Source organism: Tinamus guttatus, unplaced genomic scaffold (genome assembly GCF_059628265.1).
Source record: "Tinamus guttatus ecotype Peru unplaced genomic scaffold, ASM5962826v1 Tinamus_guttatus_pri_ptg000665l, whole genome shotgun sequence".
Taxonomy (NCBI): domain Eukaryota; kingdom Metazoa; phylum Chordata; class Aves; order Tinamiformes; family Tinamidae; genus Tinamus; species Tinamus guttatus.
Genome location: NW_028289199.1, coordinates 110 through 135,469, shown reverse-complemented (window position 1 = coordinate 135,469; position 135,360 = coordinate 110). Strand labels below are relative to the sequence as shown.

The window sequence follows — 135,360 nt, the reverse complement described above, 5'->3', positions numbered from 1 at the left end:
GGCAGCCACAGCCCCACACCCTAGGAAGCCCTGTGCTACTGAGGCAGAGAAAATGCACCAGCCCATGGATATTTCTGCACAAACATTCCATCCCAAAAGTTTCTGAAGCAGGGAGGCACCTCTAGCCATAATGCTCCTATGCACTCCACTCTTTCATACTGCCTGAACCCATGGAAGGCAGGAGGCAGGCTGTGCTCCCCCTAACTGACCCGCCCTGGCATTCCCAGCTTCCCATCTTGGAGATCACAGGATCTACCGCCTCTCCCTCCCCCTCAAAGCTGCCCTCCAGCATGCCTGGGCAGCTCCAAAACATGGTTGGTCAGCACTGCTCACCAGCAAACACTGGGGCCAGCAGGAGAAGGACCTTGATGAGCCTTCTGCCACCCCGAGGTGAGGAGATGCATGGCCTGCAGGAGAAGGAATGCAGGTGTTCTCCCAGCCTAAAGCTGAGCTTTGGTGTCCCGCTCTAGTGCCTGGGGGCTCCACTTCCGTCAGGTTTCCCAGTGCGGCAGGACGGAGAAGCCCCGCGGCCTTCAGGAAGCTCTGCGGTGGAGCAGCCCTCCCTGTGCGCGCTGAGGCAGATGAAGACCTCTGGCTTGCACACACACAGTCCCTGCCAGGTGTCGCGTTCTGGCCCAACACAGTGTGGTGCCCCTGGGCTCTCCCAAGGAGAACGGGCTGTGCCTGGTGCCCTGAAAGGCTCTGCTGGGCTGCCTGGCTCCCCAGGCTGGAGGGCAGTGCTGCCCACAGCCCAGTGCTCAGGAGCGCTCTGGCCCCACCAAGGACGCTGCCAGGAGGCACACAGGGCTTCTGCTCTTCTCCCTCCCTGCTCTTTGGGCCCCATTGCACCCACCGGACCAGACCGGCTGGCATCTCTGCTCTGCTCCAGGAAAGCTTCCAGCAAGAGAGAAAAGGTCGCTGATCTGCAAAGACACCAACGTCTCTTCCCAAGCACTTGCTGGCCTCTGCAAACCTGTTCACTCGCAGAGCTACAGCCCTCTGCGCACTGGCCTTTTATGTAGGGCAGCTGAGGATGAGGTCACAAGAGCCAAGTGCTGTGAGGGCAGGGGCCACCTGTGATGACCTGCGCAGAGGGGCCTTAGCGCAGAGTGAGGCCGCAGTCTGTGGCCTCTGTGTGGCTCTGCTGCAGCCTCTGCAGTCCCCTATCAGCCTTCTCTTCTCCAGGCTGAACAGGCCCAGCCCTCTCAGTCTTTCTCTTTCCTCATAGGGCAGATGTTCCAGGCCTCTAATCATCCTTGTAGCCCTGTGCTGGACTCTCTCCAGCAGCTCCACATCCCTCTTGTCCTGTGGGGCCCAGAACTGGACACAATACTCCAGATGTGGCCTCACCAGGGCTGAGTAGAGGGGCAGGATCCCCTCCCTCGACCTGCTGGAGACGCTCTTCTTAATGCACCCCAGGATCCCATTGGCCTTCTTGGCCACAAGGGCACACTGCTGCCTCATGGTCACCTTGTCGTCCACCATGACACCCAGGTCCCTCTCTGCAGAGCTGCTCTCCAGAAAGTCAGTCCCCAGCCTGTACTGGTGTCTGGGGTTATTCCTCCCCAGGTGCAGGATCTTGCACTTGGCTTTGTTGAATTGCATGAGGTTTTTCACCGCGCACTTGTCCAGTCTGTCCAGGTGCCTCTGGATGGCAGCGCAGCCCTCTGGGGTATCGGCTACTCCTCCCAGTTCGGTATCATCAGCAAACTCGCTGAGAGAGCACTCTGTGCCTTCATCCAGGTCATTGATGAATAAATTGAACAGGACTGGACCAAGGACTGACCCCTGAGGGACACCGCTAGCTACAGGCCTCCAACTAGATTCTGCACTGCTGATCACCACCCTCTGAGCTCTGCCATCCAGCCAGTTCCTAATCCCCCTCACTGTGCACTCATCTATCCCACACTTCCAGAGCTTACCCAGGAGGATGTTGTGAGGGACGGTGTCAAAAGCCTTGGTGAAGTCGAGATAGACGACATCCACCGCTCTCCCCTCATCTATCCAGCTGGTCGTTACATCATAGAAGGCTATCAGATTAGTCAAGCAAGATTTCCCCTTGGTGAATCCATGCTGACTACTCTTGAGCACCTCCTTGTCCTCCATGTGCCCGGAGACAACAGCCAGTATGAGCCGTTCCATCACTTTTCCGGGGACGGAGGTGAGACTGACTGGCCTGTAGTTGCCTGGCTCCTCCTTCTTGCCTTTTTTGAAGACTGCTGTGACACTGGCCTTCTTCCAGTCTTCCGGCACCTCCCCACATCTCCAGGATCTTTCAAAGATGATGGAGAGTGGCCTAGCTATGACCTCTGCCAGCTCACGCAGCACTCTGGGGTGCATCCCATCAGGGCCCATGGATTTGTGGGTATCAAGGTTCCTTAGGTGCTCTCTGACCCAATCTTCCTCTACCCAGGGCAAGTCTTCCTCTCCCCCGGCTTCTTCTCTTGTCCCTAGGGCCTGGGGCTCTAAAGGGCTGCCCTTGGTAAACACCGAAGCAAAGAAGGCATTCAGCAACTCTGCTTTTTTGTGTTATTTGTAACCAGGGTGCCCATCTCGTCCACCAGCGGACCCAGCCGGCTAGGCTGGCCGCCTGTTCATGCAACCCTCCTGTGTGCTGCCCACAGGGCCCCACGCTGGCAGTGCTGCTCTGCGGTGCAGTGGGCTGAGAGGCCACAAGGTGACTCCTCACTGGCCAAGGTGGTCAGGGCACACCCAGCTGGCCCAGCGTCAATGCACCTGGCAACACCCTGGCCAGGCTCTGTGGCTGTGGAGGACGAATGGAGCAATCAGCGGGCATTTCACATTGCTCAGGATGTGTTTGGCGGTGCCATTACACCCATCCCACTGCCTCTCCTGAGAGTGCGGAGCCCTCATTTGGTGCATTCCTAGGTTTGGTCCTTTAGTTTTGGGTGACATTTGGTTTAAGGAGTGTTCACTCATTCATCCCTGGCAAACACTACCCATGGAGAAGCCCTCTGCTCCTCCGGTGACTCCTTACTCCCTTCCTGAAGCATGGGCATATTTCCTCAGCCTTATATTATGTGGGACAGCCCCAGCAGAAACCTCTTGATCACTCCCTCTCTCCAGAGCCACTGGGCATCTCTAACTGAGGGCTCAGCACAAGAGAGATCTGGAACTTCTAGAGAGGGTCCAGTGTGGAGCAACAATGATGGTTTAAGGGATTGGAGCATCTGTTGTACGAGGAAAGACTACTAAGTGATCGAGGCCTGTTTACCCTCTAGAAAAGACTGAGAGGAGATCTGATCAATATGTATAAAAACCTGAGGGGAGAATGTAAAGAAGATGGGGACAAACTCTTCTCGGTGGCCAGGGACAGGACAAGGGGTAATGGATATAAATGAAAACACAGGAAGTTCCATCTCCATGTGAGGAAGAACTTCTTTCTTGGGAGGGTGTCAGAGCCCTGGAACAGGCTGCCCAGAGAGGCTGTGGAGTTTCCTTCTCTGGAGATCTTCAAACCTGCCTGGATGCCACCCTGTGCCACGTGCCCTGGGTGTCCCTGCTGGGGCAGGGGGGTTGGACTAGGTGATCTCTGGAGGTGCCTTCCAACATCAGCCATTCTGTGATTCTGTGAGGCCAGCCCTGTCCTCATGCCAGTTTACCATCTGTGCCCTTCCTCCCAGCACTGCAGAGGGAAAAGGAGGTGACTAACTGATGCACACATCCCCCAGTAGATTATGTCCACTCCATATGTGAAAGGACTCTTTAACATTCAGAAACCCACTTTGCTCATGTTTGCAAAATGATCATTGGAGCAATCGGATGAAAAAGTTTTGCACTTATACCTCCCTCAGGTGGCAACCACATTCACAAGTTCCTCTAAGAATGAAACTGGACTGAGCTGGGGCAGAGGAGTTCAGTTTCACAGTAAAGATTTCCAAATTCTTTTCTCTCTGCCCTGAGAGAGATAGAGAAAATGATGGAGAGAGCAACATGGTTTGCGAGTCGCTTGGTGAGCACAGCAAGGAGAGAAATGCTCTGGAGAAGCTGTGCTTTCCAAGAGGACAGCATGCACCTTGACAGCACAGAGAAGCAGTCAGGGCTCCTAAAGATGGTTCTCCTGAAAGGAGAGTCAGCTCATTCCCCAGCCTGGTCAGAAGGGGACCGTGGCTGCTCACTGCCATGAAGACAGCACCATGCAGGACACTCGGGGCTGGTGTCTTTTTTGCAACTGAACACCACCAACAGGGCTGAGAGCAACCTCAGCGTGTGTCTTCAGGCCAGTTTCAGCCTACAGACAAGACTAACATCATCGTCTTGACCTTGTGAGGCTTTGTCTGACCTGCTCCTTAGAATGTGCAAGCAGAGAAACACCCCTGGACAGGGAGCTGCCTCTGTGAGGCTTCTGGAAGGCAGGAAGGAGCACACACAGGATGGGATGGGATCTATGAGCACCAACCAGGAAAATATATTGCGACAGAGAAACAGCTCTCAGCAGGGACCGCTCCAGGCAGCAGAGACGGGCGAGCCACGAGAGGGAACTTCTCCCAGGGCCATTATGGGCATATGGAGCTGAGCAAGTCCTGGTCAGTCCCTGCAGTGCCAGCAGCGCAGTTCTCCCTGCACAAACCTCCCAGTAGCAGGGGACCATCCAGAGGCATCCCCATGTTTGCACGTGCTAAGGAGCAGGCCAGAGAAACGCTGACGCAGCAGCCAAGGGGAAGCTGGTGCTATCTATGGACGAAGGGATGGATGAAGAGACCCAGCTGAACTCATGAACTTCTTTGTCCCTTGTGCTCCCTCTTCCTGGGAAATGTGCACTGGAATAAATTGCCATTGCACACACGGTGTTCTTGGCTCTTGGGGACGGGTTTCACTATTATCAGTCTCTGTCCCACTGAAGGCAGCTCTGAAGGGCAGTGGAAGGGAAGAAAAGCAGCAGGTCTTGCCGACCCCGCGGCTGCTCCCCCGCGCCCAGCACGGCCCCCACAGGGCAGCCGGGAGCACCACGGGCACCTGCGGCCGGGCCTCGCACTGCTCGGGCACATGGGGGAGCTGCCCCGAGGCGCCACCATCCCCGCGCTGCTGCCCACAACATGGCGCCCACCGCTGGCGGGGGAGGGCAGGGAGGGCAAGGGCGGGAAGGGGAGAGGCTACGCACGGCTCACACAGGGCAGTGCTGTTGCCATGGCATCGCCCTAGTGCTGCCCTCCTATTGGCCGGCAAGGGCAGGAGGGGGCCCTCAGCCAGCCAATGGGAGCGCAGCAGGTGCCCACGGCAGCCTGGGGCCCAGGGGAGTCGCCCTGTGAGGCCACCGGGCAGAGGCAGCTGGGCCCGCGGGGCGGGAGGCTCTGACACTGCTGGGGCCAGGCCCGTGCTCTGGCCTTGCCCTGAGTCTTTGGCTCCCCAAGGGTCGTTTGGCTGCACTGAGGCCAGTGGGAGGCCATGGGGACACTCAGGGAGGCTGCTCGGGGGCTGTCGCAGCCTTGGGGGAGGCTGGGGCAGTGCCAGGTGGCAGGAGCTGCATGGCTCAGCTGAGTCGCCACATTTCCTCCGAGAGGAGAGATTCCACCAGGCTTGAGGGCCTGCAGGAGGTTCTGCCCTTGCCTCCGTGGCTTGAAAGACTGGCCCCCTGCGGCCACATTCCCCTCCCTCCAGAAAGGGAGCTTTGGTGGGTAGGTGGGAAAAAGCAGGTGCCAAGCACAGGTGTCCCCAAAGATGCCACCAATGCCTGTGGGCCGATTGCCGCTACTTCAAGACAAGGAATGCTCTCCGAACATGCCCTCTTGTGGCTGTAGATGTTTGAGCCCGGTTTTTGGGAGCACAGCGCGGAGATGGCTGGGTTGCCTGATGCCATGGGCAGCGTCTTGCGGCCCCAGGGCAGGGCAGTGTCCTCTGGGCCTTGTGCTCCAGCCCCTGCCCACAGCTGCCCCGTGGCTCTGGGGTTCTCCCACTGTGCCTGGCAGCTCTGGGCAATGGCCAGGCAGGGTCTTCTCTCTGTGCAGCCGGGCTCTGCCCCAAGGGAGGCCTCTGTGCAGGCCTGAAGACCCCACGGGGGCAAGGGGCAGTATCGGGGAGACCTCGTGCTCTGGGCCTGCACGTGCTGGGGAGCTGTGGTGTTTGCTTACAGAGACTCTCTTTTCTCCTGGCTCAGCTGGTCCATCGGGGCTGACATTATGCCACAAACCTGTACTCGATAGAGGTTTGGGTGCTCCCCCAGCTTCTCCACCCTGGTTCCATTTGCTCCCTCCAAAAGAGAACGTGACATGTGCTTGAGGCTGGAGAGAGGCGCTTAGTGTCCAGGTGGAACCCAGATCGATTCCATGTTGTGAGAACTCTCAGGGTGCTCTGTCCAAGCCAGTGCCTCTGGGATTGGGAGCATGACCCCTTGTAGGACCTCTGCAGCCCAGCGGTCCCAGGCTTTTCCTGGAGCTGGCACATACGGACCCTTTCCGTTCAGTGCCTTGTTGCCAGGCCTGAGTTTTTGCCTCCTGTTTTATGCCGGACAAGGAATAGGGCACAGACACACCCTCATCTCCTCCCAGAGAGCACTCAGACACTTTCTGAAGAAGTGGCAATTCTTCAGGTGTCTTCTCACCAGTGCTCTGGACCTGCACACAGTTCCCAGTGGCTTAGTGCTCTGCTTCCAAGTCCACTCAGCTGCTCTCAGCATGCGCAAGTGACAGATGCATTAAAAGAGTAGAGCACAAGTGGTGTCTTTGAAAGCAAGTCCCTGGCACAGGCAGTGAGGGCTCAAAGGAACACATTGGAGGGGTCCAAAGGAACACAGTGGTTGCTGCCCATCGGCTGATGCTTTTCAATAATTCAGAGTGGCACAAGCAGCACCTCATACATGAGGAGCCTCTTCTGCCTCCTGAGGGCCCTCATTGTCCGGCTTCGCAGCTGCTGGTGGGGTTGCAACTGATGTTCTCATCCCACCTTGTTCTGCTACCTGCGTGAAGGGCCTCGGGATACAACTTTTGGAGGGCAGCTTTGAGGGAGAGGGAGAGGCGATAGATCCCGTGATCTCCAAGATGGGAAGCTGGGAATGCCAGGGCGGGTCAGTTAGGGGGAGCACAGCCTGCCTCCTGCCTTCCATGGGTTCAGGCAGTATGAAAGAGTGGAGTACATAGGAGCATTAGGGCTAGAGGTGCCTCCCTGCTTCAGAAACTTTTGGGATGGAATGTTTGTGCAGAAATATCCATGGACTGGTGCATTTTCTCCTGCCTCAGGAGCACAGGGCTTCCTCAGGGCATGGGGCTGTGGCTGCCATGTGTCCGCATTCCCCAGGCTCTTATGTTCGGAGGGTGCTCCAGAGGTCGGGGCCACATCCTCCTTTTGCTCTGGATGCAGCTCCAGCTCTGCTAGGCAAGCTCTCGCCTCTTGGTGTGGGAGGAGGAAATGTGGCTGCGGGGACCATTAGAAACCTCCTTAGTAGAAGTGACTCTTGATATGGTGGCTTGCAGTTGGCGTTTACTGCTGGGGCTTGCTCCTCGCCAAGACCAAGTGCCAAGAGTAAGCACTACTGGTACGTGCCTCTTGTTGTGGGAAAGAAAAGTGTGCTGAAGGCCGTAGAGCCTCCAACTCCAAATCCAGGCCTCCAACTAGACTCGGCACCACTGATCACCACCCTCTGAGCTCTGCCATCCAGCCAGTTCCTAATCCACCTCACTGTGCACTCATCTATCCCACACTTCTGGAGCTTGCCCCCGAGGATGTTGTGAGGGACGGTGTCAAAAGCCTTGGTGAAGTCGAGATAGACGACATCCACCGCTCTCCCCTCATCTATCCAGCCGGTCATTTCATCATAGAAGGCTATCAGATTAGTCAAGCAAGATTTCCCCTTGGTGAATCCATGTTGACTAGTCTTGAGCACCTTCTTGTCCTCCATGTGCCCAGAGACAACAGCCAGTATGAGCCGTTCCATCACTTTTCCGGGGACAGAGGTGAGGCTCACTGGCCTGTAGTTGCCTGGGTCCCCCTTCTTGCCTTTTTGGAAGACTGGCGTGACATTGGCCTTCTTCCAGTCTTAAGATCTCACAACCAGAGGCAGCTCTGTGGCTTGATAAGGCAGCAGACGAGAGGTCTTGGGCAGCAGACGAGAGGCCTTGGGCAGGAGGTGCCTTTGCTCTTGCCTTAGCTCCTGGAGCCTGCAAGTGCTCCAGGAGGAAATGGGCTGCCCCAAGACACTGGCTGCTGAGAGGCCTCACTGCTCTGCCTTGCTCCAGAGTGCTGGAAAGCAGCAGCCCCTGCTGCCTCTGCCTCCCAGGGAAGGCTCCCGTGGGAAGTGCCCACGCTGCTCGTGGGACTTGCTCTCACGGAGGGCCTTTGTGTTGCAGGAGAAGGCCGGCGTGCCTGAAGCTGAGCTCTCAGCTCTCAGGTCAGAGCGCTTCCTTGGCCCGCACCTGCTTGAATGGAGAAACAGGCAGGGCTGCATGCTGCCGCCTGTGCTCAGAGTGCAAGGGAAGCCTTTGTTAATGCGAGAGAGGCAAGGGGATGGGGACAAGAAGGTGGCAGCGTGCTTGCGAGTGCATTGGGGAGCTGCCTGCAGGGGCTGCACAGCTGCTGCACAAGACCCGCTTTCCCTTTGTCTTTAGCAACACGTTGGGGTTGCTCAAGGAGAAAACGAGAGAGCGGGAGCTTCTAGAAAAGCAGGTGACTCGCCTGCATGAAGAGATAGGGCACGAACATGAGGCCATCCTGCGCTCCGTGGAAGACGTCTTGGAGGAGAGGGAGATGGCCACTGAGAAGAGAGAGGGAAAGAGGCTGTCATTCGATGCCAGGCCTTGCTCTCCTTTGGAGGCTCCCCGCTGCTGCTTGCTCTTGGCCCTTTCAGAGTGACTGTGCCCTCTTGCTGCCCGTGGCAAAGGTGGCTCTCAGGGCTCCTTGGGGCAGCGGGGAGCTGAGCGAGGTCTGCACTGCGGCTCTGGAGACTGCTGTTCTCCTGCCCTGCCCCCTTGACTCGTCACAAAGCGCTCACCAAAAGCTGTGGCACCATTCCCCACCGGGAGCTGCCCTAGGCAGACGCCCTGCGCGGCTGCCCTTGGCTCGCACTTAGTGTTCATGCAGGCGTGCCCATTGAGGAGCTGCTCTCATGCTCTGTGTTCATTTCCATCTCTACCCTTGCAATGTTTTCGTCAGGCCCTTCTCGCTTTGACCCGGGCAGCTCTTGAGCACATAGGGGCCAAGTATCTTGAGATGGCTGACTGGGCTCTGAAAAGCACAGGTAAGCCTTTTGAAAGTGTGCGGGCACTGGGCTGCTGTATGGCCCTCCCCAAAAGGATGCGTAGGTGGGCTTGCAGCCTCAGAGATCCCTGCTAGCTCACTGCTTCTCCTAGTTCTTGGAGTGTCCTAGGCAGCTGCTTTGCGTATGCATTTCAGGGGCCACCATCGATAGAGCCCGCACATCGGAGACTTACAGCGGGCGAGACTCTGAATCTTGCTGGCTTTGTCGGGTCTTCTTCACCCTGGCCAGTCCTCCGGACACCATTTTGCAGGTAACAGCGTGGAGAGCATGCAGGACATCCCAGGCAGTTCCTTGTTTCTAGCCGGGGCACCAAGGCCAAGCACCTCCCTTCACAGCCCCAGGCTCACTGAGTCCTACTGCACTGCCCCTCTTCCTGACCACCACGTGCCCTTGGCCACAGCACTCCCGCCTGGGAGGAGACAGGGCTGAAGCCAACAGCAGCAAGCTGCCCACAAGCGTTGGTGGCATTTTTCTGGGGACCTGGTCCTTGACATCTGCATTTTGCTACCTCTACTCAAGGGCCCCCTTTTTGAGAGGGAGAAGTTGAGGAGGGCCTGCTGGGGTCTGTCCCCTTGAAGGAAGTGTGGGGGCTCATATGGGCCCTTGAGGGGGGCTCCTATGGGCCTTGCCACTGCCTCAGGCTTTGAAGGCTCTGGCGTGGTCTCCACTAGGGAGCCCTGTGCTCTCTCTCAGTGGCGTGCAAAATGAGAGCGTCTTTTGGGAAGGCACTCGCTCTGAGATGTTTCCTACTGAGGGTTTTGGTCTGCTGAGCACAGGTGGCCAGTGTCCTCCTTCCCCTTTGCGCTCCTTGTGTGCCTCTCCATGCACCCTGTGAACTGCCCTGTGAGACCACTGGGCAGGGGCGGCTGGGCCCGCGGGGCGGGAGGCTCTGACACTGCTGGGGCCAGGCCCGTGCTCTGGCCTTGCCCTGAGTCTTCGGCTCCCCAAGGGTCGTTTGGCTGCACTGAGGCCAGTGGGAGGCCACGGGGACACTCAGGGAGGCTGCTCGGGGGCTGTCGCACCCTTGGGGGAGGCTGGGGCAGTGCCAGGTGGCAGGAGCTGCATGGCACAACTGAGCCGCCACATTTCCTCCGAGAGGAGAGATTCCACCAGGCTTGAGGGCCTGCAGGAGGTTCTGCCCTTGCCTCCGTGGCTTGAAAGACTCGCCCCCTGTGGCCACATTCCCCTCCCTCCAGAAAGGGAGCTTTGGTGGGTAGGTGGGAAAAAGCAGGTGCCAAGCACAGGCGTCCCCAAAGATGCCACCAATGCCTGTGGGCCGATTGCCGCTACTTCAAGACAAGGAATGATCTCCCGAACATGCCCTCTTGTGGCTGTAGATGTTTGAGCCCGGTTTTTGGGAGCACAGCGTGGAGATGGCTGGGTTGCCTGATGCCATGGGCAGCGTCTTGCGGCCCCAGGGCAGGGCAGTGTCCTCTGGGCCTTGTGCTCCAGCCCCTGCCCACAGCTGCCCCGTGGCTCTGGGGTTCTCCCGCTGTGCCTGGCAGCTCTGGGCAATGGCCAGGCAGGGTCTTCTCTCTGTGCAGCCGGGCTCTGCCCCAAGGGAGGCCTCTGTGAAGGCCTGAAGACCCCATGGGGGCAAGGGGCAGTATCGGGGAGACCTCGTGCTCTGGGCCTGCACGTGCTGGGGAGCTGTGGTGTTTGCTTACAGAACCTCTCTTTTCTCCTGGCTCAGCTGGTCCATCGGGGCTGCCATTATGCCACAAACCTGTACTCGATAGAGGTTTGGGTGCTCCCCCAGCTTCTCCACCCTGGTCCCATTTACACCCTCCAAAAGAGAACGTGGCATGTGCTTGAGGATGGAGAGAGGCGCTTAGTGTCCAGGTGGAACCCAGATGGATCCCATGTGGTGAGAACTCTCAGGGTGCTCTGTCCAAGCCAGTGCCTCTGGGATTGGGAGCATGACCCCTTGTAGGACCTCTGCTGCCCAGCGGTCCCAGGCTTTTCCTGGAGCTGGCACATACAGACCCTTTCTGTTCAGTGCCCTGTTGCTGGGCGTGAGTTTTTGCCTCCTGTTTTATGCCGGACAAGGAATAGAGCACAGACACACCCTCATCTCCTCCCAGAGAGCACTCAGACACTTTCTGAAGAAGTGGCAATTCTTCAGGTGTCTTCTCACCAGTGCTCTGGACCTGCACACAGTTCCCAGTGGGTTAGTGCTCTGCTTCCAAGTCCACTCAGCTGCTCTCAGCATGTGCAAGTGACAGATGCATTAAAAGAGTAGAGCACAAGTGGTGTCTTTGAAAGCAAGTCCCTGGCACAGGCAGTGAGGGCTCAAAGGAACACATTGGAGGGGTCCAAAGGAACACAGTGGTTGCTGCCCATCGGCTGATGCTTTTCAATAATTCAGAGTGGCACAAGCAGCACCTCATACATGAGGAGCCTTTTCTGCCTCCTGAGGGCCCTCATTGTCCAGCCTTGCAGCTGCTGGTGGGGTTGCAACTGATGTTCTCATCCCACCTTGTTCTGCTACCTGCGTGAAGGGCCTCGAGATACAACTTTTGGAGGGCAGCTTTGAGGGAGAGGGAGAGGCGATAGATCCCGTGATCTCCAAGATGGGAAGCTGGGAATGCCAGGGCGGGTCAGTTAGGGGGAGCACAGCCTGCCTCCTGCCTTCCATGGGTTCAGGCAGTATGAAAGAGTGGAGTACATAGGAGCATTAGGGCTAGAGGTGCCTCCCTGCTTCAAAAGCTTTTGGGATGGAATGTTTGTGCAGAAACATCCATGGGCTGGTGCATTTTCTCCTGCCTCAGGAGCACAGGGCTTCCTGAGGGCATGGGGCTGTGGCTGCCATGTGTCCGCATTCCCCAGGCTCTTATGTGCGGAGGGTGCTCCAGAGGTCGGGGCCACATCCTCCTTTTGCTCTGGATGCAGCTCCAGCTCTGCAAGCCAAGCTCTCGCCTCTTGGTGCAGGAGGAGGAAATGTGGCTGCGGGGACCATTAGAAACCTCCTTAGTAGAACTGACTCTTGATATGGTGGCTTGCAGTTGGCGTTTACTGCTGGGGCTTGCTCCTCGCCAAGACCAAGTGCCAAGAGGACGGGCTACTGGTACGTGCCTCTTGTTGTGGGAAAGAAAAGTGTGCTGAAGGCCGTAGAGCCTCCAACTCCAAATCCAGGCCTCCAACTAGACTCGGCACCACTGATCACCACCCTCTGAGCTCTGCCATCCAGCCAGTTCCTAATCCACCTCACTGTGCACTCATCTATCCCACACTTGCGGAGCTTGCCCAGGAGGATGTTGTGAGGGATGGTGTCGGAAGCCTTGGTGAAGTCGAGATAGATGACATCCACCGCTCTCCCCTCATCTATCCAGCCGGTCATTCCATCATAGAAGGCTATCAGATTAGTCAAGCAAGATTTCCCCTTGGTGAATCCATGCTGACTAGTCTTGAGCACCTTCTTGTCCTCCATGTGCCCAGAGACAACAGCCAGTATGAGCCATTCCATCACTTTTCCGGGGATGGAGGTGAGACTGACTGGCCTGTAGTTGCCTGTGTCCTTCTTGTTGCCTTTTTGGAAGACTGGCGTGACATTGGCCTTCTTCCAGTCCTAAGATCTCACAACCAGAGGCAGCTCTGTGGCTTGATAAGGCAGCAGACGAGAGGTCTTGGGCAGCCGACGAGAGGCCTTGGGCAGGAGGTGCCTTTGCTCTTGCCTTAGCTCCTGGAGCCTGCAAATGCTCCAGGAGGAAATGGGCTGCCCCAAGACACAGGCTGCTGAGAGGCCTCACTCCTCTGCCCTGCTCCAAAGTGCTGGAAAGCAGCAGCCACTGCTGCCTCTGCCTCCTAGGGAAGGCTCCCGTGGGAAGTGCCCACGCTGCTCGTGGGACTTGCTCTCACGGAGGGCCTTTGTGTTGCAGGAGAAGGCCGGCGTGCCTGAAGCTGAGCTCTCAGCTCTCAGGTCAGAACGGTTTCTTTTCCTGCACCTGCGTGAATGGAAAAACAGGCAGGGCTGCAGGGTGCCACCTCTGCTCAGAGTGCAAGGGAAGCCTTTGTTAATGTGGGCACGAATATGAGGCCATCCTGCGCTCCGTGGAAGACGTCCTGGCCCCTGGAGTTCAATTCCTGAGGCAAGCTGCACAAGCTACGCATGCTGAGCACATGAAGAGAGAGGCAGGAGGGCAGCTGGTGCTCTGCAAAGCATGACTCTGCTCTTCCAGGCAGTCTGAGGGCACTTGTTCGCTTCTTTCAAGTCAGTCAGCAGCTTGTTTCAAGTGCAGCATGAGGAAGCAAAAAGCCTCTTGGAAAGGTATCCCCCACAGCTCCTGTTATCCCTCAGCACAGGGATGTGGCACCTTCACTCTGCAGGCGCAGCGAGCCTGCCTCCCGCCTCAGTCCCGCTAAGAGCCGGTTGCGCTTGCACCACTCCTGATAAAAGTTGTTGTCTGCCGGAGGGGAAGGACGGCTCTTGTCTGGCATGCAGAGGTTTGGACACTCATTGACAGCCCCAGCTCCTCGGCAGGACACAGGGGCAGCCAAGGGTGTCACCCTCCCCATCAGCCCTGCATTGGGAGCAGCAATGGCACAAGCAAATAGAGGCCACTCACCCCATGTGTCCACTGCTCTCATGACCAGCACACCCTTAACTCTGTGTGCAGTCTCTCTGGGCAGCCCCTTCCCCAGGAAAGACCACGAGTCCTGGCGCTGGGGCACGTCAGGGGAGGTGCCGCCTACCCCGAGCTCACACACATAGGGAGAGGTTTTTCATATCTTCCCCAGCACAAGCACACCATTGCTCCTCTGCTATTATTGCAGACGTCCCTGCTCCCCAGAGCCTTTCCCACCTCTGTGTGCCCATGCTAGGCTGGCCAGCTGTTCATGCAACCCTCCTGTGTGCTGCCCACAGGGCCCCACGCTGGTAGTGCTGCTCTGCGGAGCAGTGGGCTGAGAGGCCACAAGGTGACTCCTCACTGGCCACAGTGGTCAGGGCACACAGGGACATCAATTTTTAAGGTTCTTTCCAGAGCCATGGCAGCTCTGGTTAATGACACTGCAACTCTTTTTGCAGCTTCATCCGCTTTCCAATTTCCTCTGGTTACATTGGTTTGTCCAGGCTCATATGCCTTGCAGGGCATCACTCTTATCTTGAGGTTTATTAACAGCCTCAAGTAGCACCATTAATCTCTTTTGCTGCATTTATGGAGTATCCTTGAGAAGATAACAATCCCCTTTCCTTCCAAATTGCCCAAGTGCGTGTACTACCCCAAAGGTATATTTCAAGTCAAGATAGATATTGGTCCACTTTCCTTCTCCTAACTTCAGAGCCTGTGTTAAAGCAATAAGTTCAGCTTTCTGAGCTGATGTATTTACTGTCAATGCTTTTGCCTCTATTTCTTCTAGGGAGACAATCACACAACCGATCTTCTCTTCTGTTTTCAACCAAACAGCTTCCATCAGTCAAGAACTCCCAGGCTGGATTTTGGAAAGGAGGATCTCTCAGGTCTGAACACCCGGAGCACATGTGTCCAATACTTGCTCATGTACCCTGTAACAAGGTAACAGTAGGCTTTGTACCTTGCCACATACCCTGTTCTTTTGACAAAACATTACCAAAGAGTAGGGTGATGGTTAAAGCCTTGAGGGAGCACGGTCCAGGACAGATGCATCCTGCTGTGGGCCTTTCTTATTAAAAGGAAAAAACTTACAACTGTGTTCTTCCCAAATGATACAAAAGAAAGTGTCTTTTAAATCCAATAGTATAAAAGAGGCTTTACACAATTATTGTTCTTAAGAGTAGAAGGCTTAGGTACAACTGGATATACATCAACCACTCTTTAAACGAGAGCCCTTCGAGCTCATCCTCTGATTGTCTTTGTTGTAAAGACTTTGCCCCCGGCTTTAATTCTACTCTTATTGGTGAAATACCACTGGACAGAACCCTCCAGCTAGCCTCGGCATTGTTGATCACAACCCTCAGAGCTCTGCCATCCAGCCAGTCCTTGATCCACCCACATGGACCTTGAACCAGCCAGTCCTTGAACCACACTTCTGGAGCTTCCCAGATTCCCTATAAAGATGTATGGGAGACAATGGGAATGAGGAGCTTACTGAAGACCTGCTTTACAAACACGTTCTCCTGCTTGCTTCTGTGACTTTCATCACTGCAGTCAGCAGCTCCAGCAATGGGCAGATCTCCTGTCCTGTCTCCCTTAAGCTTTACCTAAAGAAAGGCCAAGGAGCAATCGAGACCCCTTCCCCTCCACGGGTCCGCGGGATTTCAGGCAGCCGTCCCCCCAGCACCTCCAAATCCTCCTTCCAGATAGCGTATCGGAGGAGACCCACATGTAAAGCTGGTGACGAACAAGCCAGAGCATTGCAAATGCTGAGCGAGGGCAGTACCTGTGCAGAGGATAAAGATGTTGCTCGCAAGGGCCCTTGTCCCCGAGTCGCAAGGCAGACAAGCCGCAGCTTCTTTGCAAGCAGCCTGCATGGGGCAAGGGCTTCCCAGTGTGCTTTCTGCCAGTGGGGGGACTGCGCACGCCTGGGCTCTGCAGGCATCATGCACACAGCCAAGGGGGCTCCCAGCACTTGCCCTCACAGCCACGGTCATAAGCTTGTTCCCAGAGGACTGGGAACTGACCTCTGTTAGCAAATGATCATGGTAGCCCAGTGCTGGGCAGAGCTGCAGCAGCTTCATGTCCCTGCTACTGCTGAGGGTAAATATGTGCTTGCTCTGCCCTCAACAACCCTAGGAAGCCAAGGCAGGGGCAGCAGTGCAGAAGCCGCAGGAATGCTGCTCTCAACAACAGCACATGGCTGTGCTCAACCACGGCACATGGCAAGCTCCAGACTCTCACACACTCTAAGTCTCTGCCCTGTTGCCTGCACCAAAGAGAAGAGCCGTCCTTCCCCTCCGGCAGACAGCTCCTTTTATCAGGAGTGGTGCAAGCGCAACTGGCTCTTAGCGGCACTGAGGTGGGAGGCAGGCTGGCTGCGCCTGCAGAGTGAAGGTGCCACATCCCTGTGCTGAGGGATCACAGGAGCTGTGGGGGATACCTTTCCAAGAGCCTCCTGCCCTCCTGCCTCTCTCTTCATGTGCTCAGCATGCGTAGCTTGTGCAGCTTGCCTCAGGAATTGAACTCCAGGGGCCACGCATAACACCAATGTGAACTGACACACGACTGACTCCTTTATTTTGGTTCACAGGACCTCTCTGCTCTCCTGGCTCAGCTGGAACCTCTGAGCTGCCATTATCCCATGAACCTGCAGTCGGTAAAGGCAGGTGTACTCGCGCTTCCCCCAGTTGCTCTGCACCTGGAATTTGATGAACTGGAAGGCTCTGGGAAGCTGCTTCTGTAAAGGAAACGTGGGGAGCCATCATTACTCACTTGTAAAGAACAAGAGCACAGCATAGTGCTGTTCTTTGCCAGAGCTAGCCCTGCTGGGAAGCAAAAAGTATCCCTGGGCCAGGAGGCACCCACAGTTCCCAAGGACGAGCCACCAGGCACAGGACTCTCTGGGTCACACTCTGCTGCCCAAGCCCTTGCAGACAAACTCAGCTCCCTCCTTGCATGGTGCCCACACGCACTCACAGTACCTTGAGGTGGAAGGTCTGAACCGCCTCTTGCTCCACATCATATGCAAAAAGCCCCAGGAGCTCTTCTTCTGGCCCTTCCTCATCCACGCCCTTAAAAGCAACCGACAAGGGCAGCCGGTCACGCTCAAGCAGAGCCAAAGGAGAAGAGCCCGCTCAGTCACCATTGGGAAGCCTGCATTATGTCCCACTCCTCTAGCAACAGCTGGGAATTGTGGCTGTGCATCAGGCGCTATTTTAGCCAGTGCTCCAAGACCCCGACACCCAGAAAGCACAACGCTGGAGAGGCCAAACCGCACCGGAGCTCCCCACATGGCCCATGCAGGACACGCTGCTCTGCAGCAACAAGGCCGCCCTTCTCGGAGAGGAGGCGCCAAGACAACGAGGCCTCCCTTGGCCCTTCCCTCCCGGCAGGTGCAAAGCAGAGACTTACAAAGACGGCAAAATCTTTGGGGGCGCTGCTCACTTCCCCAGATGGAGACACCGCCTTTGAGATGTGCTCCACGGTGACAGCCACTGGCCAGATGTGCTGCGGCAGACGTATGACCACATGGCCCTCCGCTCCTTGGAAAGCCCAGCATTGACCAGGGGAGGTCTTTGGCTGCAAGCAGAAAGCAGCCTCCTTCAGCGACAAGGCCCTCCAAGACCCACAGTGGCACACTGGGGGCTGTGCAAGAAGCGCACACCTGGGGCTGGCATGGTGCATGGAGAGGCACACAAGGAGCGCAAAGGGGAAGGAGGACACTGGCCACCTGTGCTCAGCAGACCAAAACCCTCAGTAGGAAACAACTCAGAGCGAGTGCCTTCCCAAAAGACGCTCTCATTTTGCACGCCACTGAGAGAGAGCACAGGGCTCCCTACTGGAGACCATGCCAGAGCCTTCAAAGCCTGAGGTAGTGGCAAGGCCCATACAAGCCCCCCTCAAGGGCCCATATGAGCCCCCACACTTCCTTCAAGAGGACAGACCCCAGCAGGCCCTACTCAACCTCCCTCTCTCAAAAAGGGGGCCCTCACGTGAAGGGAGCAAAATGCAGCTGCCAAGGACCAGGTCCCCAGAAAAATGCCACCAACACTTGTGGGCAGCTTGCTGCTGTTGGCTTCAGCCCTGTCTCCTCCCAGGCGGGAGTGCTGTGGCCAAGGGCACGTGGTGGTCAGGAAGAGGGGCAGTGCAGTAGGGCTCAGTGAGCCTGGGGCTGTGAAGGGAGGTGCTTGGCCTTGGTGCCGCGGCTAGAAACAAGGAACTGCCTCGGACGTCCTGCATGCTCTCCATGCTGTTACCTGCAAAATGGTGTCCGGAGGATTGGCCAGGGTAAAGACTTGACAAAGCCAGCAAGCTCCAGAGTCTCGCCCACTGTAAGTCTCCGATGTGCGGGCTGAATCGATGGTGGCCCCTGAAATGCACATGCAAAGCAGCTGCCTAGGACACTCCAAGAACTAGGAGAAGCAGTGAGCTAGCCGGGATCTCTGAGGCTGCAAGCCCACCTACGCGTCCTTCTGGGGAGGCCCATACACCAGCCCAGTGCCCGCACACTTTCCAAAGGCCTACCTGTGCTTTTCAGAGCCCAGTCAGCCATCTCAAGATACTTGGCCCCTATGCGCTCAAGAGCTGCCCGGGTCAACGCGAGAAGGGCCTGAGGAAAACATTGCAAGGGCAGAGATGGAAATGAACACAGAGAATGAGAGCAGCTGCTCCTCAATGGGCACGCCTGCATGAACACTAAGTGCGAGCCAAGGGCAGCCGCGCAGTGCGTCTGCCTAGGGCAGCTCCCGGTGGGGAATGGTGCCACAGCTTTTGGTGAGCGCTTTGTGACGAGTCAAGGGGGCAGGGCAGGAGAACAGCAGTCTCCAGAGCCGCAGTGCAGACCTCGCTCAGCTCCCCGCTGCCCCAAGGAGCCCTGAGAGCCACCTTTGCCACGGGCAGCAAGAGGGCACAGTCACTCTGAAAGGGCCAAGAGCAAGCAGCAGCGGGGAGCCTCCAAACGAGAGCAAGGCCTGGCATCAAATGACAGCCTCTTTACCTCTCTCTTCTCAGTGGCCATCTCCCTCTCCTCCAAGACGTCTTCCACGGAGCGCAGGATGGCCTCTTGTTCGTGCCTTATCTCTTCATGCAGGCGAGTCACCTGCTTTTCTAGAAGCTCCCGCTCTCTCGTTTTCTCCTTGAGCAACCCCAACGTGTTGCTAAAGACAAAGGGAAAGCGGGTCTTGTGCAGCAGCTGTGCAGCCCCTGCAGGCAGCTCCCCAATGCACTCGCAAGCACGCTGCCCCCTTTTGTCCCCATCCCCTTCCCTCTCTCGCATTAACAAAGGCTTCCCTTGCAGTCTGAGCACAGGCGGCAGCCTGCAGCCCTGCCTGTTTTTCCATTCAAAGCGCTGCGGGCCAAGGAAGCACTCTTACCTGAGAGCTGAGAGCTCAGCTTCAGGCACGCCGGCCTTCTCCTGAAACACAAAGACCCTCCGTGAGAGCAAGTCCCACGAGCAGCGTGGGCACTTACCACGGGAGCCTTCCCTGGGAGGCAGAGGCAGCAGGGGCTGCTGCTTTCCAGCACTCTGGAGCAAGGCAGAGCAGTGAGGCCTCTCAGCAGCCTGTGTCTTGGGGCAGCCCATTTCCTCCTGGAGCACTTGCAGGCTCCAGGAGCTAAGGCAAGAGCAAAGGCACCTCCTGCCCAAGGCCTCTCGTCTGCTGCCTATCAAGCTACAGAGCTGGCTCCAGTGGGGAGATCTTGGCCTCACAGCTCATTCAACAGCTATGCAGGCACAATGACAAGCACAAGCATCTCCACAAGTCCCTCTCCCGCGCTGATCTCTGTGAGGACAAGTCCTGCAAAGCTGCACCACATTCCGAACTTTTGTAGAGGGGGCAGGAGCTCCGCTCTTCGGCCTTCTCCACACTTTTCTTTCCCACAACAAGAGGCACGTACCAGCAGCACTCCCTCTTTGCACTTCGTCTTGGCGAGGAGCAAGCCCCAGCAGTAAACGCCAACTGCAAGCCACCATATCAAGAGTCAGTTCTACTAAGGAGGTTTCTAATGGTCCCCGCAGCCACATTTCCTCCTCCCACACCAAGGGGCGAGAGCTAGGCTTGCAGAGCTGGAGCTGCATCCAGAGCAAAAGGAGGATGTGGCCCCGACCTCTGGAGCACCCTCCGCACATAAGAGCCTGGGGAATGCAGACACATGGCAGCCACAGCCCCACACCCTAGGAAACCCTGTGCTACTGAGGCAGAGAAAATGCACCAGCCCATGGATATTTCTGCACAAACATTCCATCCCAAGAGCTTCTGAAGCAGGGAGGCACCTCTAGCCATAATGCTCCTATGCACTCCACTCTTTCATACTGCCTGAACCCATGGAAGGCAGGAGGCAGGCTGTGCTCCCCCTAACTGACCCGCCCTGGCATTCCCAGCTTCCCATCTTGGAGATCACAGGATCTACCGCCTCTCCCTCCCCCTCAAAGCTGCCCTCCAGCATGCCTGGGCAGCTCCAAAACATGGTTGGTCAGCACTGCTCACCAGCAAACACTGGGGCCAGCAGGAGAAGGACCTTGATGAGCCTTCTGCCACCCCGAGGTGAGGAGATGCATGGCCTGCAGGAGAAGGAATGCAGGTGTTCTCCCAGCCTAAAGCTGAGCTTTGGTGTCCCGCTCTAGTGCCTGGGGGCTCCACTTCCGTCAGGTTTCCCAGTGCGGCAGGACGGAGAAGCCCCGCGGCCTTCAGGAAGCTCTGCGGTGGAGCAGCCCTCCCTGTGCACGCTGAGGCAGATGAAGACCTCTGGCTTGCACACACACAGTCCCTGCCAGGTGTCGTGTTCTGGCCCGACACAGTGTGGTGCCCCTGGGCTCTCCCAAGGAGAACGGGCTGTGCCTGGTGCCCTGAAAGGCTCTGCTGGGCTGCCTGGCTCCCCAGGCTGGAGGGCAGTGCTGCCCACAGCCCAGTGCTCAGGAGCGCTCTGGCCCCACCAAGGACGCTGCCAGGAGGCACACAGGGCTTCTGCTCTTCTCCCTCCCTGCTCTTTGGGCCCCATTGCACCCACCGGACCAGACCGGCTGGCATCTCTGCTCTGCTCCAGGAAAGCTTCCAGCAAGAGAGAAAAGGTCGCTGATCTGCAAAGACACCAACGTCTCTTCCCAAGCACTTGCTGGCCTCTGCAAACCTGTTCACTCGCAGAGCTACAGCCCTCTGCGCACTGGCCTTTTATGTAGGGCAGCTGAGGATGAGGTCACAAGAGCCAAGTGCTGTGAGGGCAGGGGCCACCTGTGATGACCTGCGCAGAGGGGCCTTAGCGCAGAGTGAGGCCGCAGTCTGTGGCCTCTGTGTGGCTCTGCTGCAGCCTCTGCAGTCCCCTCTCAGCCTTCTCTTCTCCAGGCTGAACAGGCCCAGCCCTCTCCGTCTTTCTCTTTCCTCATAGGGCAGATGTTCCAGGCCTCTAATCATCCTCGTAGCCCTGTGCTGGACTCTCTCCAGCAGCTCCACATCCCTCTTGTCCTGTGGGGCCCAGAACTGGACACAATACTCCAGATGTGGCCTCACCAAGGCTGAGTAGAGGGGCAGGATCCCCTCCCTCGACCTGCTGGAGACGCTCTTCTTAATGCACCCCAGGATCCCATTGGCCTTCTTGGCCACAAGGGCACACTGCTGCCTCATGGTCACCTTGTTGTCCACCATGACACCCAGGTCCCTCTCTGCAGAGCTGCTCTCCACAAGGTCGGTCCCCAGCCTGTAGTGGTGTCTGGGGTTATTCCTCCCCAGGTGCAGGATCTTGCACTTGGCTTTGTTGAATTGCATGAGGTTTTTCACCACGCACTCGTCCAGTCTGTCCAGGTGCCTCTGGATGGCAGCGCAGCCCTCTGGGGTATCGGCTACTCCTCCCAGTTCGGTATCATCAGCAAACTTGCTGAGGGAGCACTCTGTGCCTTCATCCAGGTCATTGATGAATAAATTGAACAGGACTGGACCAAGGACTGACCCCTGAGGGACACCACTAGCCACAGGCCTCCAACTAGATTCTGCACTGCTGATCACCACCCTCTGAGCTCTGCCATCCAGCCAGTTCCTAACCCACCTCACTGTCCACTCATCTATCCCACACTTCCAGAGCTTACCCAGGAGGATGTTGTGAGGGATGGTGTCAAAAGCCTTGGTGAAGTCGAGATAGATGACATCCACCGCTCTCCCCTCATCTATCCAGCTGGTCGTTACATCATAGAAGGCTATCAGATTAGTCAAGCAAGATTTCCCCTTGGTGAATCCATGCTGACTACTCTTGAGCACCTCCTTGTCCTCCATGTGCCTGGAGACAACAGCCAGTATGAGCCGTTCCATCACTTTTCCGGGGACGGAGGTGAGACTGACTGGCCTGTAGTTGCCTGGCTCCTCCTTCTTGCCTTTTTTGAAGACTGCCGTGACATTGGCCTTCTTCCAGTCTTCCGGCACCTCCCCACATCTCCAGGATCTTTCAAAGATGATGGAGAGCGGCTTAGCTATGGCATCTGCCAGCTCACGCAGCACTCTGGGGTGCATCCCATCAGGGCCCTTGGATTTGTGGGTGTCAAGGTTCCTTAGGTGCTCTCTGACCCAATCTTCCTCTACCCAGGGCAAGTCTTCCTCTCCCCCGGCTTCTTCTCTTGTCCCTAGGGCCTGGGGCCCTAAAGCGCTGCCCCTGGTAAACACCGAAGCAAAGTAGGCATTCAGCAACTCTGCTTTTTTGTGTTATTTGTAACCAGGGTGCCCATCTCGTCCACCAGCGGACCCAGCCGGCTAGGCTGGCCGCCTGTTCATGCAACCCTCCTGTGTGCTGCCCACAGGGCCCCACGCTGGTAGTGCTGCTCTGCGGTGCAGTGGGCTGAGAGGCCACAAGGTGACTCCTCTATGACCAAGGTGGTCAGGGCACACCCAGCTGGCCCAGCGTCAATGCACCTGGCAACACCCTGGCCAGGCTCTGTGGCTGTGGAGGACGAACGGAGCAATCAGCGGGCATTTCACATTGCTCAGGATGTGTTCGGCGGTGCCATTACACCCATCCCACTGCCTCTCCTGAGAGTGCGGAGCCCTCATTTGGTGCATTCCTAGGTTTGGTCCTTTAGTTTTGGGTGACGACATTTGGTTTAAGGAGTGTTCACTCATTCATCCCTGGCAAACACTACCCATGGAGAAGCCCTCCGCTCCTCCGGTGACTCCTTACTCCCTTCCTGAAGCATGGGCATATTTCCTCAGCCTTATATCATGTGGGACAGCCCCAGCAGAAACCTCTTGATCACTCCCTCTCTCCAGAGCCACTGGGCATCTCTAACTGAGGGCTCAGCACAAGAGAGATCTGGAACTTCTAGAGAGGGTCCAGTGCGGAGCAACAATGATGGTTTAAGGGATTGGAGCATCTGTTGTACGAGGAAAGACTACTAAGTGATCGAGGCCTGTTTACCCTCTAGAAAAGACTGAGAGGAGATCTGATCAATATGTATAAAAACCTGAGGGGAGAATGTAAAGAAGATGGGGACAAACTCTTCTCGGTGGCCAGGGACAGGACAAGGGGTAATGGATATAAATGAAAACACAGGAAGTTCCATCTCCATGTGAGGAAGAACTTCTTTCTTGGGAGGGTGTCAGAGCCCTGGAACAGGCTGCCCAGAGAGGCTGTGGAGTTTCCTTCTCTGGAGATCTTCAAACCTGCCTGGATGCCACCCTGTGCCACGTGCCCTGGGTGTCCCTGCTGGGGCAGGGGGGTTGGACTAGGTGATCTCTGGAGGTGCCTTCCAACACCAGCCATTCTGTGATTCTGTGAGGCCAGCCCTGTCCTCATGCCAGTTTACCATCTGTGCCCTTCCTCCCAGCACTGCAGAGGGAAAAGGAGGTGACTAACTGATGCACACATCCCCCAGTAGATTATGTCCACTCCATATGTGAAAGGACTCTTTAACATTCAGAAACCCACTTTGCTCATGTTTGCAAAATGATCATTGGAGCAATCGGATGAAAAAGTTTTGCACTTATACCTCCCTCAGGTGACAACCACATTCACAAGTTCCTCTAAGAATGAAACTGGACTGAGCTGGGGCAGAGGAGTTCACTTTCACAGTAAAGATTTCCGAATTCTTTTCTCTCTGCCCTGAGAGAGATGGAGAAAATGATGGAGAGAGCAACATGGTTTGCGAGTCGCTTGGTGAGCACAGCAAGGAGAGAAATGCTCTGGAGAAGCTGTGCTTTCCAAGAGGACAGCATGCACCTTGACAGCACAGAGAAGCAGTCAGGGCTCCTAAAGATGGTTCTCCTGAAAGGAGAGTCAGCTCATTCCCCAGCCTGGTCAGAAGGGGACCGTGGCTGCTCATTGCCATGAAGACAGCACCATGCAGGACACTCGGGGCTGGTGTCTTTTTTACAACTGAACACCACCAACAGGGCTGAGAGCAACCTCAGCGTGTGTCTTCAGGCCAGTTTCAGCCTACAGACAAGACTAACATCATCGTCTTGACCTTGTGAGGCTTTGTCTGACCTGCTCCTTAGAATGTGCAAGCAGAGAGACACCCCCGGACAGGGAGCTGCCTGTGTGAGGCTTCTGGAAAGCAGGAAGGAGCACACACAGGATGGGATGGGATCTATGAGCACCAACCAGGAAAATATATTGCGACAGAGAAACAGCTCTCAGCAGGGACCGCTCCAGGCAGCAGAGACGGGCGAGCCACGAGAGGGAACTTCTCCCAGGGCCATTATGGGCATATGGAGCTGAGCAAGTCCTGGTCAGTCCCTGCAGTGCCAGCAGCATAGTTCTCCCTGCACAAACCTCCCAGTAGCAGGGGACCATCCAGAGGCATCCCCATGTTTGCACGTGCTAAGGAGCAGGCCAGAGAAACGCTGACGCAGCAGCCAAGGGGAAGCTGGTGCTATCTATGGACGAAGGGATGGATGAAGAGACCCAGCTGAACTCATGAACTTCTTTGTCCCTTGTGCTCCCTCTTCCTGGGAAATGTGCACTGGAATAAATTGCCATTGCACACACGGTGTTCTTGGCTCTTGGGGACGGGTTTCACTATTATCAGTCTCTGTCCCACTGAAGGCAGCTCTGAAGGGCAGTGGAAGGGAAGAAAAGCAGCAGGTCTTGCCGACCCCGCGGCTGCTCCCCCGCGCCCAGCACGGCCCCCACAGGGCAGCCGGGAGCACAACGGGCACCTGCGGCCGGGCCTCGCACTGCTCGGGCACATGGGGGAGCTGCCCCGAGGCGCCGCCATCCCCGCGCTGCTGCCCACAACATGGCGCCCACCGCTGGCGGGGGAGCATAGGGAGGGCAAGGGCGAGAAGGGGAGAGGCTGCGCACGGCTCACACAGGGCAGCGCTGTTGCCATGGCATCGCCCTAGTGCTGCCCTCCTATTGGCCGGCAAGGGCAGGAGGGGGCCTTCAGCCAGCCAATGGGGGCACAGCAGGTGCCCACGGCAGCCTGGGGCCCAGGGGAGTCGCCCTGCGAGGCCACCGCACCATCATAGAAGGCTATCAGATTAGTCAAGCAAGATTTCCCTTTGGTGAATCCATGCTGACTAGTCTTGAGCACCTTCTTGTCCTCCATGTGCCCAGAGACAACAGCCAGTATGAGCCATTCCATCACTTATCCGGGGATGGAGGTGAGGCTCACTGGATGTAGTTGCCTGGGTCCCCCTTCTTGCCTTTTTGGAAGACTGGCGTGACATTGGCCTTCTTCCAGTCCTAAGATCTCCCCACCAGAGGCAGCTCTGTGGCTTGATAAGGCAGCAGACGAGAGGTCTTGGGCAGCAGACGAGAGGCCTTGGGCAGGAGGTGCCTTTGCTCTTGCCTTAGCTCCTGGAGCCTGCAAGTGCTCCAGGAGGAAATGGGCTGCCCCAAGACACAGGCTGCTGAGAGGCCTCACTCCTCTGCCCTGCTCCAAAGTGCTGGAAAGCAGCAGCCACTGCTGCCTCTGCCTCCTAGGGAAGGCTCTCGTGGGAAGTGCCCACGCTGCTCGTGGGACTTGCTCTCACGGAGGGCCTTTGTGTTTCAGGAGAAGGCCGGCGTGCCTGAAGCTGAGCTCTCAGATCTCAGGTCAGAGTGCTTCCTTGGCCCGCACCTGCTTGAATGGAAAAATAGGCAGGGCTGCATGCTGCCGCCTGTGCTCCGAGTGCAAGGGAAGCCTTTGTTAAGGTGGGCACGAACAAGAGGCCATCCTGCGCTCCGTGGAAGACGTCTTGGAGGAGAGGGAGATGGCCACTGAGAAGAGAGAGGGAAAGAGGCTGTCATTTGATGCCAGGCCTTGCTCTCGTTTGGAGGCTCCCCGCTGCTGCTTGCTCTTGGCCCTTTCAGAGTGACTGTGCCCTCTTGCTGCCCGTGGCAAAGGTGGCTCTCAGGGCTCCTTGGGGCAGCGGGGAGCTGAGCGAGGTCTGCACTGCGGCTCTGGAGACTGCTGTTCTCCTGCCCTGCCCCCTTGACTCGTCACAAAGCGCTCACCAAAAGCTGTGGCACCATTCCCCACCGGGAGCTGCCCTAGGCAGACGCACTGCGCGGCTGCCCTTGGCTCGCACTTAGTGTTCATGCAGGCGTGCCCATTGAGGAGCTGCTCTCATTCTCTGTGTTCATTTCCATCTCTGCCCTTGCAATGTTTTCCTCAGGCCCTTCTCGCGTTGACCCGGGCAGCTCTTGAGCGCATAGGGGCCAAGTATCTTGAGATGGCTGACTGGGCTCTGAAAAGCACAGGTAGGCCTTTGGAAAGTGTGCGGGCACTGGGTTGGTGTATGGGCCTCCCCAGAAGGACGCGTAGGTGGGCTTGCAGCCTCAGAGATCCCGGCTAGCTCACTGCTTCTCCTAGCTCTTGGAGTGTCCTAGGCAGCTGCTTTGCATGTGCATTTCAGGGGCCACCATCGATTCAGCCCACACATCAAAGACTTACAGTGGGCAAGACTCTGAATCTTGCTGGCTTTGTCGAGGCTTCTTTACCCAGGTCCATCTGCTGGACACCATTTTGCAGATAAAAGCATGGAGAGCATGCAGGACGTCCGAGGCAGTTCCTTGTTTCTAGCCGCGGCACCAAGGCCAAGCACCTCCCTTCACAGCCCCAGGCTCACTGAGTCCTACTGCACTGCCCCTCTTCCTGACCACCACGTGCCCTTGGCCACAGCACTCCCGCCTGGGAGGAGACAGGGCTGAAGCCAACAGCAGCAAGCTGCCCACAAGTGTTGGTGGCATTTTTCTGGGGCCCTGGTCCTTGGCAGCTGCATTTTGCTCCCTTCACGTGAGGGCCCCCTTTTTGAGAGAGGGAGGTTGAGGAGGGCCTGCTGGGGTCTGTCCTCTTGAAGGAAGTGTGGGGGCTCATATGAGCCCTTGAGGGGGGCTCGTATGGGCCTTGCCACTACCTCAGGCTTTGAAGGCTCTGGCATGGTCTCCACTAGGGAGCCCTGTGCTCTCTCTCAGTGGCGTGCAAAATGAGAGCGTCTTTTGGGAAGGCACTCGCTCTGAGTTGTTTCCTACTGAGGGTTTTGGTCTGCTGAGCACAGGTGGCCAGTGTCCTCCTTCCCCTTTGCGCTCCTTGTGTGCCTCTCCATGCACCACGCCAGACCCAGGTGTGCGCTTCTTGCACAGCCCCCAGTGTGCCACTGTGGGTCTTGGAGGGCCTTGTCTCTGAAGGAGGCTGCTTTCTGCTTGCAGCCAAAGACCTCCCCTGGTCAATGCTGGGCTTTCCAAGGAGCGGAGGGCCATGTGGTCATACGTCTGCCGCAGCACATCTGGCCAGTGGCTGTCACCGTGGAGCACATCTCAAAGGCGGTGTCTCCATCTGGGGAAGTGAGCAGCGCCCCCAAAGATTTTGCCGTCTTTGTAAGTCTCTGCTTTGCACCTGCCGGGAGGGAAGGGCCAAGGGAGGCCCTCTGTGCTTTGTATTGCTAGGTTATCAAACCAGAGTCATGCGTTCCCTGTGGAAAGCGGATCAAGTTTTGAAAACTGTCTCTAAAATGCAGAGACTGCCGCGTGGTGACTCATCCGGAGTGTCGTGACCGCTGTCCCCTTCCCTGCATCCCCATCCTGACAGGCACTCCTGTCCGAATCGGGGAGGTGAGGCCCCGGCACGCTCGGAACCGGGCACATGCAGCAATGGAACCGCCTGCCTGGTGTTGGTTAGAGCGCGCCTGAGCTCCCGGCTTCCTGCAGGAGAGCTTTCCTTGCTCAGAACCACACAATAAAAACACAAATGACCTGGTAAAAGTATCCTTGAGCAACAAGCGTTTGCTTGAGGGGTGACTTGCAGGAGGGTGTTGAGCTCCGGGCAGGCAACGCTGTGCTGTGCTAATGGGTGTTACGTGTTTCCCCCCTTCCTGGATTGTGAAGAAGCAGCAGGGTTTCTTGAGCCCAGATGCCAGGATGAATTCCTGGGAGAGTTTTCTGTCTTGAAGGCTAAATATCAATTTTATTTTTTCCTCCCTTCTGCCTCCTAGGGGACCTTGATGGACTTTGTCCTTCCTACTCATCCAATGATCCCTTCCATCATAGTGCACTGCGTTAATGAGATCGAACAGCGAGGGCTGCGTGAGGTAAAAGCAGAGTGAGGAGTGACACGGTGCTAATGGAAGGGTCGTGGTGTCAGAGAAACAAATTAACCCAAAGGGTTCTTATTTCTGGTGTGTGCCGTCTGCTCGGGGGGTGGCTGAGCGCTGCGTGCGGAGCGTGGGCTTCCTCGTGGTGCACTGAGCGCTGCTTCTCGCTGCAGACCGGCCTGTACCGCATGTCTGGCTGCGACAAGACGGTGAAGGAGCTGAAGGAGAAGTTCCTCAGGGCGAAGAATGTTCCTTTGCTCAGCAAAGTGGACGACATCCACGCCATCTGCGGCCTCCTGAAGGACTTCCTGCGCAACCTAAAGGAGCCCCTTCTCACCTTCCGCTTAAACAAGACCTTTACGGAAGCTGCAGGTAAGGGGGAGCCAAAGGGCATCTCTAACCCCGGCTTCGGTGGTCACGAGCTCATCTGAGAGTCCGGAGGGCCTCGATGCTCCGTGACACTCTCCTACTCGTGGCCACGCTCGTGATGCCATGTGTGCAAGAAAGGCCTCGTCCCTGCTGCAGGGGAACATGTAGCTCACATGTAGCTCTAGGCACTCTGAATTGCTCCCTCTACAAATCTGCAATGACTGCCCCATTAGGTGCTCCTGGGCCCTGCTTTTAGATCCGTTTTTGCGTTGGGAGCTGCAGTATTTCTGTGGCTCCGTAGCCCCTTGCACAACACCCTGCCAGCACACCAAAGGCTGGCCCAGCCTTGTGCAACCTTTAAAGACTGTGTAGGGAGCAGTGGGGGCAGCAACAACGTCGTGTGCTGCACCTCAAAGCATTAACCATTGAGTAAGAGCTGCTGGACGTGGCCAAGGGCGCTTTTGTGGAAGAGAAAAGAGGCAGGTTTCTGCCCTTGTGCGGGATAGGGAACCGTTGGAATGGCATGTGCTGGACCACCACGTTCCTCGCTCCTCAGGCCAGTGGAGGGGACTGCTCCAGTTGTGCCTCTGCAGCTGCTTTGAGGTCTACTCTGCCTTTTCTTTCAGAAATCTCCGATGATGACAACAGCATCGCTGCTATGTACCAAGCGATCGGGGAGCTCCCTCAGGCCAACAGGGACACCCTGGCTTTCCTCATGACCCATCTGCAGAGGTGAGTGGCCACCGGCGCCTCCTCCGAGAGACGGCAGTTGCCGGTTCTGATCCAAACGCCTCCGTGCTGGCCACGTCTGCCTGGTCAGAGGCTGAACCGGGGTGCCTTGGTGTAAGAGTGAAGAGCACCAACCTTGTGCCCAGTAGCTCAGAGCCCCAACACCAAAATGGACATGGCCAACTTGGCCAAAGTGTTTGGCCCCACAATCGTCGCCCATGCGGTGCCCGACCCCGACCCGCTGATGATCCTGCAGGACACGAAGCGGCAGCCCAAGGTAGGGGGGCAGAGCATGGCCCAGGATGAGTGTCCCCAATCCCTGCTGCGGGGCCGAGCCCTGACGGGGCGGCTCCCGCTGCAGGTGGTGGAGCGGCGGCTGCTGCTGCTGCCCCTGGAGTACTGGAGCCAGTTCGTGGTGGCGGAGCAGGAGAACGTCATCGAGAACACGGCTGCCTTCTCCGCTCCGCAGACGCCCGACTTCGAAGGTAACGGCCGCGCGCTGCTCCCCTGGCTGCGCAGGGGCTGCCATAAAACTAATGGTCTGCAGCGAGCGGTGCTTGGGAAGGGGGAATTAGCCCTTCCCGGGAGCAGAGAACCGAGGAGTCCCCTGCCTGGGGAAAGGCCGCTGGCTCCGCACGGCTGCGCTCACTCTCTGCCTCTCTGCAGTGAGCATCTTGGGGCCCCTCACCACCCCCGAGCAGCAGCTCTCCAAGACGCCCTCGTCCAGCTCCCTCTCCCAGAGGGTCCGCTCGACCTTCGGCAGAACCACCCCTAGGTAGGTGGCTCGCTCCGCAGCCTGGCTCCCACGAGAATCGCTCCTGTTCCCCTGCTGTCTCCCGACGGCGGGAGGGAGGACGCAGGCCCTGGAGAGCCAAATGGGAGCAGAATAGCTGCACCAGGAACCACGCCTCCCTCTTCCCCCTCTAACCCTAATTCTGCTTCTTTTGCACTAGATTTGGGAGCAAAAGCAGCTCCGCCACCCCCCTCGCCCGCCAAGGCCCTTTCTTTGCCTCGCCGGTGCTGAAGTGAAGCGGACCCGGATCTGCAGCCTCGCTTTTAACTTTGCACCCCACGATGCACGGGTAGAATCAAACCCCCCGCCTCGTGCCGTCTCCTCTGCTTTTAACTCTTACCCGAGGCTTTACGGGGCTCTTCTCTGCACTGTAGTCTAGTAGTGTGTTTCGAAGGCTCTACCATAATGATATTAGTGAAGAAAAACCACCCAGGCCTTGTTCCCTCCTTTAACTGCTTTTATTGAGCTGCCTCCTCTACACCAGCCTCGTGCTTGAAGTGCAGTGACTCAGGGAGCACCTTGGTGCTTTCCAGGGCTTGGGGGCACCCAAGGGTGCTCCGGGCTGGGCCTTGCTCCAAAGCAGAGAAGCTCTCGACCCCGGGGGGAGGCCACAGGCCCTGAATGTGGCTGGTTTTTAGTGAAACCTCCCTCCCCTTACAGGCCGAGGGGCGCTGGGTGGTTCAACAGGCCCCGGCTGCTCCCCCGGCAGGATGGGGGCTCCGGCCTGGGGGCGTTTTCGCACCTCGAGGCCCGAGGCCGGCGCGCGGGGCCGGATATGGCACCGGCTCCACCCGCGCTCCTCCCTGCGCGGGGACGCGGGGACCTGCAGCCACCGGCGCCAGCTCGGTGTCCTGCAGCACCGGGATGGCCGAGGGGCCGCGGGAGCCGCGCGGGAAGGAGCCCCTGGCGCGGGGGGCGCCCGGCCGGGCCTGTGCGCGACCCCGGGGCTGCTGCGGGGACGGGAGCCAGGGTGAGTGGGGCAGCTGCTGCAAGGGGGGACCTGTGTGTGCCCATGTGTGTGCACACGTGTGTGTCTGTGTGCACGTGTGTGTGTCCGTGCATGCACATCTGTCTGTGTGCACCTGTGTCCATGCATGTGCACAGCTGTCTGCACGTGTGTGTGCCCATGCATGTGCACGTGTGTGTGCACATCTGTGTGCACCTGTGTGTGCATGTGCACATCTGTGCCCGTGTGCACATCTGTCTGTGCATGTGTGTGTGCATGCACGTGTGTCTGTGCACATCTGTGTGTCCATACGTGTGCCCGTGTGTGTGCATAGCTGTCGGTGTGCACGTGTGTGTCCATGCATGTGTGTCTGTGTGTGTCCATGCATGTGCACATCTGTCTGTGCACGTGTCCATGCATGTGTGTCCATGCATGTGTGTGTGCACATGTGTCCATGCGTGTGCACGTGTGTGTTGATGCATGTGTGTTTGCACATGTGTGTGTCTGTGCAGTCTGTGTGTCCATACGTGTGCGTGTGTGCACATCTGTGTGCATGTGTGTCCGTATGTGTGGACACATCTGTGCACACGTGTGTCCATGCACATTTGTCCATGTGCACGTGTGTGTGTCGGCCCATGGATGGGGCAGGGGAGGCTCTGCAGGGGCTGGGGGGCTGCAGGGTGGGTACCTGTGTGCGAGGGGGCAAGAGCAGCCCTGGGTGAGGGCACACGTGTGCAAAGGTGCATGTGCGAGGGTGTGCACATCTGCACCGTGCATGTGTGTGCGCGAGATGCATGCACCAGCCATGTGCTGGGCTGTGTGTGCACGTGTGTCCCTGTGCTGGGCTGTGTGTGCACACGTGTCCCCGTGCGGGGGTGCCTGTGCACGCATGTCCCCGTGTGGGGGTGCCTGTGCACACGTGTCCCTGTGCAGGGGTGCATGTGCACACATGTCCGTGTGCAGGGGTGCCTGTGCACGCGTGTCCCCGTGCGGGGGTGCCTGTCCCCGCGTGTCCCCGCACCCAGGGGCTCCCCCCACGCCCGGGGTCCCCGCTGAGCCGCTCTCCGCAGGCAGGAAGGGGCCCGGCCGCCCCCCACGCGCCCCCCCCGGAGCCGCCGCAGCCCCCGGGGCCCCCCCTGAGCCCCCAACGCGGCCCCGGGGCCCTCGGCCGGGGGGGGCCCTGGGGGCACCCGGTACCTGCACCCAGCCAGGCCCCCCCGGCAGCCCCCGCCCGGGCGCCCACGGGTCCCCCCCGGAGCTGGAGCAGCCGCTGGATCTGTCCCTGCCCCGGGCGGGGCGGGAGCCCCCCCGGGACCCCCCCGGGGCCCCCCCGCGCCGGGAGCGGCTCCCCTGGGTGCTGCTGGTGAGGGGGGAGTGGGAAAGTGGGGGGGAGGGGGCACGGGGGGGCTGGGGGCACCGGGGGGGCACTAGGGGGGTGGGGGCTCTGGGGAGGTTTGGGAGGACACGGGGGGGGGGCCCTGGGACGGCAGGGGGGCCCTTGGGTGGCACTGGGGGCACCGAGAGCCTCGGGCGGGCACTAGGAGGGCAGGGGGCCCTGGGGGGTGTCAGGAGGACACAGGGGACCCTTGGGGGGCGCTGGGGGCACCGGGACATGGGGGGGGGCCCTCTGACCCCCGTGTCGCGCAGGCGGGGGCCGCCGCGGGGCTCGGCAGGGGCTGCCGGCGGCTGCTGCGCGGCGCCGACGGGCGCTTCCTCTGCGAGCTCTGCCCCAAGGGCTTCCGCAAGGGCAGCTCGCTGCTGCGGCACCGCTACGAGCACTCCGGTACGGGGGGGACACGGCGGCACCGGGGGGGACGCGGCCCGGACGCCCCCCTGACCACGGCGCCCAGGCCGGCGGCCGCACCGCTGCCCGCTCTGCGCCAAGGCCTTCAAGCACAAGCACCACCTGGTCGAGCACCGGCGCCTGCACACGGGCGAGAAGCCCTTCTGCTGCGCGCGCTGCGGCAAGCGCTTCTCCCACTCGGGCTCCTACTCGCAACACGTGCACCGGCGCTGCCGCATGGGCACGGGAGCGGGAATGGCACGGAGCGACCCGACCCGTGTCACCTCCGTGCACGGAGCAATCCCAGGAACGGCCCGGAGCGACTCGACCGGCGTCACCTCCGTGCACGGAGCAATCCCGGGAACAGCCCGGAGCAACCCGCACAGTGCGGCCGTGCACGGAGCGATCCCGGGAACGGCCCGGAGCGACCCACGTGGCACAGCCGTGCACGGAGCATCCCCGGGAAACCCCTGGAGCAACCAGCTGGGCACTGCCCGGATGCACCAGGGGTTCCCGGGAAACCTCCGGATCGACCTGCCGTGCATTGCTGGGATGCACCAAGGTTCCCCGGGATCCCCCTGGAGTGAGGTGCTGTGCACCACTGGGATGTACCGAGGATCCCTGGGAAAAACACGGAACGACCTGCAGGGCACTGCCAGGATGCACCAAGGATTCCCAGGAAACCCACGGGGTGACCTGCTGGGCACCGCTGGGCTGCACCAAGGATCCCCAGGAATCCCCCGGAATGACCAAGCCGGCACCGCAGGGATGCACCAAGGCTCCCCAGGAAAAGCCTGGAGCGTCACTCCAGGCAGCGCCGCGATGCTCCACGTCTTCCTGGGCCTCCCCTGGAGTGAGTCCTGGAGCCCCATGGGGCTGCTCTGAGGTCCCCAGCGCTGCCCCCGTCCCCGACTCTGCCCCGTGTCCCCGGGGCCCTTCCCTGCACCGCTGGCAGCGGCAGATCCGCCCGGGGAGGTTGGTGACATTTAACAACCAGCTGAAATAAATCCGTGGCAACCTGGAGCACTGTGGCCCTGGATGGGACATGGAGCACGGAGCGGGGGGACGGGGCCCATTGAGGAAGGGGCCGCGGCGGCTCTGGGAGAGGCGCCCGGACCCCTCTGGAATCAGCGCAGGAGCTGCCGGGACGGAGCCTTTACTGCAGGGTCCGGGGTACCGCGAGCGGGGGGACACGGGGGGGTCAGGGCCCGGCGGGCGCGGGCGGGAAGAGCTGCTCGAAGTGGCCCAGCAGCAGCTCCACGACGGGGCCGGGGCCGGCGGCGGCCGCCGCGAGGCTGCCGGGCTGCCCCCGCGGCCGCAGCAGCGTCGGGCCCAGCACCACGCCGAGGTTGTGGCCCGTCATGCGGTTGGTGGCCGCCCGCTCCGTCACCCTGCGGGGGGGACGGCGGTTCAGGGGTGGGGGCAAAGCACATGCACATACGTGTGCACGTGCACACAGACATATGCACATGCACTTGCTCATAACATGCACGTGCGCATACATGTGCACATGCACATGTACTTGCTCATAACATGCACATACATGTGCACATGCTCATAACATGTACGTACATATGCATGTGCACACACACGTATGCATGTGCATATGCTCATAACATGCACATACATGTGCACGTGCACACACACGTGTGCACATGCTCATAACATGCACATGCACATATACATGTGCACACGCACATACACACAGACACATAACATGTGCATGCACACCTACATGTAGACATGCACAGGCATGTACATGTGTGCATGCACACATGTATGTATATGCACACACGCGTACATGCACATACACCCCTACCCATGTACCTGCACGCACACATGTACGTGCACATATACACATGGACACGCACACACATGTACACACACATGTATATGCACACGTACACGTACACACATACATGCACACATACACATGTACACGCACATACACATACATATGTATATGCACACACACCCATATCCATGTACCTGCACACACATGTACATGCACACACATACACATGTACAGGAACACACATGTACATACACACATACACATGTATATGCACACATGTACATGCACACACACACGCACATGTGCACACACATACATGCACATACATGTACATGCACACACATGCACAGGCACACACATACACATGTACACTCACACACATGTACATGCACACACACATGCACACACACGTACGCGTTCTCACATACACGCACACACACATGTATATGCACACATATACACATGTATATGCACACACACACGTACATGCACGCACACACACATGTACCCTCACACACATGTACATGCACACACACACGTACATGCTCACGGACACCCTCGTGCAACCCGCCCCCCCCCATTCCCATGCCCCCCACCCCGTTATCCTGCCCCCCCACCCGTCCCCGGTACCGGCGCAGGTGGCCCAGCAGGTAGCGCAGGGTGGCCCGGTTGGGCACGGGCAGCGCCCGCAGCAGCTCTGCCGCCCGCCGCAGCCGCTCGCCCGCGTCCGGGAGCTCTGCGGAGGCACCGGCCATCGCGGGGGGGGTCTCTGCACCGCCCCCCCCGCGCAACGGGACCCCCGTGTCCTACCCGCGGCCGCCACCAGCGGCTCGTAGAGCTCGAAGGGCACCAGGGGCTCGGGCAGCTCCCGCAGGAACAGCTTGAGGGCCCCGGTCACCACGTGCACGTCGCCCCACGCGGCCTCCGACAGCGCCACGCGCTCCCCTGGGGCGGGGGGACACGTGGGGGGGCCGCTCGGTGCTGCCCCCCCCCCGGTGCTGGCCCCCCCCGGTCCCGCTCTCACCGTGGCCGGGCGGCTCCGGGAACACGTAGCGCCCGTCCGAGGTGACCGCGCGCTCTGCGGACGGGCAGGGGGTGTCACCGGCCGCGTCCCCCCGCGCCCTCCGCGGTGCCCCCGCCCCGGCCCGGCCGCGCACCGCGGTCCACGGCGAAGCGGAGCCGCTGGATGACGGCCACGCTGCCGTTCACGCGGTAGATGCCGTCCACGTCGAGGCCTGGCGGCGCGGGGACACGCGTGTCCCCGGGGGGTGAGCGGGGTGGCGGCGGCGCGGGGACACGCGTGTCCCGGGACGGGGGGTACCTCTCTCCTCCACGGCCTCCACGCACAGTCGCACGAAGCGGGGGACGCGGCCGCCCTCGCGCGCGCACAGCGCGTCCAGGCGGCACCCGAACACCTGGTCTGCGGCGGCCACGCTGGCACCGGGGACACGGGGGGACACGGGGGGACACGGGGGGGACACGGGGGGGGGGGACACCGGCACCGGCGGGGAGGGGATCCTGGGACCAGGGGGGATCTGGACCAGGGGGCTGCCCGGAGCCAGGGGGGTGACACTGGGATGGGGGGTGACATTGGGACCAGGGGTGACACTGGGACCTTGGAAGGGGGGCAGGACCAAGGGGGCTCCACGGGCACTGGGGGGGGCGGGTAGCCGAGGTGCCTCCCTCGCCTCTCAGGGCGAGTCTGGGGGGGTCTGGGGGAGGAGCCGGGGGGGGCGGGGGGTTCAGGAGGGTCTGGGGGGGCCCGGGGAGGTCCACGGGGTTTGGGGAGGGCCGGGAGGGGGTGCAGGGAGGTCCTGGGGGGTTTGAGAGGGTCCCCGGGGGTCTGGGGAGAGCCCGGGGGGCTGCAAGGGGGTCCAGGGAGGTCCCCGAGGGTGTGGGGGGGCACGGGGGGGGTCTGGGGAGTCCCGAGGGGTTCAGGGGGGCTTGGGGGGTCCCAGAGGCTTCAGAGGGTGCAGGGGAGTCTGGGGGGGGGGGGTCCCGGGGGGTTCAGGGGGGGCCCCAGGGGCTTCAGAGGGTGCAGGGGGGTCTGGGGGGTTCCGGGGGGTTCAGGGGGGCTGGGGGGGGGCCAGGGGCTTTGGAGGGTGCAGGAGGGTCTGGGGGGGGTTCCGGGGGGTTCAGGGGGGCTGGGGGGGCCCCAGGGGCTTTGGAGGGTGCAGGAGGGTCTGGGGGGTCCCGGGGCTCCACCTCGGATGAGCCCCTTCTCGCGCAGGCTCTGCAGCGGCGGCCGCCGCGCGATGAAGCGCCGCAGTTTGCTCCTCACCCGCTTCCTCTCCGACGCCTCGGGGCCCTGGGGGGCACCTGGGGGGGAAGGATCACGGGGGGGGTCACCCCTGTCCCCTGCGGTCCCCTATGTGTCCCCGTCCCGTCCCTACCCGGGGAGCCGTCGGGGCCCGGCGACGCCTCGTCCTCGTCCTCGCTGAGCTCGGCCAGGTCCCCGCGTCCCCGCGGCAGCTCCAGGGGGTTCTCCAGGTCCTGGGGGGGCAGGGAGGTTGGGGGGGGCGCGGGGGTGCTCCCCGTCCCCCCCGGTGACACTCACCAGGCGGCGGATGACGCCGCGGATGGCCCGTGCCCACGCCTGGATCGTGGCCTCCTGCTCCGACTGCAGCAGGAACTCGGTCCCGGGCACCGTGCGGAGCTGGGGGGCAGCGGATGCCACATCCCCCCCGTGACGTCCCCATGTCCCCTCCTGCCCTGGGCTAGGGCCAGTGCGGCATCCCCGTGTCCCCCGGGAAGGGTGTCATAGTGTCCCCATGTCCCCTGGTCTCAGTGTCCCTTCGTGTCATGGGTTGGGTGTTACTGGGGTCCCCTTAGCCCCTGGTCTCACTGTCCTGGGGGTCCCCTGGGCTGGGTGCCCCAAGGTTCCCTGTCCCCCTGTGGGCTCTGCATCCGGGTGTCCCCAGACAGGGTGCGGTCCCTGCCGTGTCCCCCGTGTCCCCGCCGTGTCCCTGCTGTGTCCCCTCCGTGTGTCCCCCGTGTCCCCGCCGTGTTCCCCCGTGTCCCCGCCGTGTCCCCCACGTCCTCCCCCGTGTCCCCCCTGTGTCCCCCCCGTGTCCCCGATGTGTCCCCCCTGTGTTCCCCATGTCCTCCCCGTGTCCCCTCCGTGTTCCCCCGTGTCCCCGCCATGTCCCCGCCATGTCCCCCGTGTTCCCATGTGTCCCCCGTGTCCCCACCGTGTTCCCCCGTGTCCCCTATGTCCCCCGCAAGTCCCCGCTGTGTCCTCCATGTTCCCCCCCATGTCCCCCCCTGTCCCCGCCGTGTCCCCCGTGTCCCCCGTGTCCCTGCCACGTCCCCGCCATGTTCCCCCCGTGTCCCCCGTGTCCCCCCGTGTCCCCTATGTCCCCCGCGAGTCCCCGCCGTGTCCTCCATGCTCCCCCCCGTGTCCCCGCCGTGTCCCCGCCATGCCCCCGCCATGTCCGTGCCGTGTCCCCCGTGTCCCCCGTGTCCCCGCTCACGTGCAGGACGTTCTTCCTGCTGGACAGCGCCGGGGCCCAGGCCAGCGCCGCCCCCCGCAGGTCCACGCTGCTCTCGGGGCGCCCGCTGGCCGGGCACTGCGGGGGGACAGAACAGGGGTGTCACCGGCGGGGGACAGAGCCCCTGCTGTGTCCCCACAGCCCCCATCCCCCTCGTGTCCCCATCTCCCCGCCGCATCCCGCCCGTATTCCCGCTGTCCCCGTGCCCCCGGCTGTCCCCGTCCCTGTCCCCGAGCCCCTGCTGTCCCATCCCTGTTCCTGCCCGGTGTCCCCGTCTGTCTCCATCCCCATCCCTGTCCCGGCACCCCCGTCCATCCCGTCCCTGTCCCGGAGCCCCCAGCTGTCCTGTCCCTGTCCCCGCACCCTTGGCTGTCCTGTCCCTGTCCCTGCACCCCCGACTGTCCCGTCTCTGTCCCCGCGTGTCCCCGGCTGTCCTGTCCCTGTCCCGGCGCCCCCGTCAGTCCCGTCCCCGTCTCTGTCCCCGTGTGTCCCCAGTGCCCCCATCCGTCCCGTCCCTGTCCCGGAGCCCCTGGCTGTCCTGTCCCTGTCCCCGTCCCTGTCCCGGAGCCCCTGTCCGTCCCGTCCCCGTCCGTCCCTTCCCGGTCCCCGTGTCCCCCCGCGCTCACCCAGGCCGCGGGCGCCGGCCCCGTGGGCTCCTTGTAGAAGACCAGGCTGTTCCCGGCCAGGACCACCCAGGAGACCCCCCAGCTCTTCCTGGGGGGGGCGGTGAGGGGCGCCCCAAAACAACCCCCAGCCCGCCCCCCCCCTCCCGGCACCCCCCCAGCTTGAATGACCCCCCCCAACTGCAATGGACCCCCCTGGCCATGGAACCCTGCACCCCCGGCACAGCCCCCCCAAATGGGACCCCTGCAGCCCCCCCCAGCATCCCCCCCAAAATGGGACCCCTGCACCCCCCGCACAGCCACCCCCAAATGGGACCCCTGCACCCCCGGCACAGCCCCCCCAAATGGGACCCCTGCAGCCCCCCCCAGCATCCCCCCCAAATGGGACCCCTGCATCCCCCCCGGCACCCTCCCCCCCAGACAGGACCCCTGCACCCCCCTGGAACAGCCCCCCTCCCCCAAATGGGACCTCTGCACCCCCCGGCACAGCCCCCCCCCAAATAAGACCCTTGCAGACCCCCCCGGCATCCCCCCCAAATGGGACCCCTTAACCCTATCCCAACAGAGCCCCCCCCAATTGGACCCCCTGCACCCCCCCCCAATAGAGCCCCCCCCCAAATGGGACCCCTTCACCCCCCCCCAATAGAGCCCCCCCCAAATGGGACCCCTGCAGCCCCCCCCGCTCCCGTGGCCCCCCCGCAGCCCCCCCCACCTGAGCTTCCTGCCCCCCTCGGCGATCCGGGTCCTGTTGAGCGGCCCGGCCTTGTGCACGGCCTGGGGGGGGGCAGGGTCAGCGCCGCCCCCCCGCGCCCCCCCCGCGCCCCCCTCCCCCCAACTCACCGGGGGCTGCTCGGGGGCGGGGGGGGGCGGCTCGGCGGGGGGGGGGGCGGCCCCATCCTCCGGGGGGGGGTGGTCGAGGGGGGGCTCCTGGGAGGTGACACGGCCGGGGGGGGCGTCCCCCGTGTCCCCATGTCCCTCGTCCTGGGGGGAGTCACCGGGGGGGGTCGGGTCCTGCAGGGGACACGGGGGACCCAGCTCAGCCCCGGGGGGGCGGGTGGCAGGGCCGGGACCCCCCCGGGGACAGAGCAGCCCCTCCCAGCAATTAGCGCTGGGATTAATGAGGGGCCCCGAATGTGGGGCGGGGCCGGGGGGGGGGGACAGCCATGGCGGGGGGGGGGACAGCGACATTGGGGGGGAATCGGGGGAGATATTGAGAGGGGGAGGGAATTGGGGGATGGGGGGCAGGGGGTATTGGAGGGTGCGGGGGGGTATTGGGGGGCAGGAGGGTATTAGGGGATGGAGGGGCATTGGGGGGCAGGAGGGTACTGGGGGGCGCAGGCGGTATTGGGGGGCGGGAGGGTATTGGGGAGTGGGGGCGGGGGGCAGAAGGGTATTGGGGGGGCCGGGGAGTATTGGGGGGCGGGGGGGTAGGGGATTATTGGGAGATGGGGGGGAAGGAGGGTATTGGGGGGCGCGAGGGGGGCAGGAGGGTATTGGGAGATGGGGGGCAGGAGGGTTTGGGGGGCGGGGGGTGTCCATGAGGGTTTTGGGGCCGGGGGGGTGGGTGTCCAGGAGGGTTTTGGGGGTGTCCAGGCAGGTTTTGGGGCCGGGGGGGGTGTCCAGGAGGGTTTTGGGGGTGTCCATGAGGGTTTTGGGGCCGGGGGGGGGTGTCCAGGCAGGTTTTGGGGGTGTGGGGGGGGTTGTCCAGGCGGGTATCGGGCCCGGGGGTCCCGCGGTCTCGGGGGGGTCCCTGTCCGCCCCCCCCCGCCCACCGCGGGCCGGGGCCGCCGCGGGGGCTTCCAGGAGGCGGCGCCGCTCGGGGGGTGGTAGAAGAAGCAGCGGCCGGAGCGGGGGTCGCGGTGCCGCTCCCAGCCCCGCAGCACCTGCAGGGGGGGCCCGGCCGGCGGGGGGGGCTCCGCCGGGGGGGGGCTCATGGCGGCGCCCGGGGGGGGGTCCTGCTGGGGGCGGGAACGGGGCCTCGTCGGGACCGAGACCGTGCAGGGACCCCCCCGCCGTGCAATGACCCCCCCGTGCAGGGACCCCCCCGTGCATTGCCCCCCCCGGTGCATCGCCCCCCCCCGGTGCATCGCCCCCCCCCCGCCCCGTGCATAGACCCCCCCGTGCATCGCCCCCTCCCCGTGCATCGCCCCCTCCCCGTGCATTAACCCCCCCCCGTGCATTAACCCCCCCCGTGCATTGCCCCCCCCGCATTGCCCCCCCTGTACAATGACTCCCCGTGCATTGACCCCCCCTCTCCGTGCATCGCCCCCCCCCGTGCATTGCCCCCCCCGTGCATTCCCCCTCCCCGCTCCGTGCATTGCCCCCCCCACTCCGTACATTTCGCCCCCCCCCCCAGGGTTTCGCAATCTCCTCCCGGAGCGCCCCGGTACCCCCCGCCCCCCCGCCCCCCCGGTCCCGGTACCGGCTCCCGCTGCCACCGGCCGCCCGGGCCGCGCAGCCCCGGTGCCCCCCCCCGCCCCCCCGCACTTCCTCCTCCTCCGCCCCACGAGGAAGCAGCGGCGCGGGGGGGCGGGGGGGGCAGTTGGAGGGGGGGGCTGGTTTGGGGGTGCCGCGGGGGGGGCTGGGGGGGTCACCCCCCCACACTCACCCCCACGGGCTCCTGCTGGGTCGGGCACTGCGGGGGGGTCGCGGGGGGGGCGGGAGGGGCCCCCCCCGGCGCGAGGCTGGTGCCCCCCCCCGCGGGGGGGGGATCCTGCAGCCGGGGCGGCAGACCTGGCAGGAGGGACCGGGAGGTGACAGGGGCACCCAGGGACCCCCCCGTGTGTGTCCCTATGGGGACATCCCCCGCGACCCCCTCCCGTGTCCCCAGTGTCACCAACACCGTGTCCCCCATTGCCCCCGGCTCCGTGCCCGCTGTGTCCCCAGACTGTGGTCCTAGTGCCACATCCTGCTGCCCCGTGTCCCCAGTGTCCCCAGCCCCATGGCCCTGCCCTGTCCCCCCCATGTCCCCCAGCCCCATGGCCCCAGTGTCCCCAGCCCCATGACCCTGGTCTCGCCCACCCCGTGTCCCCCAGCCCCGTGTCCCCAGTGTCCCCAGCCCCACGGCCCTGGCCCCCCCATGTCCCCCAGCCCCATGTCCCCAGTGTCCCCAGCCCCACAGCCGTGGTCTCGCCCACCCCGTGTCCCCCAGCCCCGTGTCCCCCAGCCCCACGTCCCCACGTCCCCAGCTTCCACCGCACGTCCCCAGTGTCCCCGTCCCTCACCGGTGCCCGCGGGCCGGCCCTGGGGCAGCTCCGCGCCCCCGTCCCCGTCCTTGTCCCCGTCCCCGTCCGCGTCCTCGGCCACGTAGGCGGCGGGGACGAAGAAGGGCCGTGCCCAGCGGCGCTGGCCGGGCCGCCGCACCTGCCACCAGTCCGGGGTGGCCTCGCGCAGCAGCTCGAGGCGCTCGCCGGCCGCCAGGCGCACGCGGCGCCCGTCCTCGCCGCGGTACTCGTAGCCGTAGAGCGCGCGGAGCCGCACGCGCCGCCCGCCCGCGCGCCGGCGCCCGCCCAGCATGGCCTGGGGGACGGAACGGGGCCTGGGGGGACAGCGCGGGGCCTGCGGGGACAGAGCGGGACCCTGCGGGGACAGCACGGCCTGCGGGGATGGAACGGGGCCCTGTGGGGACAGAGCGGGGCCCTGCGGGGACAGAGCGGGGCCCAGCGGGGACGGAACGGGGCCTGCGGGGACAGCGCGGGGCCCTGCGGGGACAGCGCGGGGCCCGGCCAGCACGGCCTGCGGGGACAGCGCGGGGCCTGCGGGGACAGAGCGGGACCTGCGGGGACAGAGCGGGGCCCGGCCAGCACGGCCTGGGGGACGGAACGGGGCCCTGCGGGGACGGAACGGGACCCTGTGGGGACAGAGCGGGGCCCTGCGGGGACAGAGCGGGGCCCGGCCAGCACGGCCTGCGGGGACAGCGCGGGTCCTGCGTGAGCCGCAGCATGCGCCGCATCCTGCATCCCGCGTGCCCTGCAGCCCTGCCCTGCACCCCTGCGCTGCATCCACGGACCGCATCCCACACACCCTGCATCCTGCATGCCCTGCAGCCCTGCCCTGCGTCCCTGAACCGCATCCCCTGCAGCCCTGCTGCACATCCTGCAGCCCCTGCAGCCCTGCCCCACATTCCCGAACAACATCCCGCATCCCTGGCTCCGCATCCTGCATCCCGCACGCCACATCCCCTGCTCTGCATCCCGCATCCTACATCCCCAAACTGCATCCTGCATCCCCTGCCCTGTATCCCGCATCCCCTGCCGTGCATCCTGCATCCCATGCCCCATGTCCTTCATCCTTGCATCCCCCAGGGCATCGTCCCACAGTCCTGCCGTGCATCCCGCATCCCATGACCCATGGTCCATGTCCTGCATCCCAGATTCCACATCCCCTGCACTCTGTGTCCCCTGTCCTGTCTCCCATCCTGCATCCCGCATCCTGCATCCCGCATTCCCTGTCCTGCATCCCGTGTCTCATGTCCTGCGTCCCACATCCCAGATTTCCCATTCCGCATCCCGCATGACACGTCCCGTGCCCCTGGCCACGCTGAGCCCCACGGCCGCTCCGTGCCCCACAGCTGCCTTGTGCCCCACAGCTGCCCTGTGCCCCATGGCCGCCCCGTGCCCCACGGCCGCTCCGTGCCCCATGGCCGCCCCATGGCCGCCCCATGCCCCACGGCAGCTCCGTGCCCCACGGCCGCCCCACAGCTGCCCTGTGCCCCACGGCAGCGCAGTCCCTGGCGCTTGCACCGCGGGAGCCTCTCCCCACGGCTCCCACAAGCAGCCCCATTCCCAGGGTGCCACCGGCAGTCCCGATGTCACTGTGTGACACTGGGTGACACTGGGTGACACTGGGTGACACTGCGGGGCGCGTGGGGGCAGGGACAGCCGTGGGGCACCGGGGCGCCGCAGGAAACGCGGCGGCCGCTGCAGCAGGAAGCGACACTGCGGCTTCCTCGCGCCGTGGGGCTGCGGGGGGACGGGGGGACAGGGGGACGCTCCCACGGCCCATTGCCCCACGGCCCATGTCCCATTGCCCCACGGCCCATGTCCCATTGCCTATTGCCCCATTGCCTATTGCCCCATTGCCCCATTGCCCCACGTCCCATTGCCCCATTGCCCCACGTCCCATTGCCCCATTGCCCCATGTCCTATTGCCTATTGCCCCATTGTCCCATTGCCCCACATCCCCTTGCCCCATTGTCCCATTGCCCCATTGCCCCATGTCCCATTGCCCCATGTCCTATTGCCTATTGCCCCATTGCCCCATTGCCCCCCAGCCCATTGCCCCACATCCCCTTGCTCCACGTCCCCTTGCCCCGTTGCCCCACATCCCATTGCCCCGTTGCCCCCTTGCCCCACGTCCCCCCCGCTCCGGTGCCCCACGGTCCCCTGTGCCCCCCAGCCCCACGTCCCCGTGTCCCCCCCGGGGCCCTCCCCGTCCCGGGGCCGCAGTGGGGCCCAGGCGCCCGGTGCCCCCCCGCGGGTCCCGCACGGTCCCGGTTCCCCCCCCGCCCCGTCCCGGTGCCCCCGGTTCCCCCCACCCACCTGCTGCTCCGGCGGCGGCGCCGGACCACGTGACAGGAGGCGCCCGGACGCCGGGGCCCTTCCCCGCCCCCCGCCCGGGTCCTCCCCGCTGGGACGGGGCGGGGGGGGAGGGGGGGGCAGGACGCCTGGGCCCTTTGGGACATGTTGGGGGGGGCGGTGGTGGCAGCTGGACAGGGGACCTGGAGCTGTGGGGGTTTGTGTGACGTCACAGGGCCTTTCCGTGACGTCACAGAGCCGCTCCATGATGTCACAGAGCTCCTCTGTCACAGCGCTGCTCCGGGCCACCACACAGCACCTGTGTGACGTCACAGAGGCGCCTTCTGACGTCACAATGCGCCCGTGTGACGTCAGAGAGATCCTCCATGCCGGCACAGCGTCGCTCCCAACTGGAACGGGGCACCTGTGTGACGTCACAGAGGCGCTCCGTGACGTCACGACGTACCAGTGTGATGTCACCGAACCCCTCAATGCCGGCTCCCGCCCGGAGCGCGGCACCTGCGTGACGTCACCGAGGTTCTCTGTGACGTCACGGCGCGGGCCGGCAGGGAGGCGGCGGCGGGGGCGCTGGGAGGCGGCAGCCCCGCCCCGCGCGGTCCCCATGGCAACCCGCGCGGTCTCGCGAGAGCGGCGCGCGGGGCCTGCCGGGGGCTGTAGTCCGGCGCGCGGCTCCCGGCGTGCCCCGCGCGTCCCGGCGTGCCCCGCGCCCCCCTCCCGCCATGCGGCTGCGCGTGGCGCCCGGCGGCCCCGGGACCGCCAAGGTCCTGCTGGCCGCGAGCGCCAGCGCCGCCCCCGTGCGGGTGTGCTGGGCCCGGGCCGACGGTGGGTGAGCGGGGGAGCGCGGGAGCCGCGGGAGCGCGGGGAACGGGAACGGGAACGGGAACCGCGGGAACCGCGGGAACCGCGGGAACGGGAACCGCGGGAACGGGAACCGCGGGAACGGGAACCGCGGGAACCGCGGGGAACGGGAACCGCGGGGAACGGGAACCGCGGGAACCGCGGGAACCGCGGGAGTCCAGGAACCGCGGGAGTCCGGGAACCGCGGGAACGGGAACCACCGGGAACGGGAACCGCGGGAACGGGAACCGCGGGGAACGGGAACCGCGGGAACCGCGGGAACGGGAACCACCGGGAACGGGAACCACCGGGAACGGGAACCCCGGGAACGGGAACCGCGGGGACGGGAGCCGCGGGGACGGGAACCGCGGGAACCGCGGGGAACGGGAACCGCCGGGAACGGGAACCCCGGGAACGGGACCTCCCTGGGACCGGGATCCCTCCCGAATGGGAACGGGACCCGCCCCCAGAATGCGAACCTTCCGGAGCGGGAATAGGACCCCAGCGGGAACTGCGGGAGCGGGACCCCCCCGGGAACGGGAGTGGGACCCCCGGGAACGGCCGGTGTGTGACCGCCCCCGGGAATGGGAACGGGACCCCCCGGGAACGGGAGTGGGACCCCCGGGAACGGGAACGGCCGGTGTGTGACCGCCCCCGGGAATGGGAACGGGACCCCCCGGGAACGGGAGCCTCGGGAACGTGACAGGAACCACGGGAATGGGAACCCTGGGAACAGGAACAGCCGGAGCGCGACCGCCCCGGGATCGGGAGCGCCCCCCCCGCCCCTCGGGAACGGCCCCCCCGCCGGTAACGCGGCCCCCCCGGCCCGTTGTGTCCCCAGAGCCGCCGCTGTCCCCGCTCGGCCCCCCCGGGGCCCCCGCGCTGCAGCTGGACAGCGGCACCGTCCTGTTCTCGGCCAACGCCATCTGCCAGTGAGCGCGGACGGGGACGGGGACGGGACCGGGAGGGGGACGGGACAGGACCGGGATGGGATCGGGAGGGGGACGGGACGGGACCGGGATGGGATCTGGGAGCCGGGATGGGATCTAGGAGCCAGGACGGGGACGGGATGGGATGGGAACTGGGAGCCGGGAGCGGAGATGGGACGGGATGGGGATGGGGACAGGGAGTGGGGGCTGGGACAGGAGCTGGGATGGGGATGGGAGCTGGGACCGGATGGGACGGGGATGGGAGCCGGGACGGGTTCTGGGAGCTGGGCCGGGGACAGGACAGGATCTAGGACGGGGACCGGAGCCGGAACGGGGACAGGGGCTGGGATTGAGGAGCCAGAACAGGAGCGCCGGGTCTGGGAGCTGGGATCTAGGAGCTGGGATGCGGGAGGCGGGATCGGGGAGCCGGGATGCGGGATCGGGGAGCCGGGATGCGGGATGCGGGATCCAGGAGCCGGGATGCGGGATGCGGGATCCAGGAGCCGGGATGCGGGATGCGGCTCCGAGCGGAGCCTCCCGGCGCTCCCTCCAGGTACCTCTTCCTGGCGCGCGGGGAGGAGCCCACGGATCTCAGCAACCAGTGGCTGGAATGGGAGGCCACGGAGCTGCAGGTGGGCGCCCTGCAGCCGTGTCCCCGTGTCCTCCTGCCATCCCCGTGTCCTCCCGCCATCCCCGTGTCCCTGCCCCCACGCCACCATTGTGTCCCCATTCCCATGTCCCTGTCCCCGTGTCCCCATCCCCGTGTCCCCATGTCCTCACACCATCCCTGTGTTCCCGTCTGTGTCCCCATTTCCGTGTCCCTGTCCCCATGCTGTTCCCGTGTCCCCACACCGTCCTTGTGTCCCCGTCCCCGTGTCCTCACGCTGTCCCTGTCCCTGTGTCCGCATCACCGTGTCCCCATCCTCATGTCCTCATGCCGTCCCGCCGTCCCCACATCCTCACACCTTTGCCGTCCGTGTCCCCTCACGCCATCCCCGTGTCCCCACGCTGTCCCCGTGTCCTCACACCATCCCCACATCCTCACACCGTCCGCATCTCCATGTCCCCATCCCTGTGTCCTCACACGATCCCCATGTCCCTGCGTTCTCACACTGTCCCTGTGTCCCCGTTCCTGTGTCCCCACACCGCCCCCTCATGCCATCCCCGTATTCCCGTCCCCGTCCCCCCACGCCGTCCCCGTCCCCCCACGCCGTCCCCGTATTCCCGTCCCCTCACGCCGTCCCCGTCCCCCCACGCCGTCCCCGTCCCCCCACGCTGTCCCCGTATTCCCGTCCCCTCACGCCATCCCCGTCCCCCCACGCCGTCCCCGTCCCCTCACGCCGTCCCCGTATTCCCGTCCCCCCACGCCGTCCCCATCCCCTCACGCCGTCCCCGTGCCGCAGCCGGCCGTGCGCGCTGCCCTGTGCGCGGGGCCGTCGCAGGGCGCGGAGGCCGCGGGGGCCCTGGAGCAGCCGCTGTCCCACCTGGAGCGGAGCCTGAGCCGGAGCGGAGCCGCCTTCCTGGCCGGGGTGAGCGGGGCCGGGGTCCCGGGGGGTCCTGGGGTGTCCCCAGGGGGTCCCCAGGTTCTCACTCCGTTCCGCCGCTCAGGACACCAGGTCGGTGGCCGACGTGGTGGTGTGGGGCGCCCTGTTCCCCGTGCTGCGGGATGAGGCCGCCGTGCCAGGTAAGGGACCGGGGGGCGTCCCCTGCGCGGGCCACCCGGCGGGACCGTCCCGTTCCCTGGAGCTGGAGCGGGACCGTCCTGTCCCCCTGGTGCTGGAGTGGGACCGTCCTGTCCCCTGGTACCAGAGCGGGACCGTCCCGTCCCCCTGGTGCCAACATGGGGCCGTCCCATTGCCCAGTGCTGGCGCGGGGCCGTCCCGTCCCCCCGGTACCGGAGCGGGACCGTCCCATCCCCCCCGGTGCCACCGCGGGGCCGCCCGCCCCGTCCCGCGGCGCTGACCCCGTCCCATCCCGCCGCAGCGGAGCTGCGGTCCCTGCGCGGCTGGTTCGGCCGCATGAGCAGCTCAGACGCCGGCCGGGCCGCGGCCGCGGCGCTGCCGCCCGAGGGGCCCCGCGACGCCGGCGCCTGCCCCCCGACACCGCCGAGAGCGCCCTGCAGTGAGGCCGAGGTGCCCCCCGCGTCCCCGCGTGTCCCCCCCCGTGTCCCCCGTGTCCCCGCTCACGCCGGCGCTCCGCAGGACGCGGCAGCCCCGGAGCTCAGCGAGGAGGAGATCGCGGCCGCCGTGGCCACGTGGGCCCGTGGCACCGACGCGCTACCCGAGCCCTGGCAGCCGCCGAGCCCCGTGTGAGCCCCGCGTGTCCCCGTGTGAGCCCCGCGTGTCCCCGCGTGTCCCCATGTCCCCGCATGTCCCCATGTCCCCGCGTGCTCCGGAGCCGCCTGCGTCCCTTTGTGTTCCCCAACTGCTCCATGTCCCCACGCGCCTCCCTGCTGCCCCACGTCCCTCCCGCTCTGGGACGTCCCCGTGTCCCTCCCCGCTCTGGTCCCCATGTCCCTCCCTGATCCAGGACCTCCCCGTGTCCTTCCCTGCTCCGGGTCCCCATGTCCCTCCTTGCCCCGCAATTGCTCCGTGTCCCTCCCCACTCCGGGATCCCCCTATGTCCCTCCCTTCTCTGGGACCTCCCCGTGTCCCTCCCTGCCCAGGGTCCCTGTGTCCCAGCGTCCCTCCCCGCTCCGGGTCCCGTGTCCCCTCCTCCCCGTGTCCCCTCCTCCCCGTGTCCCCCCCATGTCCCCGTGTCCCCGCGCGCTCACGCGGGCGCGGGGCGCAGGCTGCCCGTGCAGGGCCGGCGCAACGTCCTCATCACCAGCGCGCTGCCCTACGTCAACAACGTCCCGCACCTGGGCAACATCATCGGCTGCGTCCTGAGCGCCGACACCTTCGCCAGGTAGCGGCGCCGGGCCGGGTGGCACCGGGGCACGGGTGACACCAGGGCACAACGTCACCGTCCCCGCCGCCCCGCAGGTACTGCCGCCTGCGCGGCTGGAACACGCTCTACGTGTGCGGCACCGACGAGTACGGCACGGCCACGGAGACGCGCGCGCTGGCCGAGGGGGTGACGCCGCGCCAGCTGTGCGACAAGTACCACGCGCTGCACGCCGACGTCTACCGCTGGTTCCGCATCTCCTTCGACTGCTTCGGCCGCACCACCACGCCGCAGCAGACGGCGTGAGCGTCCCCGCTGTGGCCCCCGCGCGCGGTGACCGTCCCCAGCGTGTCCCTGGCTCATGGCACATGTCCCCTGCTCGGAGTGACCGTCCCCGACGCGTCCCTCGTTCATGGCACACATCCCCGGCTCGTGGTGACCATCCCCACCACGTCCCTGGCTCATGGCACACGTCCCCCGCTCGTGCTGCCCGTCCCCGACGCGTCCCCAACTCATGGCACACGTCCCCCGCTCACACTGCGTATCCCCGGCTCACAGCACTTGTCCCCACTGTGTCCCCTGCTCGTGGTGCCCGTCCCTGCTGTGTCCCCAGTTCATGACACACGTCCCTGGCTCGTGGCACCCGTCCCTGCCCTGTGCCCAGCTCGCAGTGCCCGTCACCACCATGTCCCCGGCTCAGGGTGCCTGTCACCACCGCATCCCCTGCTCATGGCACGTGTCCCCGGCTCGCAGTGCCCATCCCCACTGTGTCCCCAGGTCATGGTGCCCGTCACCGCCATGTCCCCTGCTCACGGTGCCACCACCACGTCCCCAGCTCGCGGTGCCCATCCCCACCAATCCCCACAGCGCCGCCACCGCGTCCCCCTCTTGTGGTGCCTGTCCCCACAGTGTCCCCTGCTCATGGCACAAGTTCCCTGCTCACAGTGCCACTGCCATGTCCCTACTTGCGCCGCTTGTCACCACTGTGTCCCCTGCTCACGCTGCTGTCCCCACCGTGTCTGCCCGCTCGCCCTCTCCATCCCCTGCTCATGGTGCCCATTGGTTTCCCCTTGTCCCCCCACTCCTGCCCTTGTCCCCGTGCTCACGGCGCCATCCCCGCCGTGTCCCCCCGCTCGCCCTGTCTGTCCCCGCCCTGTCCCCCCGCTCGCCCTGCCCGTCCCCTGCTCCTGGTGCCCGTTGCTTTCCCCTCGTCCCCCCGCTCCCACCCCTGTCCCCTCCTTGTCCCCCCGGTCCCGTGCTGACGGCGCCGTCCCTGCAGCATCGCGCAGGACGTGTTCTCGCGGCTGCTGGCGCGCGGGCTGGTGCTGCAGGACACGGTGCAGCAGCTGCGCTGCGAGCGCTGCCGCCGCTTCCTGGCCGACCGCTTCGTGGAGGGGACCTGCCCCTTCTGCGCCTACGGGGAGGCGCGCGGGGACCAGTGCGACCGCTGCGGCAAGCTGGTCAACGCCGTGGAGCTGCAGGTGGGCGGCGCGGGGACACGCGTGTCCCCACACATGACACGCATGGGACGCCCCGGTGACACGCGCGGGATGCCCCGGGGACACACGCAGGACACCCTGGTGACACGTGTGGGACCCCTGTGTCATCCCCGCACATGACACCCCGGTGACACGCGCATCCCCACATGTAACACGCACGGGACACCTTGGGGACACGTGCGGGACGGCCCGGGAACACGCACGTCCCCACACATGACATGCGGGACGCCCCGGTGACACGCACATCCCCACACGTGACACGCAGGACGCCCCAGGGACATGCACGTCCCCACACATGACACGCGCGGGACGCCCTGGGGACACACGCGTCACTGCATGTGACGCGTGGGGCGCCCCGGAGACACGCACATCCCCGCACGTGACACGCAAGACACCCCGGTGACACGTGTGGGACACCCCCGTGACACACGCGCATCCCCACATGGGACACACGCATGGGACACCCCAGTGACACGCGTGTCCCTGCATGGGACACACGCAGGACACCCCAGTGACACGTGTCCCCACACATGACACGCATGGGACACCCCAGTGACACGCGTGTCCCTGCATGGGACACGCGCGGGACGCCCCGGGGACACGTGTGGGACACCCCGGGGACATGCACATCCCCACACATGACACGCGGGACACCCCAGTGACACATGTGTGTCCCTGCACGTGACACGCATGGGACACCCCGGTGACACACGCAGGACACCCCGGTGATACACGCGCGTCCCCGCAGGGGACATATGCAAGACACCCCAGTGACACGTGCGTCCCCCCACATGACACGCACAGGACGCCCCGGTGACACGCGCGTCCCCACACATGACACACGCGGGACACCCCAGTGACACATGCGCGTCCCTGCATGTGACACGTGTGGCACACCCCGGTGACATGCGTGTCACCACACGTGACACGCGCGGGACGCCCCGGTGACCCACGCGTCCCCCCACGTGACATGCGTGGGACACTCCAGTGACACACGTGTCCCCGCAGCGGCCGCGCTGCAAGCTGTGCGGAGCGGAGCCCATCGTGACGCCCACGGAGCACCTGTTCCTGGACCTGCCCAAGGCAAGCGCGGGGACGGGGACGGCAGGGTGGCACGTGGGGACGGGGACGGCAGGGTGGCACGTGGGGACAACAGGGTGGCACGTGGGGACGGGGACGGCAGGGCGGCACATGGGGACGGCAGGGCGGCACGTGAGGGTGGCAGGGGGGACAGGGACAGGCACTGCAGGGTGTCCCATGTGTGCCCTGGCTGGAGGCTGGCAGGAAGGGGACAGGGACAGGGATGGGGACAGCACCATTGAGCGCCCGTGTGTCCCCTGGCTGCAGGGGACAGGGACAGCGATGGCACCAATAAGCACGCACATGTGTCCTGGCTGCAGGGTGGCAGGGAGGGGATGGGGACGTCACCCCTGTGTCCCGTGTCCCCAGCTGGAGGGTGGCAGGGAGGGGACAAGGACAGGGACGAGGACGTCACCCCTGTGTCCCGTGTCCCCAGCTGCAGGGTGGCAGGGAGGGGATGGGGACGTCACCCCTGTGTCCCGTGTCCCCAGCTGCAGGGTGGCAGGGAGGGGACAAGGACGGGGACGTCACCCCCGTGTCCCGTGTCCCCAGCTGCAGGGCCGCCTGGAGCGCTGGCTGGAGCACGCGTGGGCGGCGGGCGAGTGGACGGCCAACGCGCGCCACATCACGCGCTCGTGGCTGCGCGACGGGCTGCGCCCGCGCTGCATCACCCGTGACCTGGCCTGGGGCACCCCGGTGCCGCTCGACGGCTTCCGCGACAAGGTGGGTCCCCCCGGCCCCGCGCGGCGCCAGGGCCACCCGCGGGCGCTCACGGCCCCGTCCCCAGGTGTTCTACGTGTGGTTCGACGCCCCCATCGGCTACCTGTCCATCACGGCCACCTACACGGAGCACTGGGAGCGCTGGTGGAAGAACCCGGAGCAGGTGAGTGGCGGGGACGGGGACGGGGACGCCGCGGCGTCACCCCCAGCCCCGCGTCACCCCCGGCCCCGCGTCACCCCCGGCCCCGCGTCACGGCCCCGCTGTCCCCCCCCGGCAGGTCGAGCTCTACAACTTCATGGCCAAGGACAACGTCCCCTTCCACAGCGTCATCTTCCCCTGCTCGCTGCTGGGCGCCGATGACAACTACACGCTCGTGAAGCACCTCATCGCCACCGGTACCGGCCCCGTGCCCTCCCCGCGGCCGAGGGGTCCGGGGGGACGTCCCCACACCCGAGGGGGCTCGTCCCTGCACCGGGGGGGCCTCATGTCTTGTCCCCACACCGGGGGGCTCGTCCCTATGCTGGGGGGGTCTCATCCCCACATGGGGGGTCTTGTCCCTGCACGGGGTCTTGTCCCCGCCCTGGGGACTTGTCCCCACATGGGGGTCTCATCCCTGCACTGTGGGGGTGGGGGTCTCGTCCCTACATGGGGGTCTCGTCCCTGCACTGGGGGGTTCTTGTCCCCATATGGGGATCCCGTACCCACGCCGGGGGGGTCTCATCCCTGTGCTTGGGGGGGTCTCGTCCCTACATGGGGGTCTCATCCCTGCACTGGGGAGGGGCTCGTCCCCATATGGGGCTCTCATCCCCACATCGGGGGGTCTCATCCCTGTGCTTGGGGGGGTATTGTCCCCACCCGGGGGGCTCGTCCCTGCAGGGGGGTCTCATCCCCACACCAGGGGTCTTGTCCCCACGCTGGGGGGTCTCATTCCCACATCAGGGGTTCCCGTCCCCACATGGGGGTTCCCGTCCCCACATGGGGGTCCTGTCCCCACATGGGGGTTCCCGTCCCCCCATCGGGGTTCCCGTCCCCACGCGGGGGTCCCGTCCCCACGCGGGGGTCCCGTCCCCACGTGCCCCCTCCCGCGCCCAGAGTACCTCAACTACGAGGACGGCAAGTTCTCCAAGAGCCGCGGCGTGGGGGTGTTCGGGGACATGGCCCGCGACACGGGCGTCCCCGCCGACGTGTGGCGCTTCTACCTGCTGGCGGTGCGGCCCGAGGGCCAGGACAGCGCGTTCTCCTGGAGCGACCTGCAGCTGCGCAACAACGCCGAGCTGCTCAACAACCTGGGCAACTTCGTGCACCGGTGACGTCGGGGACACGGGGGGGATGCGGGGGGACACGGAGCCCCGCGCTCATCCCCGTGTCCCCCCCCAGGGCCGGCACGTTCGTGTGCAAGTTCTTCGGCGGCGCCGTCCCCGCCATGGAGCTGGCGCCCGAGGACGCGCGGCTGCTGGCGCGGGTCAACGCGGAGCTGCGGCGGTACCACGAGCTGCTGGAGCGGGTCCGGTGCGTGCCGGGACGGGGGACGGGGGTGATGGCACCGCGGGTCCCGTGGTGGGACAAGGGGGGGGTCCCGGTTCTGGGGGAGGGCGGTGGTACCGCGGGTCCATTGGGTGCCAGGATGGGACACGGGGGGGGGTCCCTGTTTTTGGGGGGGGATGATGGCACTGTGGGTCCAGGGGGTGCCGGGATGGGACAGGGAGGGGGGGGGTCCCGGTTTTGGGGGGGGCACAGCACCGCTCACCCCCCCACGCTCCAGTGGGTGTCAGGATGGGACACGGTGGGGGTCCTACTTTAGGGGGGGTGACGGCACCGCGGGTCCAGTGGGTGCTGTGATGGGACACGGGGGGGTCGCGGTTCTGGGGGGGGGGCACACGGCGCCGCTGACCCCCCCGCGCTCCGGTGGGTGCCGGGATGGGACACGGGGGGGTGGTTCCGGTGGTTCCGGTTCTGGGGGGGCACACGGCGCCGCTGACCCCCCCGCGCTCCGGTGGGTGCCGGGATGGGACACGGGGGGTGGTTCCGGTGGTTCCGGTTCTGGGGGGGCACACGTCGCCGCTGACCCCCCCGCCGCCCGCAGCATCCGCGACGCCCTGCGCTGCGTCCTCAGCATCTCCCGCCACGGCAACCAGTACATCCAGGGCAACGAGCCCTGGAAGCGGATCAAGGGCGACGCGGAGGACAGGTGGGTACGGGGTTGGGGGGGACACGCGGGGGGGACGGTGCTGATGACACCCCCCCCGGTGCAGGCGGCGCGTGGGGGGGTGAGCGGGACCCCCCCTTATCCCATCCTGACACCCACCGGCCCGTGGTGCCATCACCTGCGCCCCCCCCAAAACTGGGACCCCCCCTTGTCCCATCCTGACACCCACCGGCCCGTGGTGCCATCACCTGCACCCCCCCAAAACTGGGACCCCCCCTTGTCCCATCCTGACACCCACCGGCCCGTGGTGCCATCACCTGCGCCCCCCCAAAACTGGGACCCCCCCTTATCCCATCCTGACACCCACCAGACCTGTGGTGCCATCACCCCCCCAAAACAGGGAGCGTCCCCAATCCCGGCACCCACCAGACCTGCAGTGCCATCACCCCCACCCCCCACCAAAACCGGGACCCCCCCCTTGTCCCATCCCGGCACCCACCGGAGTGCGAGGGGGTGAGCAGTGCCATCCCCCCCCGGACCCCAAAACCGGGACCTCCCCTCTTGTCCCATCCTGACACCCACTGGACCTGCGCTGCCGTCCCCCTCCCAACACCGGGAGCGTCCCCAGTCTCATCCCCCCCAGCGCGTGGTGCCGACGCGGTGTCGCTCCCGTGCAGGCGGCGCGCGGGGACGGTGACGGGCGTCGCGGTGAACGTGGCGGCGCTGCTGGCCGTGCTGCTGCAGCCCTTCATGCCGGGCGCCGGCGCCGCCATCGCGGAGCAGCTGCGGCTGCCGCCCCGCTGCCGCGTCCTGCCCCACGGCGTGGCCTGCGTGCTGCCCGCCGGGCACCGCGTCGGGAGCGGTACGGGGGGACACGGGGACAACGGGGGGACACGGGGGTGCTGCCCCACGGCGCGGCCTGCGTGCTGCCCGCCGGGCACCGTGTCGGAGCGGTACGGGGGACATGGGGGACACGGGGGGACACGGGGGTGCTGCCCCACGGCGTGGCCTGCGTGCTGCCCGCGCCGGGCACCGCGTCGGAGCGGTACGGGGGATGGGGACACGGGACACGGGGGGACACGGGGGGTGCTGCCCCACGGCGTGGCCTGCGTGCTGCCCGCCGGGCACCGCGTCGGAGCGGTACGGGGGACATGGGGACACGGGGGACACGGAGGCGGGGCTGGGGGAGGACACAGGGGTGATGGGGGGCATAGGGGAACACAGGGGGGACATGGGGGGTGCTGGAGGGGACACAGGAGTACTGGGGGGACATGGGGGTGCTGGGAGGGTGCTGGGGGCAGGGGGGGGCTGCTGGGGACACGGGGTGCCGGGGAGACATGGGGACACAGGGGTGCTGGGGGACATGGGGGTGTTGGGGGCCGTGGGGGGGCATGGGTGCTGGGGGGCGCAGGGGTGCCAGAGGGACACAGGGAGGTGTGGGGGACATGGGGTGGGGGGGGACACAGGGAGCTGGGGGGACATGGGGGTGCTGGGGGGGACACGATGTGTGTTTGGGGGGGGGACGGGGGTGCTGGCAGGACACTGGGTGCTGGGGGGTGCTGGGGGGGACATGATCTGTGTAGGGGGAGTCCTGGGGGACCCGGGGGGGTCCTGGGGGGACACGGTTTTGTCTCTGGGGGGACATGGGGGTACATGGGGCGCTGGGGGACATTGTACACAATGGGGGGGCCGCGCTCTGTGTTTGGGGGGGGTCTGGACTCTGCCCCCCCCCCCCCCCCAGGTGAGGCCCCTGTTCCAGAAGCTGGAGCAGGAGCAGATCGAGACCCCTGCGGCGGCGCTTCGGGGGCGCCCAGGTGAGGGGCAGCGCCCGCCCGCCCTTCCTCCTGCTGCTGCTGCTGCTTCCTGCTCCTCCTCCTCCTCCTCCTCCTCCTCCTTCCTCCTCCTCCTTCCTCCTTCCTCTCTCCTCCTCCTTCCTTCTCCTCCTTCCTCCTCCTCCTCCTCCTCCCTCCTCTCTTCCTCCTCCTCCTCCTTCTCCTTCCTCCTCCTCCCCCCCTTCCTCCTCCTCTCCCCCTTCCTCCTCCTTCCTCCTCCTCCTCCCTCCCCCTCCCCCCCCCCCAGATGTTGCTCTCGTGCCCCAGGGACCCCCCCAGCACCAAGAGGGGGGGCTACAACTCCGCTCCCCCCCCCCACAGGCCAGCCACCCCCCCCAGCTCCCGGCCCCGCTCCAGGATCCAGCCCCGCTCCGGACCCCGGTCCCGCTCCGGCTCCCGGTGACCCCCAGCTCATCCAGCGCTGACGGAGCAGGTGGCCAAGCAGGTGAGCGGCAGCGGGGAGCCCCCCGCCGTGTCCCCCGGTGTCCCCGGTGTCCCCATCCCGGTGTCACCGCGCGGCCTCCCGCAGGGCGCCCTCGTGCGGCAGCTGAAGGCGGCCCAGGGCCGAGCGCGCGCGGGTGGCGCCGGAGGTGGCCAAACTGCTGGAGCTGAAGGGGCGCCTGGCGCTGGCCGAGGGCCGCGGGGACACGGCGGCACCGACGGCCCCAAGGGCCAGCGCGGGAAGTAGCCGCGGGGCACGCGGAGCCCGGGTGGGCACGTGGGGCCTATAGGCACGTGGGGCCTGTGGGGCACACGGAGCCCACGGGGCACGCGGAGCCGGAGGGGCATGTGGACCCCGTGGGGCACACGGAGTCTGTGGGGCACGTGGAGCCCGTGGGGCACATGGAGCCCCTGGAACCCACGGCACATGCGGGGCCTATGGACCACACGGAGCCCGTGGAACTCACGGAACCTGCGGAGCCCATGGAACACATGGAGCCCATGGCCCACACAGAACCCACGGAACCGGCGGAGCCCACGGAACCCACAGAGCACGCGGAGCCGCGCGGGGTTGCACTCGTGTGTAATAAAGCGGGCGCTGCCGCTACGGGCGCCGCAGGCTGAGCACGCGCCTCGATGAGCGCCGCGCGCGCAAGCTGCGCGCTGCACCTCGGCGCCCAGGCGCTGCACGTCGGCGCGGAGCCGCGCGTTGAGCGCCGCCAGCTCCCGCGCGCGCCGCTCGGCCGCCTCCTCGCGCCGCCGCCGCGCGCCGGGGACACTGGGGACACCGGGGCCCCCGCGCCGCCGCCGCCGCGTCCCACACCGCGCACCCGGCTCCGCCGTGGCGCTCCCAGCGGATGGGGATGCTGCCGGGGGCGGCTCCATGTGCTCCGGATCCAGTGCCGCGGCCAGCTCTGCGCCCCACGGCGCCACGTCCAGCTCTGCGCCCCATGGCGCCATGTCCACCTCCGCGCCCCACGGCGCCGCGTCCAGCACCGTGTCCGGCTCCGCGCCCCATGGCGCCGTGTCCCGCTTTGCATCCCCCGGTGCCGTGTCCTGCTTCTCATCCCACGGCGCTGCGTCCAGCTTGGTGCCCCACGGCACCGCGTCCATCTTGGTGCCCCACGGCGGCGCCTCCACCGCGCTGCCCCACGGCGCCGCGGCCATCTTGGAGCCCCCCGGCGGCTCCTGTGGGACGCGGGGGTCAGGCCGTGACACAGCTGTCCCCGTCCGTGTCCCTGTCCCCCCGTCCCCCCCGTCTCACCTCGGCGCCCGCCAGCACCTCCTGCAGATCCTGGTACCAGGCGTCCAGCTCCTCCCAGGCGGCCACCGGCTCCGCTGCCATCGGCTGCCGCGGGCTGTGCTGGGGCCAGGGTGTGGGGTGAGCCCCACGGCGGCCCCACCTGCCCCATGGCTGCCCCACAGCGGCCCCTGCCCCATGGCAGCCCATGTCTACCCCCCGCCTGCCCCACGGTGGCCCCTACCTGCCCCCACCTGCCCCATAGCAGCCCCATAGCAGCCACACAGCAGCCCCCGCCTGTCCCCACCAGGCCCACAGTGGCCCCCACATGCTCCATGGCTGCCCCACAGCAGACCCTGTCTGCCCCCCGCCTGCCCCACACCTGCCCCACACCTGCCCCCCGGCTGCCCCCTACCTGCGCTCAGGTGTGCTGCTCTCGGCAGAGCCCCTTCCTCCTCGACGCCTGGGGGCAGCCGGGGGGCGTCAGGGCGGGCTGGGGGCCCCCTCCCCACAGCCGCCCCCGGGGTCACCTAGAGCCACCCCCCCCCAAAGGGACCCAGGCGTCCGGGCCCGGCCCCTCCCTCCGGGGGGTGACTCCACCGCGGTCCCTATAGCCCCTATAGCCGGGGTCACCCTGCATAGGGACAGGGACCTCGTAACGGGGCATCGCATGGGGCAGGGACCCGCTGTGGGGCAGGGACACCCTATGGGGCCGGAAATGTCCATGGAATGTGGACTCCCAGGAATCCCCAGGGATGTTCTGTGGGGCCAGGAATGCTCAGAGGGACCCGCTATGGGGCCAGGGATGCTCTGAGGGACTCGCTGTGGGGCTGGGGATGCTCTATGGGCAGGACCCACTATGGGGATGGGGATACCCTATAGGACCCGCTATGGGACGGGGATGCTCTGAGGGACCCGCTATGGGCTGGGGATGCCTTATGGGACAGGACCCGCTATGGGATGGGGATACCCTATAGGACCCGCTATGGGGCTGGGGATGCTCTATGGGACCCGCTATGGGGCCAGGGATGCTCTATGGGGAGGGATCCGCTATGGGGCCAGGGCTGCCCCACGGGGCGGGACCCCGCTATGGGGTCGGGGATGCTCCGAGGGACCAGCTATGGGGCCAGGGATGCTCTGTGGGGTGGGACCCGCTATGGGCCTGGGGATGCCTTATGGGACAGGACCCGCTATGGGGATGGGGATACCCTATAGGACCCGCTATGGGGCCGGGGATGCCCTATGGGGCGGGACCCGCTATGGGGTCAGGGATGCTCCAATGGACCCGCTATGGGGCCGGGGATGCCCTATGGGGCGGGACCCGCTATGGGATGGGGATGCCCTATGGGGCGGGACCCGCTATGGGGCCGGGGATGCCTTATGGGACAGGACCCGCTATGGGGCCGGGGATGCTCCAATGGACCCGCTATGGGGCTGTGGATGCCCTATGGGACAGGACCCGCTATGGGGCCGGGGATACCCTATAGGACCCGCTATGGGGCCGGGGCTGCCCTATGGGGCGGGACCCGCTATGGGGCCAGGGATGCTCTATGGGGCGGGACCCGCTATGGGGCCAGGGATGCTCTATGGGGCGGGACCCGCTATGGGGCCAGGGATGCTCCAATGGACCCGCTATGGGTCGGGGCTGCCCCGCGGGGCGGGTCCGCGCGCGCCCCCCGCACCTTCCCGCGCGGCCCCGGCTCCCCGCGGCCCCCTCCCCGCGCGCCGCCGCCGCCTCCTGCCCGTCCGCATCGTCCCGCCGCCCCGCGCGCCGCCGCCGCGGCCCCTTTAAACCGCCGCGTGACGCAACCCTTGCGCCAGCCGCGGCCATGGGCGCGCGCCGCGCCGTGACGTCACGGGCCGCCGCGGGCCAATGGGGGCGCCGGGGGCGGGTCCCGCGCTCCCCCTCCCCGCGCGGGGCCGAGTCACGCGGGCGGATGATGCAACGGCCGGAAACGAGGCCCCGCCCCCGGCCGCGCCCCGCGTGACGTCACGGCCCGCCCGGCGCGCGCTTAAAGGGGCCGCGGCGCCCGCCGGGGGGGCAGCGACCCCCCGGTGCCTCCCGGTGCTCCCGGTTTTCCCGGTTTCTCCCGGTGCTCCCGGTGCTCCCGGTTTTCCCGGTGCTCCCGGTTTTCCGGTTTCTCCCGGTGCTCCCGACGCCGCCCCCAGCCCCATCCCGGTGCCCCCCGCCCCCCGCGCGGGGCACGCCGGGATCGGGATCCCCGGGGCTGCCTCCGCCGCGCGCATGCGCGGACCGGGACCGGGAGCGGGGCCGGAACGGGCGGAACCGGAACCGGGACCGCGACCCCGGGGCGCTGTTGGGGGCCCCGTGAGCGCCCTGCCCCATAGAACCTGCCCCATAGGAACCCCCTGCCCTATAGAGTCTGCCCTATAGGAACTCCTTGTCCTGCAGACCCTGCTCTATAGGAACCCCCTCCTCTATAGAGCCTGCCCTATAGGAGCGCCCTGCTCTATCGACCCTGCCCCATAGGAACCCCCTGCCCCATAGGAACCCCCTGCCCTATAGACCCTGCCCCATAGGAACCCCCTGCCCTACAGGAACCCCCTGCCCTATAGGAACCCCCTGCCCTATCGACCCTGCCCCATAGGAACCCCCTGCCCCATAGGAACCCCCTGCCCTACAGGAACCCCCTGCGCTATAGGAACCCCCTGCCCTATAGACCCTGCCCCATAGGAACCCCCTGCCCCATAGGAACCCCCTGCCCCATAGGAGCTCCCTGCCCTATAGGAACCCCCTGCCCTACAGGAACCCCCTGCCCCATAGGAGCTCCCTGCCCTATAGGAACCCCCTGCCCTACATGCCGAGCCGTATAGGAACTCGCTGCGCTGTAGACACTGCCCCATAGCAGCTCCCTGCCCTACAGACCCTGCCCTATAGGAGCCCCCTCCCTGTGCTCCGCCCACCCTGCCCCATGGCCCCTGCCCCATCGTGTGCCCCATAAGGGCAGCCCCTATAGCCCCCCCCCCAGGACCGTCACCCCCATGTGGGGCTGCGGGGGGGGCGGGGCTCGGGCTGAGGCGGCCCCTCCCCCCCAGGGCCACCCCCGGGACAGCGACCGCGGGCGGCGCCGCCACCGGGGGCCGCGGGGGACGGCGGGAGGGGGCGGTGAGACCCCGCCCCCTGGGAGGGGTGAGATCCCGCCCCCTGGGAGGGACCCGTGAGACCCCGCCCCCTGGGGGGCTGGTGAGACCCCGCCCCCTGGGAGGGACCGGTGAGACCCCGCCCCCGGGACGGGTGAGACCCCGCCCCCTGGGAGGGACCGGTGAGACCCCGCCCCCGGGACGGGTGAGACTCCGCCCCCTGGGAGGGACCGGTGAGACCCCGCCCCCCGGTACGGGTGAGACCCCGCCCCCTGGGAGGGACCGGTGAGACCCCGCCCCCCGGTACGGGTGAGACCCCGCCCCCTGGGAGGGGCAGGTGAGACCCCGCCCCCGGGACGGGTGAGACTCCGCCCCCTGGGAGGGACCGGTGAGACCCCGCCCCCCGGTACGGGTGAGACCCCGCCCCCTGGGAGGGGCAGGTGAGACCCCGCCCCCGGGACGGGTGAGACTCCGCCCCCTGGGAGGGACCGGTGAGACCCCGCCCCCCGGTACGGGTGAGACCCCGCCCCCTGGGAGGGACCGGTGAGACCCCGCCCCCCGGTACGGGTGAGACCCCGCCCCCTGGGAGGGGCAGATGAGGCCCCGCCCCCGGGACGGGTGAGACCCCGCCCCCCCCGTTCCTGCCCCACTTCCCGGGGCCGCCTCGGCCGCCCCGGGCGCAGCCCCGTGGCCCGGGGACGCCCCCGGCCCCCCCCCCCACGGTGTCCCCATGTCCCCCCCCCCGCCATGTCCCCATGTCCCCCCCCGGGGTGTCCCCGTCTGTCCTATGGCATCCCCAGCCCCCCTACCCCGCAGTGTCCCCATGTCCCCCCACGGTGTCCCCATGTCCCCCGCAGTGTCCCCGTATCCCTCGCGGTGCCCCCCCCCCCAGCGGTCCCCCCCACGGTCCCCCCGCGCTGGCCCCCAGCGGCGCTGCCCCCCCCGGGGCAGATCCGGACCTGCTGGTGCGGCCTGGGCTGTCCCCTGCGCCACGTGGGGACGCGCGGGGGGACGGGGGGACACAGGGGACACAGGGGGACATGGGCGGACACGGGGGGACATGGGGGGACACGGGGGGACGCGCAGGGACACACGGGGACGCCCCGCGCCCCCTCAGCCCCGCTGTCCCCGCAGGGCTTTAACTGCGACCCCGGGGCCGTGGTGGCCGCGGGGCCGGTGTCCCCCGGGGACGGGACCAAACTGCCACCGCCGGCGGAAAGCGACGGCCCCGCGGCCCGGAGCGGGTCTGTCCCCGTGTCCCCTGGGTCCATCCCATGTCCCCGGGTCCCCCCCGTGTCCCTGGGTCCCTCCTGTTGCCTCTAACCCATCCCCGCGTCCCCTGGGTCCGTCCCGTGTCCCCAGGTCCCTCCTGCTGTCCCCAACCCCTCCTGTGTCCCTTCTCATGTGCCCCCGGGTCCCTCCTGCTGCCCCTGACCGATTCCTGTGTCCCCTCCCGGGTCCCCTGGGTCCCTCCTGTGTCCCCAGGTCCCTTCTGCTGTGCCCAGCCCCTCCCCATGTCCCCCCCGTGTCCCCTGTGTCCCTTCTCATGTCCCCCCGGGTCCCTCCTGCTGCCCCTAACCCGTCCCTGTCCCCCCCACCGTGTCCCTTGGGCCCCCCCCGCTGTCCCCAACCTGTCCCCCCCTGACCCCCCCCCCTTCCCGCAGGTCCCGCTCGGAGCCCCCCCCCCCCCCGCGGGGGCCACGACCCCGAGAGCCGCCCCCCCCCCCCGCCGGGCCCCCCCGCGTCCCCCCCTGGCCGCCCCCCCCCCCCCCGCGATGCCTTAAACAGCCAAAGCAGCAAAAAGTCACCGGGGCCCATAGCCCCCCCCGGGACCCCCCCAGCACTTCACCCCCCGCGGCGCCCCGGGGGGCCCTGGTGGCCCCGGTGCAGCCCCTCGTGGCCCCCCCCTGCGCCTGCTGGGCGCCCCCCCCCCCCCGCCCCCCCCCCCGCCACCGCGGCCCCCCCTCCTGCGGCTCCGGGGGCAGGTGGCGGCCGAGGGGCTCTCGGGGACCCCCAGGGGACAGCGGGGGATGGGGGGGGCAGGGGGGGAGGGCGGGGACACGCCGGGACACGGGGCCGCGCTCCGCACGCCGGGATGGGCACGGATCCGGGCTGGGATGGCCGGGGACAGGCACGGATCCGCACCGGGACACGGATCCGCACCGGGACACGGATCCGCACCGGGACACGGATCCGCTCCGGGACACGGATCCGCACCAGGACATGGATCCGAACCGGGACACGGGCACGGATCCGGGCTGGGATGGTCGGGGACAGGCACGGATCCGCACCGGGACACGGATCCGCACCGGGACACGGATCCATGTTGGGACACGGGCACGGATCCGCACCGGGACACGGATCCGCACCGGGACACGGATCCGCACCGGGACACGGATCCGCTCCGGGACACGGATCCGCACCAGGACATGGATCCGAACCGGGACACGGGCACGGATCCGGGCTGGGATGGTCGGGGACAGGCACGGATCCGCACCGGGACACGGATCCGCACCGGGACACGGATCCATGTTGGGACACGGGCACGGATCCGCACCGGGACACGGATCCGCACCGGGACACGGATCCGCACCGGGACACGGATCCGCTCCGGGACACGGATCCGCACCAGGACACGGGCACGGATCCGGGCTGGGATGGTCGGGGACAGGCACGGATCCGCACCGGGACACGGATCCGCACCGGGACACGGATCCATGCTGGGACACGGATCCATGCTGGGACACGGGCACGGATCCGGGCTGGGGTGGCGGGACGTGGGCACGGATCCATCCCGTGGGGACACGGGGGGGCGCTTGGGGAACGTGGGGGGGCGGGGGGAGATGTGAAGCTACTGGGAGGTGCTGGGATAAACTGGGAGGCACTGGGAGCTCCTGGGAGCCACTGGGAGTCATTGGGAGCTACTGGGAGGTGCTGGGATAAACTGGGAGGCACTGGGAGCTCCTGGGAGCCACTGGGATCCGCTGGGAGCTGCTGGGACCCCCGGGGGGGCGCTGGGGACGGGGGGTCCCGGTGCCCCCTGACCCCCCCCCGGCCTTGCAGCCCCCCCGGGAGCCGCCGCGGGGGGGGGGCAGCACCGAGCCCGGCCCCCCCCGCTGTAAGTGGAGCCATGGTGGGGGGGGGGGGGCAGCAGGGGGGGCCGCAGCTGCTCAGGGCTGTTTTAGTGCCAGGTTCCCCCTCCCCAAATGCCTCAAAACAGGTTTTTTTTCCCCCAAAACCCCCTGTGACCCCCCCCCCGTACCAGCAATATCCGTCTCCACCGGCCGGGCCCCCCCCCGCAGCCCCCCCGGTTCTGCACGAAGCGGAGCCCTGCCCGGGACGAGGAGCGTTTAATTAACGGGGGGGGGCGCGGGGGGGGGGGCCGGCTGCAGCGCTCATTAAAGGACGTAATTAATGTAATTAACCCCCGGCTGGGCCTGGTGCTGCCCCCCCCAGCAGGGGGGGGCTCCGAGCTGGGCTCTGCAAGGGGGTAAAGCGGGGGGGGGGGGCAGATTGTGGGGGGGGCCCTTCACCCCCCCCCGAGCGGGGGCAGGGCTGGGGGGGGCGATAGCTGGTGGGGGGGGGGGCTGCACCAAGGGCTGTTTGCCCAGGGTGGGGGGTCCCGGTGCCCCGGGGGGGGGTCCTGGTGCCTGGGAGGTCCCAGTACCTGGGGGGGGGTCCCAGGACGTTCCCGGTCCCGGGGGGGTCCTGGGGGGGTCCTGGTGCCCCAGGGGGTCCTGGGGGGGGGTCCTGGTGCATGGGGGGGTCCCGGTGCCTGGGATCCCCAGGGGGGTCCTGGTGTCCAGGGGGGTCCTTGGGGGGGGTCCTGGTGCACGAGGGGGGGGTCCTGATGTCCGGGGCCGGTCCTGGGGGTCCCGGGAGGTTCCCGGTGCCGGGGGGGTCCCGGGGGGGGTCCCGGGGGGGTCACTGCGCCAGCTGCCGGATGCGGGCGTCGATGGCGGCGAAGTTGCCCTCCACCACGGCCACGTTGTCCTGCATGGTCTTCTGCACCTGGGGGGGCGCGGGGGGGTGAGCGGGCTGGGGGGGGCACCCCAACCCCCCCGCCCCCCCGCGGTGCCACCCACCTGCGCCAGCAGCGCCGCGTTGTCCCGCAGCGCCCCGGCCATGGCCGCCTGCGTCGCGTCCAGGTGCGCCAGGAGCTGCCCGAACTGCAGCGCTGCGGGGGGGGCACCGCCGCGTCCCCTCATCGGTGTCCCCACGGCACCGCCGCGTCCCCTCCGGCCCCACAGTGTCCCCATGGTGTCCCCACGGTGTCCCCACGGTGTCCCCTCCATCCCCACGGCACCGCCGCGTCCCCTCCGTCCCCGCGGTGTCCCCTCCGTCCCCACAGTGTCCCCTCTGGCCCCATGGTGTCCTCTCCATCCCCACGGCACCGCCGCGTCCCCTCATCGGTGTCCCCACGGTGTCCCCTCCAGCCCCGCGGTGTCCCCACGGTGTCCCCACGATGTCCCCTCCGTCCCCACGGCACCGCCACGTCCCCTCCGGCCCCACAGTGTCCCCATGGTGTCCCCACGGTGTCCCCACGGTGTCCCCATGGTGTCCCCTCCATCCCCACGGCACCGCCGCGTCCCCTCATTGGTGTCCCCACGGCACCGCCGCGTCCCCTCCGGCCCCACAGTGTCCCCATGGCGTCCCCACAGTGTCCCCACGGTGTCCCCTCCGGCCCCACGGCATCCCCTCTGGCCCCATGGTGTCCCCTCCGGCCCCACGGCGCCACCATGTCCCCTCATTGGCGTCCCCTCCGGCCCCTCCAGCCCCACGGTGTCCCCTCTGTCCCCATAGTGCTCCCGCTGCCCCTCCGTCCCCACGCCATTCCTGCTATCGCCCCACTGTCACCGCTATCCCTGCTGTCCCCATGATGTCCCTGCTGTCCCTTCACTGTCCCCTCACTGTCCCTCCATCCCCATGACGTCTCCACTGTCCCCACAGTGTCCCCGCTATCCCCTCACTGTTCCCTGCTGTCCCACCATCACCACGATGTCCCCGCTGTCCCCATGGTGTCCTCGCTGTCCCCACTCTCCTCCCATCCCCTGGCCGTCCCCCCCGTCCCCACTGTCCCCTGGCCGTCCCCGTGCCGTCCCCTCTGTCCCCCCCGTCCCCTGGCCGTCCCCCCCGTCCCCGCGCCGTCCCCGCGCCGTCCCCGCGGTCTCACCCTGCTCGTGCAGCTCCCTCAGGGCCACCAGTCTCTGCACCAGTGCGGGGAGGCTGCCGGCCGTGGCCCCCCAGCGCTGCACCGTGTCGTAGAGCTGCTGCACCTGGGGAGCGCGGACGGGGGGCCTGGTGTCCCCTGGTGTCCCCTGGTGTCCCCTGGTGTCCCTCGGTGTCCCCCAAACCCCCCGGTGTCCCCGGTGCCCACCTTGCTCTGCGTGTCGGCGTCCTCCACGGCCGCCTTGTGCTTGGCGATCTCGTTCACCTTCCCCAGGACGCTCTGCGGGACGGAAAGGGACGGGATGGGATGAGACAGGATGGGATGGGATGGGATGGGATGGGATGGGATGGGGCAGGGCAGGATGGGATGGGATGGGATGGGATGGGGCAGGATGGGATGAGATGGGATGGGATGCGACGGGACGGGACGGGACGGGATGGGATGGGACGGGACGGGATGGGACGGGACGGGATGGGATGTGATGGGATGGGGCGGGATGGGATGGGATGGGACGGGACGGGATGGGACGGGATGGGGCAGGATGGGGCAGGATGGGATGGGACGGGACGGGATGGGACGGGACGGGACGGGATGGGACGGGACGGGACAGGACGGGACGGGACGGGACGGGATGGGATAGGACGGGATGGGATGGGACGGAATGGGATGGGACGGGATGGGATGGGACGGGATGGGATGAGACGGAATGGGATGAGACGGAATGGGATGAGACGGGATGGGATGAGACGGGATGGGATGAGACGGGATGGGATGGGATGGGACGGGATGGGATGGGATGGGACGGGGTGGGACGGGGCGGGATGGGATGGGATGGGATGGGACGGGACGGGATGGGATGGGACGGGGTGGGACGGGGTGGGATGGGATGGTTCAGAACGGGATGGGATGGGATGGGATGCGGTGGACCGGGGGGCTGACCCCCCCCCCGCGCCCCCCCTCACCTGCAGCCGGGCCTCCACCTGGTCCAGCACGGCCACGTCCAGGGCGCCCACCTTGGCCTGCAGCAGCTCCACGGTGTCCTGCGGGGGGGCGGTGAGGGGGGGCACCCGGGGGGGGCCCTGTGTGTGTCCCCCCCCCGGCCCCACTCACCATGAGGCTGGAGCCCTTGAGCCCCACGGCCAGCGGGTTCTGCGGAGAGACGGCGTCAGCGGGGACCGGGGGGGACGGGGGGGACGGGGGGGGACAGGATGGCCCTGGGGGGGACAGGATGGGGCCGGGGGGGCAGGACAGTGTTTGGGGGGGGGGGCAGGATGTCATGGGGGGGCTCGAGTGGAGCGGGGAGGTTCCGAATGGTGCTGGGGGGGGCAGGATGGGGCTGGGGGGGGGTGGGACAGAACTGGGGGGGTCAGGACGGGGCTGGGGGGGGGTGTGACAGTGACGCCGCGGGGGGTGTTGTGATGCCGTGGGAGGGGGTGGTGACACTGTGGGGGGTTGGTGACACCATGGGGGGTTGGTGACACTGCAGCAGGGGTTGGTGACACCGCAGGAGGGTGGTGACACCACGAGGGGGTGGTGACACCGCGGGGGGTTGGTGACGCCGTGGGGGTTGGTAACGCCGTGGGGGGGGTCGGTGACGCCGCGGGGGGTCGGTGACACCCTGGGGGTTGGTGACGCCGTGGGGGGGGTCGGTGACGCCGCGGGGGGGCCGGGCCGCACCTGGCCGTCCCCCTCGCAGCGCACGGTGGCCTCCAGCTCCGCCAGCCGCTTCTCCAGCTCCGCGACCTGCCGGGATGGCACGCGGGGTTGGTGGGGGGTGACAGGCGGGTCCCCCCCGCCGTGTCCCCCCCGCCGTGTCCCCCTGCTGTGTCCCTGCCTCGCCGTGTCCCCCCCCGCCGTGTCCCCCCCCCCGCCGTGTCCCCCCCCCGCCGTGTCCCCCGTCCCCGCCGTGTCCCCCCCCCCGCCGTGTCCCCGCCGTCCCCCCGCGGTGCCGCTCACCTTGGCGGCCTGCGCGAAGCGCTCCTGCTCCGGCCGCGCGTGCAGCTCATAGGTGACGGCGCCGCCGGGGCCGGGCGCCGCGGCCGGGCTCCGAGTGCCGCCCGCGCGGCCGCTCTTGGCCGCCTCCAGCTGCAGCAGCAGCCGCCTGCGCGCGGGGACGGGGGGGCCGGGGGGGGGCACGGGGGGACATGGAGGGGACACGGGGGGGACATGGGGGGACACGGGGGGACATGGAGGAGACACCGGGGGGACACAGGGGGGACACGTGGAGGGGACATGGGAGGGGACACAGGGGGGTACACGGGGGGGCACGGGGGGGACACGGGGGGACATGGAGGGGACACGGGGGGGACACGTGGAGGGGGCACGGGGGGGACACAGGGGGGACACGGGGGGGACATGGAGGGGACATGGAGGGGACACGCGGTGGGGACACAGAGGGGACACGGGGGGGACATGGAGGGGACACAGAGGGCACATGGGGGGACACAGGGGGACATGGAAGGGACATGGAGGGGACACACAGAGGGGACGGGGGGACACGTGGAGGGGACACAGGGTACACGCAGTGGGGACACAGAGGGGACATGGAGGGGACACGGGGGGGACACACGGTGGGGACACGGAGGGGACACAGAGGGGACACATGTTGGGGACACACGGGGGGGACACATGGCGGGCACCACCGTCACCCCTGTCACCAGGGGGACGTCGCTGTCCCTGCCACATCCCCTCCTTGTCCCCTCCGTGTCCCCTCCTCGTCCCCTCCATGTCCCCCCCTTGTCCCCTCCGCGTCCCCTCCGTGTCCCCTCCATGTCCCCCCCTTGTCCCCTCCGTGTCCCCTCCGTGTCCCCTCCTCGTCCCCCCCTTGTCCCCCCCGTGTCCCCGCTCACTTGGCCAGGGCGCCGTCGGGGTCGGCCAGGTTCACGGTGGCCTCGGGCCCCAGCAGCTTCTCCAGGTGGCTCGAGAGCAGCTGCTGCTTCAGGGCGGCCACCTGCCTGGCCAGGGCCACCGGCGTGAGCTGCTCCTCGGCGGCCGCGTCGGCCACGGCGCCCTGTGGGGACGGGGGTCACCGGCACCGTCCCCGTCCCCGCGGGCGGTGGCACCGGTGGCACCAGGACTCACCTGCAGGCGCTCCACGTCCCCCGCCAGCTCCTGCACCTCGTGCAGCAGCCGCCGGTACCGCTGCTGCGGGGTCTCCTTGGCGCCCGTCCCCTCGCCGAGCTGCGGGAGCCGTCCCCGTGTCCCCAACGCCACCACAGCGCCGCGCGGGGACGTCCCCGTGTCCCCAACCCGCGGGGACATCCCCATGTCCCCAACCCCGCCGCGGCGCCGCGTGGGGACATCCCCGTGTCCCCAACCCGCGGGGACATCCCCGTGTCCCCAACGCCACCGCGGTGCCGCGCGGGGACGTCCCCATGTCCCCAACCCGCGGGGATGTCCCTGTGTCCCCAACGCCACTGCTGCGCGGGGACGTCCCCGTGTCCCCAACCTGCGGGGATGTCCCCGTGTCCCCAACCCCGCCGCGGCACCACGCGGGGACGTCCCCGTGTCCCCAACCCGTGGGGACGTCCCCGTGTCCCCAACGCCACCACGGTGCCGCGCGGGGCCATCCACGTGTCCCCAACCCGTGGGGACGTCCCCGTGTCCCCAACGCCACCACGGTGCCATGCGGTGACGTCCCCGTGTCCCCAATCCATGGGGACGTCCCCGTGTCCCCAACCCCGCTGTGGCACTGCGCGGGGACGTCCCCGTGTCCCCAGCCCCGCCGTGGTGGCGCCGCGCTCACCAGCTCGTACTCTCCCGACTCATAACCCGTGCGCTTGCTCTTGCCGATGCGGTCCGAGAAATCTGCGGGCAGGGAGGGGGGGTCGGCGCTGCCGTCACCCCCCGGTGACAGGGGTGTCCCCACGGCCCCCCCGGCTCACCCAGGCCCTTGGTGCCCACGCGCTTGTCCTTGAACTTGTCGTAGGCGGCGTTGGGGTTGACGATGAGGTGCTCCACGCTGGCGCTGCTCAGCTCCTCCTGCAACGACGCCGGCGTCGCCAGGGCACCGCGGCAGCACCGCGACGTCCCCGCGTCCCCCGCGACGGCACCGCGACGTCCCCGCGTCCCCCGCGACATCACCGCGGCACCGTGACATCCCCGCGTCCCCCGAGACGGCACCGCGATGTCCCCATGTCCCCTGCAACATCACCGCGACGTCACCGCGGCACCGCAACGTCACTGCGATGTCACCGCGGCACCACGACGTCCCCGCGTCCCCCACGGCACCGCGGCGGCGCCGCGACGGCACCGCGTCCCCCGCGACGGCACCGCGACGTCCCCGTGTCCCCCGCGACATCACCGCGGCACCCGCAACATCACTGTGACGTCACCGCGATGTCACCGCGGCACCGCGACGTCCCCGCGTCCCCCACGGCACTGTGATGGCACCGCGACGTCATCGCAGCACCCGTGACGTCACCGTGTCCCCCACGGCACCGCGACGTCACCGCGACGTCACCATGGCACCTCAACATCACCACGGCACCCGCAACGTCACCGCGATGTCACCGCGACACCTCGACGTCACCGTGGCACCCACGACGCCACCGCGTCCCCCACGACATCACTGCGTCACCGCGACATCCCCGTGTCCCCCGCAACGCCACCGCGGCACCCGCAATGTCACCGTGATGTCACCGCAGCACCGCGACGTCCCTGTGTCCCGTGACACCACCACAGCACCCACAACGTCACCACAACGTCACCGTGACGTCACCGCAGCACCCGCGATGTCCCCATGTCCCCCACAACATCCCCGTGGCACTCATGATGTCACCACGGCACCCGCAACATCACCGCATCACCGCGATGTCATCGCATCCCCCACGACGTCACCACGTCCCCCGCGATGTCACTGCGGCACCGCGATGTCACCGCGTCCCCCATGACGCCACCGCGGCACCCGTGACGTCACCGTGGTACCACGACATCACCACGTCCCCCGTGACGTCACCCACGTCCCCCGCGACGTCACCGTGTCCCCTGCCACGTCACCGCATCACCCGTGACGTCACCGTGTCCCCCGTGATGTCCCCGCGCTGGGGGGGGGCGGGAATCCCGCGGCTGCTCCGCCCCTTCCCGCGGGATTCCGGTGCGGATGGGGGCGGGGGGGGCTCTTACCAGCTCCTTGCGGTGCCGGACGTGGGAAGGTCACGGGAAGGTCACGGGAAGGTCACGGCAGGGTCGGGGCGAGAGAGAGACAAAACGCGGTCAGGGGGGGACGCGGCGCCGGGACCGGGAATAGCGCGGGGGGAGCGACGGGACGGGCGGGACGCGGCTCCCGGGACCACCGCGGGCCTGGGAATCCCGGGGGGGCTCCGGGAACACCCCGAGGGTCCAGGAATCCCGGGGGGGCTCCGGCTGCAGGAGCCAGCCGGGCTGGTGCATGCGGGACACGGTGCAAGGCAAATGCAGGATGCGGGATGTGGGGTGGATGTGGGATGTGGGGTGGATGTGGGATGCGGGATGCAAATGCAGGGTGCGGGATGTGGGGTGCGGATGCAGGATGCAGGGTGCAAATGCGGGATGGGGATGCAGGATGCAGGATGTGGATGCAGATGCGGGGTGTGGATGCGGGATGCAGGATGCGGATGCAGGATGCAGGATGCAGGATGTGGATGCAGGATGTGGGATGCTGATGTGGGATGTGGGATGCAGGATGAGGGATGCAGGATGCGGATGCAGGATGCGGGTGCGGGATGCGGATGCGGGATGTGGGATGCAGGACATGGATGCAGGATGCGGGTGCAGGATGCGGATGCAGGATGCGGATGTGGATGCAGGATGCGGGTGCAGGATGCGGATGCAGGATGCGGATGTGGATGCAGGATGCGGGTGCAGGATGCGGATGCGGGATGCGGATGCGGGATGCGGATGCAGGATGCGGGTGCGGGATGCGGATGTGGGATGCGGGTGCAGGATGCGGGATGTGGATGTGGATGCAGGATGCGGGTGCAGGATGCGGATGCGGGATGCGGATGCGGGATGCAGATGCAGGACACGGATGCAGGATGCGGGTGCGGGATGCGGATGCGGGATGCGGATGCAGGATGCAGATGCAGGATGCGGATGCAGGATGCGGGTGCAGGATGCGGGATGTGGGATGCAGGACACGGATGCAGGATGTGGATGCAGGATGCGGGATGCGGATGCGGGTGCGGACGCAGCGAGCGCGGCGGCGCGGCGCTTACTTGTGCAAACTAGTGTCCAGGCGGGGAGGGGAGCAGCGGGGCGAGAGCGGGGAAAACGCAGTGAGTCCCGCGCGGCCGCCCCGGAGCGGCCGGAGCCACCGGGAGCCACCGGAGCATCCGGAGCCACCGGGAGCCACCGGAGCGTCCGGAGCCACCGGGAGCCACTGGAGCCACCGGAGCGTCCGGAGCATCTGGAGCCCCAGGAGCATCCGGAGCCACCGGGAGCGTCCGGAGCCCCCGGGAACTGCCCCCAGCCCCGCCCCCCCCCGCTCCCCGGAGCAGCATCCGGGGCCGCACGGAGCCGATCCCGGGGCTGCGTCTGCGGGAGCCGTTGGGATTTCACCCATCCCGGGGGTCCCCCCGGCCCTGGCGCCGCGAAGGGCAGGGAGCGTCGCGACCCCCCACGGGGAAGGGGATCCGCAGGGATCCGTGGGGATCTGCAGGGATCTGAGATGGATCCACAGGGATCTGAGCTGGATCCACACGGATCTGCAGGGCCCAGGCGGATCCACAGGGATCTGAGATGGATCCACAGGGATCTGCAGGGCCCAGGCGGATCCAAGGGGATCTCAGCTGGATCCACAGGGATCTGAGATGGATCCACAGGGATCTGCAGGGCCCAGGCGGATCCGCAGGGATCTGAGATGGATCCACAGGGATCTGAGATGGATCCTCTGGGATCTCAGCTGGGTCCGCAGGGATCTGAGATGGATCCATAGGGATCTGCAGGGCCCAGGCGGATCCGTAGGGATCTGAGCTGGATCCACAGGGATCTGCGGGGTCCAGGCGGATCCGCAGGGATCTGAGCTGGATCCACAGGGATCTGCAGGGCCCAGGCGGATCCGCAGGGATCTCAGCTGGATCCACAGGGATCTGAGATGGATCCACAGGGATCTGCAGGGCCCAGGCGGATCCGCAGGGATCTGAGATGGATCCACAGGGATCTGCAGGGCCCAGCTGGATCCTCAGGGATCTGAGATGGATCCTCTGGGATCTCAGCTGGATCCACAGGGATCTGCAGGACCCAGGCAGATCCGCAGGGATCTGAGCTGGATCCATAGGGATCTGCAGGACCCAGGTGGATCCACAGGGATCTCAGCTGGATCCACAGGGATCTGCAGGGCCCAGGAGGATCCGAGCGCCCGTGTGAGCACCAGGGATCATCCAGGGCTGCTCCGACGGATCCTGCTGCGACTTGGGCTGTTTTTATGGGATTGATCCCGCCGAGGCCGCCCCGTGTCCCCCCCCCCCCCGGCCAGCCCCACATCTCCGGGCAAATCCGACGGGAAAGGGGGCGGTCACCCCCCTGGAGCCCGGCCCTGGGGACACAGCCCGGAGGCCACTTCTTGTCCCCCAGAACTGCAGGGGGTGACGCAGGAGGTGGCACCGCGACAGGGGACACGACAGTGTGACAGGGGACACGGTGCCGTGACAGGGGACCTGGTGCTGTGACAGGGGACACAATATTGTGACAGGTGACACGGTGCCATGACGGGGGACACAATACTGTGATGGGGGACACGGTGCTGTGACGCAGGAGGTGGCACCACAATGGGGGACACGCACAGCCATGGGGGACCCGGTGCCGTGCCGGGGGACCCGGTGCCGTGCTGGGGGACCCGGTGCCGTGCTGGGGGCCAGGACCCGGTGCCGGTCCTTACCGCGTCGAACTCGGCCTGGTCGTCCTCGGGCAGGTCGCTGGTCTCGTAGACGTCCGGCTCGTTCCGGGCCTGGCCGCACGCGGCTCCGATGGCACCGGGGGCCGCCTGGCCCCGCCGGCACCGGGAACGGCCCCAAGGACCCCCCGCACCCCCGGTGCTGCCGTGGACACCGCGAACACCCCCCGTGTCCCCAGAACCCCCGAACACCCCCCGTGTCCCCCGCACCCCCGAACACCCCCCGTGTCCCCAGAACCCCCCGTGTCCCCCCATGGCCACCCCAAACACCCCCCGTGTCCCCCTATGGACACCCGAACACCCCCCGTGTCCCCAGAACCCCCCGGGTGCTGCCGTGGACACCCCGAACACCCCCCGTGTCCCCCGCACCCCCGTTACCGCCTCAGGTGTCCCCGACCCCCCCCAAATACCCCCGACCCCCCTCAGTTATTCCCTATTTGCCCCCCCAAGGGCATCCCAACCGCCCCCCCCCACAACGGGCACCTCCAACCCCCCCGGACATCCCCAAACACCCCTGACCCCCCCCAGTTACCCCCATCCCCGGCCAGGGCCCCCGACCCCCCCCCCCGGGCCGCCCCCCCCGATCCCCTCAGACCCCCCGATCTGCCCCAAACGCCCCCAAAACCCCCCGGCACCCCCAGGGCCCCCCCGGGGCCCCCGATCTCCCCCAGACAACCCCGATCCGCCCCCAGGGGCCCCGATCCCTCCTCAGCCCCGCCCAAAAAGCCCCGAATTTGCCGCAAACGCCCCGAATTTGCCGCAAACGCCCCCAATTTGCCCCAAACGCCCCGAATCTGCGCCCAGCGCCGCGACCCCCGCCGCCCCCCGGCCCGGCCCGGCCCGGTTCGGCCCGCACTCACGATGCCGGGCAGGTCGGCGTACTTGGGGTCGGCCATGGCCGGCACCGGGACCGGGACCGGGACCAGGACCGGGATCGAGGCCGGGACCGGGTCCGGGTCGGGCCGGGCGGTGGCGGCGGGGAGGGGAGGGGCGGCTCTCGCCTCTTCTCGCGAGATCTGCGGGCGCGGGGGACGCCGGGAGATGGAGTGCGGGAGCGGTGCGGGGGGGCGGACCGGGATGGGGCGGGGGGGGCATGTAAGGGGGCGAATAAACCGGGGGGGGGGTCGATGCACCAGGGGAGGAGGGGGGGGTCAATACACCGGGGGGTGACACGAATGCACTGGGGGGGGGGTCAGTGCACCGGGGGGGTCAATGCACCGGGGGGGTCACGGACGCGAATGCACTGGGAGTGTCAGTGCACCGGGGGGTGAGGATGGGGGGGACACGAATGCACCGGGGGAGTCAATGCACCGAACGGGGGGGGGACATGAATGCACTGGGGGGGACAATGCACCGGGGGGGGGGTGAATGCACCACCGGGGGGGGGGGCACGGTGGGGGGGCACTGGAGGGTGACCCCGGTGAGAGCCCCCGGGGGGGGGGGAGAGACCCCCCCCCTCAGGTTGGGACACCCCGGGGGAGGGGGAGGGGGCTGCAGTCAGGCCCTGTCCCCCCCCCGCGCCCGGACTGGCCACCAAGGACACGAGTGCGCCCGGCCTCAGCTCCCCCCCCCCCCGCTGGTGCCCGCAGGACGCGGCGGGGGGGGCGGGGGGGTGAGTCAGGACTCCTGGGCCCCGCGCTGCGGGGGGAGGGGAGCCCGCGGCCTGCCCGGGGGGGGCGGGGGGGGCGGCCCTTTGTCCAGGCCGGGGTTGGTGCCCTTGAGGCTGCAGCGCTCGGGCCGCGTCCCGGCCCCCTCCCCGCGTGGGGCTGGGGGCCTCCGTCCGTCCCCCCCCACGGGACCCAGGCGTCCTGCCCCCCCCCCCCCGCAAATTGAGACAGGGGCCCAGGCGTCCTGGCCCCCCCACCCAATTGAAACGGCCCAGACGGTCCCAGGCGCCCTGGTCCCTGCCCCCCCCTTGATGAATCAGCAGTCGGGGGGGGGCAATTGGCAGGGCTGGGGCTGCCCTTGCTTGGGGGGGGGGCACCAGGGGGGAGGGACAGACCCGCCCGGGGAGGGGGGCTCGGCTCCCCCACCCCCATCCCCATCTCCGTCCACCTTAAGGGCCGCGGGCGGCTCCACCTTAACGGGGGGGGGGGGGGCGTGTGCGGGGGGGGCGGCCTCCCCCGCCTGGTACCGGGGCTGCGGCGGCGCCGCCGGTCACTGGAGCACCGGGCAGCAGCGAGCGGCGGCCGCCGGCACCGGCTCGCGTCGCGCACCGCGTCCCCAGGCGGCATCCGCATCCCTGGGCAGCATCCCGCGTCCCTGGGCGATATCCCGGATCCCTGGGCAGCATCCGCATCCCTGGGCATCATCCCGCGTCCCTGGGCGATATCCTGCATCCCTGGGTGGCATCCCGCATCCCTGGGCGGTATCCCGCATCCCCGGGCGGCATCCGCATCCCTGGGCATCATCCCGCATCCCTGGGCGGCATCCCGCATCCCTGGGCGGTATCCCGCATCCCCGGGCGGCATCCGCATCCCTGGGCGGCATCCCGCATCCCTGGGCATCGTCCCGCATCCCTGGGCGGTATCCTACATCCCTGGGCGTCATCCTTCATCCCTGGGCGGCATCCCGCATCCCTGGGCGGCATCTGCATCCCTGGGCGGCATCCCGCATCCCTGGGCGGCATCCCGCATCCCTGGGCATCATCCGCATCCCTGGGCGGCATCCCGCATCCCTGGGCGGCATCCCGCATCCCCGGGCATCATCCGCATCCCTGGGCGGCATCCCGCATCCCTGCGCACCGCCCCGCACCCCCGGCTCGCCTCCCGCATCCCTACGTGCCGCCCGAGCCCTCGGGAGCATCCGGCAGCTTCGGGGCGGATCCCGCGTCCCCGGGTCCCGCCCGCGTCGCCGGGAAGCTCCCGCCTTCCCGGGCTGCATCCCGCGTCCCTGGGTCACATCCTGCGCCGCATCCCGGGATCGCAGCCCGCATCCTTGGGTACCGCCGGAGCCCTAGGGAGCACCCCGCACCCCCCGCTGCCACCCCGCGTCCCCGGGTGTCACCCCGCGTCCCCGGGTGTCACCCCGCACCCTCGAGCACCCTCCCGCACCCCCGGCTGCCCCCCCACGCCCTTGCCTAGCCCCCCAGGCCGGGCAGCAGCCCCGTGCCCGGGTCCCCAGCGCATCCCACCCGCATCCCGGAGCCCCCCGGCCCCGCATCCAGCCCCCGCCATGGCGGAGCCCAGCGCCGAGTGCAGCATCAAGGTGCTCTGCCGGTTCCGCCCGCTCAACCAGGCCGAGATCCTGCGGGGGGACAAGTTCCTGCCCGTCTTCCAGGGCGACGACAGCGTCGTGGTGGGGGTGAGTGCGGCCGGGGGGGGCAGGGACCCCGGACCCCCCCCCCGTGGGGCGAAGGACCCCGGCCTGGGGGGAGATGGGGGGGATAGCGAGCTGGGGGGTGCTTGGGGGGCAATTAGCGGCGGGGGGGGGGATAGGGGGCTGGGGGAGGTAATGGGGGGGTAATAAACAGTGAGGGGGGGGCGTGGGAGGAATAGTCAACCGGGAAGGGGGAGGGGGGTGTTTTGGGAGGGGACAAGGAGCCAGGGAACTTCCTGGGGGGAAACAGGGAGCCGGGGGTGGAAAATCCACCCGCGGGGGGGGTATTGGGGTGGAATGAGGCGGGGGGGGGGGGTCGCCTTGGGCGTGGCCGGCACGAGGCCGCCCGCCGCCCCCCCCCTCCGCCAGGGCGTTTCCCCCCCCCCCCGCACTCCCCCCTTTCCCTCTCGGAGGCCCCCAGTGTCCCCAGTGTCCCCAGTGTCCCCAGTCCGCCCTGGGGCCGGCGCGGGGGGGGCTGTTTATGAAGGGCAGAGCCGCCCAGATGCCCCCCCCGGTGGGGGGGGGGCGGTCCCCCAGCACCCTGGGGGGGACAGGCCGGGGTGGGGGGGGGGGCAATTTGCCGCAGATCCTGCCCCCCCCCGGCCCCTCCCTGCGGCACGGCCCTTTGTTAGGATCTACCCCCCCCGCCAAGCACCGGGGTGGGGGCTGCGGGGACCCACAGCGGGACCCGGTGCCTCGGGGGGCCCCGTGCGGGGGGACCCCCCACCCTAGAGCCGGGGGGGCCCGGGGGGGCCGGAGGGGCTGTTCGGCTCTGCGGCTGTCGCGTGGGTGTGCGGCTGTGCCGCCTGTTGTCGCGCCGGGTGTTGCGGCGGCCGCCGGTGCATTGCAGGGCGTCGTGCGGCTGTAGCGGGACGGGGCGGGGGGGGCGGTGCGTGTGCGGTTGTGCGGATGCCGGTTGTCGCGGGCGGCTGTTGCGCGCCTGCCGGTGCGTGTTGCTGGGGTGCGGCTGTGCGGTGCAGGGTGTTGCGTCGCGGGGTGTGCGTCTCGGCGGCGGGTGTGTGTGTGTGTGTTGTGTGGTCGTGTGTGTGTGTCGCGTGCGGTTGTGTCCGGCGGCGGGTGTGTGTGTTGTGTGGTCGTGTGTGTGTGTTGCGTGCGGTTGTGCGGTTGTGTTGAGTGCGGTTGTGTTGCGTGCGGTTGTGTCGCGTGCGGTTGTGCGTCCGTTCAGCACCGCGGCCCGGACAGCTCCCGCGGGGCCGCCGCGGGGTTCGGGGGTCCTGGGGGGTTTTGGGGGGGCTGAGGGGGTGTTTGGGGGCGCCTGGGGGTGTATGAGGAGGTCGGGGGGGGTTATGAGGAGGTCTGGGGTTATATGGGGGGCCTGGGGTGTTTGGGGGTTGTCTGGCGCTCTAGGGGTGTCTGCAGGTGTTTATAGGGCCTGGGGGGGTTGTACAGGGGGACTGAGGTTGTCGTGGGGGGTGTATGGGGAGAGAGGGTGTTTGGGGGGTGAGGGGGGAGAGGGGGAGGAAGGGGGAAGGTTTAGGGGGGCTGGACAGGGGAGGTAACATGGGGGGCAGTTAGTGGGGAATATAGGGGCATCCGAGGGATTTTGCGGGTGGAATCAGGGGTATATGAGGAAAATACGTGGGAATCGGGGTGGGAGTCTCTCAGGACGGGGGTGGGGGTCTCTCCTGGGCACTGACCATCCCCATGTCCTCCCCCAGGGCAAGCCCTATGTCTTCGACCGCGTCTTCCCCCCCAACACCACGCAGGAGCAGGTCTATCACGCCTGCGCCATGCAGATCGTCAAGGGTGAGGGGCTGGGGGGCACAGGGGGGCCGCACCGGGTCCGGGGGGGGGAAAGGCTTTGGGGACAGGGGCTGGGTCCCCCGGGGCCGTTTGGAGGGTGCTGGGTGGTGACATGAGCACATGGGGCAGGGGGGAGGTGACCCTGGCAGCGACGGTGAGTGGGGGGCTCTGGGGGTCTTCGGTGCATCCTGGGGTCTCTGTGGGGCTTTAGGGGGGTCTGTGGGGGCCCCAGGGGTCCTGGAGAGGCCCGTGAGGCCCCTGGGGGAGTCCAGGAGGGCCCTGAGGGCATCTCTGGGGGTTCTGGAAGTGACCGGGGGGCTACGAGGTCCCTGGGGCTCAGGGGGTTCCTTGGCCGGGGGAGTCAGAGAAAATCTGCAGTCTCTGTTGGCCTTGGGACTCTCTGGGATCCTGGGGGGGCCCTGGGGGCCCTGGGGGGTCCCAGGGGCTCTCTGGGCTCTCAGATGGTCACAGGGGCTCTCTGGGATCCTGGGGGGTCCTGGGGGCTCTCTGGGGGTCCCAGGGGCTCTCTGGGCTCTCAGATGGTCACAGGGGCTCTCTGGGATCCTGGGGGGTCCTGGGGGCTCTCTGGGGGTCCCAGGGGCTCTCTGGGCTCTCAGATGGTCACAGGGGCTCTCTGGGATCCTGGGGGGTCCTGGGGGCTCTCTGGGGGTCCCAGGGGCTCTCTGGGCTCTCAGATGGTCTCAGGGGCTCTCTGGGATCCTGGGGGGGCCCTGGGGGCTCTCTGGGGGTCCCAGGGGCTCTCTGGGCTCTCAGATGGTCTCAGGGGCTCTCTGGGATCCTGGAGGGGCCCTGGGGGCTCTCTGGGGGTCCTGGGGGCGCTCTGGGGGTCCCGGGGGCTCTCTGGGCTCTCAGATGGTCCCAGGGGCTCTCTGGGATCCTGGGGGGCCCTGGGGGCTCTCTGGGGGTCCCAGGGGCTCTCTGGGCTCTCAGATGGTCCCAGGGGCTGCCTGGGGGTTCCGGGGGGGGTCCCTGAGGGCCCCAGGGGGTGTCTCTGGGGTCCCATGGGCTCTCTGGGGTCCCGGGGGGTCTCTGGAGCCCCGGGGGTGTCTGCGGTGCCCCACGCTCACACAGCCCCACTGCAGACGTGCTGGCGGGCTACAACGGCACCATCTTCGCCTATGGGCAGACGTCGTCGGGCAAGACCCACACTATGGAGGTGAGGGGGGCCGGGGGGCCGGGGGGGGACCCTGAGCTCCCCACAGGGACCCCGGGATCCCCATCTGTCCCCCCCGGCGCCGCCAGGGCAAGCTGCACGACCCGCAGCAGATGGGCATCATCCCCCGCATCGCCCAGGACATCTTCAACCACATCTACTCCATGGACGAGAACCTCGAGTTCCACATCAAGGTGGGTCGGGGCGCTGGGAGGACCGGGGTGCTGCGGGGGGGGGGACAGCTGCGGTGCCCCCCCCCCCAACATCCCCATTCCCTCCTGCCAGGTTTCCTACTTCGAAATTTATCTGGACAAGATCCGGGACCTGCTGGACAGTGAGCGCGGAGGCTCTGGGGCAGGACTGGGGGCACTGGGGGCACTGGGGGCACTGGGGGCCACTGAGGGCACTGGGGGGCACTGGGGGCACTGGGGGCACTGGGGGCTATGGGGGCTATGGGGGCTATGGGGGCACTGGGTGGGTATGGGGGGCACTGGGGGGACCCCAGGGCAGTGGGGCTGGGGGCTGCAGACCCTGGTGGAGGGGCAGAGCTGGGGGGGGGGAGTCACCTCCATCCCCCCCCCCTCCTCACTCCGTGTCCCCTACAGTGACCAAGACCAACCTGTCGGTGCATGAGGACAAGAACCGCGTGCCCTACGTCAAGGTGAGGGGTCGCCCCCCAGCTGGGGACCCCCCTGGCACCCACGGGGCCTCGGTGGGGGGGCTGGGGCCACCCCCTGCGCTGACCCCCCGCCCCTGCCCCAGGGCTGCACCGAGCGCTTCGTGTCCAGCCCCGAGGAGATCCTGGACGTCATCGACGAGGGCAAGTCCAACCGGCACGTGGCCGTCACCAGTGAGCAGGGGGGACACGACGGGGACACGACAGGGACACGACGGGGACCGCCACCTCGGGGGGCTGCGGGGTGCCGAGCCTTGGGGGTCCCATGAGCGTCCTTGGGGCGCTGTGGGGCTCTCCCAGGATCTATGGGGCTCTCTGGGTGCTGTGGGGTCTTTGGGGCTCTGTGGGGGTCCCCGAGGCGCCATGGGGCCCTCTGGGTGCTGTGGGGTGCCATGGGGATGCAGGGGGCAGTGTTGGGGTCCCTGGGACACTGTTGAGTGCCAGGGTCCCTAGGATGCCGTGGGGCTCCGTGGGGCTCTGTGGGGCGCTGTGGGGCTCCCTGGGGTGCAATGGGGCTCCGTGGGGCACCGTGGGGTGCTGTGGGGCACCGTGGGGTTCCGTGGGATGCCGTGGGATGCTGTGGGGCACCATGGGGCTCCATGGGGCTCCATGGGGCACCGTGAGGTGCTGTGGGGTGCTGTGGGGCTCCCTGGGGTGCAATGGGGTTCCGTGGGTCTCCGTGGGGCGCCGTGGGGTGCTGTGGGGCTCTGTGGGGCTCCATGGGGCACCATAGGACTCCGTGGGGCGCCGTGGGGCGCTGTGGGGCGCTGTGGGGCTCTGTGGGGCGCCGTGGGGTGCCGTGGGGCTCCCTGGGGTGCAATGGGGCTCCGTGGGGCTCTGTGGGGCTCCATGGGGCACCATAGGACTCTGTGGGGCTCTGTAGGGCGCCGTGGGGTGCTGTGGAGTGCAATGGGGCTCCGTGGGGCGCTGTGGGGTGCCATGGGGCTCCGTGGGACACCGTGGGGTGCTGTGGGGCTCCGTGGGGCGCCGTGGGGCGCCGTGGGGCTCCGTGGGACACCGTGGGGTGCTGTGGGGCTCCGTGGGGCGCCGTGGGGCGCCGTGGGGCGCCGTGGGGTGCTGTGGGGTGCTGTGGGGCTCCGTGGGGCGCCGTGGGGCGCCGTGGGGTGATGTGGGGCTCCGTGGGGCTCCATGGGGCGCCGCGGGGCGGCTGTGCAGCCTCTCCCCTGCCCCGCAGACATGAACGAGCACAGCTCCCGCAGCCACAGCATCTTCCTCATCAACATCAAGCAGGAGAACGTGGAGACGGAGCAGAAGCTCAGCGGGAAGCTCTACCTGGTCGACCTGGCCGGGAGCGAGAAGGTTGGCGGGGCCCGGGGACCCCCGGGGGGCTCCTGCACAAGCCCAATGGGGCGAGCGGATGCGCTGCCCTATGGGGGGAGCCCTGAGCCGCCCCGGCCCCCCAGGTCAGCAAGACGGGGGCCGAGGGGGCCGTGCTGGACGAGGCCAAGAACATCAACAAGTCGCTGTCGGCCCTGGGCAACGTCATCTCGGCGCTGGCCGAGGGCACGGTGAGCGCGGCGCCCAATGCGGGCAGGGGTCTGCCCGGCCCCCCGGCGCCGCTGAGCCGCCCCCCTCCCCATAGAAAGCCTACGTGCCCTACCGGGACAGCAAGATGACGCGGATCCTGCAGGACTCGCTGGGGGGGAACTGCCGCACGACCATGTTCATCTGCTGCTCCCCGTCCAGCTACAACGACGCCGAGACCAAGTCCACGCTCATGTTCGGGCAGCGGTAGGGCCCACGGGGGCGTCCCGGCACCCCACGCACCCCCTGCAGCCCAATTACACCCCATGCACCCATTGCACCCCAGCTACACTCCTTGCACCCCAATTACACTCCTGTGCACCTATTGCACCTCCAGGCATCCATTGCCCCAACTGCACCCCATGCACCTATTGCATGCCCATGCATCCATTGCACTGCATGCACCCCATGCATTTACACTCCATGCACCTATTGCACCCCCATGCACCCATTGCACCCCATACACCCCATGCACTTACACCCCATGCACCTGTTGCACCCCCATGCATCCATTACCCTAACTGCACCCCATGCACCTTTTGCATCCCCATGCACCCCATGCACTCACTGCACCCCCTGCAGCCCAATTACACCCCATGCACCCATTGCATCCCAGCTGCACTCCTTGCACCCCTGTGCACCTATTGCACCCCCAGGCATCCATTGCCCCAACTGCACCCCATGCACCTATTGCACCACCATGCATCCATTGCACTGCATGCACCCCATGCACTTGCACCCCATGCACCTATTGCACCCCCATGCATCCATTGCCCCAACTGCACCCCATGCACCCCATGCACCACTATGCATCTATTGCACTGCATGCATCCTATGCGCTTACACCCCATGCACCTATTGCACCCCTATGCATCCATTACCCCAACTGCACCCATGCACCTATTGCACCCGCATGCACCCCGTGCACCTCAATTACACCCCGTGCACCCCAATTACACCCCATGCACCCAGTTACGCTCCTTGGACCCCCATGCACCTCCTGGACCCCAGCTGCGCTCCATGCACCCATTGCACTCCCATGCACCCCATGCACCCCAGTTACACGCCTTGCACCCCAACTACCCCCCTGCTCCCATCCAGGCTCCCGTGTTCCTCCCCATGGGGAAGCAGCAGTTTGGGGGCTCCAGGGCAGAGATGGGGGCTCTAGGGTGGTCTCTGGGGGATGCTGCTTGGTGAGGGGGGCACGGGGGGGTCCTGGCTGAGGTCGCCCCCTCCCCAGGGCCAAGACCATCAAGAACACGGCGTCCGTGAACCTGGAGCTGACGGCCGAGCAGTGGAAGAAGAAGTACGAGAAGGAGAAGGAGAAGAACAAGGCGCTCAAGGAGACCATCGCCAAGCTGGAGGCCGAGCTGAGCCGCTGGCGGAGCGGTGAGGCGGGGGCCCAGGCGTCCGGGCGGGGGCGGGAGGGCCGGGACCCCCATCCGCCTGCGTCCGCCGCGTCCTGCGCCGTGGGGAGACGGAGGCCGCGTCCGCAGGGGAGGACGTGCCCGAGACGGAGCAGCTGAGCGGGGCCGAGGCCGAGGCCGACGCCGGCTCCGGAGAGGGGCCGGGCTCGGGGCCGGAGCCCGCGGGGGAGACCCCCCTCAACGACAACAGCTCCTCCATCGTCATCCACATCTCGGACGAGGAGCGCCGCAAGTACGAGGAGGAGATCCGCAAGCTCTACAAGCAGCTCGATGACAAGGTGCCCGGCCAGGACCCCAACCGGGACCCCTTGAGACCCAACCAGGAACCCCAGGGACCCATCCGAGACCCCCTGGGACCTCCAGGACCAACCAGGACCCACAGGGATCCCCAGGAACCCATCCAGGAACCTCAGGGACTCATCCGAGACCCCCTGGGACCTCCAGGAATGCAACTAGGACCCCTGGGATCCCCGGGACCAACCAGGATCCACAGGGATCCCCAGAGACCCATCCAGGACCCCCAGGGATCAACTGGGACTCCCAGGGACCTATCCAGGACCCTCCAGGACCAACCAGGATCCACAGGGATCCCCAAGGAGCCATCCAGGAACCCCAGGGACCCAACCAGGGCCCACTGGGACACCCAGAAACCCATCCAGGACCCCCAGGGACCAACCAGGACCCCCAGGGATCCCCAAGGAGCCATCCAGGAACCTCAGGGACCAACCAGGACCCCTAGGGACCCATCCAGGACCCCCAGGGAACAACCAGGATCCACAGGGATCCCCAGAGACCCATCCAGGACCCCCAGGGACCAACTGGCACCCACAGGGATCCCCAGAGACCCATCCAGGACCCTCAGGGATCAACTGGGACCCACAGGGATCCCCAGGGAGCCATCCAGGAATCTCAGGGACCAACCAGGACCCCCAGGAACCCATCCAGGACCCCCAGGGACCAAACAGAGCCCACTGGGACACCCAGGAACCCATCCAGGACCCCCAGGGACCAACTGGGACCCCCAGGGATCCTCAGGGAGCCATCCAGGAATCTCAGGAACCCAACCAGGACCCACTGGGACAACCAGGAACCCATCCAGGACCCCCAGGGACCCAACCAGGGCCCACTGGGACACCCAGAAACCCATCCAGGACCCCCAGGGATCAACCAGGACCCCCAGGGATCCCCAAGGAGCCATCCAGGAACCTCAGGGACCCAACCAGGACCCACTGGGACACCCAGGGAGCCATCCAGGAGCCCAGGGATCCCAATACACCCCAGGACCCCCAAGACAAGTGGCAGCCCAGGGGCTCCCGGGGTCCCCCAGCACCGCCCCGCGCTGCCCCCACCCCCTTGGGGACCCTGGTGGCACCAACGCCCCCCTCCGCCCTCTCGCAGGACGACGAGATCAACCAGCAGAGCCAGATCATGGAGAAGCTCAAGCAGCAGATGCTGGACCAGGAGGAGGTGAGTCCCGACCCGTCCCACCGCGTCCACCGGCGCCGCCGTCCCCGCTGAGCTCCCGGGGGCCGCAGGTGCTGGCGGCGGCGCGGGGCGGCGGGGACGCGGCGCGGCGGGAGCTGGCGGCGCTGCGGGCCGAGCACGGCGCGGCGCGCGCCGAGGTGGCCGAGGTGCTGGCGGCGCTCGAGGAGCTGGCGCGCAGCTACGACCGCAAGGCGCAGGAGGCCGAGGACACCGGGCGCCACAACCGCCGCCTGGCCGACGAGCTGGCCCGCACCGAGGTGAGACCCCCCGGGAGCCGCCGGGACCCCTGGGAGCCATCGGGAGCCACTGGGACCCCCGGGACCCCCCAGGATCCACTGGGACCCACTGGGAGCCACTGGGACCCCCCAGGAGCCACTGGGAGCCACCGAGATCCACCGGGAGCCACTGGGAGCTGCTGGGACCCACCGGGACCCCCCCAGGACCCCCCAGAACCCCCCGGGAGCCACCGGGAGCCACCGGGACCCCTCGGGACCCCCCGGGACCCCCCGAGACCCACCCCGGCGGGACCCACGATGGGAGCCCTGGAGGGAATCCCGGGGAGCCCCACTGGCACCCCTGGGGTCTATTGGGAAGCTCCGCTGGGATCAGGAACCCGGTTGGGTCACGCTGGGATCCGCAGGGTTGGGAGCCTCCAAGCGGAGCCAAAGCAGGAGCCCCCAGACCCCAAAGCAGGAACCCAGACCCCAAAGCAGGAGCCCAGATCCCAATGCAGGAGCCCAGATCCCAATGCAGGAGCCCCCAGACCCCAAAGCAGGAGCCCAGATCCCAATGCAGGAGCCCAGATCCCAAAGCAGGAGCCCATATCCCAATGCAGGAGCCCTCAGACCCCAAAGCAGGAGCCCCCAGACCCCAATGCAGGAGCCCAGATCCCAAAGCAGGAGCCCAGATCCCAAAGCAGGAGCCCCCAGACCCCAATGCAGGAGCCCAGATCCCAAAGCAGGAGCCCAGATCCTAAAGCAGGAGCCCCCAGACCCCAATGCAGGAGCCCAGATCCCAAAGCAGGAGCCCCCAGCCCCCAGACTGCAGCTGGGGCAGCCAGGCCAGGATCCCCCCCCAGCTCTGGGAGCCCCCAGAGCCTCAATCAGGACCTCAGACCCGTCGGGATCTCCCCCAGCCTCAATCAGAACCAACCCGGACCCTCTGGATTCCAATCGGGGACCCAAATTAGGGGCTCCTGGAGCCAGGACCTGCCGAACCCCAAAACAGCCCCCGGGGGGGGGGGGGGGCACTGACAGGACCCTGGGGGGGCCTTGGAGGTGCCGAGATGGTCCTGGGGGTGCCAGGGATGCAGATGGGTCCTGGCAAGGCCCTGGGTTGCTCACGGGTGCCCTGGAGATGCCCAGAGCCCCCCTGGGTGCTGGGGGCTCCCTGGGGGCTCCCTGGGGGCTCCCTGGGGGCGCCGGGCGCTGAGCGGTGCCCGCAGGCCACGACGCTGTCGCTGGAGACGGAGCTGCAGCGCGTGCGCGACGTGAGCGGGCAGCAGCGCAAGCGCGCGGCCGAGGTGCTCAACGGGCTCATGAAGGACCTCAGCGAGTTCAGCGTCATCGTGGGCAACGGCGAGATCAAACTGGTCAGTGGGGACCCCGGCACGGGGGCGCGGGGGACCTGCCACGTGCTCGTGCCATCGTCACGGCGGTGGCATGCAATGAGCGTCGCTGCGCCCATGCAACCTGCACGTGTCCCATGTCCCATGTCAATGCAATGAGCGTCGCTGCGCCCATGCAACCTGCACGTGTCCCATGTCAATGCAATGAGCGTCGCTGCGCCCATGCAACCTGCACGTGTCCCATGTCCCATGTCCGTGCAATGACCGTTGCTGCACCCGTGCAACCTGCACGTGTCCCATGTCCATGCCGTGACGTGTCCATGCAATGAGACTGCCACGCAACCCTCATTGGGACATATCCGTGCCATGATGTGAGCATGCTGCACCTGTGCAACCTGCACGTGCCACATGTCCATGCAATGAGACTGCTGCGCCCATGCAACCCGCACACGTGGGACGTATCCATGCCATGATGTGACCATGCCATGCCCATGCAACCTGCACGTGTCCCATGTCCATGCATTGAGACTGCTGTGCCCATGCAAGTTGCACATATGACATGTCCATGCCATGACATGTCCATGCGATGAGTATCGCTGTGCTCATACTATCTGCATGCGTGACGTCCATGTTATGACATATCCATTCAACAAGTGTTGCAGCACCCATGCAACCTGCATATGTGACATATCCATGCAATGAGACTGCTGCGCCCATGCAACCTGTACATGTGACACATCCATGTTGTGACATATCCATGCAATGTGTTGCAGCACCCATGCAACCTGCATGTGTGACATGTCCATGCCATGACGTGTCCATGCGATGAGTATCGCTGTGCTCATGCTACCTGCATGCGACGTCCATGTTATGACATATCCATGCAATGAGTGTTGCAGCACCCATGCAACTTGCACGTGTGACATGTCCATGCTGTGTCCATGCAATGAGCAATGCTGCACCCATGCAACCTCTACATGTGACACATCCATGTTGTGACATATCCATGCAATGAGTGTTGCAGCACCCATGCAACCTGCATATGTGACATGTCCGTGCAATGAGTGTTGCAGCACCCATGCAACTTGCACGTGACATGTCCATGCTGTGCCCATACAATGGGCAATGCTGCACCCATGCAACTTGCGCGTGTGACATGTCCACGCTGTGCCCATGCAATGAGCGCTGCTGCACCCACGCAACCCTCACGCGTGCCGTGTCCGCGCCGCGTCCGCGCGACGCTCACGCGTGTGCCGTGGCAGCCGGTGGAGGTGAGCGGGGCCATCGAGGAGGAGTTCACCGTGGCCCGGCTCTACATCAGCAAGATCAAGTCGGAGGTGAAGTCGGTGGTGAAGCGGTGCCGGCAGCTGGAGAACCTGCAGGTCGAGTGTCACCGCAAGATGGAGGTGACGGGCCGGGAGCTCTCGTCCTGCCAGCTCCTCATCTCCCAGGTGGGGCACGCGCAGGGCCACGGCGTGGGGGGACAACCGTGGGGGGCAGCCACCCTTGGGCAGGCCCTGGGAGCTGTGGCACTGACTCGGTGGCCCTGAGGTTGGTGGCCCTTGGTGGTGGTGGCCCTTGACCAGTCTGGATGGCTATGGTTGTGGTGGCCCTTGAGCAGTGTGGGTGGCCCTGGTTGCAGTGGCCCTTGACCTGAGATGGGGGACCATGGTGGCTGTTGACTAGTCTGAGTGGCCATGGTGGTAGTGGCCCTTGACCAGTGTAGATGACCACAATGGTGGTAGCCCTTGACCAGGGATAGGGGACCATGGTGGCCCTTGACCAGTGAGGGTGGCCATAGTGGCGGTGTCCCTTGACCAAGGATGGGGGACCACGCTGGCCCTTGACCAGTGTGGGTGGCCCTGGTGGTGGTGGCCGGTGTCCCTGCACGCGGGACGTGTGTCCGTGGCCCCACAGTGACGGTGCTGTGGTGGCCCCATGGTGGCCTCCTTGGTGGCCTCCTTGGTGGCCTCCCTGGTGGCCATGCCTGAGCCGGGCGCTCCTGCAGCACGAGGCCAAGATCCGCTCGCTCACCGAGTACATGCAGAACGTGGAGCTCAAGAAGAGGCACCTGGAGGAGGCCCACGACGCGCTGAGCGAGGAGCTGGCCCGGCTGCAGGCGCAGGGTGCGCGGGGGGACGGGGGGACATGGGGACACGGGGGGACCCGGGGGGACACGGGGGGACACGGGGGGACATGGGGGGACACGGCCGCCCCGTCCCGGCCCTGCCGACCCCGGCTCTGCCCCGCAGAGACGGCCCACGGGGTGGCCAGGAAGGACCAGCAGGACCAGCCCCAGGAGACGGACGAGGTCAAGGTGAGCGGGGGGACATGGAGGGGACACGGGGGGGACATGGAGGGCACATGGAGCGGTCATGGAGGGGACATGGAGGGGACATGGAGGGCACATGGAGCGGTCATGGAGGGGACATGGAGGGGACACAGAGGGGACACAGAGGGGACACGGGGGGGACACGAGGGGGACGCAGCGGGGACACAGAGGGGACATGGAGGGGACATGGAAGGGACATGGAAGGGACATGGAGGGGACATGGAGGGGACATGGAGGGGACACGGAGGGGACATGGGGGGACGCAGTGGGGACACAGAGGGGACATGGAGGTGACACGGAGGGGACACGGGAGGACACGGGGGGGACACCCAGCGCTCGGTCCCCGCAGAAGGCCCTGGAGCTGCAGCTGGAGAGTCACCGCGAGGCCCAGCACAAGCAGCTCGCCCGGCTCCGCGACGAGATCAACGAGAAGCAGAAAACCATCGACGAGCTGCGCGAGTGAGCGCCGGCGCCGGCCTGGCCTTGTCCCCTGCCCTGTCCCCAGCCCCAGCCCTGTCCCCGGCCCCAGCCCCGTCCCCGTCCCCAGCCCTGTCCCCATCCCCGTCCCTAGCCCCGTCCCCAGCCCCGCATCCGCCCGGGCGTGATGCCCGTGATGCCCGTGATGCCCAGTCCTATCCCCATCCCTGTCCCCAGCCCCATCCCTGCATCTGCCCCAACATGACGTCCATGAAGTCTAGTCCTATCTCCATTCCTGTCCTTGTCCCCATCCCTGTCCCCATCCCCATCCCTGCATCTGCCCCAACATGATGCTCATGATGCCCATGAAGTCTGGTCCTATCTCCATCCCTGCTCCCATTCCCGTCCTTGTCCCCATCCCCATCCCTGCATCTGCCCCAGCATGATGTTCATGATGCCCATGAATTCTGGTCCTATCTCCATCCCTGCTCCCATTCCCGTCCTTGTCCCCATCCTTGTCCCTATTCCCATCTCCATCCCTACTCCCATTCCCGTCCTTGTCCCCATTCCCATCTCCATCCCTAACCAGGTGTGCCCATGTAGTCCCTGATGTCCATGATGATGCCCATGATGATGCTCATGATGCTCCATCCTCTCTCCATCCCCATCCCTGTTCCTGGACCGCCGGGTCCTGAGGATGTCGGCTGGGGGACACCCCGTCCCGGTCCCCGTCCCCGTCCCCATCCCCATCCCCGTCCCGGTCCCCGTCCCCGTCCCCGTCCCCGTCCCCGTCCCGAGGCTCCGTCTCTCGCAGCCTCAACCAGAAGCTGCAGCTGGAGCTGGAGAAGCTGCGCGCGGAGCACGAGGCGCTGCGGGACGAGGAGCGCGCCAAGACGGCGCGGCTGCAGGAGCTCACGTGAGCCGGGACCCCCGAGACCCCCCGGGACCCCCCATCACCCTGGGACCCCCCGGGACCCCCCGAAACCCCCCCGGGACCCCCCATCATCCCAGGACCCCCCGGGACCCCCCACGGCCCCCGGGACCCCCCATCATCCCGGGAACCGCCCGGGACCCCCCATCATCCTGGGACCCCCCCCCGGGACCCCCCCGGGACCCGCCGGGACCCCCCATCATCCTGGGACGCCCCCCGAGACCCCCCCGGGACCCCCCATCATCCCGGGACCCCCCGGGACCCCCCGAGGCCCCCCCCCTATGGCCCCCATCCCCCTCATCATCCCGGGACCCCCAAGATGCCCCTTGATCCCCTCCATGGCCCCCGGGACCCCCTCATCATCCCAGGACCCCCTCGAGACCCCCCCGATACCCCCCCATGGCCCCCATCCCCCCAGGACCCCCCTTGGTCCCCCCCCCCATGGCCCCCATTTCCCCCATCCCCCGGGACCCCCCCAGGACCCCTCATGGCCCCCATTGCCCCCCATCACCCCAAGACCCCCCGAGACCCCTCCCCATGGCCCCCATTCCCACCCATCACCCCGGGACACCCCCATGGCCCCCCCATGGCCCCCATTCCCCCCCATCATCCTGAGACCCCCCGAGATGCCCCTTGACGCCCCCCATCACCCCGAGACCCCCCGGGACCCCCCAGGAGCCCAGGACACTTGTGGGACCCAGGACCCCCCGGGCCCTTCTGACCCCCTAGAGCCCCCCTGACCCCCCAGAGCCCCCCGGCCCCCCTAGAGCCCCCCGGCCCCCGTCTCCCCCAGGTTCCTCCACGAGCGCCACGAGCAGTCCAAGCAGGACCTCAAGGGGCTGGAGGAGACCGTGGTAGGTGCTGGGGGGCCGGGGGGGCCGGGGGGGGCCGGGGGGCCGTGTCCCCCCCCCGCTCACCCTGTCCCCCCAGGCCCGTGAACTCCAGACCCTCCACAACCTGCGCAAGCTGTTTGTTCAAGACGTCACGACTCGAGTCAAGAAAGTGAGGGGACACGGGGGGATATGGGGACACGGGGGGACACGGGGGACATGGGGACATGGGGGACATGGGGACATGGGGACATGGGGGACATGGGGACATGGGGGGACATGGGGGGACATGGGGACATGGGGGGATATGGGGACATGGGGACATGGGGACATGGGGACATGGGGGACATGGGGGGACACGGGGGGATATGGGGACATGGGGGACATGGGGGGATATGGGGGGCATGGGGGACATGGGGGGACACGGGGGGATATGGGGACATGGGGGCATGGGGACATGGGGGGACATGGGGGGACATGGGGGGACATGGGGGACATGGGGGGACATGGGGGGACATGGGGACATGGGGACATGGGGGGCATGGGGGGACATGGGGGCAATGGGGGCAATGGGGGCAATGGGGGTGACTGCAGGGCAATGGGGGGAGATGAGGGGAGATGGGGGGAGATGGGGGTGACCGTGGGGCAATGGGGGGAGATGGGGGCAATAAGGAGCAAACTGGGTATGATGGGGGGAAGGAGGGGAAAGGGGGGCGGTGGGAGGGGAATGGGGGCAACGGGGAGAGGGGAAACGGGGCTGCCGGGGGGAGCGGGGGGGCACCGGGAGGAAGCGGCACCGGAGCGGGGGGTCCGGGGGGTCCGGGGGGTCCCGGGGTCCGGGGGTCCCGGGGGGTCCCGGGGGTCCCGGGGGGTCCGGGAGGTCCGGGGGGTCCGGGGGGTCCGGGGGTCCGGGGGGTCCGGGGGTCCCGGGGCCCCGCGCTCAGCGCAGCCCCCAGAGCGCAGAGCTGGAGCCCGAGGACAGCGGGGGGCTGCACTCCCAGAAGCAGAAGATTTCCTTTCTTGAGAACAACCTGGAGCAGCTTACAAAGGTTCACAAACAGGTGGGCAGCGCCCCGCTCTGCCCCACGGCATCGCTGCCCCATGGCATTGCCCCACGGCACCGCCCCGCTCTGCCCCACGGCACCGCCCCACTGCTGCCCCACGGCAGCGCTGCCCCACGGCATCGCCCCACGGCATCACTGCCCCACTGCTGCCCCACAGCATCACTGCCCCACGGCATCGCCCCGCTGCTGCCCCACGGCACCGCCTCGCTCTGCCCCACAGCATCGCCCCACGGGCACCCGGCATCGCCCCGCTCTGCCCCATGGCACCGCCCCACTGCTGCCCCACGGCAGCACTGCCCCATGGCATAGCCCCACGGCATCGCCCCACAGCATCACCCCGCTCTGCCCCACGGCATCGCCCCACGGGCACCCAGCATCGCCCCGCTCTGCCCCACGGCATTGCCCTGCTGCCCCATGGCATCACCCCGCTCTGCCCCACGGCACCGCCCCACTGCTGCCCCATGGCATCGCCCCACGGCATCGCCCCACTGCTGCCCCACGGCAGCACTGCCCCATGGCATCGCCCCACGGCATCGCCCCATAGCATCACCCCGCTCTGCCCCACGGCATCGCCCCACGGGCACCCAGCATCGCCCCGCTCTGCCCCACGGCATCGCCCCACGGGCACCCAGCATCGCCCCGCTCTGCCCCACGGCATCGCCCCGCTGCCCCACGGCATCGCCCTGCTCTGCCCCATGGGTGGCTCCATGGGGCAGGGGGGCCGTGCCCTGCGCTGAGCCCCCCTTGTTGCCCCCCGCCGCTGCCTCCTCCCTAGCTGGATCTCTGGGTGGCCAAGGTACCGCGTCCCCCCCGCACCCTGCCTGGCTCTGCCCCATGTCCCCCCCGTGTCACCCCCCGCCTCTGCCCCCCATCCCGCCCCACTCTGCCGTCACCGCCCCCCTGCTGTGCATGTGCCACGGGGGGGGCTCCCCACAGAGCCACTATGGGGCTGGGACCCCCCAGGAGCCACTATGGGGCTGGGACCCCCCAGGCATCGCCGTGGGGCTGGGACCCCCCAGGAGCCACTATGGGGCTGGGACCCCCAGGCATCACTGTGGGGCTGGGATCCTCCCCGAGGCACCGCTGTGGGGCTGGGACCCCCCAGGAGTCACTATGGGGCTGGGACCCCCCAGGCATCGCCGTGGGGCTGGGTGTCCCCGGATGGGGTCACGGGAGTCCCCTGGTGCTGCCGGTACCGGTGCCACGTCCCAGCACAGGGCGCCCAGCGCCGGCGCCCGCTGCCCATGGGCACCGGTACCAGCACCGATGGGTCCCGTGTGGGCGCTGCGGGTGCCCCGTGCGGGTGACACGGGTGACCGGTGCCAGTGCGGGTCCCTAGTGCCCAGTGCCTATGACTGGGGTAGGTACTGGTGCCAATGCAGGCGCCCGGTGCTGGTGCAGGTTCTGCTGCCCGGCACCGGTGCCGGTACCCAGTACTGGTGCCCAGTGCTGGTACCCAGTGCTGGTGCAGGTTCTGGTGCCCGCTGCTGGTACCTGTTGCCGGCGCCCAGTACCAGTGCCCAGCGCTGGTACCCAGCGCTAGTGGCCAGTACCCGTGGCTGGTGCTGGTACCCAGTGCTGGTGTCCGGTACCAGTGCCCGGTACCGATGACCAGTTCTGGTACCCAGTGCTTGTGCCCAGTGCTGGTGCCCGGTACCAGTGCCTGGTGCTGGTGCCCAGTGCTGGTGCCCGGTACCAGTGCCCGGTACCAGTGGCCATTTCTGGCACTCAGTGCCAGTGACCAGTGCTGGTACCCAGTACTGGTGCCTGGTGCTGGTGCCCAGCGCTGGTGCCCGGTATCAGCGGCCGGTTCTGGTGCGGGTCCCGGTGCTGGTGTGGGTCCCAGTGCCGGTTGCGGGTGCTGATGCCGGTTGCGGTGCCGGTTGCAGTGCGGGTGCGGGTGCGGGTGCGGGTGTGGGTCCCGGTGCGGGTCCCGGTCCCGGTCCCGGTCCCGGTCCCGGTCCCGGCGCTGACCCCCCCCGCAGCTGGTCCGTGACAATGCAGACCTGCGCTGCGAGCTTCCGAAGCTGGAGAAACGGCTTCGGGCTACGGCTGCGCGAGTGCAGGCCCTGGAGGGCGCCCTGAGGGAGGCCAAGGAGGGCGCGCGCAAGGACAAGCGGCGCTACCAGCAGGAGGTCGAGCGCATCAAGGAGGCCGTGCGGGCCAAGGGCGCCCGGAGAGCGCACAGCGCGCACATCGGTGAGGGGACGGGGGGACATGGGGACGGGGACAGCGCAGGGACAGTGCGGGGTACATGGGGTGCATGGGGTGCATGGGGGACAGGGGGACAGGGGTACAGGGGGACAGGGCTGCTACCAGCAGGAGGTCGAGCGCATCAAGGAGGCCGTGCGGGCCAAGGGCGCCCGGAGAGCGCACAGCGCGCACATCGGTGAGGGGACGGGGGGACGGGGACAGCACGGGGTGCACGGGGTGCACAGGGTGCATGGGGTGCATGGGGTGCATGGGGTGCATTGGGTGCACGGGGTGCATGGGGACAGCACCGCTACCAGCAGGAGGTCGAGCGCATCAAGGAGGCCGTGCGGGCCAAGGGCGCCCGGAGAGCGCACAGCGCGCACATCGGTAACGGGACGGGGGGACAAGGGGACGGGGACAGCGCATGGGGACGGGGGTACAGCACAGGGGACAACACACGGGGTGCATGGAGTGTATGGGGACAGGGGGACAGTACATGGGGTGCATGGGGTGCATGGGGACAGGGGGACAGTGCAGGGACGGAGGGACAGCACGGGGACGGGGACAGCGCAGGGGACAGCACGCGGGGTGCATGGGGTGCATGGGGACAAGGGGACGGGGACAGGGACGGGGGTACAGCACAGGGGACAACACATGGGGTGCATGGAGTGCATGGGGACAAGGGGACGGGGACAGCGCGGGGAACAGCGCAGGGATGGGGGGACAGTGCGGGGGACAGGGGAAGAATGCATGGGGGGCATGGAGACAGTGCATGGGGTGCATGGGGACAAGGGGACGGGGACGGGGGGACAGCGCAGGGGACAGCACGCGGGGTGCATGGGGACAGGGGGACAGTGCGGGGGACAGCGCGGGGTGCATGGGGTGCATGGGGACAGGGGGACAGCGCAGGGACGGGGATGGCACAGGGACAGAGGGACAGCACGGGGATGGGGGACAGTGCAGGGATAGGGGGACAGCGTGGGGACAGGGACCACGCAGGGGACAGCACACGGGGTGCATGGGGTGCATGGGGACAGGGGGACAGTGCGGGGACAGGGGGACAGCGCGGGGGACAGCGCGTGGGGTGCATGGGGACAGGGGAAGAGTGCATGGCGTGCATGGGGACAGTGTGCAGGGTGCATGGGGACAGGGGCACAGTACACTGGGGACAAGGGGACAGCACGCGGGGGGCACAAAGACAGGGGGACAGTGCATGGGGGGCATGGGGACATGGGGACAGTGCACTGGGGACAGGGGGACAGTACAGGGGGACAGTGCACAGAGGCATGGGACGGGGGACAGTGCATGGGGGGTATGGGGACACGGGGACAGTGCACTGGGGACAGGGAATTGGGATGCACTGGGTGCATGGGGACAGTGCACGGGGGGCATGGGGACAAAGGGACCGTGTGCACTGGTGCATGGGGACAGGGGACTGAGTGCATGGGGACAGAGGCTTAGGGTGCAAGGGGAAACAGTGGCACACAACGAGTGCATGGGGACACACAGGGACGTGCCAGGTGCATGGGGACACACAGGGACACGCCAGGTGCATGGGGACACACAGGGACACACTGGGTGCATGGGGACAGGACACCAGCACACACCGGTGCATGGGGACACACAGGGACACAGGGATGTGCCAGGTGCATGGGGACAGGGCACTGGAACACACCAGTGCATGGGGACACACAGGGACACGCTGGGTCCATGGGGACACACAGGGACATGCCAGGTGCATGGGGACAGGACACCAGCACACACCGGTGCATGAGGACACACAGGGACGCGCTGGGTGCATGGGGACAGGACACCAGCACACACCGGTGCATGGGGACACACAGGGACGTGCCCGCTCCACGGGATCGTGGCGGTGCCATCGAGGGGTGACGCAGCCCCGCGGGGGTGACACCCCCGTCCCCGCTGTCCCGCAGCCAAACCCGTGCGGCCGGGCCAGGCGCCGGTGACGTCGCCCACGGGCGCCCGCGGCCCCGAGGGGCTGAGCTTCAGCAACGGCCTCTTCCAGGGGTACCCCGCGCCCCCCGGCTAGTGAGTGTGGGGCAGCTGGGGGGCACGGGGGGGCAGGTTGGGGGGCAGGTTGGGGGGCAGGTTGGGGATTTGGGGTGGGCGATGGGGGTGGAGCAGGGGGTTGTGGGGAGATGGGGGGCAGGTTGGGGGGCAGGTTGGGGATTTGGGGTGGGTGATGGGGATGGAGCAGGGGGTTGTGGGGAGATGGGGGGCAGGTTGGGGGGCAGGTTGGGGGTTTGGGGTGGGTGATGGGGATGGAGCAGGGGGTTGTGGGGAGATGGGGGGCAGGTTGGGGGGCAGGTTGGGGATTTGGGGTGGGTGATGGGGGTGGAGCAGGGGGTTGTGGGGAGATGGGGGGCAGGTTGGGGGGCAGGTTGGGGGGCAGGTTGGGGATTTGGGGTGGGTGATGGGGGGTGGGGCAGGGGGTTGTGGGGAGATGGGGGGCAGGTTGGGGGCAGGTTGGGGGGCAGGTTGGGGATTTGGGGTGGGTGATGGGGGTGGAGCAGGGGGTTATGGGGAGATGGGGGGTGTCATGGCCAGTGTCCCCCCCCCGTGTCCCCCCCCAGCTTTGCCAATGGCTCCCGGACCCCCCCGGACTCCTTCCAGCAGCTCCACGTGGACAACGGTGAGGGGGGGACAGGGGACATGGGGGGGGGACAGGGGACATGGGGGGGGACAGGGGACATGGGGGGGACAGGGGACACGGAGGGGGGTCCCCAAGGAGACAGGGGACATGAGGGGGGGTCAGGGGACATGGGGGGGGGTTCCCCAAGGGGACAGGGGACACGGCGGGGGGGGACAGGGGACACGAGGGGGGGTCCCCAAGGGGACAGGGGACATGAGGGGGGGTCAGGGGACATGGGGGGGGTTCCCCAAGGGGACAGGGGACACGGCGGGGGGGGGACAGGGGACACGAGGGGGGGTCCCCAAGGGGACAGGGGACATGAGGGGGGGTCAGGGGACACGGCGGGGGGGGACATGGGGACATGGGGAGGGACAGGGACACTGGGGGGGAGACAGGGGACATGGGGGGGACCAGGGACATGGAAGAGGGCAGGGGACACGGGGGGGGTCCCCAAGGGGAATGGGGACATGGGGACATGGAGACATGGGGACATGGGGGGGGTCCCCAAGGGGGGACACGGGGGGGTCCCCAAGGGGAATGGGGACATGGGGACATGGAGACATGGGACATGGGGGGGGTCCCCAAGGGGAATGGGGACATGGGGACACGGGGGGGGTCCCCAAGGGGAATGGGGACATGGGGACATGGAGACATGGGGACATGGGGGGGGTCCCCAAGGGGATGGGGACATGGGGACACGGGGGGGGTCCCCAAGGGGAATGGGGACATGGAGACATGGGGACACGGGGGGGGTCCCCAAGGGGAATGGGGACATGGGGACATGGGGACATGGGGACATGGGGGGGTCTCCCCGTGCCCCCCCCGCAGCTCCCCCCTCCCTTGCAGGGAACGTCACGGACATCAACGATAACAGGTAGGGGGGGCGCGGGGGGGGCGCGGGGCGGGGCGGGGGGGGGGCAGCCCCCGTGCTGGGGGGGGCTGCCCCTCGTGACCCCCCCCCAGGAGCGACCTGTCCTGCGCATGCGGAGCCGAGGAGCAGCCGCAGCCCCTCCCCCTGCGCCGGGAGACCGCGGCCACATAATGGGCCCCCAGGTACCGGGACCCCCCCCGGGAACCACCGGGACCCCCGGGAAACCCCCAGGTACCGGGACCCCCCCCGGAACCCCTGGGACCCCCGGGAACCCCGAGACCCCCCCGGGATCCCCCCGGGACCCCCCGGGAAACCCCCGGGAACCCCCGGGATCCCCCCAGGTACCGGGACCCCCCCGGGATCCCCCCGGGAAACCCCCGGGAACCCCGAGACCCCCGGGACCCCCCCGGGACCCCCCGGGAAACCCCCGGGAACCCCCGGGAACCCCGAGACCCCCGGGACCCCCCCGGGACCCCCCGGGAAACCCCGGGAACCCCCGGGAACCCCGAGACCCCCGGGACCCCCCGGGAACTCCCGGAACCACCCGGGACCCCCCAGGAACCACCGGGACCCCCGGGAACCCCGAGACCCCGGGACCCCCCGGGAAACCCCCCAGGTACCGGGACCCCCCCGGGAACCCCCGAACCCCCCCGGGATCCCCCCAGGTACCGGGACCCCCCGGGAACCACCGGGACACCCCCGGAACCCCTGGGACCCCCGGGAACCCCGAGACCCCCCGGGAACTCCCCGGGACCCCCCGGGATCCCCTTGGACCAGCCGGACCCACCCGGGACCCCCGGGAACCTCGGGACCCTCCGGGACCCCCCAGGGACCCCCCCGGACCCACCCGGGACCACCCGGACCCACCGGACACCCGGCACTCCCTGGACCCCCCGGAACCCCGGGACCCCCCGATCCCCGGGGACCCCCTTGGACCCCACGGGATCCCCCGGGACCCCCCCGGAACCCCTGGGACCCCTCGGGACCCCCCATCCCCCCCAGGCTCCACCCACGGCCCCCCGGGGGTTTCCCAGGACCCCCCATGTCTCTTGGGACCCCCCGGACCCCTTGGGATCCCCCCGATCCACGGGAACCCCCATCCCGTGGATTCCGGGATTCCCTGCCCCCCCCCCCCGATCCCACGGGAACCCCCATCCCGTGGATTCCCGGCATTCCCTGCCCCCCCCCGATCCCACGGGAACCCCCATCCCGTGGATTCCCGGCATTCCCTGACCCCCCCCGATCCCACGGGAACCCCCATCCGTGGATTCCCGGCATTCCCTGCCCCCCCCCCCGATCCCACGGGAACCCCCATCCCGTGGATTCCCGGCATTCCCTGCCCCCCCCCCGATCCCACGGGAACCCCCATCCCGTGGATTCCCGGCATTCCCTGCCCCCCCCCGATCCACGGGAACCCCCATCCCGTGGATTCCCGGCATTCCCTGCCCCCCCCCGATCCCACGGGAACCCCCATCCCGTGGATTCCCGGCATTCCCTGCCCCCCCCGATCCCACGGGAACCCCCATCCCGTGGATTCCCGGCATTCCCTGCCCCCCCCCCGATCCCACGGGAACCCCCATCCCGTGGATTCCCGCATTCCCGGCCCCCCCCCCGATCCCACGGGAACCCCATCCCGGTCCCCGCCCCCATCCCTGTCTCCCCCCGCAGGTCCCGCCGGCCCCGCCCGCATGTCCCGGTGCCGCCCCGCGTGTCCCATGTGCTCGCCGCCGCGCCCGCCCCCACGGGGGACCCGCCCCTGCCCCACGGCGGGGACCTCCCCACAGCGACCTGCCCCACGGGGAACCCGCCCCCTGCCCCACGGGGACCCCCCACAGCGACCTGCCCCACGGGGGGACCTGCCCCTCGCGACCTGCCCCACGGCGGGGCCCCCCACAGCGACCTGCCCCACGGGGAACCCGCCCCCTGCCCCACGGGGGACCCCCCACAGCGACCTGCCCCACGGGGGCCCCGCCCCCTGCCCCACGGCGGGGATCTGCCCCTCGCGACCTGCCCCACAGCGGGGACCCCCCACAGCGACCTGCCCCACGGGGGAACCCGCCCCCTGCCCCACGGGGCCCCGCCCCCTGCCCCACGGCGGGACCTCCCCACAGCGACCTGCCCCACGCTCCGGGCACCCGCCCCGCGTCCCAGCGAACAGCCCCACGTCGCGAGGACCTTCCCCCCCACAAGCGACCCGCCCCACGGCGGGGACCCGCCCACGTCCCGGTGCCCCACGGCGGGGACCTGCCCCTCGCGACCCGCCCCACGGCGGGACCCCCCACAGCGACCTGCCCCACAGGGGGATCTGCCCCCTGCCCCACGGCGGGACCCCCCACAGCGACCTGCCCCACGGGGGACCCCCCCACAGCGACCTGCCCCACGGCGGGACCCCCCACAGAGACCCGCCCCACGGCGGGGCCCTGCCCCACGGCGGGACTCTGCCCCACGTCCCGCCGTCCCCCCGTCCCCCCCATCCCGGGGTCCTGCCCCACGGCGGGGGGCACGGGGGGGGCGCCGCCCCCGCCCCCCCGAGGTGCCTTAAGCCGAACGCAGCGGAATGTCCGACCCCCCGCCGCGTGGGGCAGCGGCGCTTGGGGGGGGCAGCTCCCCTCCCCCGCCCCCCGCGCGTGGGGCAGCTCCCCCCCCGCCCCCCCCCCGCGTGGGGCAGCCCCCCCCGCCCCCCCGCGCTGCATGTCCCGCCGCCGCCGCGGAGCCGCCAATAAAGGAAAGCGACGCTGCGGCCGCCTCCGTGGGGACCGGGGACACGGGGGGACACGGGGGGGACACGGGGGGGACACGGGGGGACACGGGGGGGACACGGGGACCCGGAGGGGACCGGGGGTGTCACGAGGATCCGGGGGCGTCATGGGGACCCGGAGGGGACCGGGGCGGTCTCGGGGACCCGGAGAACCGGGGAGGGGGGGTCACGGGGACCCGGGGGGGGGGGGCCCGGGCGGCCGCATCCTGCCCCTCTCCCCGCCTCCCCCGCTCCCCTATAGGGGCAGCCTATAGGGAGGCAGAGCAGCCCCATAGGGGGGCAGAGCAGCCCTATAGGGGGGCAGAGCAGCCCTATAGGGGGGCAGAGCAGCCCCATAGGGAGGCAGAACAGCCCCATAGGGGGGCAGAGCAGCCCCATAGGGAGGCAGAGCAGCCCTATAGGGGGGCAGAGCAGCCCCATAGTGAGGCAGAGCAGCCCCATAGGGGGACAGAGCAGCCCTATAGGGGGGCAGAGCAGCCCCATAGCGCGGGCAGGACGCAGCCGCTATAGGGAGCTCGGGGTTTCCCTATGGGGCTCGCAGCCCCTTACGCTGAGCGTGGGAGCCCTATGGGACCCTATAGGCACCGCGCAGCGCCCCCATAGGGAACACAGCGCCTCGCGGGGGGCACGCGTGCCCTATAGCCCCTATAGCTGCGGTGCCCCCGGGGAGGGCTATAGATCCATACGGCCCCCGCAGCAGGCGCCGCACACACCCTATAGGCGCTATAGGGTCCCCCTATAGGGACACGTGCCCCAGAGCAGCCGGGGGTGCCCAACCCCCTCCGCGCCGCGCTCGCCTATAGGGCGCTATAAGGCGCCTATAGCGTGCGGAGCGCAGCGCGCCTGCGCGTGGCGCCGTGACGCGCGGCGGTGCGGGCGGAAGCGCAGCGGAAGCGGGGCGGGTGCGGGCGGAAGCGAAGCGGAAGCCGGGGGGGTACGGGCGGAAGCCGGGCGGGTGCGGGCGAGTGAGGGCGGAAGCGCAGCGGAAGCGGCGCGGGCGCGGGCGGAAGCGCGGCGGCAGCTCGGCGCGGCGGGCCGGAAGCGGCGCGGCGGCATGGCGGCGGCGGGCCCGGCGGCGCCGCGCGGCCGCACCAAGCGGAAGCAGAAGCGGTTCGTGCCGCAGCGCGTGCGCGCGCCCCCGCGCCGCCGACCCCCTGCTGGCCGTGCTGGCCTGGGGCGTGGGCCACCAGGTGAGGGCGGGGCCGGGGCGGGGCCTGCGGGGGGACCGGGGGAGCCCGCGGGCTGCGGGGGCCTCAGGGCGGGTCCTATGGGGCCTCCATCCCCTATAGGGACCTCAGCGCCGCTCCTATGGGGCCTCCATCCCCTATAGGGACCTCAGCGCCGCTCCTATGGGGCCTCCATCCCCTATAGGGACCTCAGCGCGGGTCCTATGGGGCCTCCATCCCCTATAGGGACCTCAGCGCGGGTCCTATGGGGCCTCCATCCCCTATAGGGACCTCAGCGCCACTCCTATGGGGCCTCCATCCCCTATAGGGACCTCAGCGCCGCTCCTATGGGGCCTCCATCCCCTATAGGGACCTCAGCGCCGCTCCTATGGGGCCTCCATCCCCTATAGGGACCTCAGCGCCGCTCCTATGGGGCCTCCATCCCCTATAGGGACCTCAGCGCGGGTCCTATGGGGCCTCCATCCCCTATAGGGGCCTCAGCGCGGGTCCTATGGGGCCTCCATCCCCTATAGGGACCTCAGCGCCGCTCCTATGGGGCCTCCATCCCCTATAGGGACCTCAGCGCCGCTCCTATGGGGCCTCCATCCCCTATAGGGGCCTCAGCGCAGGTCCTATGGGGCCTCCATCCCCTATAGGGGCCTCAGCGCCACTCCTATGGGGCCTCCATCCCCTATAGGGACCTCAGCGCCGCTCCTATGGGGCCTCCATCCCCTATAGGGGCCTCAGCGCGGGTCCTATGGGGCCTCCATCCCCTATAGGGACCTCAGCGCCGCTCCTATGGGGCCTCCATCCCCTATAGGGACCTCAGCGCCGCTCCTATGGGGCCTCCATCCCCTATAGGGGCCTCAGCGCGGGTCCTATGGGGCCTCCATCCCCTATAGGGGCCTCAGCGCCACTCCTATGGGGCCTCCATCCCCTATAGGGGCCTCAGCGCGGCTCCTATGGGGCCTCCATCCCCTATAGGGGCCTGAGCGCGGGTCCTATGGGGCCTCCATCCCCTATAGGGGCCTGAGCGCCGCTCCTATGGGGCCATGGTGCCCTATAGGGACCTCAGCGCCGCTCCTGTGGGGCCTCCATCCCCTATAGGGGCCTCAGCCCCGCTCCTATGGGGCCTCCATCCCCTATAGGGACCTTAGCCCCGCTCCTATGGGGCCTCCATCCTCTATAGGGGCCTCAGCGCCGCTCCTGTGGGGCCTTCATCCCCTATAGGGGCCTTAGTGCCGCTGCTGTGGGGCCGGCGTGCCCTATAGGGGTCTGAGCGCCACTGCTATGGGGCCTCCATCCCCTTTAGGGGCCTGAGCGCCGCTGCTGTGGGGCCTCCATCCCCTATAGGGGTCTTAGCCCCGCTTCTATGGGGCCTCCATCCCCTATAGGGGCCTGAGCGCCGCTCCTATGGGGCTTCCATCCGCTATAGGGGCCTGAGCGCCGCTCCTATGGGGCCTCCATCCCCTATAGGGCCCCCAGATCCCCCCCCATGGGGCCTCGATCCCCTATAGGGCCCCCAGACCCCCTCCCATGGGTCCTCGATCCCCTATAGGGACCCCAGATCCCCTCCATGGGGCCTCCCCCCTATAGAGCCCCCAGATCCCCTCCCATGGGGCCTCCATCCCCTATAGGGCCCCCAGATCCCCCCCCCATGGGGCTTCCATCCCCTATAGGGCCCCCAGCCCCCCTCCCATGGGGCCTCTATCCCCTATAGGGCCCCCAGATCCCCTCCCATGGGGCCTCCCCCCTATAGGGCCCCCAGATCCCCTCCCATGGGGCCTCTATCCCCTATAGGGGCCTCAGCGCCGCTCCTATGGGGCCTCCCCCCCTATAGGGCCCCCAGCCCCCCTCCCATGGGGCCTCCCCCCCTATAGGGCTCTCCCCCCCCCCTCCTATGGGCCCCTCGTGCCCGATGGGGGTCCCAGCCCCCCTCCCATGGGGCTCCTGTCCCCTGTGGGGGTCTCGGCCCCCCTCGGCCCCCCGTCCCCTATAGGGCCCCTCCTATGGACACCCCGTCCCTATAGGGGCCTTAGAGCCCCTCCCAGGGGCCCCCCAGCCAGGGGAGTGACAGCTCAGGGGACGACCCCCCGGCCCGCCCCCAGGCCTTGGTGACATGGGAGGGGTTGGTGACGGTGACATGGGGGGGGTGACGGTGACACGGGGGGTGGTGATGGTGACACAGGAGGGGTTGGTGACGGTGACACAGGTGTTGGTGATGGTGACACAGGTGTTGGTGCCACAGGGGTGGTGATGGTGACACCAGGGGTTGGTGACGGTGACACAGGAGGGGTTGGTGACGGTAACACGGTGGGGGGGGTTGGTGATGGTGACATGGGTGAGGTTGGTGACGGTGACACGGGGGGTTGGTGACGGTGACACTGCGGGTGTTGGTGACAGTGACATGGCGTGTGTTGGTGACGGTGACCTGGGGGTTGGTGATGGTGACACGGGGCAGGGGTTGGTGACGGTGCCATTGGGGGGTGGTGGCGGTGACACAGAGGGTTGGTGACGGTGACATTGGGGGGTGGTAGCGGTGACACAGAGGGTTGGTGACGGTGATACGGGGGTTGGTGACGGTGACACAGGTGTTGGTGACGGTGCCATTGGGGGGTGGTGGCGGTGACACAGCAGGGGTTGGTGACGGTGACACGGGGGTGGTGACAGCGCCGTCCCCGTCCCCCCAGATCGCGGAGCTCAGCCAGGTCCCCCTCCCCGTGATGCTGCTGCCCGACGACTTCAAGGCCAGCTCCAAGATCAAGGTCAACAACCACCTGTTCAACCGGTGAGCGGGGACACGGGGGACACGGGGGACACGGGGGACACGGAGGGGACACGGGGGGACACGGGGACCCCCTGACGTCCCCCCGTCCCCGCAGCGAGAACCTGCCCGGTCACTTCAAGTTCAAGGAGTACTGTCCCCAGGTGTTCCGCAACCTGCGCGAGCGCTTCGCCGTGGACGACCACGACTACCAGGTGGCCCCGCGGGTGTCCCCGCGTGTCCCCGTGTGTCCCCGTGTGTCCCCGCGTGTCCCCGTGTGTCCCCGTGTGTCCCCATGTGTCCCTCGCTCAGCCCTGCACATCGCCACGTGTCCCCTGTGTGTCCCCGTGTGTCCCCGTGTGTGTCCCCATGTGTCCCTCGCTCATCCCTGCACATCGCCGCGTGTCCCCCGTGTGTCCCCACGTGTCCCCGTGTGTCCCCGTGTGTGTCCCTGTGTGTCCCCGTGTGTCCCCGTGTGTCCCTCGCTCATCCCTGCACGTCGCCGCGTGTCCCCGCGTGGCCCCTGTGTGTCCCCGTGTGTGTCCCTGCGTGGCCCCGCATGGCCTCGTGTGTCCCTGTGCACCTCACTGTGTCCCCCGTGTGTCCCCATGTGTCTGCATGTGGCCCCGTGTGTCCCCCGTGTGTCCCCTGTGTGTCCTCATGTGTCCCCGTGTGTCCCCATGCACCTCACTGTGTCCCCCATGTGTCCCCATGTGTGTCCCCACATGTCCCCGCGTGTCCCCCGCGTGTCCCTGTGTCCCCATGTGTCCCCACGCACCTCACAGTGTCCCCCGTGTGTCCCCGCGTGCCCTCTGTGTGTCCCCGCATGTCCCCTGCGTGTCCCCACGTGTCCCCGCGTGTCCCCTGTGCACCTCACTGTGTTCCCTGTGCATCCCCGTGTGTCCCCGCGTGGCCCCGTGCAGCCCTGTGTGTCCCTGTATGTCCCCTGTGTGTCCCCGCGTGTCTCCACCTGTCCCCGTGCATCCCGGTGTGTCCCCACGTGCCTCACCGTGTCCCTGCGTGTCCCCCACACGTCCCCATGTGTCCCCGCGTGTCCCCGCACACCTCACCGTGTCCCCACGTCCCCGCATGTCCCCCACGCCTCACGGTGTCCCCATGCAGGTGTCCCCTGCGCTTCACCGTATCCCCATGTCCCCATGTGTCCCCACACCTCACCGTGTCCCCCCACACGTCACGGTGTCCCCGCGTCCCCGCAGGTGTCCCTGACGCGCAGCCCCCCGCACGCCGAGGGCAGCGAGCGGCGCCTGCTGCTGTCGTTCGACCGCACGTTGGTGGTGAAGGAGCTGTCGAGCGAGGAGGTGGCCGACGTGCACGGGCTGCTGTGCCACTACCACCAGGTGGGACATGAGGGGACACGGGGACATGTGGGAGAACACGGGGGGACACATGGGGACACTGAGCGCCCTGTGTCCCCCAGTACGTGGTGCAGTGCCACAGCAGCTGCAGGGACACACAGTGACACTGAGCCCCATGTCCCCGTGTCCCCAGTACGTCGTTCAGTGCCACGGCTGTCATGGGGACACACGGTGACACTGAACCCCGTGTCCCCATGTCCCCAGTGCGTGGTGCAGTGCCACAGCTGTCATGGAGACACATGGTGACACTGAGCCCCGTGTCCCCGTGTCCCCACAGTACGTGGTGCAGTGTCACGGCTCCACGCTCAGTGTCCCCGTGTCCCCATGTCCCCAGTACGTGGTGCAGTGTCACCATGTCCCCGTGTCCCCGTGTCCCCAGTACGTGGTGCAGTGTCACGGCTCCACGCTCAGTGTCCCCGTGTCCCCGTGTCCCCATGTCCCCAGTACATGGTGCAGTGTCACCATGTCCCCGTGTCCCCATGTCCCCAGTACGTGGTGCAGTGCCACGGCTCCACGCTCAGTGTCCCCATGTCCCCATGTCCCCATGTCCCCACAGTACGTGGTGCAGTGCCACGGCTCCGCGCTGTGGGGACACACGGTGACAGCCCCATGTCCCCATGTCCCCAGTACGTGGTGCAGTGCCACGGCTCCACGCTCAGTGTCCCCATGTCCCCATGTCCCCATGTCCCCAGTACGTGGTGCAGTGTCACCATGTCCCCGTGTCCCCATGTCCCCAGTACGTGGTGCAGTGCCACGGCTCCACGCTCAGTGTCCCCATGTCCCCGTGTCCCCATGTCCCCAGTACGTGGTGCAGTGCCACGGCTCCACGCTCAGTGTCCCCGTGTCCCCATGTCCCCATGTCCCCAGTACGTGGTGCAGTGCCACGGCTCCACGCTCCTGCCCCAGCTCCTCGGCATGTACCGCGCCAGCGTGGACAGCGAGGACACCTACGTCCTCGTCATGCGCAACGTGTTCGGCCACCGCCTGCCCGTGCACAGGAAGTACGACCTGAAGGTAACGGGGGCACCGGGGGACGGGGGACGGAGAGGGATGGGGACACGGGGGGGACGGGGACACCGGGGGGACGGGGGGATGGGGACACTAGGGGGGCACAGGGACACCAAGGCGATGGGGACACGGGGGGGACGGGGACACCAGGGGGACGGGGACACCAGGGGGACGGGGACACTGGGAGGACGGGGGGACGGAGAGGGACGGGGACACCAAGGGGATGGGGACACATTGGGGACGGGGACACTAGAGGGGACGGGGACACTGGGGGGATGGGGACAGCAGGGGGATGGGGACACCGGGGGGATGGGGACACCAGGGGGACAGGGACACTAGGGGGGATGGGGACACCAGGGGGATGGGGACAGCGGGGGGGATGGGGACAGCGGGGGGACAGGGACACTAGGGGGACGGGGACACTAGGGGGGACAGGACACCGGGGGGACAGGGACACTAGAGGGGACAGGGACACTGGGAGGATGGGGACACCAGGGAGGACGGGGACACTAGGGGGGATGGGGGCACCGGGGGGACAGGGACACTAGGGGGACGGGGACACTAGGGGGGACAGGACACCGGGGGGATGGGGACACTAGGAGGGACGGGGACATGGGGTGGGATGGGGACACGGCGGGGATGGGGATACTGATGGGGATAGGGACACTGGAGGGATGGGGACACCAGGGGGGACAGGGACAGCAGTGGGGACGGGGACACCAGGGGGACGGGGACACTAGGGGCGATGGGGACACCGGGGGGGACGGGGAGAATAGGGGGGACAGGGACACCTCAGGGTGATGGGGCCCCCGGTGCCACCTGGGAGGGGAAGGGGAGCCCGGTGACACCTGGGAGTGACGGGGCACCCAGTGTCACCTCGAGGGGATGGGGCGCCCAGGGCCACTCGGGGGTGACGGGGTGCCCAGGGCCACCTGGGGGGACAGTGCACCTGGTGACACCTGGGGGTGACGGGGACACCCCTGGTGGCACCTGGGGGTGACGGGGCATCCGGTGTCACCGCAGGGTGACAGGGACGCTCGGGGCCGGGACCCCCAAAGCGGCTCCTGTCCCTGGGGACCCGGACGGCCCCGTTGTCCCCTCCTGTGTCCCCTCTGCTCCCCCCGGCCTAACGCAGCCTCTGGTCCCCCCAGGGGTCCCTGGTGTCCCGAGAAGCCAGTGACAAGGAGAAGGTACCGGCGTGGGGTGTGGGGGACACGCGGGTGCCACCGTCCTCGTCCCCAGCTGATCCCTGCGCGCAGGGACCGAGGTGCCACCGCGCCGGTCCCCAGGGCGTCCCCAAGACGCGCAGGGCCCCGTGGGGGTGGGGAGGAGCCCCAAGGACCCCCTGGGTGGCTTGGCGTGGGGAGGGGACGTCCCACGCGGCCGTGTCACCGCAGGGCAAGGAGCTGCCCACGCTGAAGGACGTGGACTTCCTCAACAAGGGCGAGAAGCTCTACGTGGCCGAGGACGACAAGAGGGACTTCATGGAGAAGCTCAAGAGGGACGTGGAGGTGGGCGGGGACACCGGGCAGGGCTGGGGACACCGGGCAGAGCTGGGCACCACGGGTGGGCTCCCCTCCCCAGAATGGTCCGTGGCCACCTCCTTTGGCCAACCCATAACCAATCCATGGCCACCTGCTTTGGCCAACCCATGAGCACCTCCTTTGGCCAACCTATGGCCACCTCCTTTGGCCAACCCCTTTGGTCAACCCTTGGCCAACCCATGGCCACCTCCTTTGACCAACCCTTGACCTAGCCCATGGGAACCTTCTTTGGCCACCCCCTTTGGTCAACCCTTGGCCAACCCATGGACACCTCCTTTGGCCAACCCATGAGCACCTCCTTTGGCCAACCTATGGCCACCTCCTTTGGCCATCTCCTTTGGCCAACCTGTGGCCAACCCATGGGACCTCCTTTGGCCAACCCGTGGCTCACCCATGGCCACCTCCTTTGGCCAACCCATAGCTAGCCCATGGGAACCTTCTTTGGCCACCCCCTTTGGCCAACCCATGGCCACGTCCTTTGGCCAACACATGGCCACGTCCTTTGACCAACCCATACCTAACCCATGGGAACCTTCTTTGGCCACCCCCTTTGGTCAACCTTTGGCCAACCCATGGGCACCTCCTTTGGCCAACCCATGGGCACCTTCTTCGGCCAACCCATAGCTAGCCCATGGTAACCTTCTTTGGCCACCCCCTGGTCATCTCCTTTGGCCAACCCATAGCCAGCCCATGGGCACCTTCTTTGGCCACCCCCTTTGGCCAACTCATGGCCACCTCCTTTGGCCAGCTCATACCTAGCCATGGGCACCTCCTTTGGCCAACCCTTGGCCAACCCATGGGACCTCCTTTGGCCAACCCATGGCCGCCTCCTTTGGCCAACCCATAGCTAGCCCATGGCCACCTTCTTTGGCCAACTCATATCTAGCCCATGGGCACCTCCTTTGGCCAACCCTTGGCCAACCCATGGCCGCCTCCTTTGGCCAACCCGTGGCCGCGTCCCGCGGCGCCCGCAGTTCCTGGTGCAGCTGAAGATCATGGACTACAGCCTGCTGCTGGGCATCCACGACGTGGCGCGCGCCGAGCAGGACGAGGACGAGGAGCTGGAGGACGAGGAGGGCGACGAGGGGCCGGGCGCCGTCGCGGGCTCCTACGGCACCTCCCCGGAGGGCATCGGCGGCTACCTGAGCGCCCAGCGCCCGCTGGGCCCCGGCGACTTCGACCCCTACGTGGACGTGTACGGCGTGCGGGGCGCCGAGGGTGAGCGGGGGCCGCGGGGGCCGCGGGGGACACGGGGGACGCCGCGGGGCTCACCCCCCGTGTCCCCGTCCCCAAGGCGGCCCCCGCAGGGAGGTCTATTTCATGGGCCTCATCGACATCCTCACGCAGTACGACGCGCGCAAGAAGGCCGCGCACGCCGCCAAGACCGTCAAGCACGGGGTGAGCGGGGGGTTGTGCCCCCCGGGGGGGGTGTTTGCCCCCTGGGGGGATGTTTTTGCCCCAAGGGGGTGTTTTACCCCTCTGAGGGTCTTGTTGCCCCTGTGGGGGTGTTGTTGCCCGGGGGGGGGGGGTGTTGCCCCAAATGGAGGGGTGTTGCCCCGGGGGGGTGTTGTTGACTCCTGGGGGTCTTGTTGCCCCCTGGGGTTGTTGTTGCCCTGGGGGGTTAGTGTTGCCCCTGTAGGGGTATTGTTGCCCTGGGGGGGGTGTTGTTGACCCCTGGGTGTCTGTTGCCCCCTGGGGTTGTTGTTGCCCTGCGGGGGTGTTGTTGCCTCCCTGGGGGTGTTGCTACCCCGGGGGGGTGTTGCTGCAGTTTGGGGGAGTGTTGTCCTGGGGTAGAGGGGGAGTGGTTGCCCCCCAGGGGTGTCATTGCCCTAGGGGGGTGTTGTTGCCCCGGGGGTGTCATTGTCCCCCTGGGGATGTTGTTGCCCTTGGAGGGGTGTCATTGCCCCAGGATGGTGTCGTTGCCCCCCTGGGGATGTCATTGCCCCCCTGGTGCTGCAGTTGCCCCCCCGGGGGTGTTACTGCCCCCCGGGGGTGTGGTTGCCCCCGTCGCCGCTGACCGTCCCGCAGGCGGGCGCCGAGATCTCCACGGTGCACCCGGAGCAGTACGCCAAGCGCTTCCTGGACTTCGTCACCAACATCTTCGCGTAGGGGGGACGGCGATGGCGGTGACACCCCCGCCGATGGCGGTGACACCCCCGGCGATGACGGTGACACCCCCAGCGATGACAATGACACCCCCCCGACGATGGCACCCCCGGCGATGACACCCCCATCACGGAGCCCCCCCGTCACAGAGCCCCCCCGTGACCGCCCCCCCCCCCCGTCACGGACCCCCCCGGGGGTTTTGCCCCTCAAGTGCCTTATTGTCCCCTGGGGGGTTTGGGGTTTGGGGGGGGTCCTGCTCTATGCAATAATTTGGGGGGGTTCCCTCCCCCCCCCAAACGGGAGGTCCATGGGGCCCCCCTGCCCCGGCCGTGTTGCCCCTGCCCCCCCCCCTCGCTGGGGGGGGTAATTTAAACACTAATTACCTCCTGGGGGTAATTTAAACACTAATTGCCCCAGGTTGGGGGGAGCCCTTTCCTTGGGGGGGGTTGGGGCTCCCCATTGTCCCCCCCCCCGTTGTGTCCCCTGGGGTGTCCCTGGCGGGGGAATAGACCCCCCCCCCCGTCCCTGTTATGGGTCTGGCTTGGGGGGGGGCACCCCCAGGTCCCCCCCCCATCCCGTTCCGGTGTGGGGGGGTCCCTGCCCCCTCCCCATTGCACATGGGACCACGGGGGGGGGCAGCCCCCGTTACCCCCCCCCTTCATTCCGGTGTGGGGGGGGGACACATCGCTCCAGCCGCCCCCCCGCACACACGGGGGGGTCACGGAGCCCCCCCCCCCCGTATCCTAATAAATAAATTATTGGACCGGTTCTGGCTCTGCCCCGTCACTGCCCCCCCCGCCCCGCGCTCCCGTCTCCATGACGACCAGGCCCGTTCCGCGAGGGGGGGGGCTGCTCCGGTTTCCGCTCGCCCCTCCCGCCGCGCCGTCCGCAGGCCCCGCCCCCGTTGCCATGGCGCCGCGGCCCCGCCCCGCGCGGCCACGTGACGCGCGGCGGAGCGCCGCTCCCCCCCCCGCAGCCGCCGCCGCCGCCGCACCGGGCCCGCCGCCCCCGCCATGATCCGGCCCCCCGGCTATGGTGGGTCCGACCCCCCCGGCCCCGCGACACCCCCCCCCCGGCCCCGGTAACGGGCAGGGCCCGGCGCAGCCCCCCCCCCCCCCCCCCCTCCCCGCGTCGTCGGTGTCGCCCGGTGCCCCCCCCCACCGGGGGTGACATCCCCCCCCCGGGGCTCCGCCAGGCCCGGCCCCCCCCGCGCGGCCCCCTTCCCCCCCCCCCCCGCTCCCATCCCGCCCCCATCGGGCCCGTCCCCCCCCCCCCATCCTCCTCCTCCTCCCTGCCCCAGCCCCCCCCCAACCCCCCCGGCCCCTCCTGCCCCCCGGCCCCCCCATCCCTGCCCCCCCCGCCACGGCCTGCCCCCCCCCCCCCAATTTGGGCTGTTTGTCATTTCCTGGGGACACTGCGGGGGGGGGGGCGGCCTCCTTTTCGGGGGGGCCCGGCCGGGGGGTTCCGTGGGGCTGGGGGTGCAGGGTTCCTCTTTGGGGGTGCAGGGTCCCTGTTTGGGGTGCAGGGTCCCCCTTTGGGGTTCAGGGTCCCTCTTTGGGGTGCAGGGTCCCTCTTTGGGGTGCAGGGTCCCCTGTTTGGGGGCGCAGGGTTCCTCTTTGGGGTGCACCCTCAGGGTGCGGGGTCCCTCCTCGAGGTGCAGGGTCCCTGTTTGGGGGTTCAGGGTCCCCTCTTTGGGGTTCAGGGTCCCCCCTTTGGGTGCAGGGTCCCCCTCAGGGTGCAGGGTCCCTGTTTGGGGTTCAGGGTCCCTGTTTGGGGTGCAGGGTCCCCCTTAGGGTGCAGGGTCCCTCTCGAGGTGCAGGGTCCCTCTTTGGGGTTCAGGGTCCCCCCTTGGGGTGCAGGGTCCCCCCTTGGGGTGCAGGGTTCCCCCTTAGGGTGCAGGGTCCCTCTTTGGGGGTGCAGGGTCCCTCTTTGGGGTTCAGGGTCCCCTCTTTGGGGTGCAGGGTCCCTCTTTGGGTTGCAGGGTCCCTGTTTGGGGTGCAGGGTCCCCCCGGGGACACCCCGCGCTCCGGGGGGCCGTCCCGACGCTGTCCCCGTGTCCCCCAGCCCGTGGCCGGCGGCTCCGCTGATCCCGGCTCCGCTGGTGGCCCCGGCCGGCGCCGCCCCCCATGGGCTCCCCAGGTGGGCGCTGCCCCCCCGCGGGCGGGGGCGCCCCAGAGCCCCCCAATGTGGGGCAGGGGCTGGGACCCCCCCGGGGGGGGGTTGAGGCTCTGGAGGCCTCAGTGCCACCGCGGGGGACACCTGGGACGGGGCCTGGGGGGGCATCGTGGGCAGGGGGGGGCATCGTGGGTGGGGGGGTCACTATGGACGTGGGGGGGTCACCATGGATGTGGGGGGGTCACCATGGTCATGGGGGGTGTCACCATGGGCAGGGGGGTCACTATGGGCATGGGGGAGGTCACCATGGGCCTGGGGGTGTCACCATGGATGTGAAGGTGTCACCATGGATGTGGGGGGGGTCACTATGGATGTGGGGGGGTCACCATGGACGTGGGGGTGTCACCATGGACGTGGGGGGATTACTATGGGCATGGGGGGGTCACTATGGGCATGGGGGGGTCACCATGGATGTGAAGGTGTCACCATGGACGTGGGGGTGTCACCATGGATGTGGGGGGATCACTATGGGCATGGGGGTTCACCATGGGCCTGGGGGTGTCACCATGGATGTGAAGGTGTCACCATGGACGTGGGGGTGTCACCATGGATGGAGAGAGTCACCATGGACGTGGGGGGGTCACCATGGGCGTGAGGGGGTCACCATGGACGAGGGGGGGTCACCATGGACGTGGGGGGGTCACCATGGGCAAGGGGGTCACTATGGGCCTTGGGGGGGTCACTATGGGCAGGGGGGTCACCGTGGGCGTTGGGGTGTCACCATGGGCATGGGGGTGTCACCATGGGCAGGGGGAGGTCACCATGGGTGTTGGGGTGTCACCGTGGGCGTTGGGGTGTCACCATGGGCGTTGGGGGGGGGTCACCATGGGCAGGGGGAGGTCACCATGAATGTTGGGGTGTCACCGTGGGCGTTGGGGTGTCACCATGGGCTTGAGGGGGTCACCATGGACGTCTGGGGGTCACCATGTATGTGGGGGTGTCACCATGGGCATTGGGGTGTCACCATGGGCATGAGGGGGTCACCATGGGCGTGAGGGGGTCACCAGGGGCGTGGGGGGGTCACCATGGACGTCGGGGGGTCACCGTGGATGGGGGGGGTCACCGTGGATGGGGGGGGTCACCATGGGCCTGGGGGTGTCACTCTGGGAAGGGAGATGTCACCATGGACGTGGGGGACCATGGGCAGCCCCATGAGCAGCGAGGAAGCCCCCGGAGCGCGAGGAAGGCTCCGTGCGGGGACACGGAGGTGGCCGGGGTGCGGGGGGGGCCACCCCGTGGTGACCGTCCCCCCGCAGTGTCCTTCGTCCTGTCGAGGATGGCGGCGTGCGGCGGCGCCGCCAAGAACAAGCTGACCGTGTCCAAGCGCGTGTGGGACTTCGTGAGCAAGGAGAGCGCGGCCAAGCTGGCGCGCCTCAAGGAGGACACCAAGGTGAGCATCCTGGTGGACGGCGAGACCTCCGACATCTACGTGCTGCAGCTGAGCGCGCCCGCCGGCGCCGCCGGCCTCTACGCGGCGCGCAAGGCGCTCAAGGCGCTGCTCAAGGAGGCCGAGAAGGAGCTCAAGAAGGCGCCGCGGCGCGGCGAGCCGCCGGGCTGCGCGGCCCTGCGGGACGGGGCGCCCCGCGCGCGCGGCGCGGCCCGCGACGACGAGCCCGAGCGGCAGTGCCCCATCTGCCTGGGCGAGATCCAGAACATGAAGACGCTGGAGAAGTGCCGGCACTCGTTCTGCGAGGATTGCATCACGCGCGCGCTGCAGGTCAAGACGGCGTGCCCCATGTGCGGCCGCTTCTACGGGCAGCTCGTGGGCAACCAGCCGCAGAACGGGCGCATGCTGGTCACCAAGGACTCCAGCCTGCTGCTCCCCGGCTACGAGAAGTTCGGCACCATCATCATCCAGTACGTCTTCCCGCCCGGCGTGCAAGGGGTAAGAGCGCCGGGACGGCCCCGGGCCTGAGCGCGCGGCCACCCGGCTTCCCCGGCCCGCCGGGCGGCCCCAGCACCCAAAGGTGTCCCCTTGGCACCTCTGGGCGCCCCTCAGCCTTGATGGGTCCCCATGACCCAGCTCGGCACCCTTGGGCACCCCTCAACCTTGATGTGTTTCCATGATGCAGCTTGGCGCCCTTGGGCGCCCCTCAACCTTGGTGGGTCCCCATGACCCAGCTTGGCACCCTTGGACAACCCTCAACTTTGGTGGGTCTTCATGACCCAGTTTGGCCCCATTGGGCAACCTCCAACTTTGGTGGGTCCCCATGACCCAGCTGAGCACCCTTGGGCACCCCTCAATCTTGGCAGGTTCCCATGACCCAACTTGGCCCCATTGGGCAATCTCCAATTTTGGTGGGTCCCCATGACCCAGCTGGGCACCCTTGGACAACCCTCAACTTTGGTGGGTCTTCATGACCCAGTTTGGCCCCATTGGGCAATCTCCAATTTTGGTGGGTCCCCATGACCCAGCTTGGCACCCTTGCGTGCCCCTCAACCTTGGTGGGTTCCCATGACCTAACTTGGCACCCCTGGACAACCTCCAACTTTGGTAGGTCCCCATGACACTGCTTGGCACCCTTGGGCAACCCCCGACTTTGATGCGTCCCCATGACCCAGCTCAGCACCCTTGGGCACCCCTCAATCTTGGCAGGTCCCCATGACCCAGCTTGGCCCCATTGGGCAATCCTCAATTTTGGTGGGTCCCCATGACCCAACTCAGCACCCTTGGGCGCCCCTCAACCTTAGTGGGTCCTCATGACCCAACTCGGCACCCTTGGTCTCTCCTCAACCTCGGTGGGTCCCCATGACGCAGTTTGGCACCCTTGGGCGCCCCTCAACCTTGGTGGGTCCCCATGACCCAGCTTGGCCCCACTGGGCAATCCTCAACCTTAGTGTGCTTCCATGACGCAGTTTGGCACCCTTGGGCAACCCCCAACTTTGGTGGGTCCCCATGACCCAGCTTGGCACCCTTGGACACTCCTCAACCTCAGTGGGTCCCCATGACCCAACTTGGCACCTTTGGGCACCCCTCAACCTTGGTGTGTTCCCATGACCCAACTCAGCACCCTTGGGTGCCCCTCACCCTCGGTGTGTCCCCATGACCCAAGTCAGCACCCTTGGGCGCCTCTCAACCTTAGTGTGTTCCCATGACCCAACTCAGCACCCTTGGGCGCCCCTCAATCTTGGTGGGTTCCCATGACCCAGCTGGGCACCCTTGGGCAACCCCCAATTTTGGTGGATCCCCATGACCCAACTCGGCACCCTTGGGCAACCCCCAACTTTGGTGGGTCCCCATGACCCAGCTTGGCCTCATTGGGCAATCCTCAACCTTAGTGTGTTTCCATGACCCAACTAGGCGCCCTTGGGCGCCCCTCAACCTCGGTGGGTCCCCATGACCCAGCTTGGCCCCATTGGGCAATCCTCACCTTCGGTGGGTCCCCATGACCCAACTCGGCACCCTTGGGCGCCCCTCACCCTCGGTGGGTCCCCATGACCCAACTCAGCACCCTTGGGCAACCCCCAACTTTGGTGGGTCCCCATGACCCAACTCAACACCCTTGGGCGCCCCTCACCCTCGGTGGGTCCCCATGACCCAACTCGGCACCCTTGGGCGCCCCTCACCCTCGGTGGGTCCCCATGACCCAACTCAGCACCCTTGGGCGCCCCTCACCCTCGGTGGGTCCCCATGACCCAACTCGGCACCCTTGGGCGCCCCTCACCCTCGGTGGGTCCCCATGACCCAACTCAGCACCCTTGGGCAACCCCCAACTTTGGTGGGTCCCCATGACCCAACTCAACACCCTTGGGCGCCCCTCACCCTCGGTGGGTCCCCATGACCCAACTCGGCACCCTTGGGCGCCCCTCACCCTCGGTGGGTCCCCATGACCCAACTCGGTACCCTTGGGCGCCCCTCACCCTCGGTGGGTCCCCATGACCCACCCCTGTGTCCCAGGCGCCCCTGGGCTCCCCGTACCTTCACCGGATGCCCCCGACGCATCCCGGTGCTCCCAATCCCAGGCCAAGCGCCCCAACTGCCCCCAGGGCTCCCCCGTTGCCCCGCGTCCCCCCAGGGCTCCCCCGTTGCCCCGCGTCCCCCTGACGCCGCGGCCGCCCCGCAGGTGGAGCACCCCAACCCGGGCGTGCGCTACCCGGGCACCACGCGCGTCGCCTACCTGCCCGACTGCCCCGAGGGCAACAAGGTGCTGGGGCTGTTCCGCAAGGCCTTCGAGCAGCGCCTCACCTTCACCGTGGGCACCTCCATGACCACCGGGCGCGCCAACGTCATCACGTGGAACGACATCCACCACAAGACCAACTGCACCGGAGGGCCGCAGCTGTACGGACGGGACGGGGATGGAGAAGGGAATGATGGGGATGGGGATGATGGGGATGGGGATGGAGAAGGGGATGGAGATGGGAATGGGGATAGGGATGGAGAAGGGAATGGGGATGGGGATGGTGAGGAAAGGGATGGGGATGGAGGTGGGGATGATGGGGATGGAGATGATGGAGAAGGGGATGATGGGGAAGGGGATGGGGATGGGAATGGAGAAAGGAATGGGGATGGAGAAAGGAATGGGGATGGGGATGATGGGGATGGGGATGGGGGTGGGGATAGAGAAGGGAATGGGAATGGGGAATGGGGATGGGGATGGGAATGGGGATGAAGATGGGGATGGGGATGGAGAAAGGAATGATGATGGGGATGGGGATGGGGATGGAGAAAGGAATGGGGATGGGGATGGAGAAGGGGATGGGGATGGGGATGGAGAAGGGGATGGGGATGGGGATGGAGAAGGGAATGGGGATTGGGAAGGGGATGGAAATGGGGATGGAGAAGAGGATGGGAATGAGGATGGGGATGATGGGGATGGGGATGATGGGGATGGGGATGGAGAAGGGAATGGGGATGGGGATGATGAGGAAGGGGATGGGAATGGGGATGATGGGGAAAGGGATGGGAATGGGGATGGAGAAGGGGATGGGAATGGGAATGGGGAAGAGAATGGGGAGTGGGGAAGGGGATGATGGGGAAGGGAATGGGGATGGGGATAGGGAAGGGGATGGAGAAGAGGATAGGGATAGAGAAGGGGATAGGGATGGAGAAGGGGATGGGGAAGGGGATGAGGATGGGGACGAGGATGGGGAAGGGGATGACGGGGACGGGGATGACGGGGACGGGATGGGGAAGGGGATGACGGGGACGGGATGGGGACGGCAGCTCCAGGCGGTCGGCTCCGTCCCGCGCGGGGGCCGCGTCCCCCCACGGGTCGCTGCCCGCAGGTTCGGCTACCCCGACCCCACGTACCTGGCGCGGGTGCAGGAGGAGCTGCGGGCCAAGGGCATCACCGAGGACTGAACGGGGGGGGACACGGAACGGCCCCCACCCCCACCGGGGGGCGGGGCTGCCGCGGGGGGCGGGGCTGCCGCGGGGGGCGGGGCCGCCGCGGGGGGCGGGGCCGCGGGTTGAGGGATTTTTTTTATTTCTACCCCCCCCATTAATGCGCGTTACCCCCCCCCGCCCCCCCCCCGCTCTGTAACTTTGATCCAATAAAAAATATGCAAGATGGCGATGGGAGCCTGGGGGGGAGGCCACGCCCCCAGCGGGCGGGCCACGCCCACGTCGGACAGGCCACGCCCACGTCGGGCCGCACCCCCTGGTGGCCACGCCCCGTGTTCTGGCTGGGGGAGGGGCTCTATGGGACTGAGGGGTCCCTATGGGGCTGAGGGGTCCCTATGGGGTTGGGGAGGTCCCTATGGGGCTGGGGGGTCCCTATGGGGCTGAGGGGTCCTTATGGGGTTGGGGAGGTCCCTATGGGGCTGGGGGGTCCCTATGGGGCTGAGGGGCCCATATGGGGCTGGGGGGTCCCTATGGGGCTGAGGGGTCCATGTGGGGCTGGGGGGTCCCTATGGGGCTGGGGGGTCCCTATGGGGCTGAGGGGTCCCTATGGGGTTGGAGGGGTCCCTATGGGGCTGGGGGGACCTATGGGACTGGGGGGTCCCTATGGGGCTGGGGGGTCCCTATGGGGTTGAGGGGGTCCCTATGGGGCTGGGGGGACCTATGGGACTGGGGTGTCCCTATGGGGCTGGGGGGTCCCTATGGGGTTGGGGAGGTCCCTATGGGGCTGGGGGGGTCCCTATGGGGCTGAGGGGTCCATATGGGGTTGGGGGGGTCCCTATGGGGCTGGGGGGTCCCTATGGGGCTGAGGGGCCCATATGGGGTTGGGAGGGTCCCTATGGGGCTGGGGGGTCCCTATGGGACTGGGGGGTCCCTATGGGGCTGAGGGGTCCATATGGGGTTGGGGGGGTCCCTGTGAGGCTGAGGGGCCCATATTGGACTGGGAGGTCCCTATGGGGCTGAGGGGTCCATGTGGGGCTGGGGGGTCCCTATGGGGCTGGGGGGGGTCCATATGGGACTGGGGGGACCCTATGGGGCTGAGGGGTCCATATGGGGCTGGGGGGCTCTTGGTGCCCCCTCGACCCCATAGCTGCAATGGGGACCCCGTCCGCAATGAACGGGGCGGCCCCCGAGGGGGGGGGGGCGGGACCCGCGCGTGACGTCACGGCACGCCTCGGCCTCCCATTGGCTCCCTGCCACCGATGTCACCCGCGGGCGACCCCGGGAGGGGCGGGGCAATCCTAAGGGGGCGGGGCCAGCGCAGAAAAGGGGCGGCGCTTGGTTCCACACAGAAAAGCGGCGCGTTGGTTTTTCCTTTTTTTAACGTGTTTTTTTGCGGTTCGTTCTCGTTAAAACGTCACCATCGGGTAGAAAACGCCCGGGGGGGGGGCTGTACAATAGAAAATCTCTGGGGGGGGGGCCCGGACGCCTGGGCCCCCCGGCGGCTTTCAGCCGCCGGGGGGCCCAGGCGTCCGGGCCCCCCCCCCCCAGGATAGAAAAGAGCTAAAAACGGGGCTAATCGCCCGCCATGCACTTGAAGCGGTTCTTGAAGTAGAAGAGGCCGTTCCGGAGCGTGGCCGCGTCGTCGCTGTCGCGCGGCGCCGGGTAGCGGAAGCGCTCGTACTGCCGCTCGCGCTCCGAGCGGCGCCAGGGCAGCCGCAGCTTGGACGCGTGGTCGACCACGACGTCCTCGCACGAGCCCACGTGCAGCTCGCCCAGGCCGTCGATGAAGAACTCTGGGGTGGGGGGGGGTCGGCGGGGGGGGGGGTGGTTCCCATCAAGGGGCCCAGGCGTCCGGGCCGTCCACCTGGATCCCCCCAGCCAGGGTTGTCCAATTCCTCCCCAAGGGGCCCAGGCGTCCGGGCCCCCCTCCCTCCCCCTGGATCCCCCTGGATCACCCCCTCGAGGATGCCCGATTCCCCCGCAAGGGGCCCAGGCGTCCAGGTCCTCCACCTGGACCCCCCTGGATCCTCCCCACCAGGGATGCCCAATTCCTCCCAGGGGCCCAGGCGTCCGGGCCGTCCTCCCTCCACCCAGATCCCCCTGGATCCCCCCTCTCAGGGATGCCTGATTCCCCCCCCAAGGGGCCCAGGCGTCCGGGCCCCCCTCCCTCCACCCAAATCCACCTGGATCCCCCGTCTCGGGGATGCCCAATTCCCCCAAGGGGCCCAGGCGTCCGGGCCCTCCCCCTGGATCCCCCTGGATCCTCCCCACCAGGGATGCCCAATTCCCCCCCAAGGGGCCCAGGCGTCCGGGCCCTCCACCTGGATCCCCCAGGATCCCCTGTTCGGGAATGCCCAATTCCCCTCAAGGGATCCCCCCCCCCAGGGATGCCCAATTCCCCCAAGGGGCCCAGGCGTCCGAGTCCCCCTCCCTCCACCCAAATCCCCCCCAGGGATGCCCGATTCCCCCCAGGGCTCCCAGCCGTTTGGGCTCTATCTGCCCCCCACCACCTGGAGCCCCCACGTGCCCCCTCCCCCCCGAGCGGTGCCCAATTCCCCGCAGGGGCCCAGGCGTCCGGTTGCCCCCCCCACTCCCCATAGGGGCCCAGGTGTCCGGTTCCCCCCCACCAAACACCCCAGGCGCCCCCCGCTCCCTGCAAGGGCCCCGGCGTCCGGTCCCCCCCCTTGAGCCCCCCAGCCACCCCCCAAGGGCCCCACACTCCCCGCAGGGGCCCAGGCGTCCGGTTCCCCCCACACTCCCCATAGGGGCCCAGGCGTCCGGTTCCCCCCTCCACTCCCCGCAGGGGCCCAGGCGTCCGGTTCCCCCCCCACTCCCCATAGGGGCCCAGGCGTCCGGTTCCCCCCCGCCCCTTGCAGGGGCCCAGGCGTCCGGTTCCCCCCCACACTCCCCATAGGGGCCCAGGCGTCCGGTTCCCCCCCCCCCCCCGCCCCGCAGGGGCCCCGGCGTCCGGGCCGCCTCACCCAGGTGGGCCACGCGGCGCAGGCGCGGGTCGAAGCCCACGCGCCGGACCTGGTCCGTGCGGGCCAGGAAGAAGTTGACGACGCCGTCGGTGACGACGCAGCCGGGGAAGCCGTCGAGGCGGCGGTGGAAGCCGGGCCGGGTGCGGAGGCAGTCGCCGCCCGCGCCGCCCGCCCGCACGCTCAGGCGCTGCCGGTACGTGGTGGCGAAACCCGAGATCTCCCGCACGGCGCCGCCCACCTGCGGGAAACGCGCGTGGGGGGGCCGGGAACGCGCGTGGGGAGGGGACGGGAACGCGCGTGGGAGGGGCCGGGAACGCGCGTGGGGAGGGGACGGGAACGCGCGTGGGGAGGGGCCGGGGAAGGGGACGTGGGGGTCGGGGGGTGCTGGGGGGCAGCGCGTGGGGATGGCGGGAGACGGCGCCGTGGGGCTTGGGATGCACCGGGAACTGGCATGGGAATGCACCGGGAATGCACCGGGAAAAGGGACTCGGGGGCTTGGGATGCACCAGGAAAAAAGTACTCTGGAGCTTGGGATGCACCAGGAACTGGCACAGGGATGCACCGGGAACTGGCATGGGGATGCACTGGGAAACGGTACCCTGGGGCTTGGGATGTACCGGGAATGCACTGGGATGCACTGGGAACTGGCATGGGAATGCACTGGGAAATGTACCCTGGAGTTTGGGATGCATCAGGAACTGGCATGGGGATGCATTGGGAAAAGGTACCCAGGGGCTTGGGATGCACCAGGAATGCACTGGGAACTGGCATGGGAGTGCACCAGGAAAAGGTACCCTGGAGCTTGGGATGCACTGGGAACTAGCACAGGGATGCACTGGGAAAAGGTACCCAGGGGTTTGGGATGCACCAGGAACTGGCACAGGGATGCACTGGGAACTGGCATGGGAATGCACCGGGAAAAGGTACCCAGGGGTTTGGGATGCACCAGGAACTGGCACAGGGATGCACTGGGAACTGGCATGGGAATGCACCAGGAAAAGGTACCCGGGGGCTTGGGATGCACCAGGAATGCACTGGGATGCACTGGGAACTGGCATGGGGATGCACTGGGAAACGGCACCTCGGGGGCTTGGGATGCACCGGGAATTGGCACCCTGTGCAACGGGGAAGCACCAGGCAGCAGCACAGGGCACCCCACGGCACAGGGATGCGCTGGGAACGGGCACCCCCGGACACCGGGATTCCCCGGGATTCCCCGGGATTCCCCGGGACGCCCGGGCAGGCCCCGCTCACCAGGTCCAGCCCCGTGCGCTCCAGCACGTCCACCAGCTTCTCCAGCCGCGTGCGCGGAGTGAAGATGAAGTCGTCGTCCACCCACAGGACGTACTTGGTGGTCACCTGCGAGATGGCCAAGTTCCTCCCCGCGAACCAGCCCTGCGGGGCAGCGGGGTCAGCACCGCGGGGACACCGTGGGGACATCCTGGGGACACCGCGGGGACACCCCGGGGACACCTTGTGTCCACCCCATGGTCACCCCGTGGCCACCCTGCAGCCACCCTGTGTCCATCTCATGGCCACCCCATGGCCATCCCAGGGCCACCCCGTGGCCACCTTGCAGCCACCCCACAGCCACCTTGTATCCATCTCATGGCCACCCCATGGCCACACTGTGGCCACCTTGTGGCTACCCTGCAAACACCATGCGGCCACCTTGTGTCCATCTCATGGCCACCCCACGGCCACCATATCCACCCCACAGCCACCTTATGTCCATCTCATGGCCACCCATGGTCACTCCGTGGCCACCCCATGGCCACCTTGTGCCCACTCCATGGCCATCCCATGGCCATCCCAGGGCCACGCTGTGGCCACCTTTTGTCCATCTCATGGCCACCTTGTGGCCATCCCGCGATCACCCTGTGTCCATCTCATAGCCACCCCATGGCCGCTCCACAGCCACCCCTTGGCACCTTGTGCCCACCCCATGGCCAACCTGTGTCCATCTCATGGCCATCCTGTGGCCACCCCAGGACCACCCTGCAGCCACCCTGTGGCTACCTGTGTCCGCCCCATGGCCACCTTGCGTCCATCTCATGGCCACCCCGTGGCCACCCTGTGGCCACCTTGTGTCCTCCCCGCGGCCAACCTGTGTCCATCTCATGGGAGGTCAGCACCCTGTGGCCACCTTGCAGCCACCCTGTGACCACCTTGTGTCCATCTCATGGCCACTCCATGGCCACCCTGTGTCCATCTCGTGGCCACCCCATGGCCACCTTGTGTCCATCTCATGACCACCCTGTGGCCACCCCACGGCCACCCCAAGGCCACATTGTATTCACCCCACAGCCACCCCAAGGCCACATTGTGTCCATCTCATGGCCACCCCATGGTCACCCTGTGGCCACCCCATGGCCACCTTGCAGCCACTCTGCGGCCACCTTGTATCCATCTCATGGCCACCCCATGGCCATCCCAGGGCCACACTGTGGCCACCTTGTGTTCACCCTGCAGCCACCCTGCGACCGCCTTGTGTCCATCTCATGGCCACCCCGTGGCCACCCCACGGCCACCTTGTGCCCACCCCATGGCCAAACTGTGTCCATCTCACGGCCACCCTGCAGTCACCCCATGGCCACCTTGAAGCCACCCTGCGCCCACCCCACAGCCACCTTGTGTCCATCTCATGGCCACTCTGTGGCCACCCCAGGGCCACGCTATGGCCACCTTGCAGCCACCCTGTGACCACCTTGTGTCCATCTCATGGCCACCCAATGGCCACCCCAAGGCCACATTGTGCCCACCTCACAGCCACCGTGTCCACCCCATGGCCACTGCACGGCCACTTCGTGGCCACCCCACCGCCCTCCAGGGCCACCCCAGTGTCCCGCAGCCGCCACCACGGCGTCCCCAGGGTCCCCCCGCCCCATAGCCCCCCGGCGCCCCCCACCTTCCCGAAGGGCATGAGGTAGTGCTCGAGGTGGGGGCCCTGCAGCGGCTCGGGGTGCTGGCTGTCGTCGGCCACCACGATGGTGACGCTGGGGTAGAAGCGGCGCACGCTGGCGATGAGGCCGCGCAGCTTGTCGTAGCGCAGGAAGGTCTTGGTGGCGATGGTGACCAGGGCGCTGATGTTGTACCCTGCGTGGTGGCAATGACGGGGTCACCCCGCGGGGACGGGCGCCCCGTGGTCCCCCCCGGGTCCCCGCGCTCACCTGCGTCCCCGTCGCCCGGCGGGTAGAGCCGCGGCGCCGGCGGGTGGCGGATGCGGATGGCGAAGGCGGCCGCGTGGCCGTCCGTGCAGAACCGCACTGCGGAGAGCACGGAGCGTGGGGAGTGTGCGGAGTGTGCGGAGCGTGTGGAGTGTGTGGAGTGTGCGGAGAGCGCGGAGCGTGCGGAGTGTGTGGAGTGTGCGGAGCGTGCGGAGTGTGCGGAGTGTGCGGAGTGTGTGGAGTGTGCGGAGTGTGCGGAGCGTGCGGAGTGTGTGGAGTGTGCGGAGTGTGTGGAGCGTGTGGAGCGTGTGGAGAGCGCGGAGAGCGTGGAGTGTGCGGAGTGTGTGGAGTGTGTGGAGTGTGCGGAGTGTGCGGAGTGTGCGGAGCGTGCGGAGTGTGTGGAGTGTGCGGAGTGTGTGGAGTGTGCGGAGTGTGTGGAGCGTGTGGAGTGTGCGGAGAGCGCGGAGAGCGTGGAGTGTGCGGAGTGTGTGGAGTGTGTGGAGTGTGCGGAGTGTGCGGAGAGCGCGGAGTGTGCGGAGTGTGTGGAGTGTGTGGAGCGTGTGGAGTGTGCGGAGTGTGCGGAGTGTGTGGAGCGTGTGGAGTGTGTGGAGTGTGCGGAGTGTGCGGAGAGCGCGGAGTGTGCGGAGTGTGTGGAGCGTGCGGAGTGTGTGGAGTGTGTGGAGCGTGCGGAGTGTGTGGAGCGCGCGGAGTGTGCGGAGTGTGTGGAGCGCGCGGAGTGCGCGGGGCTGGTGGCGGGACGCGGCGGGGACGGCGCCGAGGGGCCGTGGGGAGCGCCCGCCCGTGGGGTCCCCATGGAGAGCGCCCGCCGTGTCCCATGGACAGCACCCACCATGTCCCCATGGACAGAGCCCGCAGGGTCCCCATGGACAGAGCCCATCCGTGTCCCACCCTCCATGTCCCCAGACCAGCTCCCATCCATGTCCCACCTGTCGTGTCCCCATGAACGGTGCCCATCCATGTCCCACCCACGGTGTCCCCATGGACAGCATCCATCCATGTCCCCATGGACAGAGCTCGTCTGTGTCCCACCCATTGTGTCCCCATGGACAGCCCCCAGTGTGTCCCCATGGACAGGACCCACCCATGTCCCACCCTCCATGTCCCCATGGACAGGACCCATCCGTGTCCCCAGACCAGCGCCCATCCGTGTCCCACCCACGGTGTCCCCATGGACGGAGCCCATCTGTGTCCCACCCGGGGTGTCCCCAAAGGAGCGCCCATCCGTGTTCCACCCATGACATCCCCATGGACAGGACCCACCCATGTCCCACCCTCCATGTCCCCAGACCAGCTCCCATCTGTGTCCCACCTGTCGTGTCCCCATGAACGGAGCCCATCCGTGTCCCACCCGTGATGTCCCCAAAGGAGCGCCCATCCGTGTTCCACCCATGACATCCCCATGTCCCCATGGACAGGACCCATCCGTGTCCCCAGACCAGCGCCCATCCGTGTCCCACCCACGGTGTCCCCATGGACGGTGCCCATCCATGTCCCACCCGGGGTGTCCCCAGCGCTGTCGCCGCCCCATGTCCCACCCCCTGTCCCCGCGGGTCCCCGGGTCCCCCACCGATGTCGGCCGTGTTGGGGTGGAACACGGTGTTGGTGTAGGTGACGAACTGCAGCTGCCGGTTGAGGTGGTCCAGGCTGGTGGCCGCCATGGCCAGCTGGGCCTGGCCCTCGCCGCGCAGCGTCACCCCGGCCACCACGGCCGCCACGTCCAGCGTCCCCAGCGTGGCCGTCAGGTTCACCTGGGGGTGACGGGGGGACCGCGGGGACACCCCCACGGGGGTGGTGTGGGACGGGGCTGGGGACGAGGGACGGCGCGCGGGGACGGGGGGACGGGGACTGTCACCACCGAACGGGGACTGTCACCACCGCACCGGGACTGCGCACCACTGAACTGGGACCATGCACCACCGCACCGGGACGTGCACACCCAGAGTGTGCACCACCAAACCGGGACTGTGCACCACCGAACGGGGAATGTGCACCACCGACCTAGGAGTGTGCACTACCGCACCAGGACATGTACAAAGGGACTGTGCACCACCAAACCGGGAATGTGGGACGGCACGTGGGGACGGGGACATGGGGAATGTCACCACCGCACCGGGACTGTCACCACCAAATGGGGAATGTGCACCACCAAACCGGGACTGTGCACCACCGAACGGGGAATGTGCACCACCGAACTACGAGTGTGCACTACCGCACCAGGACATGCACATTGGGACTGTCACCACCGAACCGGGACTGTGCACCACCGAACCAGGAGTGTGCACCACCGAACGGGGAATGTGCACCACCGAACCGGGATGTGCACACCAGGAGTGTGCACCGCCGAACCGGGACTGTGCACCAGCGAACTGGGACTGTGCACCACCGAATGGGGACTGTGCACCACCGAACTAGGAGTGTGCACCACCGCACCGGGACTGTTACCACCAAATGGGGACTGTCACCACCGAACCGGGATCGTGCACACCCAGAGTGTGCACCACCAAACCAGGACTGTGCACCACCGAACCGGGACCGCGCACCACCGAACTGGGACTGTGCACCACTGAATGGGGAATGTGCACCACCGAACCAGGAGTGTGCACCACCGCACCAGGACACGCACATTGGGACTGTCACCACCGAACCGGGACTGTCACCACCACACCGGGACATGCAGCACCAAAGCAGGAGAGCGCACCACCGACCTAGGAGTGTGCACCACCGCACCAGGACATGCACCACCGCACCGGGGCCGTGCACCACCGAACCAGGGGTGTGCACCACCAAACTGGGACATGCACCACCGCACTGGGACTGTGCACCATCACAGCGGAACTGTGCACCACCGAACCAGGGGTGTGCACCAGCACACTGGGAGCCTGCACCACCGCACCGCAACCGTGCACCTCCGCACCGGGACGTGCACCAGCAGACCGGGACCATGCGGGACCACGCGGGGCCATGTGGGACCATCCCGGGCCATGCGGGGCCATCCCGGGCCATGCTGGACCATGTGGGACCATGCGGGACCATGTGGGACCATCCCGGGACCATGTGGGACCATCCCAGGCCATCCCGGGCCATCCCGGGCCATGCCAGACCATGTGGGACCATGTGGGACCATCCCGGACCATGCGGGGCCATCCCGGGCCATCCTGGGCCATCCCAGGCCATCCCGGACCATCCCGGGCCATCCCGGGCCATCCCGGGCCATGCCGAGCTCACACCGTGTCCACCCAGCACCGTGTGTGACCACAGCGGGACTGTGACCGTCCAGCCCGGGACTGGGCACGGGAACAGCGGGACCACAGGGACCACACGGGACCGGGCCGGGACCGCACGGAACCGCACGGAACCGGGTCGGGACCGCACAGGACCGCACAGAACCGGGTCGGGACCACATAGAACCGGGTCAGGACCACACGGACCGTGCCAGGATCACACAGGACCACAGCAGGACCACACAGAACCACGCCAGGACCATGTAGAACCACACAGAACCATGCAAGGACCATGCAGAACCACTCCAGAACCATGCAGACCCATTCCAGGACCATGCAGAACCACTCCAGGACCACTCCAGGCCCACACAGACCCATTCCAGGCCCACGTGGGCCCATTCCAGGTCCCTGCACACCCACCCCGGTCGCACCGGGACCCCGCGGGCGCCCGCGGCCCCATTGTCCCCATTGTCCCCCTTGTCCCCGTTGGCCCCGTTGTCCCCTCACCTGGTAGGACGTCCTGGCGGGCGCCTGCAGGCTGAGCCCTGCGGAGCCACGGGGTGAGCGGGGGGGTCCCCATGTCCCCATGTCCCCCGTGTCCCCCCATGTCCCCCATGTCCCTGTCCGCCCGTGTCCCCCCGCATCCCCCTGTGTCCCCATGTCCCTGTGTCCCCATGTCCCCCCATTGTCCCTATGTCCTCCATCTCCCCATCCCCGCATGTCCCCCTGTGTCCCCTGTGTCCCCCCGTGTCCCTGTGTCCCCCATGTCCCCCCCATGTCCCCCATGTCCCCCCGTCCCCCCATGTCCCCCATGTCCCCCCATGTCCCCCCATGTCCCCCCATGTCCCTCCCATGTCCCCCGTGTCCCCCATGTCCCCATGTCCCCCCGTCCCCCCATGTCCCCATATCCTCCATGTCCCCCCATGTCCCCCATGTCCCCCATGTCCCCCTGTGTCCCCCATGTCCCCCCATGTCCCCCATGTCCCTCCCATGTCCCCCATGTCCCCCCATGTCCCCCCCATGTCCCTCCCATGTCCCCCATGTCCCCCCATGTCCCCCCGTCCCCCCATGTCCCCCATGTCCCCCCATGTCCCCCCCATGTCCCCCCCATGTCCCCCATGTCCCCCATGTCCCCCCGTCCCCCCGTCCCCGTCCCCTCTCACCCGGCACCAGGACGCTCTGCAGGGGTCTGACCTCCACCCCCTGCACCGGGTACTCGAGGGGGGAGTTGGCCGGGACCACGAGGAGCCGCTCGGCCGGGGACTGCAGCCTGGGGGGGCGAGCGGGGCTGACCCACGGCTGACCCACATCCTGACCCACATCCTGCCCCATGGCTGCCCCACAGCTGACCCACAACTGCCCCACGGCCGACCCACATCCTGACCCACACACTGCCCCACAGCTGCCCACAGCTGACCCACATCCTGCCCCATGGCTGACCCACATCCTGCCCCACACACTGCCCCACAGCTGCCTATGGCTGACCCACACACTGCCCCATGGCTGACCCATGGCTGCCCCACGGCTGACCCACATCCTGCCCCACATCCTGCCCCATGGCTGCCCCACACACTGCCCCACACACTGCCCCATGGCTGCCCCACACACTGCGCCACGGCTGCCCCACATCCTGCCCCATGGCTGCCCCACACACTGCCCCATGGCTGACCCACATCCTGCCCCACGGCCGCCCCACACACTGCCCCACGGCCGCCCCATGGCTGCCCCACACACTGCCCATTGCCAGCCCAGGCAGCCCCCTGCCCCACACGATGCCCATTGCCACCCCATGCAATTCCTCTGATCAGCCCCACATGACGCCTGTTGCTGCCCCACACGCTGCCCATTCCCACCCCTCATCCTGCCCCATGTCCTGCCCCACGTCCTGCCCCACATCCTGCCCCCTGTCCTGCCCCTTCTGCTGCCCATTGCCACCCCACGTGACGCCTGTTACCACCCCATGCAGCCCCCGCCCCACACGCTGCCCATTCCCGCCCCACACGCTGCCCATTCCCGCCCCACACGCCCCCCGCCCCAAACATTGCCCATTGCCACCCCACCTGCCCCACACGATGCCCATTGCCGCCCCATGCAGCCCCCGCCCCACACGATGCCCATTCCCGCCCCACACGCTGCCCATTCCCGCCCCACACATCGCCCCCCGCCCCACACATTGCCCATTGCCACCCCACCTGCCCCACATGATGTCCATTGCCGCCCCACACGCTGCCCATTGCCGCCCCACACATCGCCCCCCGCCCCACACATGGCCCCCCGCGCCGCCCACCGCAGCTGCTGCCGCTGGAAGTCCCTCTCGCGCTGCCGCTGCAGCAGGGGCAGCTCGTGGGGCTGGAAGGCGCCCGCGAAGTCGACGCTGCGGCCGGGGGCGAAGAGCTGGGGCGGGAAGGGCAGCGCCCGCGGGGCCGGGGGGGCGCACGAGCAGCCGTTCCCGGGGAGCCGCCTGGGGGCGGCGGCGTCAGCGGGGCCTGCGCCCCACGGCGGGGACCGCGCCCCACATCCCCGCGCCCCACATCCCTGCGCCCCACATCCCTGTGCCCCACATCCCTGTGCCCCACATCCCTGCGCCCCACATCCCTGCGCCCCACGGCAGGGACTGCGCCCCACATCCCCGCGCCCCACATCCCTGCGCCCCACATCCCTGTGCCCCACGGCGGGGACTGCGCCCCACATCCCTGCGCCCCACATCCCCGCGCCCCACATCCCTGCGCCCCACATCCCTGCGCCCCACGGCAGGGACTGCGCCCCACATCCCCGCGCCCCACATCCCTGCGCCCCACATCCCTGTGCCCCACGGCGGGGACTGCGCCCCACATCCCTGCGCCCCACATCCCCGCGCCCCACATCCCTGCGCCCCACATCCCTGCGCCCCACGGCGGGGACTGCGCCCCACATCCCCGCGCCCCACATCCCTGCGCCCCACATCCCTGTGCCCCACATCCCTGTGCCCCACATCCCCGCGCCCCACATCCCTGCGCCCCACATCCCTGTGCCCCACGGCGGGGACTGCGCCCCACATCCCCGCGCCCCACATCCCTGTGCCCCACATCCCTGTGCCCCACATCCCCGCGCCCCACATCCCTGTGCCCCATAGTGGTGCCCCACATCCCTGTGCCCCACGGCAGGGCCTGTGCCCCACGGCGGGGACTGCGCCCCACATCCCCGCGCCCCACATCCCCGCGCCCCACATCCCTGCACCCAAAACACTGCGCCCCACATCCCTGCGCCCCACATCCCTGCGCCCCACGGCAGGGACTGTGCCCCACATCCCCGCGCCCCACATCCCTGTGCCCCACATCCCTGTGCCCCACATCCCCGCGCCCCACATCCCCGCACCCCACATCCCTGTGCCCCACGGCAGGGCCTGCGCCTCACATCCCCGCGCCCCACATCCCCGCGCCCCACATCCCTGCGCCCCACGGCGGGGACCGCACCCCACATCCCTGCGCCCCACATCCCCGCGCCCCACATCCCTGTGCCCCACATCCCTGCGCCCCACATCCCCGCACCCCATGGCGGGGACTGCGCCCCACATCCCCACGCCCCAAATCCCTGTGCCCCATGGTGGTGCCTGCGCCCCACATCCCCGAGCCCCACAGTGGTGCCCGCACGCCATGGCAGTGCCCGCGCCCCATGGCAGTGCCGGTGCCCCACATCCCCATGCCCCACATCCCTGTGCCCCATTGCGCTGCCCCACATCCCTGCGCCCCATGGTGGTGCCCACATCCCCATGCACCCCTTGGGTGCAGCCCCCAGCCCCAGGGGCCCCATATCCCCACCCTGGGGGGTTTCCAGCCCCACGGGTGCCCCACATCCATCCACCCCGTGCAGCCCCATCCCAGGGGTGCCCCACACCCCCCATCCAGCCCCCCATCCCCAGGGTGTCCCCTGTGCACCCCCACGCGTGCCCCACATCCCCATCCAGCCCCATCCCCATGGCTGCCCCATAACCCCCATCCAGCCCCACGGCTGCCCCATAGCCCCATCCAGCCCCATCCCCACGGCTGCCCCATAGCCCCATCCACCCCCTCCCCAGGCCCCGTCCCGTCCTCACTCCATGACCTCCTCCTTGACCCGGAAGGCCACGTGCGGGTAGCGCCGTGGGGCGGCGGCGGGGGGCAGGCGGGGGGGCCCCCGCGGTTGGGGGTCGCGGGTCCCCGTGGGGCCCCACACGTGTCCATAGAGCAGCGCGAGGGCCGCGGCCGCCAGCAGCGCCAGGAGCCACTTGGGGCCCGGCCGCATCGTCCCGCGGGGCTGCGACGGGGACAGCCCGGCTGCCCCACACATTGCCCCACACATTGCGCATTGCTGCCCCACACGGTGCCCGTTGCTGCCCCACAGAGCCCCCTGCCCCACACACTGCCCATTGCTGCCCCACACAGCCCCCTGCCCCACACACTGCCCATTGCCGCCCCATGCAGCCCCCTGCCCCACACATTGCCCATTGCCGCCCCACAGAGCCCTCTGCCCCACACATTGCCCATTGCTGCCCCATGCAGCCCCCTGCCCCACACGGTGCCCGTTGCTGCCCCACAGATCCCCCTGCCCCACACATTGCCCATTGCTGCCCCACACAGCCCCCTACCCCACACGATGCCCATTGCTGCCCCACACAGCTCTCCACCCCCCACATTGCCCATTGCCACCCCATGCAGCCCCCCTGCCCCACACATTGCCCACTGCTGCCCCACAGATCCCCCTGCCCCACACACTGCCCATTGCTGCCCCACACATTGCCCATTGCCCCACACAGCCCCCTGCCCCACACACTGCCCATTGCCCCACACAGCCCCCTACCCCCCACACTGCCCATTGCTGCCCCACACATTGCCCATTGCTGCCACACACAGACCCCCCTGCCCCACATGGTGCCCATTGCTGCCCCACAGATCCCCCTGCCCCACACACTGCCCATTGCCCCACGCGTGGGACGAGGCTGCAGGTGGCACCCCGTGATGTCCCCCCCCCGGTGCCCCCCCGTGTCCCGCTGTCCCCCGGTGCCACCTCCTCCCCCCGGTGTCCCCTGCACCGGCCCCGCTGCGTCCGGGGGGCGGCACCCGCTGCCTCGCGCCCCCCCGCGCCCATAGAGCCCCCCAGCGCCCCCCAGTGTCCCCCAATGTCCCCAGTGCCCCCCAATGTCCCCAATGTCCCCCAGTGTCCCCCAATGTCCCCAGTGCCCCCCAGTGCCCCCCAGTGCCCCCCAATGTCCCCAATGTCCCCAGTGCCCCCCAATGTCCCCAGTGCCCCCCAGTGTCCCCCAATGTCCCCAGCGCCCCCCAGTGTCCCCCAATGTCCCCCAATGTCCCCCAATGTCCCCAGTGCCCCCCAGTGCCCCCCAGTGCCCCCCAATGTCCCCAATGTCCCCAGTGCCCCCCAGTGCCCCCCAGTGTCCCCAATGTCCCCAGAGCCCCCCATGTCCCCCAGTGTCCCCAGTGCCCCCCGGTGTCCCCCATGTCCCCAGTGTCCCCAATGTCCCCCCCATGTCCCCACTGCCCCCCAGTGCCCCCCAGTGCCCCCCAGTGTCCCCAGTGCCCCCCATGTCCCCAGTGCCCCCCAATGTCCCCCAATGTCCCCACTGCCCCCCAGTGTCCCCCAATGTCCCCCAATGTCCCCAGTGTCCCCAGTGTCCCCAATGCCCCCCACTTTTCCCAGTGCCCCCCAGTGCCCCCCATGTCCCCAGTGTCCCCAGTGCCCCCCAATGTCCCCACTGCCCCTCCCGCTGCTGCCCCCCAATGCCCCCCCCGCCCCCCCCTCACCTCGGGGGTCCCGGCGCTCCTGGGGGGTCGCGGTGTCACCCCCACGCTCATGGCTCCGCCCACCCGCGACCTGGGGACACGGGGGGACGTGGGGGGGGGGCCCAGGCGTCCTGGGGGGGGCCCGTTCGGGTGGGGAGGGGGCGGGATTGGGGGGGGGGGCGGGGGGGGCACCGGGAGGATGCGGGGGGGGGGGGGAGGATCCCGGGACATTCGGGGGGGGCGGAGGGTCTGTCAGGACCAGGGACAGGGACAGGGGGGACACGGGGGACCGGGGGGACACGAAGGGACAGGGGGGGGGGACAAGGGGACAGGGGGGGGGACAGGAGGGGACCGGGGGGGGACACGAGGGGACCGGGGGGGGGGACACGAGGGGACCGGGGGGAGGGACAAGGGGACAGGGAGGGGACAGGGGGACCAGGGGGGGACAAGGGGATGCGGGGGGGGAACAAGGGGACAGGGAGGGGACACGGGGACCGGGGGGGGGACACGAGGGGACCGGGGGGGCCGCGGCGGGGCCGGCGGGGCCGGTTGGACCGGGGGGGGCTCCGGGGCTGGGAGGGAACCGGGACCCGGGGGGGCCTTGGCCGGTGCCCCCCCCCCGGCGGGGCCGTGTCCGGGGGGGCGGGGGGGGGTCCCGGTCCTACCTGCTCCGGTGCCGGCGGCTCCGGGGATGGGGGGGGCGGGGGGGGGAGGGCGCCCCCGGCGGCCCCGGCCGGTAACGGCAGCGCCGCAGCCGGGGGGGGCGGGGAGGGGGGGGCGGAAAACAAAGGAACGGGGGGGAGGGGAGGGGCGGGGGGGGGCGGGGGGGGGCCGGGCGTCCTGAGCGGGGACCCCCCCGGACACCCCCGTGTGCCCCCCATCGCTAACGGCACCAGCGGCCCGAGCCCCGATCGGTTCCGACCCGGTGCCGACCCGGTGCCAACCCAGCGCGAGCCAGTACCAATCCGGCACCGATCCAGTCCCGATCCGGTGCCAACCCAGCGCGATCCAGTACCGATCCGGTACCGACCCGGTGCCGACCCGGTGCTGATCCGGTGCCAACCCAGCGCAATCCGGTACCAATCCGGTACCGATCCGGTGCCGATCCAGTACCAATCTGGTACCAACCCAGTACTGACCTGGTGCCGACCCAGTACCAATCCGGTACCAATCCGGTACCGATCCAGTACTGACCCAGTGCCGACCCAGTACCCATCTGGTGCCGATCCGGTGCCAACCCAGTGTGATCCGGTACCAATCTGGTACCGATCCGGTGCCGACCCAGTACCCATCTGGTACCGACCCGGTGCTGACCCGGTGCCGACCCAGTACCGATCCAGTACCAACCTGGTACCGATCCGGTGCCGACCCAGTGCCGACCCGGTACCAATCCGGTGCCGATCCGGTGCCGACCCGGTGCCGACCCAGTACCAATCCAGTGCCGACCCAGTACCAATCCGGTACCGATCCAGTACCGACCCGGTGCTGATCCGGTGCCGATCCAGTTCCAACCCAGTACCGACCCGGTGCCAATCAGGTGCCGACCCGGTACCAATCCAGTACCGATCCGGTGCCAACCCGGTGCAGACCCAGTACCGACTCAGTACCAATCCAGTACCGACCCGATGCCAACCCAGTGCCGACCCGGTACCAATCTGGTTCCGACCCGGTTCCGATCCCGCAGCTCCCGCCGCTC

The 135,360-nt window shown here is 67.7% G+C and overlaps 9 protein-coding genes and 1 pseudogene across 9 annotated transcripts in view; 5 read left to right on the top strand and 5 right to left on the bottom strand.

The window, feature by feature from the left end:
• LOC148591947 (SUN domain-containing protein 3-like) overlaps nt 1-6,124 on the bottom strand; it is a 9,690-nt gene extending 3,566 nt beyond the window's left edge. Inside the window, exon 1 of the mRNA XM_088536404.1 lies at nt 6,090-6,124. Coding sequence (XP_088392530.1) covers nt 6,090-6,124 — 35 coding nt within the window. The remainder of the gene's footprint in view (nt 1-6,089) is intronic.
• A 690-nt stretch (nt 6,125-6,814) lies between these two features.
• On the top strand, nt 6,815-30,398 carry LOC148591945 (rac GTPase-activating protein 1-like; annotated as a pseudogene).
• LOC148591946 (SUN domain-containing protein 3-like) lies at nt 16,367-23,691 on the bottom strand. Its single transcript, XM_088536399.1, has 8 exons — nt 23,683-23,691; nt 19,155-19,195; nt 18,779-18,938; nt 18,307-18,391; nt 18,039-18,151; nt 17,194-17,361; nt 16,764-16,853; nt 16,367-16,519 (listed from the first exon to the last, which is right to left on the bottom strand). Exons 1-8 carry the CDS (start codon nt 23,689-23,691, stop codon nt 16,367-16,369), a joined length of 819 nt encoding a protein of 272 aa, XP_088392525.1.
• Nucleotides 30,399-34,092: 3,694 nt separating the features above from the next.
• On the bottom strand, nt 34,093-42,316 carry ARHGAP9 (Rho GTPase activating protein 9). The gene is made up of 16 exons (XM_088536403.1): nt 42,025-42,316; nt 41,409-41,533; nt 40,573-40,758; nt 39,641-39,811; nt 39,513-39,574; nt 38,804-38,891; nt 38,160-38,255; nt 37,244-37,342; nt 37,080-37,179; nt 36,892-37,005; nt 36,008-36,106; nt 35,844-35,921; nt 35,711-35,764; nt 35,497-35,631; nt 35,317-35,422; nt 34,093-34,282 (listed from the first exon to the last, which is right to left on the bottom strand). The coding sequence occupies exons 1-16, from the start codon at nt 42,314-42,316 to the stop codon at nt 34,093-34,095; spliced, it is 1,995 nt and encodes a 664-aa protein (XP_088392529.1).
• Nucleotides 42,317-45,056: 2,740 nt separating this feature from the next.
• MARS1 (methionyl-tRNA synthetase 1) lies at nt 45,057-56,955 on the top strand. The gene is made up of 20 exons (XM_088536402.1): nt 45,057-45,159; nt 46,016-46,106; nt 46,657-46,735; nt 47,507-47,632; nt 47,712-47,787; nt 48,087-48,235; nt 48,305-48,411; nt 48,894-49,010; nt 49,088-49,291; nt 50,269-50,470; nt 51,497-51,571; nt 52,121-52,291; nt 52,356-52,451; nt 52,567-52,684; nt 53,382-53,595; nt 53,667-53,798; nt 54,373-54,477; nt 55,113-55,167; nt 56,177-56,249; nt 56,678-56,955. The coding sequence occupies exons 1-20, from the start codon at nt 45,057-45,059 to the stop codon at nt 56,953-56,955; spliced, it is 2,571 nt and encodes an 856-aa protein (XP_088392528.1).
• Nucleotides 56,956-64,938: 7,983 nt separating this feature from the next.
• On the bottom strand, nt 64,939-75,051 carry LOC148591942 (dynactin subunit 2-like). Its single transcript, XM_088536415.1, has 14 exons — nt 74,951-75,051; nt 74,076-74,144; nt 70,105-70,201; nt 69,966-70,027; nt 69,302-69,400; nt 69,070-69,230; nt 68,177-68,321; nt 67,898-67,963; nt 67,331-67,369; nt 67,183-67,260; nt 66,428-66,499; nt 66,224-66,326; nt 65,136-65,227; nt 64,939-65,061 (listed from the first exon to the last, which is right to left on the bottom strand). The coding sequence occupies exons 1-14, from the start codon at nt 74,984-74,986 to the stop codon at nt 64,975-64,977; spliced, it is 1,206 nt and encodes a 401-aa protein (XP_088392541.1). The 5' UTR covers nt 74,987-75,051; the 3' UTR covers nt 64,939-64,974.
• Nucleotides 75,052-77,237: 2,186 nt separating this feature from the next.
• Nucleotides 77,238-98,344, top strand: LOC148591941 (kinesin heavy chain-like). Its single transcript, XM_088536401.1, has 28 exons — nt 77,238-77,393; nt 79,088-79,175; nt 80,276-80,349; nt 80,436-80,540; nt 80,632-80,680; nt 80,952-81,007; nt 81,109-81,196; nt 82,218-82,342; nt 82,447-82,551; nt 82,626-82,774; nt 83,808-83,956; nt 84,064-84,272; nt 85,393-85,461; nt 85,530-85,736; nt 86,924-87,070; nt 88,309-88,497; nt 89,055-89,172; nt 89,299-89,363; nt 89,728-89,837; nt 90,610-90,711; nt 91,520-91,580; nt 91,657-91,728; nt 92,513-92,617; nt 94,606-94,863; nt 95,119-95,200; nt 96,748-96,862; nt 97,408-97,466; nt 98,313-98,344. Exons 1-28 carry the CDS (start codon nt 77,265-77,267, stop codon nt 98,342-98,344), a joined length of 3,117 nt encoding a protein of 1,038 aa, XP_088392527.1. The 5' UTR covers nt 77,238-77,264.
• Nucleotides 98,345-102,228: 3,884 nt separating this feature from the next.
• On the top strand, nt 102,229-111,062 carry LOC148591940 (phosphatidylinositol 5-phosphate 4-kinase type-2 gamma-like). Its single transcript, XM_088536414.1, has 10 exons — nt 102,229-102,285; nt 104,952-105,049; nt 105,144-105,240; nt 106,243-106,383; nt 107,269-107,415; nt 108,561-108,599; nt 108,807-108,920; nt 109,928-110,171; nt 110,248-110,351; nt 110,982-111,062. The coding sequence occupies exons 2-10, from the start codon at nt 104,985-104,987 to the stop codon at nt 111,060-111,062; spliced, it is 1,032 nt and encodes a 343-aa protein (XP_088392540.1). The 5' UTR covers nt 102,229-102,285; nt 104,952-104,984.
• Nucleotides 111,063-112,056: 994 nt separating this feature from the next.
• On the top strand, nt 112,057-118,541 carry LOC148591939 (E3 ubiquitin-protein ligase DTX3-like). The gene is made up of 5 exons (XM_088536417.1): nt 112,057-112,094; nt 113,124-113,198; nt 114,491-115,119; nt 117,299-117,516; nt 118,464-118,541. The coding sequence occupies exons 2-5, from the start codon at nt 113,186-113,188 to the stop codon at nt 118,537-118,539; spliced, it is 936 nt and encodes a 311-aa protein (XP_088392543.1). The 5' UTR covers nt 112,057-112,094; nt 113,124-113,185; the 3' UTR covers nt 118,540-118,541.
• A 1,552-nt stretch (nt 118,542-120,093) lies between these two features.
• LOC148591938 (beta-1,4 N-acetylgalactosaminyltransferase 1-like) lies at nt 120,094-132,171 on the bottom strand. Its single transcript, XM_088536416.1, has 10 exons — nt 131,984-132,171; nt 130,199-130,372; nt 129,075-129,181; nt 128,419-128,456; nt 126,258-126,438; nt 124,673-124,768; nt 124,411-124,598; nt 122,757-122,897; nt 121,503-121,740; nt 120,094-120,314 (listed from the first exon to the last, which is right to left on the bottom strand). The coding sequence occupies exons 1-10, from the start codon at nt 132,169-132,171 to the stop codon at nt 120,094-120,096; spliced, it is 1,572 nt and encodes a 523-aa protein (XP_088392542.1).
• Nucleotides 132,172-135,360: the final 3,189 nt, after the last annotated feature.

Bases quoted from the DNA above. Each gene is read 5' to 3' on its own strand.
- LOC148591939 (XM_088536417.1), top strand. The intron at 115,120-117,298 runs GTAAGAGCGCCG...GCCGCCCCGCAG, and splicing joins TCCCGCCCGGCGTGCAAGGG to GTGGAGCACCCCAACCCGGG. The intron at 117,517-118,463 runs GTACGGACGGGA...CGCTGCCCGCAG, and splicing joins TGCACCGGAGGGCCGCAGCT to GTTCGGCTACCCCGACCCCA.
- LOC148591946 (XM_088536399.1), bottom strand. The intron at 18,939-19,154 runs GTAAGAGTGCTT...CTTTGTCTTTAG, and splicing joins GCTGAGCTCTCAGCTCTCAG to CAACACGTTGGGGTTGCTCA. The intron at 18,152-18,306 runs GTAGGCCTTTGG...TGTGCATTTCAG, and splicing joins CTGGGCTCTGAAAAGCACAG to GGGCCACCATCGATTCAGCC.
- MARS1 (XM_088536402.1), top strand. From the start codon at position 45,057: ATGCGGCTGCGCGTGGCGCCCGGCGGCCCCGGGACCGCCAAGGTCCTG. The intron at 48,236-48,304 runs GTGCCCCCCGCG...GGCGCTCCGCAG, and splicing joins CGCCCTGCAGTGAGGCCGAG to GACGCGGCAGCCCCGGAGCT. The intron at 52,685-53,381 runs GTACCGGCCCCG...TCCCGCGCCCAG, and splicing joins GAAGCACCTCATCGCCACCG to AGTACCTCAACTACGAGGAC.
- LOC148591938 (XM_088536416.1), bottom strand. From the start codon at position 132,171: ATGCGGCCGGGCCCCAAGTGGCTCCTGGCGCTGCTGGCGGCCGCGGCC. The intron at 121,741-122,756 runs GTGAGCGGGGCC...CGTTTCCCGCAG, and splicing joins AGCGCACGGGGCTGGACCTG to GTGGGCGGCGCCGTGCGGGA. The intron at 120,315-121,502 runs GTGAGGCGGCCC...CCCCCACCCCAG, and splicing joins GCGCCGCGTGGCCCACCTGG to AGTTCTTCATCGACGGCCTG.
- ARHGAP9 (XM_088536403.1), bottom strand. From the start codon at position 42,316: ATGCTGGGCGGGCGCCGGCGCGCGGGCGGGCGGCGCGTGCGGCTCCGC. The intron at 40,759-41,408 runs GTGAGTGTGGGG...TCCCGCCCCCAG, and splicing joins CCCAGCAGGAGCCCGTGGGG to CAGGACCCCCCCCCGGGCGC. The intron at 35,922-36,007 runs GTACCCCCCGTC...CCGCGCCGCCAG, and splicing joins GGAGGCCGTGGAGGAGAGAG to GCCTCGACGTGGACGGCATC.
- LOC148591941 (XM_088536401.1), top strand. From the start codon at position 77,265: ATGGCGGAGCCCAGCGCCGAGTGCAGCATCAAGGTGCTCTGCCGGTTC. The intron at 80,681-80,951 runs GTGAGCGCGGAG...TGTCCCCTACAG, and splicing joins GATCCGGGACCTGCTGGACA to TGACCAAGACCAACCTGTCG. The intron at 85,462-85,529 runs GTGAGTCCCGAC...CGGGGGCCGCAG, and splicing joins AGATGCTGGACCAGGAGGAG to GTGCTGGCGGCGGCGCGGGG.
- LOC148591942 (XM_088536415.1), bottom strand. From the start codon at position 74,986: ATGGCCGACCCCAAGTACGCCGACCTGCCCGGCATC. The intron at 70,028-70,104 runs GTGAGCCGGGGG...CCCTGCCCGCAG, and splicing joins CGTGGGCACCAAGGGCCTGG to ATTTCTCGGACCGCATCGGC. The intron at 67,261-67,330 runs GTGAGTGGGGCC...GCCCCCCCGCAG, and splicing joins TCAAGGGCTCCAGCCTCATG to GACACCGTGGAGCTGCTGCA.
- LOC148591940 (XM_088536414.1), top strand. From the start codon at position 104,985: ATGCTGCTGCCCGACGACTTCAAGGCCAGCTCCAAGATCAAGGTCAAC. The intron at 105,241-106,242 runs GTGGCCCCGCGG...GCGTCCCCGCAG, and splicing joins TGGACGACCACGACTACCAG to GTGTCCCTGACGCGCAGCCC. The intron at 106,384-107,268 runs GTGGGACATGAG...CCATGTCCCCAG, and splicing joins TGCTGTGCCACTACCACCAG to TACGTGGTGCAGTGCCACGG.